The 144,179-nt window shown below is 41.4% G+C and overlaps 2 protein-coding genes and 1 pseudogene across 6 annotated transcripts; all 3 read right to left on the bottom strand.

The window, feature by feature from the left end:
- Positions 1–65,698: 65,698 nt before the first annotated feature.
- On the bottom strand, positions 65,699–93,567 carry Asb9 (ankyrin repeat and SOCS box containing 9). Its single transcript, XM_075957582.1, has 7 exons — positions 93,403–93,567; positions 85,315–85,394; positions 75,483–75,590; positions 74,325–74,475; positions 71,926–72,060; positions 69,982–70,173; positions 65,699–65,847 (listed from the first exon to the last, which is right to left on the bottom strand). Exons 1-7 carry the CDS (start codon positions 93,482–93,484, stop codon positions 65,723–65,725), a joined length of 873 nt encoding a protein of 290 aa, XP_075813697.1. The 5' UTR covers positions 93,485–93,567; the 3' UTR covers positions 65,699–65,722.
- Positions 93,568–113,931: 20,364 nt separating this feature from the next.
- LOC142840509 (chromobox protein homolog 1-like) lies at positions 113,932–118,635 on the bottom strand (annotated as a pseudogene).
- Positions 118,636–119,329: 694 nt separating this feature from the next.
- On the bottom strand, positions 119,330–143,602 carry Asb11 (ankyrin repeat and SOCS box containing 11). 5 transcript variants are annotated; one of them, XM_075957030.1, is made up of 8 exons: positions 143,356–143,602; positions 133,149–133,228; positions 128,453–128,560; positions 126,627–126,777; positions 124,571–124,705; positions 122,154–122,345; positions 120,516–120,625; positions 119,330–119,865 (listed from the first exon to the last, which is right to left on the bottom strand). In XM_075957030.1, the coding sequence occupies exons 1-8, from the start codon at positions 143,534–143,536 to the stop codon at positions 119,782–119,784; spliced, it is 1,041 nt and encodes a 346-aa protein (XP_075813145.1). In that variant the 5' UTR covers positions 143,537–143,602; the 3' UTR covers positions 119,330–119,781. The 5 variants fall into 5 exon arrangements, with proteins under 5 accessions (XP_075813145.1, XP_075813147.1, XP_075813146.1 ...); XM_075957032.1 differs by lacking the exon at positions 143,356–143,602 and adding an exon at positions 142,316–142,554; XM_075957031.1 differs by lacking the exon at positions 120,516–120,625 and having other exon boundaries at positions 143,356–143,589.
- Between the last annotated feature and the right edge of the window lie 577 nt (positions 143,603–144,179).

Genomic DNA, 144,179 nt, shown 5'->3' with positions numbered 1-144,179 from the left:
TGCTCTTTGAGGTGTAGTTATTAATTTTATAAATCTATAATGTAGCAAAAGTTGCTAACAACTTCATATAAAATATATGCATGTATTCATGTAAGAATATTTTCACTCCTATCACTTCTCAAACTTATTTTGTTTTTATATTTGCTGTTTCTGTGATTTTTGACCCAAATGCTCGTGATGTTTCTTTGCATTATTGTATCAGGTTAAGTTTAAATTTACCTCCAAGCTAGAATTTCTCAAATGGCTCAAATAAATCAAATCCACCATTATTGTTACAGCCTGCTGGCTCTTTGCCACTGCAGTGGTCTGGTCCTCAAAATCTTCAAGCTTCACCTCCAATAACCTTGGGTTGATTCCTTCTGAAGAAAAATTGCCATTAGCTCCCAAATCATTTTTCAACTTTTGCTAACTCATTGTGACTACTAATTTTCTCTACTTTGTGGGGAAGTGCCCTTGTTTATTCCATAGGAATTTGAATGTGCTATTGATTTCTTTCTGTGCTCTTGTCCACCTTCCCTCTTCAATGGTAATGTGCACCTAAATTGCATCATACAAGAAAACCTTCAGTATTTTTCTCTATAATCTAAAGCGAGAAAACAAGGAAATCAATTTTCAACAACATCTTTTCTCATTCTCTGCCAGAGCCAGAGGCATATTACCATGAAAACTGTGTAGTCTTTATGAAAACAAAATGTGTGTTCCATCAATGGACACAGGGGAGAAACTAATTAGCTTGCACCAGAAAACAGCTATATTTAATCTTCTTGGATAAAATTATGTGAACTAAACTCAGTCAGTTCAGATTTTTCTCAGTAGGTTCCTTTGAAGTTTTTCATTTCATAAGAAGTTTGTGTTGGTTAATCTTTAGTTGAAAAGGTTCCCAGTACAGACAGGGATTGACGTAGGGGATGAAATCATATATTTTCAAACAAGACTGATGTTAAATATATTTCATGTTAGTCAGGCATTGGAAGGTACCAATCAGAACAGATGTTAGAAGTAATGTGCCCAGTTAACTGAGTGGGCAGTAGCTGCAAAGAAATCCTACCTATGTGAAGCAATTGTCTCATAGGATGAGATGCAACCTGTTGTCTCCAGCTCTTTTCCCTTTCTTCCAGGCCTGTGCTTTTTCTTCCAATTGATACTCTATTATTAGTTTAAAAATTTCTAAGCATGTATAAAGAAAACGAGCTAGAATATATTGGAAAGGGTAGAACTAGAGGCGACAACTTCAGACTAGTATCTGAGTTAAACAATGTTCTACAAGCATATAACTATCTAAAAGTTTATTCAGAGGTCATTACCTAAACACAGGAACAGCAATAGAAAATTCTAGGATTTGAGGTTCTTTGCACAGGTCCACTGGAAAGTTTTATTGTTTATGATTTAACTAAGAACTCAGGTTTGTAAAATGACCAATTTTCTCAGTAATTAAAAGTAACAATGCAATTTCAGAATGGCAAATAATAAAAGAAAACCTTAAAGTTGAAAATAAATTGTTTTAATCATTATCTAATTACTAATATAACCAGAGAAAATAATTATTTCAAGTCTCTTTGAAACACAGTAGTTTGGGACTAGAGAGATAGCTTGGAGGTTAAGAGTACCTTCCAAGGGAACTCTATTCAATTCCCAGCACCTACATGGTAGTTCACAACCATTTGTAATACCAGTCCCAGGAGATCTAGCAACCTGTTCTGGCCTCCAAGGGCAGGAGGTATTTATGTGATGCACAAACATACATGCAAACAAAATACACATACCCATAGATAACTGTTTTAAATTCCAGGCATTTGATTTTCATTGTTAAGATATATATTATAAGGTTGTTCATGTTCCAACAGATGGTCCTATACCCATGATCACAGTCCTAATTGGACTAAGTGAATAATAAAAAAGAAAAGAATAGGACATGAAGTTGGGAGTAGGGTGCGTTAAGGAAGGTCTAGAGGGGAGTCAGGGAGAAGAGTAGAGGATGAGTATGACAAAAATGCAATGTATACAAGTATGCAATTTTCACAGAATAAGTAAAATATATACAAATATACATTGTGAAAGGTGGAAATATAAAGAAATTCTGTTCAGATGTTTTGTAGTTAATATTAATACTATAATGTTCTCTTTAAACTATTTTTATTAGAGAGTAAAGAAAATAAATGACATAATCTAACCTTGATCAGTATGCATAAAACAAAAGAAGTACTCTCAGATTTCAATTTAAACAATTAGTATAAAACACACTGTGTGTGTGCGATTGTGTGTGTGATTGTGTGTGTGTGTTCTAGGCTGTCTGGTGAGAGCATACCCAAACGTATCCTGATATGCCATTAATTACTTGAAAAGAAAAACAGAACTCTCAACAAACTGCTATTTCTAGATGTAGAACATCAGAAGTTCAGGGTGAACTTAGGTGATAAAGGAGCTGCGGGTTGCGTTCCTGCCGCCTGGCTCCCAGCCAACGGCTAGCTTTACCAGAAATAACAGCACACAAACTGTATTCATATAAACACTGCTTGGCCCATTTCTATTAATGTGTGTAGCACTCCAAGGTGCACTTACCGGGAAGATTCTAGACTACGTCCATCCTGGGTCGGAGCTTCATCACGTCTGCCCCAGAGAGGAGAGGAAATGGCATCTGTCTGAGGCATCTTACCTCACTTCCTCTCAGCATTCTGTTCTGCCTACTCCACCCACCTAAGGGATGGCCTATGAAATGGGCCAAGGCAGTTTCTTTATTTAACCAATTACTTAGGACTTTTTGTGGAGTTAGAAATCTAAGAAATACGCAAAGATTAATGGGATTAAGTAAAAAAGAGAGAGAGAGGGGCCTATTTAAGAATCTTAAATATGATGAAACTGTATATTTGGAGAACGAAAGCTAACTTCATAATATTCACACTAAAATTACCTACTGTGCTTGTAAAACTTAGCTGTAATAAATGAAAATTGCATGCCAAACTGATGACTATCATTCATTGAAATGCATTTTAAAATTCATAAGTCTAAGAAGTAAATAAGAAAATATTCCTTTGTCATCACCTCAGAGGATCATTTTACCCACTGATTTCCCTAGAATTGGTGTTTTTCTTTACAAAAAAAACCACTTATCCTGGCATGCAATAGAAATTATACTTTAGAAGAACTAACTAGATATGTGTAGTGAGAAATCATTTTCAATGTAGAATGGCAGGTGTTACAGATGGAACAGAAAACTGCTAACTAGCCCCACATTTCCCCGTTTATGTTCTATCATCCAGGCCAGGATCAACTTCAGCTATTAAACACTCTAGATGTGCTAGTCACTTGTGTTAATTGCCATAGCAAAATATCTGACAAAAATAAGTTGTCAAAGGAAGGGTTTATTTTGCCTCCGAGTTGAAGGATGCAGTCTATCACCATGGGGAAAACATGGTGACAATGGTGGCTTTAGCTACAATGGCTGGAATATTAGTCAGCTGGCCACATTGTACCTACAGTTGATGGCTATTGTTTTTTGCATACTTGTATTATCAATGCATAAAGAAGGGAACTTAGATATTTCTTATGAGTTAGACTATTTTTGCTTTGCATTTTCACTTAATTGTAGTGTTTACTCATACAATATACCAGATACTTTTAAACCACATGTTTTTATTTGTCTGCTCCATGATAAAATTTCTCCCATATGCTATTATAGGTAGAACATTGGAGTTCTCAATGGCAAACGTGGCAAAGACATTGCATGCACATCTTGCATTTTCGTTGTGAATATTTATCTGGTAAACACTGATACATATGCAAGCATTATTTGCCCCTAATTTCATCTCTCAAGCACATCCCATCAGAAATAAACATGTAAAAAATTAGATATGCAGGATGGTCTTTATTTCCTTCTTACTACCTTTAATAATGCAATGGACATTAATGAGTATTAGCAGAATTTTCAAACTGACTAAGGTGTACAATGGAACTAATGGTTGTCTAAAAAAATTGTCCTCCTGAAACAAACAAAAAAACATTTTTTAAGGGCAGAAATTAAAACACGAACTTACTTACACCTTTAATGCATAATACTGGGAAACAGAAAGTTTGTTTTTAACCTTTTGTTGATAGTAAAAAAAAAAGACAATTTAGTTAGTTTACAGTGTAGGGATGAGTCAGGAAGGGAGGCCAGATTCTTAAGTCACAATTGGACGTAGGCCACAATGCCATGATTTCTCAGGAGACTAATCCAAGAGAGGGAGAATATTAATGGAAGGCAACTATATTTTGAAAGTAAATTGTGGATGTTGCTGGCCCTCATTTATCTTGCAAGACAGCGGTTTCTGCTAGTAAAGTTGGTTTGCTTATAAAGCAGTGAGGCAATTATGTTATAAAAACTTGCAAAAGTTTGCACGGACCATTTCCTCTCAGTTGTCAGGTCATGACACTCTGCCTTTATGGAATAGATGCTTGATATTTGTTAAGTGGACTCATTTCTATTCAGACTCTCCAAAGACATTTAGTGGCAGTTGTTATCTGAGATTCCTGATTTTATGTGTACACCCACACTGATATATAAGATGCCTACATAAATAAATTGCCTCTTTTTACTGGGAGGATTTCAAATAATTTGATTAAGGAACTGTTTTCTTTATTGAATGTGAACTCCAGGGCCTGAATTGAACCAAGGAAGTATAACTCAGATTTTCTTTTTAAATAAGCATTATTAAACCACAAATTAAAAAAAATGAATTCTTTTACACCAAAAGATCTATACCTCAGTCCTGTGAATTATTTTAATTTATTTTTAAAGACATTTTATTTTTATGTATTTATGTGTGCTGTGCTCTCGCTCTCTCTTGCTCTCTCTTGCTCTGTGTGTGTGTGTGTGTGTGCGCACACACATGCACGTGTGTGGTGCCTGTGGAAAGCAGAAGAGAGTCCCATTTACCCTGTAACTGGAGTTGTGGATGGTTATAATTTTGAAGCAGGATCTCTAACCAAGTTTGAAGCTATGGATTCTTCCTGGCTGACTAACCAAAAATCTCCAGAAATCCACTTGTCTCTTCCTCCCTTCAGTTTTGGGGTCACAGATGTGCACACGCTGTGCATGGCATGTGCATGGGGGCTAGGAATCAAAACTCAAGTCCCCATTCTTTTTAAATATGTTTAGTGTGTGTGTGTGTGTGTGTGTGTGTGTGTGTGTGTGTGTGTGAATTATGTGCACCATGTGTGTGCATTGCCCATGGAGGCCAGATGGGGCAATACCCTTTGCAACTGGACTTACAGGCAATTATAAGGTGCCTGAGGTGGGTACTGAGATCTAAACACAGTCCTCTAGTACAATAACAAGTTCTCTTAACCACTAAGTCATCCCTCCAGCTCTCGTCCTACTCCGCAAGTGAAATTTTACATGTAAACTTCTTTGTGATAACTTTTATTACTTGCTCTCTATGCTGAGGGCTAAATTTCAGTCTTATTGGCTTACCTCACTTCAATCACAACCTTCTGAATTACGTGCTATCCATTGCCTCCATTTACAGGTGAGACAGTAAAGCTTCAGAGTGGATCTAGAACTTAGAATCAAGACTGACAATATGTCACCAGCTTCTCCTATCTTCAGCTGGATTCAGTTGGAGCCAAAACCCTGTTGATAAGTCTCTAAAAATCAGTGAATGTGTAGGATTTCAGTTATCAGGAAGAAGAAGGAAAAGGTCATTCAGAAGAAAACAGCTAGCATTTGGGGAATAGTAAATACTAATAAAATGTGACAGCACTCATTTATTTTAAGAAGTAATGACCCCAAAGTTTCTCTTTCAATCCCCAAGAACCTCAGCAGCCACCAGTTTGACAATAAACCACCAAAATCACCAACTTCCCTCAAATACAAATTCCAGACAACTTAGGATACGGGTTTCTGTGCATAAAGACAAAGGAAAGAAACCAGAAAGCCAAATCCTGTCTTGAACTTCGAAAATCCAAACAATGACAGCATTTGCATAGAAATTTATCTGCAATGAAGACAACTTGGAAACAGAAATGAATTTATCATGGTCCTGTCCTTTATGCAATCAGTCTTATCAATTCCAGCTACAGTAGCCCTGAACACTTTGTGAAGAGTTGCCAATAAAAATACTAAAATAAGCTTTGCACAGTCTGGGAGTATCGTGACATCTGTTTTGAAAATGACTCTGCTGTAATTGTTGAATCTCATTACAGTTGGTAAAAAAAAAAAATGTATTCTTTCACCTGGAATAAGTTCCGGAGATTTTAAATAGCATCAGCTCAGAGATGACAGTTGGGGATTCATGGTAATGATGTGGATGCGCTGTGTATGCTGAAAGGAGACAATTCTTACCAGTGACTTTTATCACCCTGGTCGTTCACAGCAATCAATGGTCATGAACTTTACATCAGTGGTGATACAGGCAGGGAGGTAATGTGTTAGGTTATCTTACAAAGAATCCCAAAGGAAACAAGATTCAGTGTCATTTGACTTGAGGGTCTTTCCATTTTCCTTCCATGAGAGACTTAATTTACAAGAAGAATTAGTGCCTGTTTCCCAAACCTTCTGGACTGGCTTCATCCAAAACCATGCTTGGCTTATACGCAGGACAGCATTACCTCCATTTCTGCCTTTCAAGGGAGACAGGAACTTCTTATGGGCCTCTAAGCTGAGAAAGCTCCCTTTCCAAATGTTCTTGGTGAGTCCCTTCTGTATTTTGGTCTAAACTGACTTAAGACTTCCCAGCCTTTAACTAATGATTGACAAAGAGAATGAAATTTCCATGATTAGTCTGGAGGCTAAGGGGCTGGACCCAAATGGATTCCAGAGAATTAACCACAATTCTTTTATTTCAGTTCAATATTAAGCCATATTCTGATATTAAGAAAGTTAAACTGAAAATTTGAAGTAACCCCAGGAGATATGATTTAGTTTGACAGACAGTCCCTGACACCTCACAGCCATCAACACTGGGAGGGATACATATCACTTCAGCGTTTCTTGTAGTCCCGAAGGTTATTGAGGCAAAATATGATACACCAAGAAGCAGCACACTAAGAGAAGAAGCTCTCTGATTCCTTCACCTTTATAGGTACAGCTTCTGACATTTCTAGGAGACACGATCTCACAGAAAACTCTGATCTGGCTTTTACATTTTTTGTGCCCGTCTTCTGCAACCTTTCCTGAGCCTTAGGTGAAGGAATGTTTGTAGATGTTTTCACTGGGAATGGGCTCTACAACACTGCGTTTTGATTGGTCATGCTTTTCTGTACTGCTCTGCATCTGTCGCAAAAAGATGTTTCCTTAATAAGGGATGAAGACTACACTCGTCTGTGGATATAAGGATAAATATTTGGAATGTACTTAGAGATTATGATTGTTTACTAAAATGGTGGTTTTAGTTTCTCCTCAAGATCCATGACTTCACTAGCCTCGGGGAGTTGGCTAGTTTTCCACTACCAGGCATGTTCTCCCTCTTGTTAAGTGGGTCTCAAGTTTTATTAGAAAGCAGTTGCTTATCACCGAGGTATGCATGCCACCACTGCCCCATTACGGTTATTGAGTCATGCTTGTCATTGATGTAATTCATAGGCATTATAGTTGGGTAGAACCTTTGTTTTCCTCCCTCCCTTGGAAACTTGCATGGCACCTTCAGGTACCATGAAAGCTAGTCCTTAGGGAGGAAGCTTTTAGGTCAGATTCTGCTCAGGTGTCTCTGGGCCCTGTTTTTTAAGTGCATGGTGTCTTCAGCAATGTAGACTTATCCTCTTGCCTTCTTAACACCAGGCTCCAGGATGTGAATTTTTTCTTTACAGTAGGGTCTAGAAATGCTTCCGTGTTTCACTTTTACCACCATGGTCCAGTATTCACTCAGCTCAGCTACACAGCAAGGTTTCATGATCACTTGGAAACATTCAGGTTAACAATAATTGCTCATTCATTAGTTGTGTCATAAAATAATTCACAAACAAAATCATGATTTGTGTCAAGATAACACATCTTTAAGACACAGCCTCCTTAGCTTTAATGTGCACATGAATAGCCATAATCTTACTAAAATGCATTTTGCCATATAGTAAATAATAAAGGATTATGGTTTTGCTGCTGTCAGCAGAGCAAGGGAACACGATGCGACAAGCATGGGGAAGGAAAACGAACCTGCTAAGGACACTGTGCTGTGACATTGCATTCCATTCCTATGGGAAATGAAAAAAGGAAATGGAGAAACTGAATCTGCTCTCTTTGGTTCACAAGATTCTGTAGTTCCTCCTGCAGAAGCCTTAAGAGGTTACAGGTGATCTCAAGGTTTCCGGTTGCTTTGGTTTATTCCTCTTTGTTTTTAATTTTTCATTCCTAAACCCCCTATTCAGCAGTGTACTAACACAGAATACTGCAGGAGACTAGTTCCATAATAGGCCATGTGGCCAGTTTTCCAGCTGGGCACTTAGCTTCAATTCACATCCGTGGGCAACCTGCTGCTGTATATTTCGTCTAAGCCCTCGAATGCTGCTTGGAGATGATACCCCGCAACTCCCTCTACACACGTGACATTTGAATCCCCTTACCTAACCTTAGTGTGAAGCATTCTACAAAGTAGGCTTGGACAAAAAAAAAAACAAATGGCAGAAAGCACAGCTCTATCCATCTTCCTAAACATAGCTTTTCTACTTCCCCTTTGACACACTGTCTACAGAGATGTTGTTCCTTCAAAGCACCTTGCTGGAGCAGCCGGCACAACCATTCCAGTAAATTCCTGCCTCTCTCTTCTAGAGCAGTGTCGTGGACGATGATTAATGATTCCATTTCTTTCGTCGGCTTCAGCACCTCTTCCAAAATAAGCATTCCTTTTAAGCATTACTGCAAATCATTTGTCTAGTCTCTGTTTGGGCTCCATTCCATTTTGGAGGCAAAAGCAAAAGTTTAAGAAGCTCTCTTTTCTTAGCTGGGACTCGACATCACGGTTACTTCCTCATTTTGGTCCTAGCTCTGATTATTTTCACTCTTCTTCCACTTGGAAATTCTTCAAAAAGTTGAATGATATCCATCACAACCCCTAATCGTCTTTCACATTCAACATAATATCCATACTGTACTATGTTCTTAACCCTCCCTTGTTTCCCAAGTATCAAAATCCTTCTTGAAATCCCTTGCCCTGGACTTCACCCAATAATGTTTAAATAGCCACACCCCATGTTCCGGGAACACCATATTAATAGTAATCCTGGAGAAGATAAGAAGCATTCGCTTGTTTGCTGGGTATCTTGCTTCTTTCACCAGCTTGACTCAGAGCACAGACTTCTATGGCATTTCAGATAACTAATCCAGGGCAATTTTTCTCCTTTTCTCAGTAACAGCTTTACTTTAATGTAACCATCGCTCATTCCAAAAGGGTGCTAATCCAGTATAAAGAAGCATGTTGCTTAGACTCAGAAAGCATGTATTCAAGCTTTGGCATTTGCACTAGCCCTAGACTAACTGCAGTCCTTTCTGAGTTTCTATTTTTTGTTGTTGTTGTTATTGTCAAAACAGGATTGTTCAACAATGTATGCCCTGCCTAGCTGATGGGGAATTTGGACAATCAGTGACAACAATATAAGTTGAAGACTTTTCTTTTTCTATTGTCCATTCAGCCATTCATTTGGAGAAGGGAGCAGAGCATGTGGGGATCAGAGAACAACTTAGAGTAGTCAGTTCTGTACTCCCACCATGTGACTTCTGAGCATCTAGCTTCGGCCATCAGTCTTGTTTGTAAGCATCTTTGCTCTCCACGCCATCTTATCAGTCCTCAAGGACTTTTCTTGATCACAAAGCATGTCATAATTTTTTCATAAGGCCTAGTCATCATTTATCACTTGTGTAATCTCAAATTGACCTAATCTCTGAAGATACTAAATGTTTGGCAGTGCATGAAGCTATTTCCTGAAGGGCTGGTAAGAAGACTCAGTCATTCAGAAAACTCGCTGCTCTTGCAGAAGGCCCGGGTTCCAATTCCCAGTACCAGCATGAGGTGGTTCACAGGCTCCTGCAACTCCAATACCAGGAGATCTCATTGCCCTCTTCTGGCCTCTGCGGGCACCTGTGTGCACATGGAATACATACATAAACTCGGGGTACACACAGAAAGAAAAGGAGGAAGGAAGGAAGGAAGGAAGGAAGGAAGGAAGGAAGGAAGGAAGGAAGGAAGGAAGGAAGGAAGAAAATATAAACATCTTTAAAATCACTCCTGAATTCAGACAATTAGAGTTGAGAAGTAACCAATATACTTAGTTTATTTAATCCAGAATTTTGTTTATTCTAAACCAAGTTCAATATTTCTTTGGTTTTTAATGCTTATTTTCAAATAGAATCTAAGGCAAAAGGAGAAAATACAGAACATATAAAGTTGGAATTTTATTTTATGTTGTCTCTTATGTGTATGGAAAATATATTGTGGATGAATATGACACTCTCCACTTCCTCCTTTCTAGTCCTGTCTGCCACCCAATTCAGGATCAACTGCCAGTACAGAGAGCCATGTGTCTTTTCTGCTCAGGTTTTGTTTTTTTAACACTAGTAGACAGACATTTGTGAGCAATATATAATAGTGCTTAACTAGCTTAAAATTAGATCAATATTATTATGACATGCATGTCTTCCTATAAATTGCTCTATTTAGTCAGTAATATATTTTAAAGATCTATGTATGTTGAAATATATTTAAGTTTATGCATTCTAACCAATGTTTTTAACCTGTACACAGAAGAGCATGTATTTATAATTTTTTCTATTGGCCAATAATCAGTGTGTTTCATGGTTATTTTGTAATTAAGAAGGATGCTATGGTCCTCCTTCTAGTATTCTCCTGTTGTAGTTCCTCGGCTATATACTTTTCTCAGTGTTCCAGACCATGCATAGTTTTAATAATAATGAATATTGTCAGATTTTTGTTCAAAAGTAGAGCAGTGAGGGATGTCTCTTTCATGTCACATCTTGGCAACCTTTGGCACTGCCAGGTGTTTTTATGACTATCCTCTTAATAGGCTTGAAAGAACTTTATATCTCAATTTAAGTTGCTTTTTGAAAACACTTCAATGTTTCCAGTTTTGCAAATTACCAGTTCTTATCTGAATTATTTCCTAAGTGCTGCTGTGACAAAGCATCAAAAGCATAAATACTTTTAAAATGACACAAACTTAATGCCCTACAGTTGTGAAGATCAAATATTTGGAGTAGGTTAAAAATCAAAGCAGCAGCAAGAATGCACTTCTAGAGGCCATTGCAGGGAATCATTTCTTGTTGGCCTATATATGGTGGCCTTTACTCACTAGCCCAGTAGCAAGCCTACACCCCAGTTCCGAAGCATAACTTTAGAAAGGACAGGATCAAAGTCACTTCTTGTAGAGCTTTATACTCTAAATCACACTCCTTGGTGTCTTTCGACAGAAATTGCAGTGTATATAAATATTGTTTTCTTTTAAGAATATAAATGTAAGTATTTTTCATCATAGTTTGTTTGTAAATAAGACCTCTGCCATTATTTTCTAAGTTATTTATAGGCAAAATTGTCTCAATGTGATATATAGGCAATTGAAGAGAAATCTTCTTTTTCTTTTAAATCTATTCTAACTTTATATTGAAATGAAACCTTAAATGCATGTGCTATGTACGGGATTTAGCTAGGTTCTTTCCACCTTTACCATGAATCTGAAAAATCAACTGAGGAAATAATTAGAATTTCCATTTAACTCTGGAATCTTTTAAATATTCTCCACATTTTCTACAAAAGTATACCGTAGTTTCACTTGATATATATTACTAAACTGTTCCAACGATCTGGGACTCATGACATTAGAATTTTTACTCAGTACTTGAATAGATACAAATGACCTAGCTTTCAGCTCCCAGGTAAATATTTTCTTAGTCAAACTGATTTAATATTTTATGAATGTTTAAAAATGTGTCTATTTACGCTATTACCAATATAATTACATGCACTAGCCACAAACTATTTTATCATTGCAATAGATTTCAAAGATACAGTAATCTTGGCCTATGGAAATGGGGAAGCAGGGGCATGGTGGGGAGAACAGCAGAAGACACTGTAAGCATGTCCAAGAGAGATGGAGTAGTATATGAGAAAGGTTAAGAAGAAATCACAAGAATTGACTTACGGGCAATCCCAAAAGGTTTAGTTCCTCCAGGTTTTCACTCCTAAGAAAGGAAGGAGAAAGACTGTGGGGAGACATGGATTCTAGACTTAGTTTATCTACATATCTGTGGGAAGACAAGAGCCCATACTGAAAATTCATTCAGATGTACCTTCTCTGTATATCAGATAGGGCCTCCTATTGAGGAGAGTGAGGGGATGGGGTAGAACAGGACAGCTCAGTGGAAATCTGTTTGTTTTCCTAATTCACAAATAGTGAAAGAGCCTTTTGGTAAATGTCTCCAGGATTCAAATTTAATCATGTTCCACTGAAGAAATGGTAACTCTGCAAAGGACAATTTATTACATCTACTCACAGCAATAATGTTAATGCATGATAAATATTAATAATGACTTTTTCCATGGTCTTCTGCCCAGGTTTAATTGCCTGATGGGATAGGCAATTTCCAAATGGACAAAAATGGTTCAAAAACTGTATGCTCTGTGTGACAAGAGAGTTAGTTGGAGACAGCAGGAAGAAAAGAACTTGAGATATGATCCAATATAGAGGAAACCCAGATGCAGTAGGAAGAAGTGAGTTCTGATAAGGAAACATCAGTCAGAATTATAATGGACTGCAATTGCCTATGGAAAACGTTGGCTTGATAAAGAAAAGTATGGAGGGTCCCACAGAAGGAATGAGGGTAATGTGGGATGGAGAGGAAATGATCAGATTTGATCTTTATAGAAGCCATTATGGCTTCAATCAGAATCTGAATTGACCAGGCAGAAGGCTGGGTGAGAGATGCTAGAAGATGTGGAAGGAAAGCTGGAATAAAATGAATAGATTCATGAGCTCTGTGTAGAGAACCAGACTTAGACTGATATTGATTCCAACTGTCCTTTCTGTGATGGCTCCTGCTTGCTAAATGCCAGGCCTTCTCTCACTGTGTTTCCTAGAGCTCACTTCATTCTCGGCAATCATGCCTATCCTGCTGGGTTTTTACCTAACTCTATTATTCAAAAGGATCTTGGGCCAATTGCCTAACTTTTCTATCCCTGTTTCTTAGTTGGGGCTTCTATTGCTCTGGAGAGACACCATGACCGCGGCAAGTCTTACAAAGGAAAAAATTTAATTGTGGTGGCTCACTTATAGTTCAGAGGTTTACTCCATTATCATCCTGGTGGGATGCATGCAAGCATGCAGACAGACATGGTGCTGTAAAAGGAGCTGAGAGTCCTCTATCTAGATCCGAAGACAACGGGAAGTAGTCTGCTTACCACACTGAGTGTAGCTTGAGCAAAGGGGACCTCAAAGCCCATTGCCACAGTGAAACACTTCCTCCAACAAGGCCACACCAACTCCAACAAAACCACATCCCTTAATAGTGCCATTCCCTATAAGCTTATGGGGTGAATTATGTCCAGACTACCACACCCTAGATCTATAAGATGGGGGTTGTTGCTTATCTTATTCTATAAAGAATTAGCTTTAAGACTCAAACTCAAACATAATCATGATACTAATGTGGTATAAAACTCAATTATATTTTGGTAATATTGCTTCCATGTGTATCCTTTGCCAGAGTCCCCCCTCATATATACACCCACATACACCAATACATTACATAGAAGATAATTTAGAAGAAAATGTTGTGAACAGAAAGACTTGGGTTTTTCCTGATTTTTATTAGCATAAGTAGCTTGCACAAAATTATGTTTTCTCTGTGTCACACATAGAGAGACACTACTCCTCTCCCCATGAACAGTCTTTCTTTTTAATCTACTTTCTGCATGTGAGCAAAAACTGAAATTAGTCTAGCTTATTTTGCTCAGTGCAATAATCTCCAGTTCTACTCATTTTCCTACAGGTGACCTCATTTCATGCTATTGTTTAGCTCAATAGTATTTTGTTCTATGTACATAGCACATTCTTTTATCCAGTCATAGTTATGGACACATATGCTGATTTTATAACTTGACTGCTGTGCATATTCTGAATATTCAAAGCTAGGATCACTGTGTGTGTGTGTGTGTGTGTGTGTGTGTGTGTGTGTGTGTGTGTGTGTACATGTGGCATTTTTCTCTCTGGGCCCAAATTCCCTTACTCTGCATGATTTTTCCCCTGGTTCCATCCATTCACCTGCAAAATTTAGAATTTGATTTTTCATTACAACCGGATACAATATTTGCAGATGTCTTGTTTCTACTATTTTGTGTTTCTACTATTGTCAAAAATTCTAATATTTTTCTCATTATTTTTTATTTTAGGAGGTCTTGGTGGACAGCTTGGGTTTTATGATTCTTCACTACCATTTAGGATAAAAAAGCAGACAAGAGTAAACTGGATATTAATTATGGGAAAAATCAGAAACACCCTCTTAACCATCAATAAAATTAAACAAGAAAAGGGTTGAGGATATTAATCAGAGTTTAAAATTATTGGAGCTATAAACTGGCTTTTGGGAGCCTGTTGCCTATGCTGAATTGCTTCACCCAGCCTTGATGCAGGGAAAGGAATTTGGTCCTGCCTCAACCCGATATGCCATGCTTTGTTGACACCAATTGAACAGACACAGAGGTGTAGCGAGTGGATGGTGGGTGGGCAGAAGGGAGGCAGGGGGAGTGAATGGGAGGAGGTGAGGGAGGGGAAACTATGATTAGGATGTAAAATAAATGAAATTTTTAATGAATAAAAAAGATAACTATTTTTAATAAACCTCAAAAAACTAAAAAAAAATACTGAAGATAAACATTTTAAGTAAAAACTGGGTTAGTGGGGAAAAGGAAAATAAATGAAGAAACAAAGACAATTATCACATGTACTCACTCATAAGTGGTTTTTAAACATAAAGCAAAAAAAAGCCCACAAATCATAATCCCAGAGAACCTAGACAACAATGAGGACTCTAAGAGAGACATACATAGATCTAATCTACATGGGAAGTAGTAAAAGACAAGATCTCCTCAGTAAATCAGGAGTATGGGGACCCTGGGGAAGGATTGAAGGAAAAGGGAGAGGCAGGGCGGGGACAGAGCAAAATGCAGAGCTCAATAAAAATTTTAAAAAGATGTAATACTACCATTAGAAATGAAAATACATAAAGTACTGAAAATATGGCCTCTGATATAAAAGAGTAAGACAATGTAAAAAAGGGAAAGAAAGAAAAGAAACAAACAAAGTAAGAGGAAAAGGATACAGAATGAAGATGTAAGAAATATTAGTAAGGAAAAATACAATAAGCACAGAAAAGACAAAAATAATACAACCAAACAACAACCCCCCCAACATACATCCAAAACATTGTTTTTTTTCTTGCTGAGAAGAGATTGGATTTCCCCCAGCCCCAGGCTAATCTTTTGGCTTTGATTGCCCTTTGGCTAGGATATCTACTTATTTCTCTGATTCCTGAATGAGTCAGACCAGAAATGGCTCTTTGCAGTCTGGACTCAATCCAGTCTTCCACGCTGGGCTGAATTCCTTTGCAGAAGCTGCCCTCAAACTGTTCAACAGCGGAGCAGGAATCTCCAGCGCTCAGCATTCAGGCTGCGCTGCGTCTGTGCCCATCTGTTGCCTTCCTTCTTCAATTCTGTTGGCAGCTTGCACTTTCCACCCAAGTAACATGTCCAGGAATCTGAGATCTCCTATCCCTAGACTGGTCTCTCACCTGCAGCTCCCCGAAGACGTCCACCTGCCAACTTTCCTTTATCTGGTGGTCCATGTCCTACCCTCTCTCCCACGGCTTTGAGGCCAGATCACCACCAGTGTCCTGGGTCCAGAGTGGTTCTCAGAGTGGTCACTCACTAACCAGTAGAAAGAAAGGGGAATAAAAGTTTGGGGGTACGAAAATGCAGGGACTTTTGTTGTATCTGCCCAAGAACTTTGATTTGGAATCCAAACCATCTCCCAGTATGATAGCTCTTTACCAGTAATGGCGCTAGGCAAGCACAGGTGTTCCCTTCTCCAGCGTCTTCCCACCACTCACTGCACTTCTAAACTTAAGTTTTGCAAAGTGCTAGCAGGTGGGCCTCTCTCTCTCCTCAAGACTTCCCTTCCCTCTCTTTTTTAACAGTCCATCTCTGGGGACAATTCCACCCACGCACCATCATGTTGCTTAGTGATCCATGTTTGTTTGGGTCTATTGCTTTGTTTATAAATTTAACATTCAGAACTTCAAGATTTGGTCTGGCCTCTGTGTCTTGTTCGCAGGTGTTCCTTTGACTGTCCATATGACCCACCTTTGTTGCAGCACAACATACCTGAGGTTTTGATTCAGATTTGTGGGGACACCTGAATGTGCCGGGAGTTTCTAATCTGCCACTTTCCGATGCCCTAAACGTCCTCACGTTCTACCTAACTAGATCTGAGACCATGAACAAGTCATAGACTCCTTAGGCCTTGAATTAATAAGTATTTCTTATAAATAATTAAAGCTCACATTTTCTAAATAGAATCACACAATTTTGTTTTTTTAAATAAATTTATTTATTTATTTTACATCCCAGCTGCAGATTCCCCTCCCTCCTCTCCTCCCAGTCCCTCACCCCCACCCCATGCTCTCTGTTCCTAACCCCCAATACACTCCTCCATTTCTGTTTAAGAAAGGGCAGGCCTCCCATGAGTATCAACAAAACATGGCATATCAATTTTCTGTAAGTCTAAACACATCCCCATATCTTAAGGCCGGGCAAAATCACCCAGTATGGGTCACCATAAGCCAGTAAAGGTCAGAGACAACACCTGCTCCCTTTATTATGAGTCCCACAGGAGGACCAAGTTACACAACTGTAATATGTATGAAGAGTGCCAAAGTCAGTTCCATGCAGACTCCCTGGTTTTTGGCTCAGTCTCTGTGAAACTCTCTGAGCCCAGGTTAGTTGATTCTGTGAGATTATTTTTTAGATTTATTTATTTGTTATGCATACAACGTGCTGCTGGCATGTATGTCTACATGTCAGAAGAGGGCACCAGATCTCATTATAGATGCTTGTGAGCCATCACGTGGTTGCTGGGACTTGAACTCAGGTCCTCTGGAAGAGTAGCCAGTGCTCTTAACCTCTGAGCCATCTCTAGAGCCCCCTTGTGAGTTTTCTTGTGGTGTCCTTGAGCCCCCTGGATCCTACAGTCTTTGTCCCCCTCTTCTGCAGGATTCCCCTAATTCCACCTAATGTTTGCCTGAGGGTCTGCATCTGTCTCCATCAGTTGCTGGATGATGCCTCTGATGACAATTGGGCTGGGCACCAGCCTGGTCACAGGAGATCGCCAGTTCAGGCTATGGATTCAATATTGCTGGGAGTCACACAATTTTAACTGCTTTACCTGTCTTAACTTAGCTGATCTATATGGCAACCCAGCACAACAGGGTAAAGACACAAAGAAAGTGAGTAGCGTGCTCAAACCTTCAGAGCAAAGAAGCAGGGGAGTTGGAGTTCCACTCCAGGAGCTCTGTTTCTGCAGCTCACACCTCTTAGGTCTCCTTTAGCGTTATTTGCTAATGAGCATTTTATCCTTGTTTAAAAGAATAGGCTGGAGGCTGTGGAGATGACTTACTGGGTAAAAGAGCTTGCTCTTCAAGCACAGGGAACTGAGTTCAAATACCCGGCTCACACACACACACACACACACACACACACACACACACACACACACACTACACATGTGGCACACAGGTGGATCTGAGAGTTCACTGGTCAGCTTAGGTGCAGAAGGTAGAGAATGATAAAGGAAAACACCAGACACTCTGTTCTGACTTCCACAGGCACAGATATGGGTGTGCAAACAAGCACACTCGCATGCAGCACATACTCACGCGTGCTTGCACAGGCACACACACACATGCACACACACTCACATAAAGTTAAATTTAATCGAAATTTTAAAAGAGTGGGTTGTTTGTATTCTCTGTTTTCATCCTTAGTTCTGTTTGATAATTTGACAGCATTTATATTCATCTAATTAATTTCCTTGGACTAATCTCCCTATCAATATTTCAGAGTTGGACAAACACTACAAAGACATGCAGTGAGCCATCCCTTCCTGTTTTCAAATCGCTTACTGCTCAGTGACTTCAAACATTTCTCTAGGGAGTCTTGGTCCCCATTTTCAGAACCCAGTAATTCTTTGAATGAATGTCATTTCTAAGTTCATTCTCTCAATGTCCTTTAGCAAGTACTGGTGCACATTGGGTTTATTTGGCCCTTCCTCCATGTTTTTTAAATATAGTCACACGTCACTTCAGCCAGCAGCCCTTCATCTTGGTAATCCACATTTCGCATTCCCTGCTCTAAAAGCTATTGGCAAATTGAAAAAGCCAACTTCCACCTAATGAGAGTTCCACTTGGTAAATAGCTTTATTCGGCCACACATAAAATGAAAACACTTTCAATTCAGTCTTTTCCAAACACTTCAGCGCCCCCACTCTCTCTTTCTCTTCCTCTCTCTTCTTTTATATTCTTTCCTATTCATCAAGAATCAATGACCAAAGAAAAGAAATCTTTCCCAAAACTAAATAAGCACTCCCTAATGACTCACAATAACCTTCACCCACAAAGCCCTTCCAATTGAGCATCATCGAAAAAGTAAGAAACGAAATGTATTTAGTTATTTCATAAATAATAAAAATGTTTAACCCAGTATTTCTTTACTGTGGGGTGATCTGGCAGACAAAGGGATATTAAGAGCATTTGCAGAGATGTTTTAATTGTAATTCCTGTATAGAAGGGTGTAACAGAGAGAGTGGTGGGAGTTCTTTCAGGGATTGTTGAGTTCACTGCCTGGCACAAAGAACTGAACATTCAGGAAAGACAGAAAACCAAGCCAAAGAAAACGGGAAAGTAACAGCTTTATCCATGCCCAAGGGGAGAGACCTAAACACAAAGGTCACTCACATGGATGCTAGCTAGGATATTTCATTGGGTTCTCCTTTTATTTCCCTTCTTGGTCCTATTAAGATAGATGCCTCCATGCCTTCCTGATGTTCCTCTTCACAATGTCTGCTGGGAACAAGAAACTCCCATCTCACAGAGCCTGATTTTGCTTTCGATGGCCCTCTAACACAGTGCTTCTCAACCTGTGGGTCATGGCCCCCTGTATCACATATCAGATATCTACATTATGATTTATAGCAGTGACAAAATTACAGTTATGAAGTGGCAACAAAAATAATTTTGTGGTTGCGGGTTATTACAATATGAGGAAGATATATTAAAGGGTCCCAGCATTAGGAAGGGTGAGAACCACTGCTCCACCTCCTTTTCAACTGGAATCTAGTGGGAAGGAGCCAGACGTGTGCTACTAAACAATCACAGTGCACAGCACAACTCTTGCACCTCCACACAGCACTGCTGCATCTACGCAGGAAGAAATTCTAAGCCTCGTGTGTCAACAGTTCCAAACTCAGAGGCCTCTTCAAACCTTTTATCGTAATCTATATTTGCATAACTCAGTCCTAAAATGTGATCTTCTAACAATTACCTAGCATTGGAGCCTGCAGACAACTTTGGTGTGCCTAGAGTTCCTTCATATTTCCTTTATTCTTTAAACAAAGGCTTGCAAACTATCAGAACAGAAAGGCAGATGAGGCCAAACATTATGTAGCCAGTGAAATCAGCCCCCCACGGTCTTCTTCTGTTTCTAAAATTCTTCACCATTTTTCAAAACAAATATTCCAACTCAATAAGGCGAGCCAAATTTCTTCTTGTGATTTAATTTCCTGTTCTCCGAATTTCAAGTTCCTAAGAGGCAGTATCATCTGATCTTGCTTTTGGCTTGATTTGTATTCCTATGAAAGGATATGTCATAGCAGCCCTCTCAAGTTTCTAAATTAGAGCATGTTCTGACATAGAACACAGTAAGGCTGCCCTGCCAGATGAGATCCAAATCTGAATAGAGGAGATGAACTGTACTGAAAAGAGTTTTGTCTTTTCAGTTTCCATACAAAAATTGTTATTTATTCTTATCAACCTCATTTCCACAATGAGTTGCCCTTGGAAGAAAATGGTGCCCCCATCAGTTACTGACAATCACCCTTTTCTCAACCCAGCCTAATGGCCATTCTTTGTTTGACTCTGTGCCACCAAGGACCATTGGCTCACCCCAAAAATCAATCCTCTCAGATTCTCTCCTGTTTTCATTTGGTAAATTGAGAATATTATAAAGAACCCTACAACTGCTCTCTGGGACAATATCCAGGAGCCACTTTGCCTTAATGAAGTCATTGATTTTAACGGAGTGTGTGGCATCCTGACAAAAATGGAAAAATGCTCAGATTCATTTGTCCCATTTCTACTCCTAATTAAAACATCAGCTCTAACACCAAAGAAGCCTTTTGAAGACCCTGACTTAGATCATGTTTGTTGGGAGCTGTGAACCCTCCAGATACTGAATTTCTGGTAAACAACTTGTAATGCTTGCAGCTGCTCTGAACACAAGACCTGATGGCAGGGAAGTGATTTCTGGTGGGTTTGGCTGGGGCATGGATATCCCTATATAAGCTGCCCCTGGACACAATAAAGGGGGCATTCTTGGGGCATTTCTGTTTCAAGGATGACCTGTGTCTCTGTCTGTGAGTCTTGGTGTATTTCAGTCTCCAGCCCCTTGTCCCATTCACGAACTGTATGGCAGCGCGTAGAGCACAGAAGAGCGTGGTGTGCTACACTTGGTACTCCTCCACTGCTCTCCATTACTGTTAGGACAAATTCCCAACTCTGCTTTGCACTTGTGATCCAGTCTTCCAATCCTCACCTACTCAACACACTCATAGACTCCCCCTCCCTTGAGTTCTCTGCCCTCACTTCTCTTCTGATGCCCTTTAAATCCACTTCCTTTTTTCTGGAAAGCTCTTGCTGCCCACACTTGCCTCCTTGCTTTACTTATTTCTTTTCATCTTTCATGTCTTTGTTTTGCCATATTTTCTCAAAGAAGTCTTTTCTGATCTGTAGGAATATGAATGTGGGGGGCAGGAAAGAAATTGGATCCAAGATGACTATCGTCACATTTCTTTTCTATGTATATATGCAGGGTGTGTGTGTGTGTGTGTGTGTGTATCAAATTGTCTCAGTACCTTGGTTCTGGACAATTTAAACAAAGTCATCCCTCCTTCCACCCTCATTAGGGTACTGAGCATGAGCCTAAGCCTCCCAAAGAGCCCTCTTTTACAGAAAAACACTCCACAGTTCTTCCAGAAAAATGCTATGCCTGGCAGCAACAAGCTTAATAGCCCTGTTTGTCTGAACACAGATATATTCATAGGGACTTTCCATTAGGGGAGTCAAGTCACTCATATTAGCAGTGCTCTGACATAGGCCTGATTCAAAACACACAAAATTTAAACACAGCTCAGCGGCATAGCAGATCATTAAAGGACATCATCAATAGAATTGGGGGTTTTCCCATGGTCTTAGGTTTTATTGTTGAGAAGAGACACCAGGACCTTGGAAACTCTTATAAAGGAAAACACTTGGTTGGGGCAGCTTACAGTTTAAAGGTTTAGTCCATTATCATCATGACAGTACATGGCAGCACACAGGCAGACATGGTGTTGGAGAAGGACCTGAGACTTCTACATTTTACTCTGCAGGCAGCAGGACGAGACAGTGAGCCAATAAGTCTGGCTTAAGCTTCTGAGACCTCAAAACCTGCCCCCAGTGATAAACCTCCCTCAATAAAGTCACACCTATGCCAACAAGGCCAGTCCCTATGTTGCTATGGGGCCATTTTTATTCAAACTACCACATCCAGACTACGCAATATAACCCTGGCTACTAGACAAGTGTAGTCAATGGTAAAGCATAGTCTTCCTTGTCAATAAATTCTAAATAGTCACCAACATATTTAGAGTGACAGAATTTAATTTCCCATCAGTTCTTAGACTTCCAAAGAAGAAAAAGCAAGGTATGATGTCTTAAGCACTCTTCCAAGAGTACCTCCTTACCAGACTCAATCCTGCATGGTGCAAGCAAATTAGTTCTTTTGGGAGCCTAGAGATCCATTCCTAAGAATCAATATGGTCCCAATCCCTCCTTCATTTGCTTTTGTATTTTTTTCCAATTAGTGTTGTATGAGGGTCTTGTGTGGAAGTGCATTCATTTGTGTCCCTGGAAAATAGGAATGGAGAGTTAATCCTCACCTCTATACCATTTTCTAGATTCTAGCAAAGTCATACCCTGCCAGATTACTAAAACACGTGCATATGGTTGAAGAAAAATGATTCATCATCATGTTATCAGGAATTGGTGCGTTTTCTTTAAATAACTTATTTGGAAAAAAATTAGATACTTATTCGGTGTCAGCCAGAGTGTCAGATAAGAAATATTAAACCCTATTGAACTATTTCCCCAGGTAGTCCACCAAAATAGCTCTCAAAGCAGTAACCTACTTTTTCAGCATAGTCTGGCTTTCTAGTTTCATAAATCAAGATGACTGTGTTTTAGATAAATGAGGAAGAAGATGGGTGACCGGTGTGCTTTCTGTGTTCATGAAAATGATGGTACCCTCTAAAGTCTGGGTTTCTCACTGGTTGTTCTGTCCATTTCTAATTTAAATTTGTGTATGTATACAAATATGATATACATTATAGATATTTTTCTAATTCTCCACCTCTTGTGTATATGGTGTACTAGAAATTCCCACTCTTTTGAACTCAGCAGGGCCATGATCCTTGTTTGGTGGTTTGAATAGGAATGATCCCCATAGATTCATGTGTCTGAATGTTTGGCCTATTAAAAAGTGGCATTATTAGGAGACATGGCCTTGTTGGAAGAATGTGTCACTGTGGAGGCGGGCTTTGAATTGTCATATCCTCAAGCTAGACCTAGTGTGACAGTCTGTGGATCAAGATACAGAGCTGTCAGCTCCTCCTCCAGCACCATGTCTGTCTGTTTGCCATCATGCTTCTTGCCATGATGATAATGGACTAAATCTCTGAACTGTAAGCCAGCCCCATCTAAATGCTTTCCTTTATAAATGTTGCCATGGTCATGGTGTCTCTTCATACCAATAGAAAACCAAACTAAGACAAAAGGGGTGTCTATTGATTCCTTCCAGAAGAAAGGCTTTAAATTGTCACTATGAGAGCCAGGTATAGTGGTGCATGCTGTTACCACAGCACTGGGGCCTTAGAGAGGTCAAGGGGCATCTAGATTGTTCCCAGGTTCTGGCTATTACAAATAATGCTGCTATGAACATAGCTGAGCACATGTCCTTGTGGTATGATTGAGAATCTTTTGGATATATACCCAACAGCAGTATTGCTGGGACCTGAGGTAGATTGCTTCCTAATTTTCTGAGAAATTGCCATACTGATTTCTAAAGCAGCTGTAGAATAAACAGAATAAAAATGGCAATTTTACCAAAAGCAATCTATAGATTCAATGCAATCCCATATGAAAATCCCAGCAAAATTCTTCACAAACCTCAAAGGAAGAATACTCAAATTCATATGGAAAAACAAAAAAGTCAGGATAGCTAAAGCAATTCTGTACAATAAAGGAACTTCTGGAGGCAATACAATACCTAACTTCAAACTCTACTATAGAGCTACAGTAATGAAACAGCCTGGTATTGGCGTAAAAACAGACAGGAGGACCAATGGAACTAAATCAAAGACCTGAATATCAGTCCACATACCTACAAACACCTTATTTTTGACAATGAAACTAAAAATATAAAATGGAAAAATATTATCTTCAAGAAATTGTGCTGGCATAACTGGATATCAACATGTAGAAGAATAAAAATAGATCCATATATATCACCATGCACAAAACTCAAGCACAAATGGATCAAAGACCTCAACATTAAAACCAGCACACTGAACCTCATAGAAGAGAAAGTGAAAGCTCCTCTTGAACAGATTGGCATAGGAGACCGCTTCCTAAATATAACCCCAGTAGCACAGACACTGAGAGAAACAATTAATAAAAAGGGAACTCCTGAAACTGAGAAGCTTCTGTAAAACAAGGGACATGGTCAACAAGACAAAATGGCAGCCTAGAGAATGGGAAAATATCTTCACCATTAGCATTTCAATTTTCTTTTGGATAATAATTATTTAATCAATCATCATAATTTTGGCATACTTCAGAAAAATCTTTTAGATTTTTTGAAGCTGTTATAACCAAGATGTCTTTTTCCCAGCACTTATGATTTAGTGCCTTTCCTCAATGTTCCTGTTTGTTCACACAGTGATGAAAATGGGGATGCTGTGTTGTTTCTGGGTTTGATAAGAGGCTTCATACAGTTCTCCATTAAGCCCGGGAGAAAACAATCTTAAATGTAACTGTCAATTGGTTTTTCAACATGCATGAGAGGATACTCAGTTTAACCTCTTTAATCTGTTATGGTCATAATAAGAAAATCAAAAAGCTCAACAACAAAATAATAATCCAAAGAAAGATGAACAAATGATCTGAGGAAGAAATTTTCCAAAAATGTATAAATTGCCAACAGTTAGGTGGAAAACATCAACAACCCTGATACCCATGGAAATGCTAATCAGAATCATGGTGAGTTATTTTCTCATCACAGATAGGATGGCTCTTGTGAAAAAAACAAAATGTAATTTAAAACACACTTATAGATGCTCACATTTCAAGTCCTTCTTCTTTTCTTAGATTACAGTTAAGCATTATGAAATGCTGATTTAAACCAGACTGCATTTTAATATGAAATTTACTTAGTTCATGTACATTCAGACTTATAGGTCAAATGGTATATGTATATGACAGTTCTCCACTTTTTCAATCAATGTAATTGTCGCCTCAAACAGTGGGTGTGGAAGTCAGTCACATTTTTATATGTTCTGAAATAGTTCACAAATCATGGGAGCACTGTGTAGTGAAATTTTTAAAGAAATTTATTTTGAAAAATAAAACCTGAATGTGAACCATTTCTCTTTGAATATCAGTTCTTCTTCTTATGTGATTATTACTTCATCCCATTTTGTGTCAATTTTGGAAATTTAAATATATTCTAAAGCCTAATTTTACCCAAATTTTCATTTTTACTATAAAACATAGTTGGGTATAGAACTCTCATGATGAGTATTCCCTTTAAATCTCGTATTATATTCTTTCTAATTCCTAAATTTATCTGTTAATTTTCTTCTGTGTTTTCTTGATATCATATTTGTCAAACAATTGACTAGCTAAGGATAAATTTAATGAAGCAGTTTGTATTCTATTGATCTATGTTTCATAGATAGAAATAGATAGATACCATTGGTATTTTACTTTATAATTATTTCTGCATTTCAAGTTTTTCTGCTCCCCTATTATTGAGTTTTGGATTTCACTGCTAACTTTGTTCTCTGTTTCTCTAAGAAATATATTCAGTACTATATATTTTGCTTTAAGCATAATTTATTGATTTTATAGGCCTTGCATTGATTGATTGGCCTTTGAATTTAAAAACTAACATGCCACAAAAAGAGGGCCCAAACCCCTAATATTTGTGTAGTGCCAACTACTCCGTCAGCTACTTTTAATATCTCATTCTTTCATAATGATTGGAACCCTGAATTAGAGGGATGAGTTGGACTTCAAAGCCCAGGCTCGGGAAAGGAGGCAGAGCAAAATGGAGTAGTATTCCCCAATGATGGCCCATCAATTTGAGCACCTCTCCATTTACAGAAACATTTGTTTACAAGAGTTGTTTGTTTTTTCGAGACAGGGTTTCTCTGTGTAACAGCCCTAGCTATCCTGAAACTAGCTCTGTAGACCAGGATTGTTTACAAGAGTTAATGACGTCGGGAGATAGATCAAACAGTCCGTCTCAGAAACTTGAGCACTGCTTCCCAATAAAAATACAATGTGAACTGCAATGGAATTTCAAATTGTAGTCACACTGAAATCTGAAAAAGAAAGCATGCAAAGTTTAGTAGTACATATTAGAATAGTCAATACACCCCAAAGGTTACCCTGTGAACATCTAATCTGCAGAAACATCATCAATAAGATATTTGGCTTTCTCCTTCATCACTTCTTCCTCACTTCTGAAATATCTTTTGGCCTTTCAGCACATCTTAATTTGGGCTGCTCACATTTCCAAGGCTCCAGAGCTACCCGGGGCAAGTAGCCACTGCCCAGGCAGGTCAATGTTATGCTGTGGCACTCTGGAATGTAAATGTTTATTAACAGCGTTAGAAAAAAATCAGCATGGGTGTTTTTTTCAATTCCAGTTGTCATAAGAAAGCCTGGCTCTTCCTGGAAATAATTTTATGGCTCTTTTTTGCTAATTGCATGTACACAATTAATTCCCCCTCGGTTTTCACCCTCATTATGCAGTATAACTTCTTTTCCTGATCTGCATAGCAAAAGTTAGAAGTGCCTTCTTGAAGCCAACTGTTAATCCATTCAAAAGACAGATTAAACATTTTTTTTACTTTGGTGCCAGCTGCATATATATTTCTCCACATGGCTGAGTTACATTTCAGGCAAATACCAGGCCCCAGTTCACACAGGGCTTTTTATCGCTCCTGGGACAGCGTTGGGGTTGGGGCAAGCATCCGATTGCTTTCCTTTGTTCAATCCCCAAGAGCATTATGAGAAGGAAATCACACACACACACACACACACACACACACACACACACACACACAGCAATTTATTTTAAATCTCTGAAGCATCCGCCATTTCACAGTCTCTTCTGCCAGCATTTCTGCCAACATTAATCTCCCAACTCCAGCAATATCACAGCTTAGAGACTGGAATTTTAAATAATGAAGGATACCCTTCCTCAGCAGAGCATCGAATAGATTGACAGACTGGGACAATAAGATGTGCACACCAACCACTGGGAGTTCCCTAGTGCTGCCTGACTTAGATGGCAAACTACAGAGAACAGCAGTTAAAGGTTCAGCCAGAAACCTTTAGTGTCGATATGTCAAAGACCATCTTACCAAATTGTAGGATCTTGGGAGAGTCTCCTTAATCCCCCTACCTTTTTTCCTTTCATCTCAATACAGGGACCATAACTCCAGCTCCACGACTCTATCAGGAAGATTTAAGGATATCATGGTGCATAAAGATTTGTTACAATGTCCAAGCAAGTTACATGGATAAGAACTGTTAAAGTTTATAATGAAGTAACTATCTCCATGTTTATGCCTATGTTAGCCCTGCTATTTGCTAGGTTTGAGACCACTGAACATATTTCTTATTTCTCTAAGACTAGCTTTCCATGACTAATCTGCTAGGGACAAGGTCTTAGCTGATAAAGTAGTTGTTAGAATCAATGTGGCAGTATATGTATTTTACACAGCATAAGGCACACAGCTGTCATTTTCTGAATTTCAGCCTGTGAACTATTATAATGGCAATATTTCCAAGATGAGTCTTGTTTGCAGTACAAGCTTATCTGGAACTATGCAGCCCAGACTCGCCTCAAATCCTCCTACCCCAGTCACTTATTTTGAACAGATCTTACTAGGACACTGGAGGAGAACAGGGGCCCTTTAAGACAGCCTGCTTGGGAAGGCACACACAGTACCCTGCCTCCAAGTCCACAGCAGCAGTGCAGTGGAGCTGAGCTGCCCCATCTGTGTTGCTGTCTTCTTGTGCTTCTAGTTGTCTTTTTCCCTTTTTAATCTCGGTATGGCTGTTGTTGACACTGCTCAGGATCCTTTCCAGCCGTTGTCCTTGGATTCCATCACTCTCACGCCTTCCCCACTTCCCACCTTGACCCTCATTGGCCATTCACAGACCACAAGTCTCGGGATCTTTCTATCTGTCGCTTGATTTACAAAATGATGTTTTAACAAAGCAAAAGAGGGAGAGGGCTTTATTATCTGGACATTAGAAAAGCAAAGAAGCCACAGGGCAAGAGATGTCTCAGTTCTTTGACTCAAATTAAATTATGTACAACAGATGAGAAGGGGATTCACTGTGGCAAGCTGTTTGAAATCAATCTCCATGATGCTCCCTGGGTTTTGTTGGCCCCCAGACTCTCAGAACACCCCTCACTGCTATTAGCCGTGAAAATGCCTCTGGCAGAGGAGCAGCTTGTGAGAGGACAGGGACAGCAGGGTGTGTATGAAAGGCCTGACAAAAGCTCCTCCACACAGAGGGCTTCCCCTGGGAAATTAGGGATGGCAAGCTCGGGAGCGCACTCCATATGCCCTGTCCGCCATCATCAGCCACAACCACCTGTGACAAAATGTCCCCACCTTCAAATGTGCCTCAGGTCAGGCTTTCCCATCCTGTCATTTTTTTTTCATGTCTCTTCACTTGTGCTCTCATTTTTGCTTCCTCTTCCCTTACACCGTGTTCATTTAATTACTCATTTGATAAATATAGCCCTAGGATTGTGTGATTCAAAGTTGTCTTCCCTTTCCCAAATAGCTGTCCTGGTCGGCCTTAATCATAATCATGATACTACAGTGATAAAAATACATGTACCTATGCACTTTCTCAACTCTGGTGGGTGGGTGGGCCTCTGTAGTAATAAGGGGAGCGGCGGGGCTGCGTCCCCAAACACCCCAGCCGCCTGCCCGGCTCGGCTAGCTTATGCCCCGAAATAATTACACAGACACTGTATTCATTTAAACACTGCTTTGGCCCCTTCCTATCTAGCCTCTTCTAGGCTAATTCTCACATATTAATTTAGCCCATTTCTAATCATCTGTGTAGCGCCCCTAGGTGCGCTTACCGGGAAGATTCTAGCCTAAGTCCATCCTGGGTCGGAGCTTCATAGCGTGCGTCTTCCCTGGAGCAGGTAGCATGGCATCTCTCCTGCGTCTGCTCCGGAGAGGAGAGCTGTGGAGTCCGCCCCTCACTTCCTCTTCCTCCCAGCGTTCTGTTCTGTTTACTCCACCCACCTAAGGGTGGGCCTATCCAATGGGCCTAGCAGTTTCTTTATTGCTTAGCCAATGAAATCAACAGATTGATATATGACACTCCCACATCAGGCCTCTCATGGGTGGAGACAGGGACTTGAAACCATGATGTTCTCTGGTTGTATCAATAAACACAGTGTGTGTGGATGGCACAGATTGTACTCACTAGCCATAGATTTCTCTTATACATAGTCCGTCTTTCTCCTAGAGAAAAATTATTTCCAATCATCACTTCCAACACATCGCCTGATCCCTCATACCCGATCTATTAGACAAGCTACCACTAGCTGCTTTAACAGATACATACAAGCCCCCAATTATGCAGCTTAACACAGTAATGGCTTACTTCTCGCATAATTCTTTAGTGTAGGGTAGTCACTTATGCAACTGTTCTCAAAGTGCTAATTGCAGTACCGGCTAGCTTTCCATATGTGGCTGTACCACCTTCAACATATCACCTCCCTAGGCATTCTTGAAGAATGCCCAGCAGTTCAGCCTGCCAGAAGAGAAAGGGTATGACGGACAGACTGCTGTGCAGGTTTTCACATGTCAGGCCTGAGTAAGGTCATTTTACTCTTCTGTCTACTTTCCCCTGGTCATCCTAGGGGACACCACCACAGGGAACCTCAAAGAATATCTGTGCTCGTTTCATGATGTTCTCAGCGAGCAATGGTTTTGCCTATCTTATATTTTTCACTGATAAACCAAGTCACAGACCATTTGATTTTGATTCTGAAAGTAACACAGAGTTTGTCAGGAACAAAAACAGTATGCCTTTTGAGTTTGTCAAGTAATCCCCTTGCCAAAAAAAGCAGCAAATGATGTTATTTCTGTTGTGATTTTTCTTTAGAGATCAGAGTTTTTTTAAATTGTCTATGCCTCATACAACTCATTCAAAAAGTCATTCTCAAGCCCCAGACAATAGTGGCCATGAGCCTATAAAGGTGGTTCTCCACCTGTGGGTCATAAACCATTTGGCAAATCTTTTATCCAAAACTATTCATATTATAAATCATTGCCATATAGCAATATTACAATTATGAGTGGCAACGAAAGCAATTCTATGGTCAAGGGTCACCACAACATGAGAAACTGTATTAAAGTGTTGCATCATTAAGGAGGTTGAGAACCACTGCAGTGGAAGGAGCCAAAAACTTAAAAATCTCATGGATCAGAACAAGACAAGGTTGTCCACTCTCTTCATATCTATTAAATATAGTTCTTCAGGTTCTATCTAGAACAATAAGACAACACAAGGAGATCGGGGGATACAAATCGGAAAATAAGTCAAACTCTCACTATTTGTTGATGATATGATAGTTTACATAAGTGACCTCAAAAATTCTACAACGGAACTTCTACAGTTCATAAACACCTTCAGTAATGTAGCAGGATACAAGATTAACTAAAAAAATCAGTAGCCCTCCTTTACACAGATTTAAAATGGGTTGAGAAAGAAATCAGAGGAACATCATCCTTCACAATAGCCACTAAGAGCATAAACTATCTCAGAGTAACTCTAACCAAACAAGTGGAAGACATATATGACAAGAACTTTAAATCTTTGAAGAAAAAAATTAAAGAAGACACCAGAAAATGGAAAGATTTCTCGTGTTTTGGGGTAAGTAGAATTAACATAGTAAAAAAGGCAATCTTGCCAAAAGCAATCTACAGATTCAATGCAATCTCCATGAAAATCCCAGAAAAATTCTTCATAGACTTTGAAAGAACAATAATCAACTTCATATGGAAAAACAAAAAACAAAAACCCAGGATAGCCAAAACAATTTTATACAACAAAAGAACTTCTGAAGGTATCACAATCCCTAACTTTAAACTCTACTATAAAGCTATAGTAATGAAAACAGCCTGCTGTTGGCATAAAAACAAACAGAAGGACCAATGAAACAGAATCCGCATACCTATGAACACCTGATTTCCAATTAAAAAAAAACATAAAATGGAAAAAAAGAAAGCATATTCAACAAATGGTGCTGGCATAACTGGATATCCACATGTAGAAGAGTGAAAATAGACCCATATCTATCGCCATACATAAAACTCAAGTCCAAATGGATCAAAGACCTCAACATAAAGCCAACCACACTGAAACCCATAGAAAAGAAAGTGGCATGTACACTTGAAAGCATTGGCACAGGAGACCACTTCCTAAATATAACACCAGTAGCATAGACACTGAGAGAAACAATTTAAAAATGGGACCTCCTTAAACTGAAAAGCTTCTGTAAATCAAAGGACACAGTCAATAAGACAAAAAGGCAGCCTACTGAATGGGAGAAGATCTTCACCAACCCCACATCAAACAAAGGACTGATCTCCAAAATATACAAAGAACTCAAGGAATTGGCCATCAAAGAACAAATAATCCAATAAAAATGGGATACAGACCTAAACAGAGAACTCTCAACAGAGGAATCTAAAATGGCTGAAAGACACTGAAGGAAATGTTCAACATCCTTAGTCATCAGATAAATGCAAATAAAAACAACTCTGATTCCATCTTACACCTGATCAAGATCAAAAACATTGATGATAGTTTATGCTGGAGAGGATGTGGGGTAGAGGAAACACTCCTCCATTGCTGGTGGGAGTGCAAAATGATACAGCCCCTTTGGATATCAGTATGGCGATTTCTCAGAAAATTAGAAAACAACCTTTCTCAAGACCCAGCAATACCACTTTTGGATATATATCCAAAGGATGCTCAATCATACTATAGGACATGTGTTCAACTATGTTTATAGCAGCATTGTTTGTCATAGCCAGCACCTAGAAACAACCTAAATGTTCCTCAACCAAAGAATGAATAAGGAAAATGTGGTACATTTACACAATGGAGTACTACACAGCAGAAAAAGAGTGACATTTTGAAATTTGCAAGCAAATGGATGAGTCTAAAAAACATCATATTGAGTGAGGTAACCCAGACCCAGAAAGACAAATATCATATATTCTCACTTATAAGTGGCTTTTAGACATAAAGCAAAGAAAAGCAGCCTACAATTCACAATCCCAGAGAACATAGACAACAATGAGGACCCTCAGAGAGACATACATGGATCTAATCTACATGGGAAGTAGAAAAAGACAAGATCTCCTGAGTAAGTTGGGAGCATGGGGACCATAGGAGAGGGGAGAAGGGAAGGGAACAGAAAGGGAGGGGAGTGAAAGGGCTGTGAGACCTGGTGGGAGGACAGAAACCAGGCAGGTCAGAAACCTCAGGCAACATAGATGGACATGTTTATGATACAAGTTGTTGTGGGTCGTCTCTACACAATGTAGAAACAGATGGATGTGTATGTGTTTCCATACTGTCAGGAGTTATTGAAAAAGCAATACATTTACCACCGTTAAAAAAAAAATTCAATGACGATCAAAATATAATTCATTACAGGAACGGAGGAGATGGCTCAGTTGGTAAAGTGCTTGCCATACGAGCATGAGGACCTGAATGTGGGTCCCTAATAAAAGCTGAGCATAGTAAGATGTGCCCGGAATCCTGCAGCTAGATAGACAGAGACAGGAAGATCTCTGGAGCTCACTGGATAGCTAGTCTAACCAAGTCAGTAAGTTTCAGGTTCATTGAGAGAAGCTATCTCAAAAAAAAAGGTGAAAAAGTAATTAAGGAAGGCATCCCACACTGTCTTCTGGCTTCCACATGCTCACATACACACATGTACACACAGACACACACACTCAAAAATACACATAAAATACACACAAAATACACAGTATGTATATATGAAAATACCATAATGAAACCTATTATTATATATAATTAACATATGCTAATAAAAATAAAATAGTCTTTTCTAAAGAAAAATCTTTATTGATTTTTAGTGCCTGTTGTTTACATGACCCTTTTCACAGATTATAAACAACCCAATCTATTATCTCTCTATCCCTTGCCTCTGCAGATAACTGAGATTATTCCAGCTAGCAAAGGTGAGACACAGCCTTATTATGATGCCCTTCAGAGAAGACTTTTAAAATAAATTGCCAGGTGAAAACATGGCCATCATTATCACACATGCTAGAAGGAATATTCCTGATAGAGAAAAACATTTAAGTAAGGTATGTTCACTGTTAAAAATGTTGCAAGATCCCTGGCGGCAGTAGGCAGGCAGCGCACCCTGAGAGCAGCCAGTCCCAGGCAGAGACAGATGCTGGTTGTCGCGGCACTGGGCTGGTACTGGTGGGCTGGTCCCAGTGAGCCCAGGTGTGTGAGCAGGTGGTGGGTTGAAGGCACATGGACAGACACATCATACAGAATAGAATTGTATATTTATTACTTAGAAGAGAGAGGAAGAAAGAGAAGAAGAGGAGAGAGATAGAGAAGGGCCCAAGACAGAGAGCGCACACCAAGAGAGGACAGTGAGAGTCAAGATGGCAAGAGGAGGGCAGGGTTTCATCCGCAGTGGGAGTGGCTTGTCTCTTAAAGAGACAAAACCCATAACAGTCACCAAAAGTAGCCTTAACAATCAAGGGTTCGTTACACTAGTAAAGTTCACGTAGCAGATCCAAAGCTCAGAACCTTGAAGACTGTGGTAAAGTGATAGTGATTCTGAAAAGATCAAGTTCATCATCTTATTCTCTTCCCTCTGGAACTGTAAAAGGACTAGCAGAGAAGGGAGATATTGGAACTGGACAGTGAAGTTAAATAGATAGCTAGGGAGACAGACAGACATGCAGATAAGAGGAAGGAGACTGAACATAGCAGCATGGGTCAGTTATCCCAGGAGTCAAGAAGCAGAGACAACAGGAACATGAGTTTGAAGTCATTCTAAGCTATGCGCCAAGGTCAGCCTGAGTTTCATACAGTACCAAAGAGACTTTGCCTCAAACAAACACCAGAAATCAAAAGGGATGGGAAAGGGCTTGTCCCTCATGACTTGATCATGAGATGGCTCATTAGTAACAATGCCAATGGTAATAAGGTGCTGTTGTTTGGTGTTACATAAACTGGAGTCTTCTGGGAAGAATATGTTAATATTTAACTGAACTCCATGAGATGTGATAACTTGATTTTGCCAAGTAACAGCGGAAAACAGTGTTTATTTAAACCGATCTTTGATGCATATGTGTACAAATTAGCAAATCATGCTCCACAGTTACACTTCTGCTGGAAATTCAGAAAGAACAAAACATTAAATCCCCAACCACACTCTAACCAGCATTGCCAGCTACTCAATTCCTTGGTCAGTCTCTGGTTCAAGACTTAGTAGTCTTTTGCTTTAAAGATATCAGAGCAAAAAAAAATGCAATGTAATGTCCACTTACATGATAATACTTAGATTTGCAAAGAAACCCACTGTTTATCTAAGCACCTTCATTTTAATTAGCAGAATGGCTATGAGATTCGAGTCACAAAAGGCAAGTTAGGTGTGGTGGTGCATGTCAGTCATTCCAGCATCTAGGAAACTACGACAGAAGGAACAAGTGCTTGAGGCCAACCTGGGCCTGGGCTATATAGCAAGTGATGAGAGAGAGGGAGAAGAGAGGAGGGAGAGAGAACGGGTGGGGGGAGACAGATGAGATGGGAAAGGACAAACTATGAAAAGCAAAGCTTTACCTTCTTAATAATCTTTGTCATTTTCAACATCAGTCATCCACAGCAATTTCTCCATTTTATATGCATATTGGTCCTTACAAATCTTTTGCAGAAAATTTCTATTTTATATTCTCCGCTTTATTCTATACTCTAAAAAATCATATTGATATTTCAAGTTCCATTTAAACATTGTCTATTCTTTAAGCCTGGCTATCCCTCACAGAGCATTTGATAGTATATAGATACTTGCTTATTTCTTTGTAAGCATCTTGAATTCCTTCACTGAAATGAAATAATGTATGTTGGGGAATATTAGTTTAACTATGTAAAGGTGTGTTACGTTTGTTTATGCTACATTTGTATAATGATGTAATGATATGTTGCTTTGCCTGCCTACAGCACCTAATTGATCTAATAAAAAGCTGAACAGTCAATAGCTAGGCAGTAGAGGGATAAGTGGGGCTAATGGGCAGAAAGAGTAGGAATCTAGGCTCAGGAAAGAAGAAAATATTAGGAGAGAACAAGAGAGAAAGAGAGGGCGACACCCAGGGCCAGTCAGCCTTGCAGTCGCCAAACAGATACAAAAGAAACAGGAAAAGTAAGACTTATAGAATAAAAGCAAGGTCAAAAGCCTCAAGGAAAAACAAAGATGAAGGGAAAGCAGGTTAATTTAAGTTATAAGTGCTAATGGGACAAGCATAAGATCAGGCTGAGCATTCATAATTAATAATAAGTCTCCCTGTCATGATTTGGGAGCTAGTTCATGGCCCCAAAGAAAGCCTGCTAGAAATATGTGGTAGCATAGATAGATGTTTGGCTGGATTAGTAGGTTGATGGACAGATGGATGGGAAGCTAGCTGGTAAGAGGAATGCCTGGATGGGCTGGAGCTGTAGAAAGGTACAAAGATAGTATAATATCACAGTCAAATAGTTAGGCTGTAAACTACCCTGGCTATGTACTGCAGCTGTGCCATTCACCTGCTATGTGACCTTCGTTAAATCATTCAGTCACTCAAGTCCAGATTCCTCATCTGTATAATGGAGCTGACAACATAGTCTTCCAGATATATGATTAGGATTCAATGAATCGATTCAATCTTTTATTTTGATAGTGAACGAAAATTAAAACCTATGTTTGAATTTTTTTAATCCACCATTCTAAAAGCATTATGGGAAGTCTTCCCTATCTGTGTAGTTTTCAAACATAATCATTCGGCTGAGTCGTTTGAAGCAGTGACTGTTCTAACAAGAGATCTTCTTTGTGCAACGATTAAATATAATCAGTGGGTTTTTGTAAATGTGGGTGAATGACAACCTGTGAGGTTAAGCTCATAGCAGATAAAAAGAATACCAAAACTAAATAAAATTTCCCACCATTACTGACTCTCTTTACTTTTCTCCTAAAATATTCTCACAAATACTAGGACTATGCTTGTGAAAAATGAACAATTCCTTTGCTCCCAAAAACTACTAGATTTGGTTAACATAAAACAAGTACTAATAATTATCTTGTTCTACCTTAAATGTGGCTCTCTAACATCTAACATCACAGATATAGGTGCTCTGGGTAGGCCTTGTGTAGGGACATTTGGGAGTGGTCCTGTTACCCAGAGCCCCATCACAGGTGAGTGTTTACAGGAGAAACAGTCTGGAGTAGGAAGCAGTGCTGGCCACGCCAGTCCTCTCCTCTTCAGGAAAGCTGCTCAGCGGGCGGATACAAAGATGTCCTAGGAAATTAATTACCACCTGCCTCCATCTGTGCAATGAAAAGTGTTGCTTAGTGATGAAACCAGGATGGCTGACTTTGATGAGCTTATCAGGAAGGGCTGTCTTATCTTGATTTCTCCAAAGCCTGAGACTGGGGCGCTGAATCTGAGAGTCGGTGCAAGAGCATGAGTAAGGGGAAGTAATGGGGAAGGAGGAAAAGACAATGTCAGTGTGCTAAGTCAGGACTCCATTCCACCAGAGAAAAAACTCTTCCTCTACTCAAGGCGTGCGCACGAGTGTGTGTGTGTGTGTGTGTGTGTGTGTGTGTGTGTGTGTGTGTGTGTTTGTGTGTGTGTTTGTGTGTGTGTGTGTGCTTTGCTTTGTTCATTTTGAAGTTGGTTCTTGGAGATACTTAGATTTATATATAGTCTGTATTCATACAAGGAATAATTGTTCTTCAAAGATATCAGGAGATGATATGGGGCTAGGGATGGGGCTCAGTCAATGAACTTCTAGCTATGAAAGCATAATGATCCAAGTTTGATCACCAGAACCTATGTTTAAAAGTAGGGTAATAGTGGCATGCACTTCTAATCCAAGTACTGAAGAGACAGAAACAGTAATGAGGCTTGCTGGCTTGACTTAGCACACCGAGATAGCCTAGTACACTTGGTGAGAGCTTCAGGGAAGTGAAAGACCCAGTATCACAATAGCAAAGTCAACAACACCTGAAAAAGACACTCAAGGTTCTCTTTCGAGCTCCCCATGCGTGTGCACATGCACACTCATGAATATGTACACACACACAAACACACTCACAAAGAAAAATATAAACAGAGACTACTGTCCTTTCATTTCCCGGCCACCCACACTTGAATAATCCCGTTTGTTTTCCCACTGTGACCACATTCCAAGTCCAGTGAAGCCAAGCTGTCATTAGGCTGCTGGAGCTGCCAAATCAGGTGATAACTTCCTGGTTCACATGTTTGGGAATCATTGGTACATGACCAGCATTTATGTGATAGAACTTGGTATGACTACCTTCAGAGGATGAGAGAGGGCAACCTAAGACTGAGTCCTTCAAAGTTATGCAACCAAAGTCACAGATAAAATCCCAACAAAAGATCTTTCAGAAGGGGGCCCTTATCCGCTATTATTTTCTTTGTGTTGGTCTCTATCTCATTCCCTTTCCAACTCCCCTCCTCACTAAATTTCATGTTTCCCTTCACCTACCACAAGGATTTCCTAAATCCCAGCACCAAACCACCACCTGACCTCTACTGTGCTAGAAATCCCCTATGCCTTTCCAAAAAGACTAACTGTCCTTCCTTCCCACAGCATTGCAGGAGAACCCCCTTCCCCAATCGGCACATTCTTCTTCGTAGAAGCATTATACAGAGATGATGTAAGTGAGAGACTTGAGTGCCACTCTGGTCTACTCTGCCTCCCTCTTCCTCAGTTACCAGCTTCCACAGGCCTGCCTAGTATACCTCCACATCCTTCTTCCTCTCTGCTTCTTTGTTTCAGTTAAAATCTTCAGATATTTTTCTGAAGATAATGTAGTCATCCCCTCACTCATCCCTGTACCGTGATTTTTTTTATTCATTGCCTCCCATATATCAATTTATTACACTCCTGAAATAGTTTTTCGACAATATGAGTCAGATCATGATATGTGTCTGCACAGTTCTTTAGAAACCCAAGCCCACATTTTCAAACATATCTCAGACATAGGAGTGATGACTATCATATCCTCTCAGATTCAATAACCTAGAAAACAGGCTGGGCTGGGCTTTATTCAGCATGCAGTGAGCTTCTGAGTAAAGAACTGAAAATGAAAAGTGAAAGTTATATTATTTACTTGATGCTTTATCAAGAAATTGCAACAATTAGCTTTGTTACCTTAGTGAGCTACAAAGAATTCGCTAGGTTGTTGGGGAATATTAGTTTAAGATGTGTTATACTTATTTATGCTATAAAATGTTTGTTTAATGATGCAAAGATTCTTTTATGTTGCACTTGTTTAACTCTGTAAAGCTGTGTTACTTTGCCTGCCTAAAACACTTAATTGATCTACTAAAAAGCTGAACGACCAACAGCTCGGCAGGAGAAACAGGTGGGGCTGCCAGCAGAGAGAATAAATAGAAGGAGAAATCTAGACAAGAGAGAAGAGTGAGGATGGAGAAAAGGAGAAGGAAAGGAGAATGCCAGGGGCCAGCAACCCAGCCACACTGTCAGCCATGAAGTAAGAAAGAAAGATATATAAATTAAAAAACGGTAAAAAGCCCAAAGACAAAATGTAGTTTAAGAGAAATTGGATAATTTAAGTTAGAAAAAGCTGGCTAGAAACAAGCCAAGCTAAGACAGGGCATTTACAAGCAAAAAGTAAGTCTCAGAGTGTATTTATTTGGGAGCTGGGTGGTGGTCCCCAAAGAGTTAAAAAAAATACACTAGGTTCTTATAATAATGCATCTAAGAAAATAAGAAAACAACATTTATAAAGCAGACATAGCCTCCATAGTGAGGTGTGTGTATGTGTGTGAAAGCTAATGTTACCCAGAGCGCGCACACACACACACACACAATTCCAAACAAAATTTGATCCTTGGCTGATTTCCCAACATCATCTCCTTCCTTTCCCCAACATGTTCTTCCAACCATGCCAAGCCAATTTCTTTTTTCTCAGTGAAATAGATTACTTCCTTCTTCCCTTCCCGGGGGCAATGTTTCTCCCGCTTTGTTGGTCTCTACAATAAAGAGAATTCATTTATCTGCCTGTATCATTCCACTATATATTGTCTAAGTGATAACTTCCTGTTGCAATCATTTGTGTGTCCGTTTCTATTACACTTAGAAGGGTTTGAAAGTAGGGGGATGTTATTTGTATGTTTATAACATAGTGGGGTACGCATTCCAATAGTGTCACACAATTAATTTAAAAGACCATACTTTTTGCATGCAGTGGTATCACATATAAGCCATCCAATTGAAGCTAAATGTGGTGACTGATAAGAAAAGGTTTTGATGAAGAGATCAAAAGGCTCTTGCTGGCGATTCGAGCCAGCCCAATGCTGATGACCATTTGACAGCCAAAAATTTCAGAGGCAACTAGACTGAGATGCTGCATAAGTGGATCGTGTCAGTCCTAATATAAACAGTTGGTGCTCTTAAACGAGGAAAAATTATTTGAATTACAGTGATTGCCTCATTCCTATGAATTCCCTCAGCAGCAACACAATCTGTTCACCCAAAAGCGGCTTTTGAAAAGCATCCCACATTTCAAGGCAGCGCTTCCTATGATGAATAAATTCACTCCAAAACATTTGTTAAGGTAGTTTCTACAAGGCGGAAATAATTTCCTTAAAAGTAGTGGATTGCGGGAAGTACTTCTTAGTTACACAAATATTATTTAACATTTGAAATCCTCACGATCTCCTCAAAGGATGTACAACAAGTAAGTAAAAAGAGAAGAAAAAACAAGGTTTGAATTTACCAAATTTCTGAGCTTTGAGTTGTTTTTACATTGGTGCTTCCGTGAATTATTTCCTTTACTCCTTATGACAACTGCTTGTGATTTCTTACATAGGTTATTATTCTGTTTCTTGCCTCTACCATCTGTTCTATACTTTTTATCCTTCTCTCATTCTAGAAAAATCTTTTTAGCCCTTTAAGCCAAAGAAGGATGCCATCTCTTCCAGAAGCTCAGTTCCAGCTCCCTTCAGGTACCTGTCTGTGCTCTCAGAATCCCGAACACATCTCTTTATTTGATGTTTTAGCATGGTGGTGAAGGTATGGCAACATGCAGAAAAAGCATGCTGGTAGGAGCAGGAAGCTGGCTGATCACATTTTCACCCATACACAAGGAAGAGAGAGAGAGAGAGAGAGATAAACTCAAAGCCCAACCCCAGTGTCGTGCTTCCTCCAGCAAGACTGCGCCTATTAAAGGTTTCATAACCTCTCCAAACAGTGTCACCAACTAAGGACCAAGTGTTCAAATACATGAGCCTCATTCAAACCACCATACCATTCATTCATTCACCATACGGAATTTATGCCTCTGGAGAACCCTGACTAATATACATGCCTTTTCAAAGAGGTAAATTCTATAAATTATCTACAATATTTTACCAAAATCAGGATTATGAATTGAAGTCACTAACTAAAAATCTTATCCCTAAATCTCTGGGGGTGTAATGCAAAACAGCTTTCTAGAGAATATCAAATAATTATCCAACTCAAACACATAACGTAAGCATTAATTCTTTTTATGACTAGTACCTTTTGACTTACATGACTAGGGCACTGCTGTGCTCTAACAAATAAGAGAAAACAAGCTTTCTTCCTACCCTCTGACAGATGTAGAGAACATTAAAAATACTGTATTTTAAAATGCTACACTCTGGTCTGTCAAAGAAATTATTATATGGTAGATTTATGAACTGCAGGGTAACTCAAAATCCTTGATTTGTACAGTAAATTTTATTTTTCCCTCTGAAGAACCATGCAGTTTGGAATTCCCAGGATCAGCACCCATTAGAAGTCAGATAACTCAGTCACTACACACATATAAACATGGTTGCCATGGTTGGCTTATCTTTTTCTCCTCCCTTCACTTTCAAGGGCTTACAAAACACTCCAATACATCTATTTTTAAAGCTGTTTTCTATCCATCTGATTGATTCAGGTTGACAGCTCTTGGGAGGGAATAGAATATTCACCATCAAGGATCCCCGTCTTCTTGAAATGAGTTTCACCTCTGCATGCAATGTAATATATCTACTTTGTCTTTGCTTTGTCCCATAAGCTGTATCTTATCATCTTCTTCCTACCTCTTAACCACAGCCATTTGCAAGTTAAATTTTATTTTAGACTTCTAATCTTAAAATTAGGAATTAGAGTTACATCACCTTGGATTTGGTTACAAAAACACAAAAACACAAACCAGGAGCAGGAAGAGACTTGGCATAGGAATTTAAGAGGCATATACAAGCCCCAGAAAGGTATGAAAAAGTCAGGAAACGTGACCAAAACAGAAGAATTGCAGAAATTGCCATCAGTAGCTCCAGTGTGAGAGTGGACAGTTTTCAAGGGCAAATTTGCAGCCTCTGTCATCTGCTTCTGATTATAAGGGAATGTGAGAAGCGTAATTTCTACTCTTCCCACCACTGTAACACAGGAGATCCTTAAAGGGAAAGGAACAGTACTCAGTGTCCAAACTTAGTATGTGAATAGGCACAGTAAAAATACATCAGTGTACAATTAAAGGGTTCCCTTGGCACTGGTAATACCAAGACATAAGCAAAAGGACTTGACAGCATTTGGAGGGCAGAAATGACTAAATGGAAAGATGGGGACAGAAGAGGAGGAAAAGTTAACTTCAGATCACATTATGGAAATACTGTTATGCTTGGGGTTGGAGAGGTGGCTTAGTTAAGAATACATACTGCTTTCAAAGAGAACCTAAGTTCTCTTGCCAACACCCATATTGGGCAGCTTATAAACAGCCTGTAATTCTGACTCTAGGGGAATTCAGTGGCGCTTATCCCTGAGGGAATCTGCACTCATGTGCACGTAACCCCACACAGAAAAGCATGTATACATAATTTAAAACTAATACAAATAAATATATTTTTTCTGCTATGCTAAACAGGGACCTTATTTCACCAGAAAATCAGGAAAAAAAATAGCTAAAACCGTAAAAGGCGAAAAGTGTGCGTAGCTATTGCTCCCCTCATTGTGAGTCTTGTTGCTGGAGGAGCTTCCCTCGTAGTCTAGTCTCTGCTCATATGTGGGACAACTGAGTTTCCAAGGTGACCGAAGAGTCCTTGAAGCAGAACGCAGGAAGATGTATGTGTTTGAGGTAGAGTCTTGTAAGTGTGAGTAAAGTCCGGTTTTACAAGGAATTTTCCATCTCTGCTATGGCTGAAAAATCAAAGCTAGAGCTAGCAGCGATTATATAGGTAAAGGAGGCACCAGTAAGAACTTCCATTCCCCTGAACTTCTTTACTGGATCATTCTAGAAAGAGTCCGCCTCCACCTTCTTGCCAATCATTTGTTTTAAATGCACTATGATGGAATTTCTAGCTCCAGGAAGACAAGGCTTTGCTTATTTAGTTGTATTGGTGTTCCCAAATCAGATTGTCACTCCTTAGTTCTTAGATTTTGGAGTCATTGCTATACAGGCACATTTCTGTCATGAGACTGCATCAGGACACCTGGGATGTAAGGATCAAAAAGTATGACTTGTGCTAGAACAAATCATTTTGTCTAAGTGAAAAGAGACAGGCGATAGTCTAAGCAGGGATGGGAAGCATTTACTACATGCCCATCTGAGCCCTGTTCTTCCAACATCTGAACATCTGTTCTTCCAACAGGACAATAGAAGTCATTCTCTTGGGCTATGAAGACTTCCTGTTTTCCCGGATCCCTAATTACATTGCTAGGGAATATCTTGGGCTTTCATTAACAAATATCAGAGCAGGAATAAATAGTTAGCAGCCAGTAAACCACAGGTGGATAGACAAATGAGCCCTGGATTCTGTGATAGGGAAATGTGCCACCAGAAGTGATTAAGGACAGCCATTCCTAACAAGTTTGCCCTACTTCTCAATCTGCTGCAGGTCCAGCCTTATGCTATTATCCTCTCCTACAACTTAGGTAAAATGTGATTTCTTCTTTTACTGCCATTCATTTTCATTGTTCTGTAACATGAAGGGGCCTGCTTGTTGGGGTTTATATCCTACCCAGTACCCCACAACAAGCAAACCCCAAAGAAAATCACACAGAGATCTCCATAAGTTATAAAACTGATTGGCCCATTAGCTCAGGCTTCTTATTGGCTCTTGTAGCTTATATTAACCCATTATTCTTATCTATGTTAGCCACATGACTCAGTACCTTTCAGCCAGGCAGGTTATATCTTGCTTCTCGGTGGTCTGGGCTGGAATGGGAGGAATGGGCTTCCTCCTTTCCAGCATTCTCCTGTTCTCATCGACCCACCTCTACTTCCTGTCTGGTTGACCCGCCTATACTTCCTGCCTGGCCAATCAGTGTTTTATTAAAATACATGATTGACAGAATACAGATAATTCTCCCACACCATTGTCCCTTCTTGACTTCTGCTACAGCTGTGTGTTAACATATTTTACTGTAAACTTTTTCTTGTTTTCTTTTCATATCTAAATCAGAGCACTTAATAACCATGAGTTTGCTTCAGGGTTAAAATACTTTAATCATCCCACTATATGAGCTATGATTTTATTCAAATTCTTGACTTTAATTAATTAGTTAGGGTGGTAAGATATACGAGTATATTATAAATGATTATTTTTGCTATACAAAAAGATCAATAATAATATGATATATTGATATTTCACTAAAAGATTGAATGAAAGACCTCATTTTCACTATTTTTCTTGATTTGGTCAGAAAAAAAATATCAGACTTGCAATAGCTATCTCCAGTCTCACCTGCCTTTTTTATACCCACAGGAAAAAACAAAATCAGGAGAGAATTTAATGCTTTCCATGAAGCAATCTAAAGGCCAAGGCAGAGCTGGGTTCAGAAAATGGATCAGAAGAGAGGTAGCAGCATGCCATCATGTCCTTTCTCTACCCGGCCACTGCTCTTCCACCTCCAAGACCTTCATTCACCTCTGCAAGCCTGACATTATCAAGCAGTGACAAGCACCACCCCCTATGCCAGCATTGCTCACCTTTGCCACTCCTTGCAACTTTGGCTGGCAAATCCTTCACTATGAAAGGATGACCCTGTATTGTGGTACACCTGCAACATCCTTTACCTCTGCCTAATGCACTCCAAGAACTCTATCCAGCTGTGATAATCACAGACTATCTCTAGCCATGGTCAAATGTACCCTGGCAATGGGCTGAGTATCTCTCATTCCCTGTACAACATCCTGAAGAAGACAATGATCCTGTAGGCCCTGATTGGTTAAATGTTGCTTGTCAGCATTTATTAGACCATTGGCAGACAGGTTGAGGAACTGAAACAGAACTGACAAGCACATATTTATCAGCCTAGGGAGTCTAGGATCTAGCAGAAATTTTTCCTTCTCAATTCATTTCTTTTTTCTTTTTTTGAGATTATAATATAATCATGCTTCTCCTTTTCCTTTTCACAATCCAAACCCTCCTATATACCCCTCTCTGCTCTCTTTCAAATACATGGACTTTTTTCATTCTAATTGCAGAAATATATGTATAGCCTGCTCAGCCCATGTAAGTTTTTAATTAATATTATTTTAAAAGATCCTTCAGCCCAAAGCATGTCTGAATAGTCAAGCCCTATACAAAAATCCCTAGTTACCTGAAATCAGCATTGCTACTGGCTGTTTGCAGTGCTCACACATTTCCTTAAGCTTTTATTTTGCCCTCAGCAGAAATAAGCCCAGTCCAGTCCACCGCTGATCTGATAATGGGATGCATTTTCATATTTATCTGCTTTCACGTTGGTGGCCTATTCAGACATGCTCCTTGATTGCTCCCCAATCATTTCCCACCTCTTCTGAGAACATTAGGTATTAATTCAAGCTTGTCAAATCTTATATGATAGGTTCCATTTCAGAACTAATATCTCATCAACCTTACCTGGCACTAGAAAATTCAATTTCTCAAGATACCAGCTGTTATCCTAGGGACCTTACATATCTTTTTGGAACAAGTAATCAGAAGTGTTCTTGCAGAGCTCAGATTTATTTATTTATCTATTTATTTACTTACTTTGTAGCTGGTAAAGTTCCATGAATTTTATATATATATATATATATATATATATATGTGTGTGTGTGTGTGTGTGTGTGTGTGTGTGTGTGTGTGTGTGTGAGTCTTCCAAGATAAGTAAAATGAAAAATATGGTATTCTGTTCTGACCATAAGTAATACTAAAAAAATACAACACACATGTTTACACAAACTTTGAGAAGACCTTCAAAGCCTATTGTCATTTAATCCTAATTAAAGCACATTAAACTCTGGAGCAGTTTTTGATAAGACTTGGGCACATCATGCTAAATATATAATAGACTTCTATTATTTCTTTCAATGGATGCAAACATTAAAGAAGTCAATCTGGAGCAATACATTGTGGCAAATGGAAGCTTCCACAGCTCATTTTGCAGGGTCAAGACTATCTCTCAAGACATCTAAATGCTCCAGAGTTTACTGCTTTCAAAACCGAGTTCTGGTTTTGAAAACGTACAGTGCATCGTCTGATCTGGAGAAATGAAGACTATGATCATGTGTGCTGTAGCAGCGGGAGGCTAATAACTACAGTGATTTCAAAGAAGAACCAAGTATAAGACATAGATCAGGATATTACCATGACAGTAATCTGCTATAAAAGCTCTGTGACATCAATGCTTGGCAACTCTAAATACTGCTAAGACTATTGCCATTGCCAGGACTCTAAGTGGGAAGAAACAGTCTTGGAAAGAAACAGTCTATTTCAGTTAGAGGTCAGTAAAAATGAAATGTTTTAAAATTTAAATGTACAGTCATCCCAAATTCTCTCTGTATACTGCCAAGTTAAGAAGACCTGTTCTGTGAACTGACACATTTGGGTGCAGCATGAAGCAAAAGTCAAGAGGAGCTGTAAAGGATTTGACCATGCAATGTCGATTTCCACCCAGCACCCAGCATCTTTGATGGCCTCTACTAAATTTCCCCCATTCTTTATGAAATCTTACCCTCAGAAACTACTTTACTTTTCTCAGAACATGGTCCTGCTAAATGACCCTTGCTCATCCTTATCTCTGTATCTAGAAGAGAAAAAAATAAAAACAGTTGATTTAGGGTTTCTGGATAGTGGGTTCTTTAACCACTGTTATTAAGGTTTCTCAGAGAAACAGAATTTATGGAATGAAACTATATTGTAAAGAGGGGTTAATGTGTTGGCTTACATGATATGGGCTGAGTAGTCCAACAATGGCTGTCTTCAAACTGGGGAGGCTGAGAGCCTGGAATCTGCTCCTGCAATGAGGCCGATGCCTCAGTAGTCCTATTTCTTCATTGTGTCATTTCTGCTTTTAAAAAAGAGCTGGAGAGATAGTTCAGTGGTTAAAAGTGCTTGCAGCTTGGTGTACCTTTAAAGAACTGGAGTTAGGTTACCAGAACCCTTGTCAGGCAGCTGACAACAGCCTATAACTCTAGCTCCAGGGATGTGAAATCCATTTAGTGCCTCTGCAAACACCAGCCCGCCCGTGTGTGTGTGTGTGTGTGTGTGTGTGTGTGTGTGTGTGTGTGTACATATACATATATATTAAAATAAATCTGTTTTTAAAAATAGAACTAGCAAATCTTTTAACGTCTTCATTTAGGGCAATGAAGGCCGAAAAGATTTCTGGAGAGTTGCTCTTCTTTAGTCCACACTGGAAGGCCAAAGAATATGGGTTCTAATGTCAGCAGAGGGTAGCAGCAGTAGCCATAGAGAACAGATGCATGTACCAACACTGAACAAAGGCAGGCATGCAAAGATAATACTAATTTTTCCCTCAGATCTCTTATATATGGGACACTGAGGGAAGGTACTAGCCACTCTGGAAGAGGTGCATCCCCTTTCACCTAGTCCATCCAAGATACGTTCTCACAGGCCCACATAGGGGCAAGTCTCTTATTGGTTCTAGATCCAATCTAGATGGTAACTAAGATTAACCAGCACAGCTACTTCAACATTTTGTCCTGCTGTTTAGAAATGAAAATTTTGAATTTAGAGGTGCTATTTGAAATTTCACTCTGAGTCATTAGAGTTAATTTCTGCACAGTTATAACAGGCCTAAGCTGGCCATTCTATTGAAATAAGTAATGCACCTATATAGCACTGACCCCTTTACAGGGCTTGAAACCTTGTGATTATAGTGTAATTTGAGTGTGAAGAGTTTGAGGGATGTTTTTACCAGCTTATCAGAAGAGTATATTGGTGACACTAAGATTAATAGTTTGTTCACAGTCACAATGAGACCATCAGAGGTCTTAGCTGCCAATCCTGGTTATATAAAAATATGCACAAGACAAGGTTATCCACTCTCTCCATATCTATTCAACATAATACTTGAAGTTATAGCTAGAGCAATAAGACAAAAATAAAGGAGATCAAGGGGTTAGAAATTGAAAAAGAAGTCAAACTTTTGCTATTTACTGATGATATGATAGTTTGCATAAGTGACCCAAAAAATTTCACCAGGGAACTCCTACAACTGATCAACACTTTCAGTAATGTAGCAGGATACAAGATTAACTCAAAAAATCAGCCCTCCAATATACAGATGATAAATGGCCTGAAAAAGAAATCAGAGAAATATCACTCCTTACAATAGCCGCAAATAACATTAAATATCTCGGGGTAACTATAACCAAACAACTAAAAGACCTATATGACAAGAATTTTAAATCTTTGAAGAAAGAAATTTAAGAAGACATCAGAAAATGGAAAAATCTTCCATGCTCTTGGATAGGTAGGATTAACATAGTAAAAATGGCAATCTTACCAAAAGCAAACTACAGATCCAATGCAATCCCTATCAAAATCACAGCAAAATTCTTCTCAGACCTCAAAAGAACAATACTCAACTTCATATGGAAAAACAAAAAACCCAAAATAGCCAAAACAATCCTGTACAATAAAAGAACTTCGGGAGGCATCACCATCCCTGGCTTCAAGCCCTAATATAGAGCTACAGTAGTGAAAACAGCTTGGTATTGGCATAAAAAACAGACAGGTGGACCAATGGAATTGAATCAAAGATCCTGATATTAATCCACACACCTATGAACAGCTGATTTTTGACAAAGAAGCTAAAAATATAAAATGGGAAAAGGAAAGTATCTTCAACAAATTGAGCTGGTATAACTGGATGTTGATGGATAGAAGAATGCAAACAGACCTGTATCTATGTCCATGCACAAAACTCAAGTCAAATAGATCAAACACCTCAACATAAAGCCAGCCACACTGAACCTCATAGACGAGAAAGTGGGAAGTACACTTGAACGCATTGGCACAGGAGACCACTTCTTTTTTTTTAATTTATTTATTTATTAAAGATTTCTGTCTCTTCCCCGCCACCGCCTCCCATTTCCCTCCCCCTCCCCCAATTAAGTCCCCCCCCTCAGCCCAAAAAGCAATCAGGGTTCCCTGTCCTGTGGGAAGTCCAAGGAACCCCCACCTCCATCCAGGTCTAGTAAGTTGAGCATCCAAACTGCCTAGGCTCCCACAAAGCCAGTGCATGCAGTAGGATCAGAAACCCATTGCCATTGTTTTTGAGTTCTCAGTAGTCCTCATTGTCCGCTATGTTCAGAGAGTCCGGTTTTATCCCAGGCTTACTCACTCATATTTGGTTTCTAGCCATAAACCAAGGGCATTGAGCCTATAATTAGTGATCCTAGAGAAGCTAAATAAGGAGAACCCAAAGAAAAACATATAGGCATCCTCCTGAATATTAACCTTCAGCAAGCGATGAAAGGAGACAGAGACAGAGACCCACATTGGAGCAAAGGACTGAAATCTCAAGGTCCAAATCAGGAGCAGAAGGAGAGAGAGCACGAGCAAGGAACTCAGGACCGCGAGGGGTGCACCCACACACTGAGACAATGGGGATGTTCTACTGGGAACTCACCAAGACCAGCTGGCCAGGAGACCACTTCTTAAATATAACCCCAGCAGCACAGACACTGAGAGCAACAATTAATAAATGCGACCTCCTGAAACTGAGAAGCTTCTGTAAAGCAAAGGACATGGTCAACAAGACAAAACAGAAGCCTATAGAATGGGAAAAGATCTTCACTAATCCCACATCAGACAGAGGTCTGATCTCCAAAATATATGAAGAACTCAAGAAACTAGACCTCAAAATAACAAATAATCAAAAAAAATGAGGTATGGACCTAAACAGAGAACTCTTAACAGAGCAATCTCAAATGTCCAAAAGACACTTAAGGAAATGCTCAACATCCTTAGCCATCAGAGAAATGCAAATCAAAACAACTCTGAGATACCATCTTACACTAGTCAGAATGACTAAGATCAAAAACACTAAAGATAACTTATGCTAGATGTGGAATAAAGGAAACTTTTTCATTGTTGATGGGAGTGCAAACTTGTAGAGCTGCTTTGGAAATCAGTATGATAATTTCTCAGAAAATTAGGAATCAATCTTTCTCAAGACCCAGCAATACCAAAGGATGTTCAATCATACTACAAGGACATTTGCTCAACTATGTTCATGGCAGCATAATTCAAAATAGCCAGAACCAGGAAACAACCTAGATGCCCCTCAACTGAAGAATGGATAAGGAAAATGTTGTACATTTACACAATGGAGTACTACACAGCGGGGGGGGGGGGGGGGGGAGTGGGGAGTAATGACATCTTGAAATTTGCATGCAAATGGCCAGAATGAGAAAAAAAACATACTGAGTGAGGCAACCCAGACCTATAAAAACAAATATAATAGGTACTCATAAGTGACTTTTAGACATAAAGCAAAAATAACCGGCCTGCAGTCAACAATTAGCATTCTATTGTTGTAAAGAAACACATGACCACAGAAGCTCATAAAATAAACCATTTAGTTGGGGCTGGCTTACAATTCATAGGGTCTGAATTCTGCCTTTATCATCATGGCAGGGAGAATGGTGGCATGCAGACAAATATGGTTCTGGAGAAGCAGCTGAGAGTTCTACATCCAGATTCATAGACAGCAGGAAGAGACAGCAACTGGATTTGGCTTAGGCTTTTGAAATTTCAAAGCCTGCCCCCAGTGCACACATCCTCCAACCTACTCCAACAAAAGCATACCTTCTAATTCTCACATAGCACCACTTTCTGATGTCTAAGCATTCAAATATATAAGACTATGGCGGACATACTTCAAATCATCACAGCAATTCTTCCCACCTCAATTAATATAATCTAGATAATGCCTTACAGGCATACCCAGAAGCCTGTCTCCAAGATGATTCTAGATTCTATCAGGTTGTCAACACAAACCTCACATTTGTGCTGTATAGATTACTTTAATGCTCTTTCTGTATTGTGTCTGATTTTTCTTTAGAAAAAAAAACAATTGGCATTCTTCTTTAGGGCCCCATAAGTGTTCTTCAGCAACGTATGTCCTACTTAACAGCCACTGTTATGAGTACACAATTCCTACTCAAATTTATCCCTCCTTCTTGCTTCCTGTTGAGTTGTTCACATGACAATATATATTTCACTTATTTATTTTATATGTTATATTATACAATTCATTTGTTATGGATTTACTTGTTTTTCTTACTTTGCTTACTCTAGGAGTTCTATGAAAGCAAAGTTTCTGGCTTAATTTTTTTTTACTGCATTATTTTCATTATATGGACCATAGTAGACTTTCTACAAATAGCCAATGAGTGAACTGAAAAAAAGAGGGAGAACAGAAAAATCATTTTGAGAGGTCAAGGCAGGTTTGGCTCAGCTCTGAGGCTGAAAATCAGTGCATAGAAGCTTAGGAAGATGGAAAAGGATAAAAAGTGTGTTCACCTTCTGATTATATTCAAGTCAGTTATCATAAGAGACAGAGATGTAAAATGACAGCCAGCTGCAATAGGAATTGATACACATAATCCACATTGACTTCAAAACCAAAACCTGATGTCCATAAAAGGCCACAAGTAGCTAAGCACTTCTCTTTCTGACAGTTATTTCAGCCTCTGCAGGCAATCAGAATCATTCAGGTGTGGTATCTCTTTCAGTTGCTCTAATACTTCCAGAAGCTTTTGGTTTTTTGTTTTTTGTTTTTTTTTTTTTGAGGGACTCTGATATAGAAGTGGGAAAACAAAATGGCTGGCATTTGGCAAACACCACAGAGTTTGTCAGTCAACAACATTAACGTTGAAGTTTGGGTGGGAATCTAAAATTTTAACATTGAACTGCTTTGATGCTCTGCTGATTCAGGGGTTATGTTTCTCATCACTGGAAGCACTAGTCTGTAAATGCCCCTGCTTGGACTTCTGATCAAGAAAATGAACAGTGACTTTGGACTCTGCCCAGTTGAACAATAACCAACTGCTTGTTTGTTCTACAGCAGTGATTTTCCAACCCTTGATCTGTATCAGAGTCATCTGAGGAGTATTCTAAGAACACAAATTCTGGAATCTAGTGATGTAGGTCAAAGATGCAATATTACCTACCATGTGCGAACACCTGAGTTCCATCACCACACACACACACACACACACACACACACACACACACACACACACACTCCCTCTTTACTCTCCATCCTGATTAGGATTCTAAATTACCAGATCTGTGGTAGAGGTGCTGGGATTCAGGTTTGGGAGGGAGGTGTATTTGGGGGTTTTATTGTTTTGCTTTTTAGTATCTATGTATCAGTCTATGGTCTGAGACATTTGTTCAAATTGGGTTAGAAGTTTACCAATGAGTTCAAAATTCATCAGTGATTTCAATAAGCAAGCTATTTTCACAGGGAAAAGACAGGTTATTTTTCTTTTTTAAAATTGTGTGTGTACATGTGTGTATACAGATGGATGTGCGTGTTTTATGCACATAAATACATGTTCTGTAAGCCGAAGATCAACCCCAAGTGTCCTGCAGGACCCATCTACTTTGTCTTTTAAGACAAGATCCCTCATTAGGACCTAGCGCTTCCAGATTAGTCATTAGTCTAAGAGCTGACCATCAAACTACAGGGATCCACCTGTCTCTTCCTTCATCACTAAGCCACAATACCCAGCTTTTCTTTTTCACAAGGGTGCTGGGAATCAAATTCAGGTCCCTCTGCTAGTATGTCATGGGCCTTACTGTCTGAAGCATCTTCTCATGAAAAAAAAAACAGTTTTAACTGCCAAAGCAGTGAAATTCTTTCAGAGGAGGCTATACAGCTTGTTGTAGGCTTTAGGTTATGTGCTGTTTGACATCTTGTTTCTGTCTTCTGTTCATTGTACAATGGTTTCAAAACTTCCTAGATAAATTTAAACAAGAGGAATAGAAAATTGGACAGCACTGTGGGCTTTGTTCTTGACTCGGTTAAGAAGTTGGTTGCTGCTGTGGGGCTTTGTTGTGCTTTGTCTTGGCTTCGATCTTTCTGTAGTTTTTGTTGCTATTTTGTTTTGTTTGGAATCTTTAAACTATTTTTTTCCAGAGGACCAGAATCTGAGAAGGTAGCAGGTTAGCACCCTAAAAGCTGCCTTACGTGTCACCTCCAGCCATCAGATTATCTAGGGCAAAGATGCCCACAGCACACCAAAGGTTATCTAGGACAAAGATGCCCACAGCACACCAAAGGTTATCTAGGACAAAGATGCCCACAGCACACCAAAGGCAATCAGTCATCCTGGAGCCCAGTCGTGGCCCTCTGGCCAGGTGGTGAGCCATGTTGTTGAGCCATGGGACCCTGGTGGCTTCCTTGTTATCATCCCTGGCACTTCTTGTTGCTTTGGGAGAATCTCCCTCAATGCCCAGGATGACCTGGAACTCACTATGTATCTTAAGTTGGCCTGAAACTTATTATGAAACCCAGGATACCTTTGAATGTGTGAATATTCCTGCCTCAACTTCCCTAGTGCTAGGACTGCAAACATGAGTCACCACACAGGCTCTAGTATTTTGTTTTTGTTAATAAATTTGGGGGAATAAAGTATCATAATTAGCATCTCTTGTCAACTTGACACACCTGGTAAGAGGGACCCTCAATAGAATAGTTGCCTCCATCAGATTGGCTCCTGAATATGTCTGTGGGGCATTCTTTTAATTGCTAATTGATGTAAGAAATCTCAACTCACTGTTGATGTGGATCCTTGAGCATGTGGTCCTTGGTTGTATAAGAAATGATCTGAGCAGGCCTCTTCTGCTTGAGTTCTTGCCCAGACTTCCTTTTGTGATGGGTTGTGAATAGGAAGTATAAACCCAATAAACCTTTCCTGCCCCCAAATTGCTTTTAATCATGGTATTAATCACAGCAACAGAAAAACAAAGCAGTACAAGAGAAAGGAAATTGTTGGAGGAAGGGGCTGCTTGTTCATCCCGGCTGCCTGGATTACAATGCACTTCCTGTTTACTTCGGTTATATTATATCCTTCTGGAGTCTTTAATGGAGTTGAAAAATAGATAGATAGTTATAGCTTTTCCGTAGTTATGATAAAGGATAAAGTAGATATAAATATTGTAAATGAATTTTTTATTTGATAACTGTTTTGTTATATGTAATTTTACTATGTTAAAGCTTTCCTTTTTGTTTAAACAAAAAAGGTGAAATAGTGTGGGAGGTCCTTCTCTCTATATGTTGCTTTCGTTGGTTAATGAACAAAGAAACTGCCCTGGACTGTTGATAGGGCAGAACTTAGGTAGGCAGGGAAGATGGAACTGAATTCTGGGAGGAAGAAAGCAGAGTCAGAGAGATGCCATGGATCCGCCAGAGACAGACACTGGGAGTTTTACCCAATAAGCCACTGCCATGTGGCAATATATAGATTAATAGAAATGGGTTAAATTAATATAAGAGTTAGCCAATAAGAAGCTAGAGCTAATGGGCCAAGCAGTGTTTTAATTAATACAGTTTCTGTGTGGTTATTTCAGGGCAGCCGAGATGAACAAGCGGCCTGGCCTCTTCCTGTTACAGATGATAGGTGGTATGTAATATTTCCCAAAGAGAAATAACCAATAATAAGTTGAGGACCCTAGAAAAAAGGCTAAATGCTTTCATAATATGCCACCAGCCTCAGCCCTAAACAATGTTCTTTCCACAGTTCTGTACCGCCATAAGAAAAACATGAGATGGGAGATGATCACACACAATTCACTTAGAGTAATCAAATAAATCCTCTTCAAATCACGTGGACTCCTCTTTGGCTTGTATGAGCCAAATAAATGAGATGCAGTTGAAGAAGACATCATCAAAACATCTCTTGCAAAAAACAAAAACAAATCTCTCACCACCCTCCCTACCAGCTGACAACCTGCTGAAGCAGTAAACAGTGGCTGGCCACACTGTAGATGATCTACCAATCACTAAAGACAGTTAGGTCTGGAACCAGACACTATTAGCTTCCAAGAGCTGACTGCACAAATGTATTGCCAAATGCTACATTTCACAGCTTTATGTTAGCAGCTTAAGATTGGCTGTTATAGATGTACTTTCGCCACAAGAATTGGTAAACTGTACAAATCGGTTGTTGGAATTTTTCCTGTGGTCTTGTACGTTAACTATTTTACCAGCATCAGAAGCTGTTTCAAAGCCAAAGGAGACAAACCCAAACTGCTGTTGTGTTGTCAAGTTTGGCACTTAAAACCACCTTCTCTTTTGAGAGCAGCCATGTAGGAAACACTGCCCAGTTGTTCCTCCCTGGGAGAAAATTAAATTACCTCACTAATTTCTGAGTCATTCTTTTAATGACAAAAAAAACTAATTCAAAGAAAAAGCCCATTCTTCTTTGGATCACGATTTCAAGAGGGAGCTTTGTCCACTGTGACAAACCTAAGCAAAAGAAGATTAATGGGGATGGGGACAGAGATCTATTTGATTGTTATTTGGTTGGCTGGTTTTGGTTTTTGTGTTTTAATGGGGTTTTTTATTTTTTATTTATTTTTGCTGATTTCTTTAAACACAGCCCAGATGAACTTAGCATATCAGAGTAAAGTTTTCCTCTTCTAAAGTAGCTGTCTCCAGTCCTGACACGGAATGGAAATCACATGGGATACAGAGATTCACAGCCCAAGGAAAATGATCTGCCAGCCTCATTGAACAACTAATTTGGCATCCCACCATTGGTGGGGGAACCCACTGTACAACAGCTGCCTCCAATGAACAGATTATCGAACGAAAGACAGCAAACTGTTTAGTCATTAATCAGAGGGGAAAATATCTTACTGGGTAGGTAAAAGAATACATTTAAAACCTCAGAATGTGAGGCATTAGGATTCCTGTTGTCCATTCTTTCTAGATCCCTGGTGGCGTGTCTTTCTTGCAGTTGGCGCGGTACACATTTCTCCCCCTCGCTTGTTCTACTACAAATAGCATTGTGAAGTTTCACTAATCCCAGCTAACACAGGAATCCATGGCATCTGAACCTATTAATGAGCCAGAAGAATGTTTCTATCATTAACGGCTGGCAGCTACAGGCTATGCAGAAATTGATTAAGTTTTTTCATCACCAGCAATTAGACAGTTCCACAGCACAACTGAGACTTGACATTTAAAATACAAACACTGTAGCTAATATCAGTGTGGGAAAGTGCAGAGAGGAAAATGGCCAGGTGATGCACTAGTTACTAAATCTTCCAAAGAAACAATATGTACCTTCAATGCTGTGTGTTAGCTTTATCTAAAGAATCCCTTATACTGCATTGGGGCGGCAAATGACCGCAATGGCCCTTAAATCAAATAGTCAGTCTGTTCTATTAAACTCAGACAATTATATCTAGTGTGACTATTGACTCTGTTTTGGTTGAATTCATGCCACCAGCAGCCTTTCTAAGAGTATAAATGTGAATTTTGTTGCTGCCTCCATATTCTCTGAGAACAATAGGCATAAAGAACTATTGACCTGGGAACTACATCTTATACAAAACCCTGAAGGAGACAACTGATGCTGTCCACTTCTGACTTGGTACTCACAACCATATCAGAACCACTTAGTTCTAATGAACAGGATCTACTTATGCTAGTTCAAGCAAAGGGATAAAGATATTACAGAAGAGGACTCGGTATAGATTCCAGGTTCCAGAAGCAACAGGAATAAAGAAGTTTCACAAAGCTTAGTGACACATAAGCATGAACACTTGCTTTAGTCTTTCACCACGTGACTCAACTGTCCATTCATCAAGTTACTCTACTGTTTGATTCAAACCTTCCAGAGAAGGAATGGGAGTGAGCATGGTCAGGCCAACAGATTCCTTACCATGTGAGTGCTGCCCGTATCCATCTCATCAAATTGTGGACAAAGCCATGCATGTTTATGAATGACAGGCAAAAATAAGGTAAGCTAGGACAGAAAATTGGAGGTGAACTACAGGCCCACTAGCCTCTTCTTTAGTCAGCACTTACCGTGAGACACATAGCCCTGTCATTAAGTTTATAGTGAATGCTAACCAAAATTTACATATTCATAAGTTACTTTTCTCATTGCTATGACAAAATACCTGTCAAAAACAACTTAAGGAAGGACTGTTTTCTATTGTATCCCAGTTTGCAGGTACAGTCCGTCCATCACGGCGGGTAGGCATGACTGCAGAAGCATGAGGCAGCTTAAGGTTGCATTCTGGTACTCAGCTCACTTGTTTCTTTCCTAGTCAGTCTAAGACCCCAGCACATGGGAGAGTGCTGCCTATATTCATGGTGGCTCTTCCCTCCAAAGTTAAACGTTTCTCACAGACATCACCAGAGGGGTGTTTCCATGGGGATTTTAAATCCCATCAACTTGATAGCCATCACAGCCTATCTTGAAATTTACCTTACTTTATGGTTTAAAAAGAAAAATAGATCCCGGCCCCGAAACTAAAGCAATCATCCATTTTGTGTTTTCAGCCACCCAGTAATTTGACTCATGGTGGGGAAGATTCAGCTATGTTACAATTGTCCATCTGCTGACTGACCTGCATTGCACCCAGACTAAGAGAAACAAAGGATTTGACATTTATGCTGCAAAAATTTTATCAAAATAATAATTATGCCTGCTTCTTGCTGAGAGTTTAATATTTTTGCTCCTCATTGCTAATTCTAGGTCAGAGATCAGAAAAACATTTTTTTCACTGTAAAGGACCCGGCAGTAAACTGTCAAAATTCAATGTTACCAAAACAGACATGCACTATTCACACATATTAAACGTACTTGGTCCTGTAAAGTTTTAAATATAAGGACAGAAATCCAGGAACAGAGCTTAAACCTTCCTTTGAGGCTAGTTTAGGATATGATTCCAGCACTTGGGAAGCTGAGACAGAAGAATTGTCATGAGCTTGAGGGGCCAGTGTGGGTTTCATGAAAGTTCAAGGCCAACTTGGGCTATAGGCTGAGAAGGGTCTAAAAACAAATAGAAGGCAAGAAGGAGTTGTTCTGGTAACCAACCTTTTTTTCCCAAACTCTGCTTTACACCATTTCTTTCTTCTCCCTGAGATGCCCAACTTCTTTGAAATTCCCACTGTAGGAGGAAAACACTCACCTCTCAACTTCCCTGTAGTTGTCAAGAAGCGTGTGCTTTTTAGACCAGGTTTCCCATCTTCTTCATCTTTCTCCTAGTCTTTTATGTTTGTCATTGCTGTGGGTAACTTTTCCACTCATGAGAATACAATTCAGACTGTATCTTGGTTTCTATGTCTTTGAAAACCTCAGTTCCAAGAATCATTTGCTCTATTCCACCTAATCTACTCACTTTCTCCTGGAGGATCTCTCCAGTGACAGAACTGCCTCTAAAATATGAGTTTCAAGATTCTCAATAATGCTCAGTCTTTCTTCTAATTCTCTGTGGAAGAGTGACCCAGATGCCGACAGTCCTTTGAGTCACTTAAGCCACTGAGAGATATCATTATCTACCAGCCCTGTCTCCTCAAGTCCTCCTATCCCTCTTTGTCCAGTGTAGCCTGACAAACTTCTCATTTACTCCATCATCTCGTTTTCCCTGTGCTCTGCCTGTGACACACTTGCACCTGAGCACTCAGTGTGACTGAAGGACAAACAGCAGCACAGCCTCAGCTCACAGGAGGGCATCCCACACACTGACAATCCTAACGCATTTCTATAATAAAGTTCATTTTTCCACTCTTGGGGAAATTTTTCTATTTTTTTTCTATTCTTGACCTCTGCATACTCAGTTATCCTGTCTAATTGAGAAAATAGGAACTACCTAAGCTTGTACTTCTCTAGGCTCCAAAGCATTGCCCCTGGTGAGCTGTGACTGAGGCTCCCTAAAGGCGGTCACAGTCTCTACTGAGCACCCACTTTCTTGGGTAAGATGCCCATAATTCACTAAGAGAACTGTGTTCATCTTCCCAGAGCTAAAAGGGAGAGAACAATAACATGGGGAGACATTAATTCCCCGCAAATGAAAGAGAACTCTGGTTTTAAGGTGGGTCCCAGAAGCAATTACTCATGTCTTCTTCCCACACAGAGGCATGAAGAGGTATAGTATGGGATGAAAAAGAAGCTGCTACAAATTCTCTGGAGGAAGGCTAGGTCTCAGGCAGTAGGGCTCCCACCGTTAGCCTGAGTTACATGGCTGTCTGTGCCTCTTGGCTACAAGGAACCACAGGAGCCTTGAAAAGAAGCATCCTGAATGATCAAGAGTATCCTTCTTGCAATATTCTGGGCAGCATAAGGCCTTTAACAGTTCTGCTTACCCCTTCGCCGGAGTCTGGATTGTGAGAGAGCTTGACTTTCCAGTCAGATTGATGGCGGCTCATGACCAGCTAAATTCATTTCAGAGAACTAAAGGCAAGGAAACATTTTATGTGCTCTACTGAAAAGCAAAATGCAGCCCACTACATTTGATCCTGGACAATGCAACTCAGAGGAATACATTTCTGCTGGTGGCTTTCTGAAGAGCATTCTTATTTAAGTAACACGCACAGAATGTGAACTGAATGAAAATGAAGGTGGAATCCTCCCCAGTCTTCAGTCATGGCTTAGCTTTGCAGTAGAAATTTTTGAACTTCCAACTACAATACAATAGAGTTATATTTTTGAACCTATGAAGTTTACACACCTAAAATATCACATTAAAATTTCTATACAGGCCCAAGGAACCTTCTGATTTCACTGTACTCAAAAAAAAAAGGAAAGAAAGAAATAGACATGCTTTTCAAAAGGGCATAGAAAGTTAGAAAATCTCCTATCACCAGGAGTGAGCAAAGAGGCCTTGGGTAGGAAAGAAAGTGAGCGAAAATCAATTTTACTTGCTTTGGTCACACAATGGATTTTGCAAAGTAAAGGGGGGGGGAATCAATCTTGTCAAATCAGTGAGTATGTATATACTTGAAGGAGTCTAAAGGTCTTGGATTGTGTATTAGGCCATAGAACATCCTTGTCCTCTCTCGCATCATGAAGGCTACAAACATGAAGGTTGAGCTCCTTTCTGTACTGAGAGAACAGTGACATGGAGTTTTGCCATGTTCATCATCAAGATGCGTCCAAGGCAGAAACCACACCTGGTTACCTTTCCTCGGTCTCAGCTTCAACACTGTGGAGGCGTTGCGTCTACCAGAGGCCTCTTCCTCCTACATGTAATGGTGTGCACTGTGAAGCTGGGTGCTAAGCTATGTGATAAGACCCATCCTTTGATCCGAGAGCACCCCTTAGTGAGTGACAACTAATGCCTCTGACAGTGATATCGGGGAACCAGGCAGGAGGAAGTCACAGTATGGAAGGTGTGTGCCTTGAGCAGAGGGCTACTGTGTCCCTCTCTAAATGTCAGGGTACAGAAGAGACAGTAGTACCCCCCATGACAACTAACTCCCTAAGCAGCTACATCAGTGGCTTTATTCTTGTGGAGACATCCTCAAAGTCAGTTGGCTTTTCGGTACTTAAGATTCTCTAGCTATAAAAAGAATATAACTGTGATATTATAAAGCATTATAATTTTAATATGGTATGATATTTATGAAAGTCTTTGCTCCAGGTCCAACATGGGGTCATATATTCAGTGCTATGTACATGTTTGATAAAATGGCAAAAATAATCATTGTTGTGTTCCTGTATATTCGACATCAAGCAAATCAACACAAACTTGATTAGCCATCCTCAGGTATATGCGGCTAGGGGTATTCTAAAATTCATCCAAAGCTCTTGATCTTAAAGCCAGATAGACTTGACTCAGAAGCAGACAGTATTTTCCAGCTGCTCATGGACAGGAAGTCAAGGAGATGTGTTCCTCCTGGACTGAGAGGAAGTAAACTTCTATACTGGTACTTTCAAATAGGTAGCAAGGCACTCAGTGGTTTCTAGATGTTGAGAGAGCCCTTGACTGACAGTCATCAGGAAAACGGGGGCCACAGTCCTACAACAGTAAGGAACTTGTTTCTGCCAATAAGCTCATTTAAAAAAAAAAGTCCTATGCCCTGCATAAAAATAATTGTGTCAACATATGTGTGTGATGATTAATTTTGATTGCCAAATTAATTAGATTAATAAATGCCTCAGACATTAGTGTTACCTACTTTTGGGAGTGCCTATGAAGGCAATTCCAAAGAGGAATTAACAAGGGGATTAAGGTAAGACCTGCCATGAGTTTGGGGGGTGGAGGGAGTGACGTCCATCCCATAGCAAAACTGAATAAAAAGGGAAATATGAGGGTTGACACTGCTTTTTCACTGTTCCTTGGTCCACTGAGACATGAGCAAGCAGCCTCAAGCTCCTGGTTCCCCGGCTACAAGCTGCAAGCTGCTCTCTGCCGCGATGACTTCTCACCACGATGGACCACATCTCCTTAAACCATGATCCAAAATCGAACATTCCTCCCTCAAGTTGCTTCTTCTTAGGGACTTGGTCACAGAGATGTGAGAACTACTATACTGAGGTTTCAGCACCATGGAGACTCTAAACAGAGAATTTAGCTCTCGGTGCCGAAAATTCTGCCGTAGAGAAACAATGGCATAAGCAGTTTGTGTTGCATTAATCCAATACATTTGTACCAATTTGTTGTGTAGCAGCCTAAAACTATTACAGCCGGAAAAAAAAAACAGCAAACACAGGAGTACCAAATGAGCAATCAGTGTCATCCAAAGAATAGGAGACATCCCTATCACATGACATCCCTACCCCATGACAGGGAAAGATTTTGTCACTTACAAGGTCAGTCCACAATGTTCTTGGCTCATACAAAAGAGTTAATTTGCAATCCCAAGCTTGATCTTCTAGGATTATATAAAGTGGTACTATATCTACCTGAACTCACTGGAAGGGCAAGACTGACTCACTCACCCCAAGAGTTACCACGTTTGGGGTCTCTCATGCTGATTCATGCGATTTCGAGAAAGCACTGTGAGATGTCCAGACCTAAGCACATAGCATTGTTTCTCAGCATCACAGTGGGACCTTTGACCTACAGACCTGCTTCTCAATCCATGTTCCAGGAGCCACCAGGAAACTAGGAAAGGTGTTTGCAACCTGAAGAACGGAGCTCTGTGGTTGCTTAATAAAAGAAAGAAATAAAAAAAAAACTGGCAAAGCCCGTGATTGATGAGAAACTTGACATCTAAATTGAACCCTTGCTTTGCCACTTGCTCCCCGTGACTATTGAGCCCTTCTGTGCACCTCTCTGTGGAGTGCCACAACAGTTGTAAAGATGAATATATAAGGCACTAATGCTTCATACCTCCCTTTAAGTGAGCCCTGGGAAATAGGAGTCATTTAGCTACACGATGCTGACCTGATCTTATTTTGAAACCCAAAGGCTAGGCTTTAATCGTATTGGAAAACCCCACCCCTGTGCCCAGAATAGACAGCAGAGCACACTTTGCTTCCCTGCTCCTGAACCAGGAGTGTCTGTTTATTGACTGGCCACTCCAGATTGGTACACGGAGTACCAGACCACGTCAGCCAAAGCCAGAATTTTAAAATGCCATCGTTTTCCAGTCCTTTTCTCTTGCTTTCTTCATTCATCATAACGTGAATTATGCTAGCCATGTACACCTACTGAACCAAAACAAGAAAAGTATTGTAAAGCAACAATACATTAGTCTATGGAATGTGTCAGGCTGTGACCTGAAAGCAGATAAAATGCTTACTATCTTAAAAGATATCATGAAGCTAAGCATACATTCATCATTCCTGTAAGTGGGTATTATAGGGTTTTCAGTGTGGTGGTAATACACATGACTTGTATTATACAAAGTAACTTGAGGAGGAAAAGGTTTATTTTATTCCCGGTTCCATGTAGCAGTTCATCATCAAAGGCAGTGAGGGCGGGAATTCAAGCAGGGCAAAAACCTGGAGGCAGAAGCTGATGCAGAGACCACGGAGAGGTGCTTACTGGCTTGCTCAGCCTATTTTCTTATAGAATTCAGGATCACCACGCCAAAGGCAGCACCACCAACAGTGAGCTGGGCCTTCCCAGGTCAATCATCGATCAAGAAAATGTCCTACAGGCCCGCCTGCAGCCCAATCTTATGGAGGCATTTTCTCAATTGAGGTTCCCTCCTCTCGGAAGGCTTTAGCATATGTCAAGCTGACATAAAACTAGCCAGGATGGAGAGGGTGTTTAACCGTCACTTGTGCAGCTTTGGTAGCATAACTGGCTGCACTGCATCAGGTTAACAAAGCCTTCAAAGGTGCATGCCACTAGTAAACACGGTCACATCCATACTCCCATAAGTGGGTCTGTTAAAGGAGCTTGCTTTCTGAGTATTGCTAAGTTAGTGCTTCAGCCTTCCCCTACATTGCAACAAGGGCAGTGGTGGCAGCATCTTTGTAAAGATGACCATTTGTTATAGAGATTGTGAAATTGCTTAATTGACTATAATACTTGAGAAGAAAAATGTCCTTCTAGCAATTCTGTTACAGTTTTGGATTACCATAGAAAAGGTTTGTCTGGGACATTTTATGTGAAACACCAGGCTATTGTTTAATTGACAGTGTATAATGTGTGTGTGTGTGTGTGTGTTTATGTGTGTGTGTGTGTGTGTTTATGTGTGTGTGTGTGTACACAGTGTTTGTACGTTTATATGTGCATGCCCATCTGTGCCCTTATGCGTGGATGCTATGGGTCTACACTGTATTCCTCAATTGCTCTCCTTTTTTCCCCCTTTGAGACAGGGCCTCTCCTGAATCTGCAGCTTACCATTTTGGCTAGTTATCTTTGCCCCTGCCAGCACTGGGCTTAAAAGAACATGCTGCCATGGGTCCTGGGGAATCATCATAGCGACCTGGGTTGCCATGCTTGCATTTACTGAGCCAATTTCCTAGACCTAAACTGATGTTTTCCAAAAGAAAACACTGGCAAAAGGCTTACAGCTCCTGCCCCTTGGCAAAAGACTCTTTTACTGAAATGTAAGAGCTAGAAAACAGTATCTGTTGCTAAAATATGCCTATCTCGTTAGCTTTTGCCTCCTTGGTGTCTAGAATAGTGCCTGAAACAGATGCAGGCACAACTAATCCCTAAATGAACAAATTCAGTGAATTAATGCAATAGAATGAATTAGCAAGGTGCAAGAATATTTACATTCATTAGCTATCTATAAATTCTGAGCAGTGAAGGGAAAGATGGTCAAGTTACAAAGCAGACAAACCGGGAGGGGAGCGTCTTCAATCAAACCAGAACTATGGACTATAGCACCAGACAAAGAAACTGTTGTCAGAAGAATCTATCACCACGAAGTTTTCATTCCCAAATGGAAATTTCCAGAGCCTCTGTGGTAAACCATTTTGTGACTGGTCATTTAAGAGTAGCAAGGCTTTTGCTTGAATAAGCATGGGGCAACAGCGCCATCTTCTGGAAAAATTTGTCGGGACTTTTAAAACCAATTTTTTTGTGTGTGCAAGCTTCTTTTTTTAATTAATTATTTATTAAAGATTTCTGCCTCCTCCCCGCCACCGCCTCCCATTTCCCTCCCCCTCCCCCCATCAAGTCCCCCTCCCTCGTCAGCCCAAAGAGCAATCAGAGTTCCCTGCCCTGTGGGAAGTCCAAGGACCACCCACCTCCATCCAGGTCTAGTAAGGTGAGCATCCAAACTGCCTAGGCTCCCACAAAGCCAGTACGTGCAGTAGGATCAAAAACCCATTGCCATTGTTCTTGAGTTCTCAGTAGTCCTCATTGTCTGCTATGTTCAGTGAGTCCGGTTTTATCCCATGATTTTTCAGACCCAGTCCAGCTGGCCTTGGTGAGTTCCCGATAGATCATCCCCATTGTCTCAGTGTGTGGGTGCACCCCTCACGGTCCTGAGTTCCTTGCTCGTGTTCTCTCTCCTTCTGCTCCTGATCTGGACCTTGAGATTTCTGTCCGGTGCTCCAATGTGGGTCTCTGTCTCAGTCTCCTTTCATCGCCTGATGAAGGTTAATATGAACCCAAAGAAAAACATATAAAACCAATTTTCTTATAGCAAATTCAAGTAAGAATCACAGAAAAATTATATTGGATATATTTGGGGGGGGATCTTATAGGCCACATTTAATCTCATATGTAATGACTTTCCTTAAATGGCTGCAATATTTTCTTTCTTTATAATGATATAACGGAACCTCAAATTCATTTCTCAGAGAGATAACTGCAACCATCCATGCTAAACTGCATGACAGATTTCATGTAAATCTGAAACTGGAAAGCAGTTAAAATCTGTTAACTGACCATTTGAGGAACACTGTCCAATAGAAGTTTCTTCAACTCTGTGTGTGAATTACAACACAGTGGACACTTTCCGAGTAGGTTATAAATCCCTGATATGTGTGGCTGATGGCACTGAGCTGAAATTTTAATTTTATGTGGCTTTAATTAATTCTGCATGTTGACCTGGATAATGTTTGATTGTGGGTGAGGGGCTGTCCTGTGAGCGTGTTAGGGGAACCCTGGCCTCTAACCAGCTATCTTTCAAATCATGCACAACGGAGATTTTCCTGTCGTACAAATCCCCTTAGTAAAGACAATTAAGAATGGTTGCAGCCATTGTCAATGTCTCAAGTTGAGGGGGGGGGGCGCCAGGGATTGAAAAACCACCCATGGCTGAAAGCCCTAAACAGCAGCAACTATATTGCACAGTGAGGTTCTAGAATAGGTTAAATATTCATATGGGATTTGGGATAGGAAAAACTTACTCCTATATCTAATACAGCCACAGTTGTGCCATAAAATGAGAAAAGGCTAATGCCATTAGATACAAATAAACAAACACTGTCCTACTTTGTCTCCCTTTCCATGCCATGGAGTAGTAGCCAGGACCATAATAACAGAAAATTCTCTCTTAGCTGAAATCGTCCTGGTTAACAGCAGACATTTTACGTTTGCACCTGGCTCCTCTGTCCTTGATCTGAGTAATTGGATGTATTGATCAGTCTGAGCTTCAGCCTATTACCTGGCAAAGGTAATACAGTAAATAGTACCCACCTGGGCAGTTTGCTGTGAAGGCTCAATTAGAAGCTAAGCTGCATAACGTGTTCCTTGTTTCGTGCTTACCTTGTAGGACATGTTCGAAACCAATAGCTATTTTGTAGACAGTCATGTTTAAACAGAGGACAGTCTCTGGGCTCTCTAACCAATAGCATAAAGTACCCAGTGTGGTCCCATTAAAAAGAAGGGTCTCACTGGTGGGGAAAAATGTAGTTTTTTGAGACAGGGTTTCTCTGTAGCTTTGGAGCCTGTCCTGGAACTAGCTCTTGTAGATCAGGCTGGCCTTGAACTCAGAGATCTGCCTGCCTCTGACTCCCCAGTGCTCGGATTAAAGGTGTGTTGTGCCGCCACTGCCCAGCAGGGATGGGGGGGGGGGGGGAAGCACTATTCAAACATTCAAACATTATAAACAAGTTTATTTGAAACTCCAGCGGCAGAAGTTTCAACAACTTTTTTCACTTGTTTGTGGCTCCACTCTCCACGCAATTAAAGGTGTAAAAGGAAGCGCTTCAGGTCTTCCGGGAGGAGGAGTCCAGTAATCTTATGATGCTGCCGAACACCGAAGCATTTCCGGATTCTCAGGCGGCATAACTGCATCAAAGACAGGGGTCCTGGAGAAAGAGCATGGCACAAATCACGCAATAGCTTTGTTGACCTAGGACTGCCTTTAAAATCATGCAATATATAATATTCTTATACAGAAATAAATACTACACGCTTAAGGTCATGTTCCCTTGGGTGTGCTTGTTTGTTTTTAACTCTTTTAATTTTCCTGAGATTTTAATATAATTACATGAATTTCCCCTTCCTTTTCCTCCCTCCAAACATTTCTGCATACCTCTTCTTGCTCTCTTTCAAATTCATGGTCTCTTCCATCATTAATTATTATGTGCATACATGAAGGGGCATTTTGAGGCTATGTTCTCTCTTTTCCCATTTAACTGAAGTAAAATCTTGTTGGTATTTTAAGTTCTATTTTTTATTTTTAACTATATGATGTGTATAAATGATAGTATGCTCACATGAGGGTACCCTTGGAGGCCAGAAGAGGACATAGGATCACCCACAGTTGGAGTTACAGGCGGCTGGAAGCTGCCAGATGTGAGGGCTGGGAGCAGAACCCCACTCTTTGCAATAGCAGGAAGCACCCGGAACTGCTCAGCTATCTCCGCCCCTCACTGGATTTTAATTTATGACAGAGTGAAAGACGTTTAAAAATTACCTTCGCTAACAGATGCTTAAGGAAACTAACTTGAAGATTAAATGACTATATGAAACATTTAATCATAAAAATAAAATTTATGTTTTATGGTGCTGTTCTTTTACCTTAAAAAGTAAATCACTGTTCTAGCTGAAAGTATGATTATGATATAATTTTAGCAACTTAAAGATGTTCAAATATACTAGGCTCCCAATGAATCCTAAATTCATGTTATTAAGACGTGATTCCTTTTCCACTCTGTATTCTAAGCTATCCCGAAGCTTCAGCTCACGGGTGGAAACTGAAGTAACAGAAATGTGCACAGGAAACACCCAGGAGTTTACATCTTATGACGATCTCAACAGGCTGGGAAGGGGAAAAGAAAAGGGAAGGATTTCCTTCCTGGAGTCAGAAGCACAGCACAGCTCTTGACTCTGCCAATGGTTCCAAGGTTTAGAACCCTATTATAGTATAGAAGGGAAAGTATAATCACCCACCCTACCTCTGCTCCTTACACCAAATAAAAATGGAATTTTTCTGGTAATTTTTTTGATTTTTCCAGACGGCTTCTCTGGCTGTCCTGGAACTAGCGCTGTACACCAGGCTGGCCTCGAACTCACAAAGATCAGTCTATTTCTGCCTCCCAAGTGCTGGGATGAAAGGCATTCATCACCACCACAGGGATTTTTGGGTAATTCTTAAAAGAAAACTATATATACCCTTAACGCGATGAAACAGTAGCCTTCGATCCAAGATCCAATTTAGATTTGGCTGGAGCTGGGGAAGTTTAGATTACACGACGCTATGTCCCACCCCAAAGATACTGCTTCAATTATCATCGCTTTGCACCTGTGGGCGTAGATTTTGTTAAAGCCACGGGCCCTGGGCCATTCTATTGTGAAGTCAATCTTGAGACGACAGCTGAAATGATGCTGTGGTCCCTACTGTCCTGCAGCCTCACCACAAGCGACAAGTCAACTTAGTTGTGGGTTTCTCAGGTGATGGAAGACAAGACGTTCAAACAAACATTGTCAAAGAGATGTGTGTATGCTCTAGCTGGGGCCCTAAGAGCACTTTCCAGAAGGGACCAGTTGGATAGGGCACCTTCCAGATTATGCCCAAGGCACAGACCAACAACAAACTTCACAGCATATACTTAGGGAGAAATGGGAGTTAACGTAATTTCACTAAGGAGTGCTGGAGGATGTGACTAATACATGCTAGACACACTGTCAGGGCAACTGTGGGAAGCGCTCATGAAGTGCAATGAAGAAGATGGCTTCAGAGCAAGCTTGGTGGGCTGAGAGAGTCATTATACATTTTCAATCTATGCCATGAAAAAGTTTTAGGTACCAAGCACGGGGGGGGGGGGAGGATAATATTCTTAAAATCCTTTCCCTTCACTCCCAAAGAAAGGGAGATCCCCACCTTTTTTGTCTTCCATGCTGAGCCCAACTCAGCACAGTTAAATGTCAGCTAATAGTCCCCAGTCCCCACACTCTTGAAGGACAGCAATTTAAGTTGTCTCCCTGAGCCCAGAGCATCAGATAAGCTGAATCAGCAAGGACACCCAGACCCAGAAACTGATGTGTTACACCTGCAGATCTAACTTTTTGTGCTTGCCTGGGACCGTTTCTGGTGGGCTATCTGCCAGCTAAGAAGTAGTCTCACCAGAATCCCAAAAGTGACTCATGAAAGCAAAACAGAGGTGATTTTCTTCAGGGTAAAATTGGGTATGTGTCCTTAGGGTGGCACCTAAAGCTTCTCGTTGTGGTAAGCATGTGCTATCCCACCAAGCTCTACTCCTAAACCAGTAGAATCCTAGGCCTTACTGTCACCATGCCAAGTGTGAGATAAAATTAAGGATGGCACAGGTCTCTGTGATTACCTTTGCGGACTAGAGTAGAAAGAGAGCATCACGCTGAGAGTGGTGGCGCACACCTTCAATCCCAACAGGAAGGCAGAGGCAGCGAGATTTCTGTGAGTTAAAGGCTAGCCTGATGTACATAGCAAGTTCCAGGACAGCCAGGACTACAATAGAGATACCCTGTCTCCGTTTTTTTTTAAAAGGAAACCATAAGTGAATACAATCTGAAAATCTTATAAGGTTCTATGAAGAGGAAGGAGTTCTAATCACCCTACTATATGATTTCAGAGGACCCGAGGCACAGTTACAGCTACTCTGGGTGTCATATTCCCAATAAAAAATATTACAAATTATTTTACAACTATGTTAGTATAAAGATAAATATAATTCTAGTTAGGCTTGATTTGCCTTTCTTCTTGTTTTCACCAAAATTAAAACATTTCTGTGGGCCCTGGGGGACTGTTGGAGAAAGTGAGCCTGTATGTATACACAGAATCTTCTTAAAACAAGAAATCATCAAGCCGCAGACAGAAATGCCCAGTGACTATCCAACTGATTGACAGAAAGAGCTCTCTAGTAGGACTCTTTCTACCTACATCAGTCTTCCTTAGCTTGCCCTGAAAGGCTAACGAATGCAGGCAACTGCAAGCTGGACATTTGCCCTGAAGCAGTGGGAGGAGGGGGAAGTTCTTGGCCCACCTTACCATTCCACCCAGCTTTGGTCCTACTTCCCAGCCTGTGGTTAGAAAACAACCAGCTTATTTGACATCAGAGTCCTTGGGGTAGGGAGGCCAGCTTCAAAATCCCACAGTCCAAAACCAAAGCACAATCAAGCCTCTGGCAGGAATTAGGTCCTGAACTTCCTCCCAGGACAAGTAATGATGCAATCAGGTATCCTCCCAACCTGGAAGGGGTCTTTGCTCCCAGAAATGGCCCTTCTCCTGTGCCCACCACTGTTCAGTTATTTGCGTGAGCAGTGTGAGGCCTTATTTATGGAGGAGTGCGGTTAACTTGCAAGAGTAAATGTATCTTGACTGGCGTGACTCATTAAACAAATACCCTAAACTCTCGGTTCTCTGCATCTTAACCCCAGCAACCAATTATTCTGTGGTTTGGCTGCTCTACGGAGCAGTTAAGACATCTCGGGGGATCAGACAATGCCTAGAAGGTTTCCGCTGAATGTCTCTAAAGCAGTGGTTCTCAACCTGTGAGTCACAAGCCCTTTAGAGGGTCACCTAAGACCATCAGAAAACACAGATGTTTACACTCGGATTCAGAACAGTAGGAAAATTACAGTAACAAAGTGGCAACAAAAATAATTTCATGGTTGGGGGTCACCACAACATGAGGAACTGTGTTAAAGGGTCACAGCATTAGGAAGGTTGAGAGCCACTGATCTAAAGCATGCTTCGGTTCACTTAAATATCAAATACTTTGAAATAATAGCCGACCTCTTTAAAAACTGGCCTAACAACCTGACTCAAACATCAAACAACAGAAGGCTGTTTACTTCATAAACAATGCTATGCCCTGTGGGATTATTTCCGGTTTCCCATGCATGATGACAGCAGAGAGCAACCTTTTATTGGACTGGAAGTCTGAACTTCTGTCTCATGCTAAAGATCAAAGGAATATTAGGGGTTATGGCTTAGATTCGGGCAAAGAAAGGAGAGGCACCTTCTCTCTCCAAAAAGATCTCAGTCAGAGGACTCCCCGGAGGCACCAGCTCCAGGGGCCGCTTTCCTTCAGCATTCTTAGCTTGAGCAGTTGCTCCGAAGTCCATCAGCAGGTGCACCAGTTCCCCGTTTGACATCCTGGCAGCGACATGAAGAGGCGAATCCAAGCCTTTGCCTTGATCCACAGATGCTCCTAGACAGTCACAGGAACAAAAGAGGTCAAAGGGGAGCAGCGGCTAACCACCCACTTTCTCACACCATGGAGTCTCAAAGGCATTTAAAAGTGGAGAATCTGTGATGAACGTAATTCCGTGAGACTGGGAACTGATCCTTTTTCTATCATTTAATATAGTAAGGGGGAAACTGGGCAAAGGATATACAGCTCTCTTGGTAAAGGGGTTGCCATGCAAGTATGAGCATCTGTGCTCAATCAACAGCCCCAGAGAAAAGCCTGAGTGTGGTAGCACGTGCTCGTAATCCTACTGTGCTGATGGTGGCGACAGGCAGACACCTGGGGCCAGATGAGCCCTGTCCAGAGCTCCAGGTCCCAGCGAGAGCCCTGCTCTGAACATCAAACTGGATGCTCCTGAGGAAGAACGCCTTTGACCTCTGGCCTCCACATGTACACACACACACACACACACACACACACACACACACTTTTACACAAATATAATAAAAAGGAACCTATTATTTGACAATGTGACTGGAAGTCCAGTGTGGGCTGACTAACATATGGAGTCATATACCACAGAGTATTCTTCCTGGGCATGATGCGACCGAGAAAAATCCGGAGAGCATGAAATCTGCATATTCATTATATTAGACAGACCAAACATGAGGTGAGATGGGGAAACCCTGTATACATGACGAAGTAAGGTTCACACACTGAACAGGCAGCATTGCGTTTAGAGCCATGGGGACTTGAGACTCTATGAGCTGGATCACTAAGCACAACCAATTACGGAAGGTATTTTTTTTTCCTGAGGTGGAATAATGGGTCCTGTTACCACACAGGAAGGGTGGCAAATTCTCTTTAGGAGTCAGGTGAATTCCTGGGAATATGCCCACCCAACTCTACCTACCCTCTAAACAATTCCTTACCCCAGCTCAGACACTGCTTCTTACTGAGGTCTATGCAGGCCACACTTTCACCTGAGCTCATCTCCCTCCGCAAAAACCGGTGCCCACTCAACAAATGTTGAGTTGTTTTTAAACAATATTATTTTTTAATTTGTGATAGATGCCAAACATGGCCTTGTCCTGGATAAGAGTTTTAAATATCTCAAAGCTTAAACTCTACCTAAAAGTAGTAACAGGAAGGAGGGAGAATGGCAGAGAAAACTTGTGAATAGGAATGGCTAACAGTTAAGTGAAAAGAAGTAGCAAACTCAAGAGCGCTGGGGAAGAGCAAGACTCCTGGAATCCTAAAGGGGGAACAGAATTCAGATAATTAGAGAGTTGCAATAGTGTTCTCAGTTTTGAGAAGGGGACTCCCTTTTGGACAACTGAAGGGAGATATGGAATGCTAGTACATCTCTTCAAGAACAGGAAAATGTTTATGGCAGAGTAAATTCCTAATCAGAAAGAAATGTAGAAGACAGTCCCAAATAGGAAGCGTCAGCTAAAAGCTGGCAGTTTTGCAAGCTGTGCAAAGCTGAACGTATGACTGTCCAGCCAGAAAGAGGCAGAGGAAAGGGAGGACCAGCTAGTGATAAATGAGGACCAACCACCCTGGAAGAAGGTATGGGTGGTATCACCATCATCATCATCTTCTTCTTCATTGCCATGCTAGTTAGAAGTGAGAGAACTGAAGTGTGAACCATCGGGACAGTGTGGTCTCGCTCAAGCCCCTTGCCACAGTCTTCCCTCTAGTATGACAGAAGGATCTTTAAGATTCACTTAATTTACTTTTCATTTGCATGCCTTATTTTTTTTGTCTTACCTGACTCCAGAAGCTTCTTGGCACAGTCTACCTGCTGATTTTTACAAGCCACATAGAGAGGAGTGCCCAGGTGGCTGATGTTATAGTCAATATTGGCCCCAAAAGATGCAAGGGACTCGATGCATTTCACATGGCCTACAGCCCAAAAAGAAGAAAGGGATTATGGTACAAATTCCCTAAACAACAATCCCAGTTTTTTTTGTGTGTTTAAATGTATCCCCAACATATCCAGCAAACAAAAGCCATATTCTTTTACTCAGAATGGAGAATGATTTCAAACACTGGCATCGGAGTAAATATCTGTTCCAAAGTCCCTTACACCAGCTCCGCCTCTGGACATCCACGCCACACCACGAAGAAGGGAATAAGGTTTTGGCCTTGGTTCCCAAAAACCAAAGGAGGGTCATCCGAAGAGCAGGCTCCAACCATCCACATCTGCAACTGTGGTTAGAATGGCACCTGCAGCCATTCCCCTTTGCTAGTTGTTTGTGTGCTTAAAAGAGTCATGGAGAGACGGGGATAAAGATAGCCCCAAAGGAAGACATAGGATGCATACAGCACAGGGAAGGAAGCTTACAGCTTGCAAAGGCTGAAGGACTAGGGCCACAGTGAGCAGAGGCAAATCTTAGACACTGCCAAATCCCATGGGAGCAAAGCCCAGTCTGACAAACAAAGTTTGGTCAAACAGATTCACTCTTGCCTTGACCCAGAATGTCATACTTTAAACTTTGTCTCTCTGTGGTCTCATGTTGAGCCATTTTAGTTGTATGTATCCGGTAAATATGTTGAGTTGGTAGGGCTCTTCATAAAGAAATGGCAATGCTTTTTCCCCGATAATCTCAACATGGGTTGGGTGAAGCCATCTGGAAAGTCACTGGGTAAACAGGAAGTCCTCCAGCAAAGTATAGGTGTGCCAGTGACGATAAACACTAGAGAAAAGTAAAACTTCAAATCTTACATTATAAAAAGATTTGCTCCCTTGTGACAACTGTCAATGTAACAGAATCTAGAATCAGTTTGAAGGTAAGCCTCCAGGCACACTAGTGAGGAATTATCTGATTGAAGTTGGCATCTGGGAATTTCTATGAGGGGTTATCTTGATTGTTGTTAATTAGTATGTGGGCCTCATCTTCATTGTGGGCAGGACCATTCCCTGGGCAGGAGAAATCAAGCTAAGCAGCAGCATGTGTGCATCCATCATTCTCTGCTTCCTGGTTGTAAATGTCATGTGACCAGCTGCTTCAGGCTCCTGTTGCCTTGAAATCCCCAGCACAATAGGCTGTACTTAGAAGTGGGAGCTAAAATCAACCCTTTGTCCTTTAAGTCGCTTTCATCAGAGGTCCGAGTATTTTATCACGGCAACAGGGGAAAAAAAAATCTAAGATCATCCCTGAACTGACTGAAAATATGGTTCGCTTGTCAAACTTAGATGACCCTAAACCACTATTAACACCCTAAAACAGAAAAATGAAAGTTTGTTTTTACAACGCACACAACAAATGCTGGTAAGGAGCCCTTATCCACTGCAGGTCAGAATGTAAACCAGTACACCCACAATGGAAAGCATTATGGAGGTCCCCCAGAAAAACTGCAGTGAAATTACCATACAACACAGCTAGACCAACACTCCTGGGTATATACTAAAGGAACCTGAGCCAATGTACCACAGGGATATCTGCAAACCCAGGCTTATCATAATATGGTTCACAGTAGTCGAGATATGGAATCATCCCAGATCTCCATTAACAGCTGAATGGGCAAAGAAAATATGATACATGCACAGCACGGTTTTATTCTGCCATAAAGAAGACTGAGATTATATTGTTCACAAGAAAAGGAATGTAATCAGAGAGCATCTTGTTAAGCAAAATAAGTCGAACCCAGAAAGGCAAATACAAAACACACATTCATTCATATGTGAAACTTAGATTATATATGCATGTGCACACACACACACACACCATAAAAGTAGAAGGGGGACTACTTAGAAGAGGAAGAAGGGCAGGAGAGGGAAATGGGGTTGAATATGACAGAGGTACATGATAGCCTCAAATGAAAATGTTAGTGTGATACCTATTGATTCATACAAATAAATAGGAACTTTAAAAAAAAAAACCTTGATTTCTATGGGGTCAAGTATTCCACAAAGATCCATAGTCTACTATGTACCATCCCTTGTTATGAAAGTATAGCTCTGAAAGAGTGATTCTCAAACTTAACTGTGCACCAGAACCCCCTGAAGGGATTTGGATTAAATGGGGCTGGAGCAGAGCCCAAGAGTCTGCCTTCACAGTCCCGTCATACTGACGCTCCTCCTACCAGGTGACTTTGGAAACGTCCCTCTTCTTTCCCATTTCAGTAGGACTGGGTAAAAACCTCCCAATTCCCCATGAATTTACCTCTCTTTGCAGCCTCGTGGATGGGAGAGGCCAGATCACTCTCAGGATGGGGAGCGGCTCCATGCTTTAGAAGCAAATCCACGCAGTCCTGGCTGCCACTGATGCAGGCATTAAACAAGGGAGTTCGCCAGTCTATAGCCATGCCATTCACCTGTGGAGAAAACCCAGCTACAGGATGAAGACAGTGACTGATGTGGACCACACACACGTTAACCCTCCCACTTTCAAAGCATTTTTTTAAACTTCTCTGAGCCTTAAAGTCCACCTTTTTATGTAAAATGAGGACCACCAAATTGTCATTAAAAAAACCAAAGTATAAGATATAAGGCAGTAATGATGCTATTGAAGATTCGATCTCCTCCCTGCCCTCCTTGGGTTCATGAACTTTGAAATTAGTTGTGATGATCCATAGCATGGCTTACAAATTAATGTGTCCATTTTAGACATCTATCCTAGACAGTAGCCAGAATAATCTGAAATTGACTTTTTAAAAAACCTGGGTTTTTTTTCATTTAAAAGGTTGATTCTTGTGCAAATATGCTTAACATATGCCAAGATTTTGTTCAACTCATCCATTAATGAGAGAATTGGTAAGATGGTAGGGTCGGATCAATGAGAATTTATATAGCCAGTCAAGATGCTACTTAAATATGTTTGCAAATAGATACAACACTGGTTAGCAAGATCATAAAGTTGTATATTTTGGAGCTATTTTTCTAATGTTAGAAATTTCACCGAAATTTACAAACTAGCATCCGTGTCATGATGTTGCAGCTACAAACAAGCCCAAATACACACAGACCCTTCTAATCATATAATCTGATGTAGCTATTAAATGAAGATATTGTGGGGGGGGGAACTGAATTCACTGACACACCCTCTTTCCAAAGAAGGCCAAGGCTTAGAGGACATGCAGGAGATGGCCATGGTGTTTTATCACAGCAACAGAAAAGGAACTAATAGAGCTTTCTAGCTAAAAATTAAACAGTCCACCTCCAGGTAAAGTACATGTACTTGATGGGCATAATACTCTTGAAAAGGTTCACTCCTCACATTTTAAATCAGACTAGTCAAAGTACTGGAAATTACTGAGAGCGATGGAAATAGCCAGCCTTCATTTTTGACACTGCTTGTTTCTATTATTTAAGCTTCACCTACCTGAGCTCCATGACTTATTAAAACGCTTGCGCAAGACAGATGACCTCTCAGGCATGCTTCATGGAGTGGAGACACGTGATCGGCTGTGATGATGTTCACGGGCCAGCCCTAGAAGAAGAGAAATGGCTTCAAAAGGGGGGAGAAGGCAACAGTACCCTCAGGTTGGTTTTCAGCTACATAATTCCAGTGCTATGTGAATTCTCTGAAAAGTTAAATCATATGGGCAGGCAAAAATAAAAAAAAAAAAAGTCTACTAAAGTCGTCACCGTCGTGTAAAAATAAAAAGACAAGAAAAGTGGCCCCTTCCACAGTGCAAATGAGAGCCTAATATAAGACAGCCACAAAGGAAATGACTTTGCCAGGAACTACTGAGGTCAGCAACTCAGCAATTTCACTGTTACAGACACTCAAGAAACAGATACCTAGGAGTCTGGGGATGTGGCTCACCTGGTAGACTGTTTGCCAATCTGCTTGATTTAACAGTGGGCTTCACCAAGTACTTACTGAGAAGGACAAGTATGACAGGAGAGTGAGGGAAAGCATAGTGAGCCTCTGTTTTCCTGGCTTGTGTGAGTGAGTGTGTGTGTGTGTGTGTGTGTGTGTGTGTGTGTGTGTGTGTGTGTGTGTGTGTGTGTGTGCATTGCCTGGGAAGCCCTCCAGTGAGTCTTGTCTCCTAGTAGTAATGGCCTGTGTACTCGGCTCTCCTTTAATGCAGTATTCTCTGATGCCTCCTCTTGCTCCTCCTTCTCCAGTCTTCCTCATCCTCCCCTTCTTCTTCTCCTCTCCTCCTCCTAGGTTCTTCTGCTGTTCTTCCCTTACTCTTTCTTCTGTAGTCTTCCCTTTCCCTCTCCGGTCCTCTCTTCTCTCACATCTGCTTCTCCCCCTCAACTGTTCTTCTCCTACTTTTCCTCCTCCCTTCCACTAAGCCACTACTCTACCACTGAGATGCATTCATACCAAGATTTGCTTCTAATTAAGATAATATATAAAGGTTGTTTCCAAGAGTAAACAACTCTTATTTGGCTTGCTCTCTTTAGTTGGCATCTTCTGGGCTTATTCTGGTGAAGTCCTTGATAAGAAAATGAGGGTGGCCCCCACCCAACAACCAGTCAGAAAGTGAGATCCTCAGGAGGAGTTGGATCTTGTCAGCTGCTGTCTCAGTAAGCCTGGGTACAGATATTTCGTTAGTCAAGTCTTACGAGTAGACTTTCTTTCGAGAGTCCTGGCCCCATCAAAATGTCTAAATTCCTGACAAAGTCCATAACAAAGACACTTGTTTGTTGCTTCATGTTGCTAACTTTTGAGCATTTTTTTTACACAGCAAGTGGTGTGGGCCAAATGATACAGGGCCAAGCACCAGATGAACCCTAGTAGATACAAAGTCCCAAAGCAAAGATCCAATTGCATTCCCACACTCAGCCCTAGGTCTGGAAATGCAAAAAATGTCTAAAAGTTTAGCCTCAGGATCCATCATGCTCTGGGGAAATGCGTAGTCCAGGAGATAGATCCTGAGCTCAGTGCAAGCAGGACATGAAAAGCGGTCCATCCAGGAGCAGTTCCAGAGCCCCAGCCCTACCCCAATCTTAGAACATGTTGTCCTGGAGACACAGATACAATAAAAGTACGTTTTAATTTACATATGCTTAGGGTTGTTTTTAATTGTGTGTGTGTGTGTGAGATGTGTGTAGGTGTACAGGTATGATGTAGACACGCATGCGTGTTCAGGTGCATGTGTCCTACTTTATGACAATCCTCCGTATGCCCTAGAGACAGCATCACTCACTAAACCTGGAGTTTGATTGGCAGTCACAGAGTGGCAGCAAGCCTTCTGTCCCTTCCCTCCCTAACCCCTACAGTGTTGAGGTTGCAGGTTAATGTGACCAACCAAGCTTTTCACGTGGGTCCTCATATTTGTGTAGCAAATGCTCTTATCCACTGAGCTATCTCCCTAGCCCTTATGCATGGCTAATTTAATCAATGACTCAAATATGTATTATAACTTTTCTTCCTGGAATAGTCTAAATTTGCCTTAAAAGGTTCCAATAAATGGCCTTACTCTCCATTAGTCCTGACACATATTTTTCGACTTCTGTGGACATTTATTAGTGGGTCAGCAACTAATCATCTTGTGCCTTTGGCTTTTACCTTCTCATTGGCAGGGTCACACAATTTGAGATATCAAATCACTCGGTGCTCACGCCCCAGTTCAGAGGGGCTCAGATCCAGAGCCTGGGAAAGGGCTCAATATGTCTGTAAATGAGAGGCTCCAATGCCATTGACAGTCTTTCTCAATGCCCACTCTGCTCTTTATAAGGAAGGAAGATACTGCGTTTCCTTTTCTCCAGAACCTCAGATTCCATCTGTACACCCTGACACTGCAAAACACGGCTCCCGATGTCTGACACCAGGAGAACTTAGTTGACTGATCATATCCCTTTCCCAAGCATCACCATGGACTTTACAACATGACACTCATTATTTTACTATTGCCATTATTAATTATTTGTTCATTTTAGTGAAAGCACCACCCCAAATCTTCTTGTTTCGTTTAAATTTTCATTATCAATGTTCTCCTATTTGTCTAATCTACACCATTCACCCTGCAGCACGTAGGAAAATTCATGATGAAACTGTTAACTGCAAATTTAGGCCTGGTGGCATAGGCATGCACTCCCAGCTGCTTAGGATCAAAATGTCAAATCCTGCCTGGCCTACCGAGCAAAGTTCAAAGGCTAGCACCAGCCGAGTTAAAAACAAACAAACAACAACAAAAAAAAAGACCCTAAGTCAGAAAAGAAAAAAAAAAAGCTGGTAGCATAGCTCAGTAGTACATTAACTACCAAGTATATGTAAGGCCCTAGGTTCAATTTCCAGTAACACACACACACACACACACACACACACACACACATACACACACACACGGCTGCTTTTTTACCTAACAGAGGATGAAATAAAAGACAATTGTCCTTTTAATGAAATTTTTAGTCATTTTGTATTATTAAAAGTAGCCCTCTAGCTCTTTCAAAGCCAACACTTGGGAACTTGTATATAAACCCAGGGAAACCCAAGGCAACGCGGAAATGAGTCCCAGTGTGAAACCTTTTAACCATCCATTATAAAGTTGCGTCACAGAAAAGTTCCTTTAGGTCTCCTTCTTAACCTTTAGGATCTTATTTAGAGTTCATCAAGCCACAGCTGTGCCTTCAATGATCTTAGGATTTGTCTGACTAATTGACAAACCTGAATTGTGTAAGATCAGGGTGTAATTTTTAGTCCCCAGGGAGCTCTGCCTGCGCAAACACATACTGACCGGACAGCTTCTTTGTAATGGTTCTCTTAAGAGTTGCCACCTTCTTTCAGCTCATGGCCACACACCTTTTTTGGTAGGCCACTTGGGTAGTACAGGATTGAGGACTGGTGACTGAGCCAATATAGAGCTCATTCCCCAGTAACACTCTGTTACAACACAAAGTGTCATGTGTCCACCTAGCTGGAGCCAACCACAAAGACCTTTAGGCTCGTCAGCTTTTCTGTCCCTGGTTCCTACTTCCTTCTGTACTCTCATCAGAAAGGAGGCTGGTGATGACCTGGCTTCCTCACATTCACACCCGTCCTGCTTCACCAAGAATATCTCAGCCATTTGACATGGCACTCCTACGGCCCCCTTATCCCCACCCCTAAAGCCTATCTGCACCTTCTACAATCTTCCTTCCCCTTGATCTTTTCTCTGAGGAAGGAACATATAGACTTGCCCTGACAGCCCTTAGAATTATGGGGTCCCTCCTCCACCCATAAAGCCTCATGTCATCTACCTTCTTACATTCTCCCATTCCCAGTTCTCTCTTCAGACATACTTTTGCGCCCTACACTTTCATATCCTTGAGTCCCAAAGCCTCTGTCCAGCCATCATTCAGGGTCCTCCTTGCTTTCACTATCCCCCACCCCAACAAAAATTACCTATGCACTCGGTTTTGCCTTCTATCAGACATTCCTCTCTACTATGCGATCCTGCCCAAACTTCTCTTAATGATCTTAGAATGGAAGATAAAATCCACTAGAGGGTGAAAAGCTTTCATTGGAGATGGGGGAGAAGATAGGAAACAACATGGGACAAGATCAACCAAAACAAAGATTGTACGCAAGTGTCATAAGTAAACCAGGATTGTATATAAATGCCCTAAGTAAACTTGCCTCTTTGTGTGCTCCATCAAAAATAAAATAAAAATAAGTAAAGCTCACCAGTAGCTTCTTTGTCAAACCCAATATGCAATACTCAGTCTTCCACGTTCTTCCACCTCTGATTTTGCTGTTTATTCATTGTGACCTCCAGAAACCTTTCCTCTGGCTTCTAACATACTGTTCTACCTGATTTCCATCTTCAGACCATGGTTTTTCTCTTTAACTGACTCTGTCCTTTCCTCTGTACCTCTCCCAGCATGGGCATTTTCTCAAAGTTTCTTCTCAAATGTTTTGGATTTTTTTGTACATTCTTTTCTATGCTGCTTACATGTAATTGCATGCAAACGCACGCATACACATCCATGCTCTTAATCATCCCTGGTGCATCTTCAAATTCTATGCCAAGACATAATCACCTAGGGACCCAACTAGCAATATAAAGTCAGCCTGTTCCAATCTAAGAAAAAAACATCCTTGCCACTCCCATTTCTCTCAGTGGCATGAAGAGCTTACTTGATCTCTACAATTGAGAGCTCAGGAAGTAGGTTGGCAGTTCCTCCCAAGGTCAAACACAAGTACCAGGACCTAACAAGCAGCCAATTACCTATCCCTAAGGTGCAACATTGATGTGGGAGGGTCTTCTTTCTATGTTTTGCTTTCATTGGTTAAATAAAGAGACTGCCTTGGCCTTATGATAGGACAACAGCTTAGATAGGTGGAGTAGACCAAACAGAATGCAGGGAGAAAGAAAGCAGAGTCAGGCAGACACCATGTCTCTCCTCTCCAAGACTGATGCTGGTTAGACTCATGCCAGTAAGCCACAGTCAAGTGGCAATACAGATAATTACAAATGGGTTAGATCAATATGTGAGAGTTATCCAATAAGAGGTTAGAACTAATGGGCCAGGCAGCGTTTAAATGAATATAGTTTCCATGTAATTATTTCGGGTAAAGCTAGCTGGGAGCCGGAGAGCGGGAAGCAGCCCGCTCCTCCTGTTTACAACACAACATGTTCCTATGTAAAATGGCTACAACTGCACCTGCCTTCTAAAGTTATTAAGACTGGAAAATGGTGGCTGCAAAAGTTTAGCACTCAGTAATTGCCAGGCCAACACTATCTGGGATCTTCTCTTCCTTCTCACTTAGCCTTCAGGCAGTTGGCAGTTTCTAAATGCAAGTAAGTTTGCTTCTGTCCTGATCTTTAATTAGCCTTTTAAAGATCCCAGTGGGCATCTGTGCAGGCTAATTTTGAATCAACTTGAAAACAGCTAGAGTCACGTCAGAAGGAAACCTCAGCTGGAAAAAAAAAAAAGTGCCCACCAGATCAGCCTGGAGACAAGCCTGTATTGCTTGACTGATGATTGATATGGAAGGCCCAGTTCACTGTAGGTAGGCCTTGCCACCCCTAGGCAGGTGGTCCTGAGTGCTCTAAAAAAAAAGGTAGGCTGAGTAAGCCATGAGTAGAAGCCAGTAAGCAACCCTCCTCCATGGCCTATGCGTTAGTTCCTGCCTCCTGATTCCTGCCCTGATGTCCCTCACTGATAAGCTGTTGGCCTGGAAGTATAAATTGAGACAAACCATTTACTCCCTGGGCTGCTTTTGGTCATGGTGGTTTTTTTCCCAGCAAGAGAAACCCTCAAAAGGCAAGAAGGGCTAACAGTTTTCCTCAAGTTTCTGAAGGATAAAAATCTACTCTTCCCTACTTGCTTATGGTGAGAATTAACTGAGATGTTTCTTGGTTTTGACTACAGAGAGGAATCATGGAGGAAGCCTTCAAAAGGTCCTGGTATCCAAGCTACACCCAAGTGATGGCAACATAATGAAAGGAGGCTGAGTTCAGCTACCATGTTGTTTGTTTGGTTCATTGTTGTAAGACGCAGGACTGAACCTAGACCCTGTCATTTGTTAGGCAAGTGCTCTATCACTGGAGCTATACCCAAATCCCTTTTTGTCTTTTGTTTTTGTCTTCTGTTTCCATTCTCATGTTTTGTGTGTGTTATGTGCGTGTGTGTATGAATGTTTGTATTTGTGTGAGTGTGTAAGTATGGCTACATGTGCGTGTGGGCACATTTTCCTGTATAGAAGAAAGGTCAGCCGGGCGGTGGTGGCGCACGCCTTTAATCCCAGCACTCGGGAGGCAGAGACGGGCGGATCTCTGTGAGTTCAAGACCAGCCTGGTCTACAAGAGCTAGTTCCAGGACAGGAACCAAAAGCTACGGAGAAATCCTTTCTCGAAAAATCCAAAATATAAAAATAAAAAAGAAGAAAGGTTAATGTCTGGAATTGTCCTTCCTCCTTATTCATTGGTGGGGGCTCTATCAGTCAAACCCAGAGCTTGAAGGCATGACTAGTTTTGCCAGCCAGTTTGTTCCCGGGGTCTCTTGTCTCTGCTTCAGAGGCTGGAATTGCAAGTGGGCCACATCCCCACATGCATTATATGGGTTTGGGGATCCATTCCCTAGTCCATACACTTGAGATGCAAGCACTTAAACCACTGAGCTATCCCCCACCCCACATCCAGCCATTTTAAACATGTGAGATAGGATCTGAGTTGCACAGACTGGGCTTGAACACACTGTAAATTAGGATGGCCTTGAACTTGTAGTCCTCTTGCCTCAGCTCCAGAGTATCTGGGATTACAGGCTTTCATTAGCAGGTCCATTGACGGGTCCATAATTTTAAAGACCCCCACCAAGCAGCACCCTATGGGAATTCTAACACAAAATCTGGAGGGAACACCACCAAATTAAGTTCTCTGTTATATCTCTGGCAGCTTAACTGCTTTCTGCTGACCTAACGAACCAGCATTGTCGGGTTTTAACGCTTTTTTTTGTTGAACTATAACAGATCTATTAAACAGCTCACAAACCCTAAGTGTTATCAGTAAATCACCAAAAAAAAAATACACCTGCGTCATCTGCATACAGGTAAAGAAAGAAAACATCTGTATGCCATCCAGATTACTCCCACCTCTGGTACCCAAAGGGATTGCTGAGCTGATATCTAACACTGGACAATCACTTTTCTCTCGTGTGTTTAACATTTCATTAACTGACCCAGGAAGTATGTATTCTGTGTTAGTCAATGTGTTGGTCAGATTCATCTATATACTTTCATTGCTGTATTACATCATAGTTGACAAAATATGTTCTTCCTTTGATTTGATTCACCCAATTCAATGTTAACAGATGTGGCATAAACCAGGATTGGAAGCATTCCATCCTTGAATGATTTAACTTGTCCTGCTATGCAACAGCCTTTTGCCAAGAAGAGAAAAATCCCTTGGGTAGCCAGAGGTCAAAGAAAGATGTGTGTGCCACAGCTTCGAGCTGAGCCTGGCCAAGTCAAGGTTCTGTCAACTAACTCAAACACTAGCAAGAAGTCATGGTTATTGTATCCTACCACTCTATTGGGATAAGTGTTTATTCCAGAGTTTTGAGGTGGACATTGAGGTGGGTATTAGAGGTTTCATTTTATAAAGGCTGTGACTGATGTCCAAACATGACAACTCAACTGCCTTCATAGAATTTAGATAAAGGCATGGCTCTAAGTTAATGGTCAGTAAATATACAAATACCAAATGTAAAAAAGCACCTTTCCTGTTAACAAGTGACACATATGGCTGGAGAGGTGGCTCACGAGAGGAGAGCACTTTCTGCTCTTCCAGAGGACCCAGGTTCAATTCCCAGTACCCACCTGGTGGCTCACAATTGTCTATCACACTAGTTCCAGAGGACACAGTACCTTCTTTTGTCTTCCTGTGGCACTGTGCACACATGGTACACAAGAATACATGCAGGCAAATCACCCATACACATCAAATAAAAATAAAACAGACAAAACCCAGATAAAACAAGTGATAAATAAACACATCAATGACGACTTTTCATATTATCTTATTAGCATAAATATTTCATTTTACTGAAATGTTAAATGTTAGCCTAACATCTTTTAGCTAGAGCTATGTGTTAGAATCTATTTATAAAAGGCTGCTGCTTCCAAAACTGTCTTAATACAGTAGCTTATGGTAATATAAATTTTATGTTAGAAATAAAATACTTATGGGCAAATTTCTTATTTTAGATAGGTCCATCAAATTGAGGTGTTTTCTGAATTCACTTTTATTTTAACTGCCTTTACGTGTCCTGAAATTAATAGCATTATCATCCATAGCTATCCCAGAGATTTTCAGAGAATCATAATTACTAAGATCTTGTCACCCTGCTCAGAATCATGGCGGTTTCAAAATCACAACTAAAACTTTAACAAATCAATCTAAAAGTCCCTATGTTATTACATCACACATTTGTTTCAATATTTTGATAGGTTTCCCCTGGTTTATATTTCATGTATTTGAAACTTTTCTTTGATAGTGTGTCCATAGATTTTGCTGGCTTTCAAAAGAGCAAACTATATTATCCTGGGCAAGATCAGAATCTCCTGGGTTCCATCCCTAGTTCTACACACACACACACACACACACACACACACACACACACAGAGAGAGAGAGAGAGAGAGAGAGAGAGAGAAGAGAGCACTCACAATCATACAGTAACATTTTAGCGAATAGAACCTTTTGAACAAAGACTTTGTTAGAATGTAAACTGCTTTTTAAAGTGTCTGTGCAAAAGATTCTAATAATTTAAAGCCAACAAAAATCAGTAAGTATAGGCCAATTGCACCTAAGGAGAAGAAAACTAAAATCAAACTGTCGAGAGCCACAAGCAACTGGATATTTGACCAAACTGAAAATATCACTGAATATCACCTATATAAAAGGACATTTTCCAAGCATTTATTTTACACTAGGAGTTTTTAAGTCTTGTGCTGCTGACATTTAGAGCTGCCTCATTTTTGACATGAGGGCTGTCCTATGCACTGCAGGACACTCAACGCCTTCCTTGCCTCCTACCCACTAGATGCATTAGCACCACCCTAGTATGATGGCCAATCATGGCTCTAGAAATTATCCCCCTGAGAGACGGAGCTGCCGCAGCTGAAAATCCACACTTTGCAGGGTGAATTTGCTCATGCGTTACAAGTCTCTGTGTGTGTTTCTGTAGGAGCACATATGCATGTGCTGTGTCCACATGGAGGCTAGAGGAAGAAAACTAGCTATCTTTCACTTTTGCTCACCACCTCTTCTTTTCATACAGGGTCACTTCTTGAACCCAGCCTTCATCAACCGCCGAGACAGCAAATCCAAGGATCTGCTCGTCTCTGTGCTCTGAGTGCTGTTATAGTGCCACTGTGCCCAGATTAATATTTGCTGGGTTTTTTTTTTTTTTGTGTGTGGGGGGGTTCCAGATATTCCTACTTAGGTCTTCATGTTTGTACAATGGGCACTTTACCGACTGAACCATCTCCCCCTGATAAATGTAAGAACACGGTTGGTTTAGAAAACGGAAAGGAACATAAAGTACCACTTTCTGGTAAGTCATCGAACAACTATTTAGCTCGCTCCCCACTGTGTGCTTAGATTTTCACAAAACACTGACGTTGTGACAGCCTACAAAGAAAAAAAAGCCCCATTTTGCTGATTTTGCTTGAGGAAAGGTCTGTCTTGCCATCACTCTGTGACTTCTCTTTTCTCAGTCTGATATAGCAATGGGAGATACTTGACACTGTTAGTATTATTTTTAGAGCTACCTGGCTGATAAGGCTCCTCAGGGTCAGCAGGTGGCCATGGATGGCAGCATCGTGCAGAGGTGACCAATCAGACACGACATCTGCGTGGAAAGAGAGGAATGAGTTACATCACGCTCACGTGCTTAGATCAGCACCCAAACTAAGGACTGAAAACACATGTTGAGTGAAGTAAGCCGAACACCAAAAACCAGTCCAACACGATCTAGCTCCTATGCAGGAAATGAAGAGGAGACCGGTGGTCACCAGAGGCTGGGGGAGTGGATGAGAGAAGAGATAAAGAAGATTAATTAGTGGATACTAAATCACTCTTTGAGCGAGGAAGAGAACACTATGGTCCACTGCTCCTCCCTAGGGTGATTTTAAATAGCATCTGCCTGATACAATCATCAAAGAGCTACAAAACTGTTGATATTTTTAGCATTAAGAAACAACCAGTGCTTGAAGAGACAGCTATCTATAACATGGTTTCAACATGGATCAAGCCATTACCCAGTACCTCACAAATGCATACAATTTTTGGTTTTATACATCGTTCCAAAACAACTCTGATTTAAATTACTATTTTAAAGAGGCAAGCTGCAATGCCAGGTAAATGACTGAACTTCCATTTTCATACTGGCTTCAAAGGCGAAGGATTCATTTAGTGATGCGAGAGGTTTGCTAATTACCAGCATTAGAGAGTTCAGCTGTGGTTGCCAGTCTCCCTTCCTGCGTGAAAACACAAACTTTGGCAGCTCAGCAAAGAGTAGCATGCACGAATAGTAGCAATCATATAATTACCTACACCATTGGGCTTGGAATCCAGTCTAAGGAACACTGTATCTATTTGTAGGGTACCGTCTGTCCCAGTATTAAGCACAAATCAGAATTCAGCCTAACCTTGAAACTGTGGCATCATTTGCGCCCCCCCCCCAACCAATGTCCTAATGAGATTAAAAGAACCGTAAATTCTGACCCAGTTGACCTCTTCTGAACAGTAGCCCCCTAAACAAACTCTGACGCTCACTTTAATTCTGGGTAAAGACAGAAATATACTTACCCATGGCTCAATACGTATTAGCTACTATTATTATCTTGTCGTGACACTAAACAGTGCCTTGATTACACCCCGTAAGCACTGCATTTAAAACGGCAAATGTGGTCTACTATCATTCAAGAGGACTACAAATTTTCAGGAAAGATGCCCGTAAACCCTATCCAGCACATTAAGCTTTCCTCTGCCCTTGTAATTAAGTATAGATATAATTGAATGCGACATAGACCAGATTTGTTTCTCCTCTCAAGCTGCATCTGATTTCCTGAACAACCAGATGCAGGAAGCTACAATGGGGGGAGGTTTGCCCGAGTCGGCATCGGCTCCAAGCTCTGCCTTGCTTTGATGAGCACACGGCACGCAGGCAAGGTGCGACTGTCTAATGCTCCTTGCTCCTTGCATGGGCACTTAAGGGCTATTAAAGGCTAAGAGAGCCTGAGAGCGTGGGGAATTGCTAATGCCCAGCAGACTGAAAGACCACGAAGAGGAAGATGAGAACACTTTGTACCTAACGCGCGCGCGTTAGCTGAGGGCTGCCTGCCACCTGGAGCCATCAGTGCCCTGGCAAATCTGTCCCAGGGAGCAAATTACCATCCTTGCAGATGGACTCATTAAGCATTTAGTACATGAAAGGACGCCGTGTGGGCCGCCTACACGCAGCCCAGCCAGTGCTTTCGTACTGGGGTCACTAAGGTCTGGAGACAAAACACCTTAAGGGAAATGGCTTTTTCCTAGCTTCGAAATCTTGAACTAGGTACCTAGCCTCACAGCATCTGCAGAGGTTCCTAATTCTCTCAGGAAAAGCACCACTGCTTCTAGGGAGTTTTAATTTCAGATTATACAATCGGAAAGGTTGGATGCTGAGTTAGAATAAAAATGCAGATAATCCCATCCTTTGGATGCTGATCATGGAGGACACCATTCACAGAACATCCTCCGCGAGAAAAGACAAATCTCAAGGATGGTTTTGAAAATTAGTTTTAGTGCATGTGCAACTGGACACCAATGGCTGAGTGTGACATGATTAGCTTGTTTTTTTTCTTCCAAGCACTCAGCTGCTAAGAAATACAGCTGTCAAAACCCTCTGCATTTTTAATGCTGTCTAAGATTATTATATTTGACAGCCTAAACAGTCCAGGAAGGTCATTTAGGGCCTAAATTACATCTCTGCCCAGATGTCATTAAAGTGTTGCAACTATATTATTAGCTGAAGGCCCAAAACTGGGTCTCGGTTCCTACTTAGTCATCAAAGAAACATTATGCCTCTTTGTTATAGCAAATACAGAATGATGCTCCTCCCCCAAGACCCCAACCAAGTCTAATGGATGCTTTGAAATCATGCACAATTCAGTATTGAGGGAGCAGAGACAGCCTGCATCTTTTAGAAGTATAAAATATGGTTTGAGAACACACCACAAGGCTGATACATGTGAACATCTGTATAGCTAGTGAACATCTTCATTGAGCTACAACTCACATATGACCTGCCCATTGGAAGTATATATAGCCCAATGCTTTTAATTATAAATACAGGAGTCTGCAACCAGCACCACAATTGATCTCGGGCCATTTTCATTACCTTGTGAAGAAGCCTCACGGCCATTAACATTCGCTAGATATCTGCACCTGCCCCAACTCCTGACAACCATTGATCTGTTTCTTGTCTTCAAGGATTTGCCTATTCTAGACAGTTCTTCTAAGTGAAACTGTATGTTATGTGGTTCTTTGGAACTGATGCCTTTAATTCAGCATGCTCTAGCTGCATCCACCCTGTAGCATGTACTAGCACTTCCTGCCATCGTTAGTCAAAGAACCATTGTTAGAGATAGACTACATTTTATCGACTCATTCACCAGGTGAAGCAAATTTGTGTTGTTTCCACCTTGGAGTTAGTAATAATGTTGTTATAAACATCCCTGTCCATATTTGGGATAGATGTATGTTTTCAATTATTTGTATCTACTCCCCCCCCAAAAAATGAGACTTCTGTTTAGCCTCTTGAGAGTACTCTCCAAAATAGCTGTCTCACGATCTATTTCCATCAACAATAGACAGGGGTTACCCTTCTAACCCCAAAGCCATTTTGATATAACATTTGTTAAGCTCGTGCTCCTGCCCAGAAGAAAAACATAGGTCTAAGCTTAGCCTAAACCTTTCTTAAGTGCATACAAGGCCTCTACCCTTAGCATATCTCAAAATAGCAGAGTATGTAAAAACCTAAATATTGATACCGGTAAGAGTAACACATTAACACTTTTCTAGCATTGACACAGCACAGACTACACATGCAAGGGGGAGGAAGGGAGAGATGGAAGGAGCAGATGAGGGAGAGAAAGCGAGGACAAATCAAACACCATAATGTTGCAGGATAGAAATAGTCCATACACCCTCTGCTCTATAAAACACGGGAAGGAAAGTTGAGTTTTGTTCCATGTGACAGCCAACTCAGGAAAGACCTAGAACACCCTTCTCCAAGAGTTTCCAGGGCACATGTCTGAAGTAAGCAATGAGCTACAGGCTCAATCTATGGCCAACAAAATCCTAAGGCAACATCTCCCACTTCCTGATAAGTGCCAGCTAGAACGAAGAGAACAAGCAAAGAGGGGACTATGTTCCTTTCAGACCAAGGATGGTGCTCATGGGAGGAGACTATCCATGAGATAACAGGGAGACTCAAGGCCACAATACCTTTTTTTTTTTTTTTTGGTTTTTCGAGACAGGGTTTCTCTGTGGTTTTGGAGCCTGTCCTGGAACTAGCTCTTGTAGACCAGGCTGGTCTCGACACAATACCTTTTTTACATCAACTCCACCACAGTCTTTGAAATTTGAGAGTCATTTTATGCAACAGATTGTACACACTCTTGGCATATTGAATACTCATTAAGAGCATTTGTTCAACTATTGTCTATATCTGGTTTTACAGCCAAAAACAAAATGGATGCCAAACGAGGTCACTGATAACAGCATGGATCCAGCATTGTGATTTATGAGTGAACAACGCAGGAAACACTCAAGACAAAACTACTCCATGAGTCCTCCAATTAGTGGCATTAAACTTACCCGAGAAAAGGAGAGCCTGTGGCACATTAGGAAGGTTGTCGTTTCACTTTTATTGCGCTTTCTGGAACAATTTCTAAGATTTCCATTATTTCAGGAGAGATTTAAAGTGCACTAATAGCTGCATTCTGAAAAGAGCTATTAAGGAAGCTCAAAGAACTCTAGTAAACGCGGGGCAGTAGCATAAATCCGTCCACGTTGGGAAACATTTTGCAAGGTCAAAAGTGGGAGGAGGGAGTTGCTCTAAAGAGACTGGAGTATCTGAGACGTGGCAGAGGCAGATTTGGTGGCATGAGCCGATACTACAACACTGGAGAAGAATCTTGATGAGGAGAGGGTGGAGCGAACATGAGACCTGCTGGGCAAGATGGTCATACCTATTCCATCTATTATCCACCCCCTTTTCCTCTTCCCTTCTTCCCCCTCTCTGGACCCTCCTCCCTCCTGATTTCCACAATTTCACACTATCATCTCTTCTGTTTTCACAGAGAAGACACCTTCAGAGCATCCTCTGCCAAGTCGCCACAATATCTTAAAGTAACCAACCCATCCCCAGATGAAACCTACTTTCTTTCTATGTGTATTCTTGCCTGCTTTCTGCTTAAATGTGAAAATTCTCTTCTAATAGGATGGGTTTAATCTTGTAAAAAAAAAAGCATTACCTATAGATGTATGAGCTTCCTACCCCACAAACAAATGAAAACCAACTTTGCCAGAGAGACGGCTCAGCAAGTAGAGATACTTGCCACCAAGCCCAACGGCCTGAGTTCAATCCCCGGGCTCCACATGGTGGAAGGAGAGAACCTATGCCCACAAATTGTCCTCGGGACCTCCACAGGCACACACTCACACACATACAAAAGGAATAAGTGTAAAAAAAATGTTGCTTTAAACTTAACTAATAGATGGATGATAGATGGAGTTAGGGAGGTTAATTTACCCTTCAATGTACTCTGTGAAGTGTCTACAAGCAATGTGAGTTAGTTTCCTAAAATTCTGTTCCAAACTACATCAAACTAGGTGGCTTAAGACAATTGGAATGTATTCTCTTGCTGTTGTCAAGGCTGGGAGTCTAAAGGAAGCCTGACAGCTTCAGCAAGGACATGCCCTTTCCAAGTCTCAGGAAGGAATCCCTCCTATCCTCCTCTAGCTCCTGATACTGGACGTCCATCCTTGGCTTCCCTTGGTTCGTAGATGCCTTGTTTTAATCTCTCCTCTGCCTCCTATCATTCTCTCTGAATGCTCCCTCTCCTTTTCTTATTGAAACACCAGTCTTCAGGATTTAAGGATCCAAGCCACGCCAGTGAGGCTTCGTTTTTAGTGATGATACCTGCAGCCACTCAGTTTATCAATAGCAGTCTCTTCTTGAAGTGCAAAGACAAGTTAGGATTTCAAAGTATCTTTGGGGAGGTACAACTCAGTTCCTAACAAAGTACTTTCAGGGAAGGAATGGTATTCTTTCCCTGTCCCTGGGACAGCAAATTCAAGCATTAAATAAATCTCTGGATGAAATGGCTCTCCATCTTCCCATCCTTTTCTCCCTTCCTTGAGAGAAAGGCACAGAGAAAAGAATGAACCATACCCAGTCCTAGGCTTCCCTCTGGTGTGTCCTTGAGCCAGAGGGTACCTTCAACTGAGCTGAGTGTCTTGGAGCCAACTCTGGAAACAACATTCTGAATGTTCCTCATTCCACACTTCACTAAGGTCAAGGCCTCAGAAGTGTAAACAAAATGTAACAAGTTACTGCTGAGGGTTTTTTTTTAACCCCTGGTGCAAAAAGAGCAAAAAAAAAATGTCTATTTGGGAAGAGGAAAAAACCTGGGAGGGCTGCATGGGTGCAATGGTTCTGTTGGGTGTGGAAGGTGGGGGGGAGTTTGTCATTCTGGATCAGAGACGGAGGAGGTAAGCAAGCAGGTATGGCCAAGTGTCCGAGCATCTTGTGATTCTTGTGTCTTTGAAAGCTGCTAACCCTTTAGGCTACATGGAATAGTAGTATCAGAAATCCGGTTCTGCTTTTCTGTTGAACTTAATGGTTTCACATTCTTGATGCCCCCAGGTGCCAGTTCTTGGCCACTGGAAAAATTCTCCTTATCCTGGGTTTCAGCCACAAGCCCTCTGCAGAACATTCTGAGGCTTCTCGCATTCAACCTGCATTCATTTCCATCCTTAGCCCCATAACACCAGGCTATGTGGATTGATTCCTTTATGTCCAAAATAGAACTCTGGTGAGCCAGAAAGACTGTCAACTTATTAAAAAGCTTTCCACATAAGAATGACCTCTGACCTTCACGCATATATACATGCATATGCACGCACACCCATATGTACACACAGGAACATGGACATATAACATAGTTAGAGGGAGAGAACTCTGCATCCTTTGTCACCCCACTCCAAAGGCAGCACCCTTTCAAACTTCCCCCTTATCTAGCCAAAATGTATACTCCAGGTTCAATGAGAAACAGACCCTGTCTCAAAAGAACAAGATAGAGAGCAGTAGAGAAATATAGCCAATGTTGGCCTGTGTCCGCCACCATCACACGCAGGTATATAGTGCATGCACTCACTTTCATGTTCACACACACACGCACACACGCTCGTGCGCGCGCGCACACACACACTTCATCATCCAGTTCCACCTCTCCAAATTAATTCTCACAAAATTGACTCCAAGGTACTCTCCGTCCTAGCTGGAAGAGCCTGCAGCATATCCTCCAGGAGAAAGTGGCTAGTTCTTCTCCCCACATACAAACAAAACAAATCTAAAAGCAGAAACCTCTGCTGTGGAGCGACTGTTCAGAATGCTCCTGAATTCCCGTTTCCAACAACGAGGGGATTCGTGCTTTAAAAATAGTCATCAAACCCTTTTTTTTTTTTGACAGTGAGTCTTAATGCCACTCGACCTCCCCACTACTCCTAATGTGTGCTCTATGCATTCTAATAAATTCAGCTCTGTCTTTGTGTATGGACGCTCTGCTCACCCCTGAGGACTGGCAGAGTTTGCAAGGAAAATTGGAAAGAAAAGAAGAATGTGCAGGCCTGCCTCCTCAATCAGAGATGGAAGGCATTTTGTGCTGTCTGCCTTCTATCGTTTTCCCATTTTCCCTTTACATACCGGGGCAGAAAGACATTATTAAGTCCTAGAGGACTTTAGAACCCCTGTTTGTTGTCCTTCTAGCAGACAAGTGTTACAGGCAGCCTACCAGTGAACTGAACGGAATACTGTCTCCTTGAACGCTTAGGCCCAGGATTGTTTCATCTTGAACCTGCTGAGTGCTAACAGGAGAGTGACAGCGAGTGACTGTATGAGACTCTCCACCAGCCAGCGTGCAGCGTTGTCACCCAGCAGGTGCATTTCACACCTGTGGGAAACCCTCCAGTATTTTCTAAGACTCCTTTCTAATGTCAATCCATCAGCCAGCATTCTTGACAAGCCTAGCCTCACCAAATATGAAATGTCTAGGAGAACTTTTAACAAAAAGAAATGTTTTAGTAATTTAAGTGTTCCTATAGGACCCAATAATGGTGATGCACACATATATGCATGCACGCGCGCGCGCACACACACACACACACACCTGTAATCTCAGCACTTCAGAGGCTGAGGCAAGAGGAGAATGTGTTTAAGGCCAACCTGGACCACACAGGAGACCCAAACCCTGCTGTTTATAAGTAACTCTTCAACCTCCTATTTAATAAGTAATACATCTGACCCACAAAAGAATGATTCCTTGCAGCAAAACTTTTCACCACTAGAAAATGCTCCTAGATAATTAAAATTTGTTTCACCTTTATGACTCTACAGATAAAGGTAGATTTTTAAATAACCACATTAGGGATGCAGACTAGCAAGCTAGGGATGGATGTCTGTCTAGTAGCAAGCTGCCCTGCGGATATCCCACAGAAAGACCCACTCACTGACACAGTCCAGCTCTCTTCTCTCTCCTGATGTTAGCCGCCCACCCCAGCACTCTGAGTTCACGGCTTCTATGACTCACCCCCCATCAGAGGATTTGAAAGGAATCTGAGGTGAGGAGAGCCTCCTGGCTTGTCACTCCTGCCCCCTTGTTCACCATCCATGGGACTCTCGTAGACCAGCAAACTACGTTCCACTTCAGTTGCTCAGGAAAACCCGCATGACATGCTCCTGGTGTCCCTGGGAATTTCCAGTTCCGTGGTTGGCTGAACTGCACACGTCCTGGTCCAGGCAGTCTGCAGCAGAGAACAGCACAGGCAGGGTTATGTGAGTACTACCTGTAGTCAAACAGATTCGCATGCAGACAGACACATACACACACACCGCATACCACACATGCATGTACACACACAAACACACACACGTACTCTCCACCTAGCAGGCTTGAGACTGGCCAAAGTCCACAACAGTCCCCCAGGCCTCAAGTCTGCAAAGTTGCTGATGTCACGCCCCCTTCTTCTCTAAACTGAGACCAATCAGGGGGCAAGCTTTAGAGTTTATCAAGAAAGAAATTTACACTTGGTAACTTTTGGGTAATGAAAAGAGCTGGGTGGCTGTGTAGGAGGCCACTGTTCAGACTCCTGAGATCTGTTTGCTACTTCGGGGCTTCTCAGACAAGCCCCAGCATCCAAGAACCGAGAAAGCTGCTTTTGCAAGAGCTCAGAGGAACTGCTCGCACGGGAACATGTACAGCCCAGCCTGGCCATCTGCACATGTGGTTTCAATTTTGCTGGGAGTGTCTTATGGAAAAATGTGTCTGTATGTTACAAAAATGCACGGGGTAGAGGTGGAGAGGAACAGAAAGGGCTTGCTTTCCTCTTTGGGGGGCTGCAAGTTCACGCCATGTCCCATGTTGCCTTTCCTGTACATACTTTAGTTCTACCTGTAAATAACTGCCAGACTGCTGAGGTTAGAGAAATGGATCACAGGTGTGAAAGAGACCCACTACCTTTCAATTGCCCATTGGGAAGATAGCTGTTTTGTTAAGGTTGGCTCAGTTTGCCTAACACGAGGATTTAGGCTTTCAGTACAGGTGACTTTTCCATTTCCACTTTTCATCCCGGGTGCTGGTTCCAGGCAATCACTCATAAGGCCACCATCAATGGGTTTGAAAGAAGCCTGGTATAAGCAGAGCCTCCTGGCCTCAGTGGCTTGCTGCTTTTCCAGGTTGAAGAGGCTATCTTAGCCCCAAAAGTCTCTGAGCTACTCTCAAGGACAGGCCAGCTTTCAAACCCTAGAGATTTGTTTGTTTGAGATGTTTGGGTTCTCAGTTGAAACATTTTGTAACTAGTTGTAACCACTGTGTGCTGTTTGTTTGCTTTTTCAGATAAAAGATGGCTCTGTGGTTCAGGCTGACCTTGAGCACACTTTTTAGTCAGGTGAGCCTCTAACCAGTAGCAAACCCTTTCTTTACTTTTCCACCTCCAGAGTGCTACGATTACAGGTGTGCACTGTGGCACTTGGTGGCATCCTTCAGATTTTTAATGCATTTCTGTGTATACATACACTTACCCTTGTACATCTTTAGTGTAATTTTACTATCATCCTGTCCTATAGATTTTACATTTAGTCTGGAAAGCTTTCTATTGCCCCATATATAGATATATTCATTTCTTTATTCTCCACTGCATTTGGCATTGTGACAAAAGTATTTCCTTGTGCCTGGTGGTTATGGTACATGCTTTTAATGCACTTGAGAGGCAGAGGCAGGTGGGTCTCTGTGAGATCAAGGCCAAACTGCTCTGTAGAATCAGTTCCAGGACAGTCAGGATTACACAGAGAAATCCTGTCTTGAAACATAAAAAAATAAAAATAAAAAAGAGCGTTTCCTTGTTCCTAATGATGCTAGCAGGATGTGACCATTGTTTGGACCGCTAGATACATATTATAAGCAGTTTCTACATACATTGTTTTGGACATATCTGCAAGTTTCTCTAGTGAAGAGATTCCAAAGAACAGAAATACTAATTCAAGATTACATTCTTATGGGGCTGGAGAGAAACAGAGTTTGGTTCCCAACACCCACATCAGGCAGCTCACAACTGCCTGTAACTCTTGTAGGGTGAGAGGTCCGAGTCCACTTCCAGGTTTGAAAACCTGCCCAAACCCGCCAATCTCTGATCTCATCCCTGAGCTCAAAAACCCATCAATCTCTGAACTCAAACCCACCAGTCCCTGATCTTGAAATCCCACCAGTTCTCCAGTTTGGCTTGAAATCTCGCCAATCCCTACTCTGGAAATCTCCACCTTGGAGAACTCCTCCCCAAAGAAAGCCTATATAAGCCTACCTCCTGCTCAGTTCCCTGTTGCTTCTTGCCTGAGCAGAGGTAGGCACCCTCTTGCATCTTTCTCAATAAATCTCCTACATGAGGTTTGTTATGTGACATGACTTTGTGGTATTTCTTGGCTCCCAACTGCCAGGATACCTTTCCCTTCAGAGCTGTAACACTTGTATTGGGGGAACCTTTCCAACCTCAGAGCTGTGACACAACTCTAGCTCCAAGAGACCTAATGCTCTGTTCTTGCCTCCCTTGTCATTCATGTTCAAATACCCACACATAGATACGCATATGCATCTAAATTTAAAAACTTAAAAATAAATCTTTTTAAAGGCATGCTCTTACACATATAATAAATTATATGAAACCAAAGATAGATATACACACACATGGCTGGATACAAGTAAATACGGGAAACTGAAAAAGATCAGTAGATTACATGAATGTTGCCTTTTTCTTTTTTTCAGCATGTATGTATATGTTGTGCGCATGCATGTGTTCATGTGGGGGGTAAATGTACATGTGTGTACATGCACATATGGAAGCCAGAGATTGATGGTAGGTGTCTTTCTCAGTTGCTGTGCATCTTACATACATTGGTTCAGAGTCTCCCACTCGAACCCAGAACTCATCGACTCAGCTAGTGCTGACAGTCAGCTTTCTCTAGGAGTCCTCTGTCATCACCTACCGAACACTGGAATTACAGGTAAGCCTCCACACATGCATGGACTTTATATGTGAGCTGGAGATCTGAACTCAGATCCTCATACTTGGATGAAAACCACATTACCCAATGAGCCATCTATCTGCCCGGGCCATGGATGTTGACTTCCGATGGTGACATGTTACGATACCATTGCAAAGAGGTCTCATCTTCCCACTGAGGAAGGCTAAGTGCACAGGAGGGCTTGTCTTGTTATTTCTTTGAAACTATACATGAAGCTGTAATTTTCTCAGTAAAAATTTTAGTTTTAAAGAGTGACTGCTCCTTTAAAATTGGGATAACTGCAACCAAATTGCTTACCACCTCTGGTTGCAGGCTTTACAGGGAAGGTGGCATGCATGCAAATATTCCAGCACTGTATCAGCAGAGACATGCAAAACCGTAAACGTATTTGGCAGAGAGTGAAAAGTTTACATCCGAAGTAGAAGGTTGAGGAGAGGTCTAAACAGAGGGCTCTCTTGGGGCAGCTGGATACTCTTGCCATTTGTTCCCACTAAAATCTTCAGAGTCCAACTTTCTTACATTTAATTCAGTTTGAATAAGATGCTATTTTCCCACAGTCAAATCTAAGTTCCAAAATGGCAGAAAAGAACATTTCCAGGTTGTCGCGCTTGGGAAGGAATTTACCGGCATTGAATCTTCTCATGGTATTTATTATGATGAGCACTGCGAGCAAATATGATGGGAGCTGGACTGTCAACTGCTTGATAATAGTTCCCTACAGGAAAGCTGCACGCATTTTAAAGAACTAGTATGATAAAAGTTGAACTGCATAATACATGTATGAGCTATGATTATAGAAAAGAAGATGACTGATCATAAGCCATAAAAGATCAATAGTGTTAGTAAGTCGTAGTGAGCCCTTGTGCCCATCAGTGTATGTGTGTGCCTGTGTGTGTGTATGTGTGTGTGCTAGTGTGTGTTTATGTGTTTATTTTCAGTGAAATTTGTCCAGGGTGGGTAAGAACAAAAAAACTGCACAGTAAATGGCAGGGTCATACTCATTCCTTCCAAGTGGCGTTGTTTGCAGGAGCCAGTGTCTGTGCCCCCATCTTCACTTAGATAACCAAATCACACCTCACTTACAGATTACTAGCTCATTTCCCTCTGAGAATCTGAGGGTTCTTGAAAGTCACCACCAATGGCTCAGCCCTGTAACCTCAGGTTTGAGGAGGCTGAGGTGGAAGGATTTCCACATTTGGGGCCTGCATTGGCTATTTGGTAAGTACGAGGCCAAGGCTACATAGCAAAGTCCTATCTCAAGATCAAACAAAAACAATAGACGTAAGCTGGGACTGAAGCTGAGGCACGGGGGAGACTTCTAATCAGTCAAGGTTGCTGCAGAAGCAAGCAGCCAGCAATGTTCCCAGTGCAAATCCTTCAGGCGCCCAGAGGCACTCAACTTCTCTAATGTGGAATCACTTGCTTCTAGGCAAAGTTCCTATCGTTTTGCTGTTGTGGATGAAAGTGCTGCAAGCTGAGAAGTCTGCTGTTTCTTTAGACAGCACTCATCCACTCCTGCCCATGAAGATGTACCATAAGATTCAAACAAGAACATAATTTTAAATAGCGTAATGGAGTATTCTTGAGGTGAACTCAAACGGTGAAATTGCCTATGTAACTCTAAAACTGGACTCTTAAAACTGTACCAGTAGCTCTTTTCTGTTTTGTTTAATTTAATAACCAGCGAGGCCGCTTTGTTCTGCATGTACGTGCATGGATGTGAAACCAGAGAAGGAAGAGCGTAGGGGAAGAATTGGAGGGAAAGGAGAGTCGATTGGATCCAAACACGTTATATGCCTGCATGAATGTTTTTAAAAAGTGGCTGCATAAAAGTTAAGACAAGATAAAAAAAATGCTTTATCATAAAAAAGCAAGGGCACAAAAGACAGAATTGAAAATAAGAAGCTTTCTAGAATAGAGAAAAATAAAGAATCTTGATGACTGACTGATGTTTAATGGAATCTTGAATGGTGAAAACAAGACAGAAAAGACATAGCGTCCCAAACATGGAAAGATAAATCTGCCTGCGGGTTACACTGTAGCGCACCGTATCTCACCTCGTCCCTCTGATTGCTGCTCTGGGATCTAGCAGAAAACCTCTGTGTTCTTGGGAGACTTATTATGGAGTACTGGAGCAGAGCTAGATGAGACTGCAAGGCCAAGGAGGAAGTGTGCCAGCTCCACTCCTTCCACACACAGAAAAGGTTGATGAATTCCCTCTCCCTGGGCCGACAACCTGGGATCCTCTTTATTGTCATTTGGGACTATAAATTTGACTCTTCACATTGCCTGATAATGAAGGATCATAAATAACCAACAACAGCCTATCTTGCTTAAATTATTTTTTATATTTTGATCATTGTAAGGCTCTTTGCTTTGGTACAGAATTTTAAAAACTATACTATAGAATTTACCTTGGAAACTGGCATCTTTTCTGCTCCCACTTTGTGAGATGGCTCAGCTCATAAAAGGAGATTGCTACCAAGCTTGATGAGCTGAGTCCAGGCCTAGCAAACCACATATGGAAGTAGGAAAGCAACTTCCAACAAGTTGCCCTCTGACCTCCATAATGGCATGGGGTGCATGCATGCGCATGTGTGTGCACAAGTGTGAATACAAACACGAAATAAATGAATGCTTTTCAGCCTCTATTTTTGCCCCCTCACCTTTTCTTAACCCTAGCTGTGGTGAATTATCATGATGTCTGCAACTTGCGAATACTTCATTTAAAATATATGGATAAGTACTAATATACTCTTTCCCACATATATTATGCAGAGGTGTGTATACATGTGCATACATATATGGAGTTACATGGGTAAATAGAAGTTAAAACCTGGTACACATTCTTCACAAGTTAAATTGGTTAATTTTTGTGACCAGTGTATTCATTGTGATATGAGATCTTCTAAAGAAAGGGGAGCATACATTCTGCGTTCAAATGAGCACAAATATGTTAGGCATATTTCTCACTGTACCCCCCCTATGGTCCTTGTTTTAACCCTTCCTCATCCTGTTAGTCTATTTGTTCCTCTGGTTTTTATTATATATAATAAAAATCAAATATATAAATTATGTATATTTATATATAATAAAAATATTTATATATTTGATTTTTATGTATATATACTTGACTTTTATGTATATATAGATACTTGATTTTATATAGATAGATAGATAGATTTATTATATATATATATATATATATATATATATATATATATATATATATATATAAATAATCTAAAAACTACAAGTGGAGAGACCTTGGCCACTATTTGCTGTGGGGTAAAAAATATGAAGTCCTTCAATATGAAGAACATCTGCCTCAGATATGCTGTGTCTACTCTGTAATTCCTTCCTCAGCATGGCAGCTTCAGGCACTATTTCTGAAACACTGAAGAAACAGCTATGCTGTTAGCATCCAGTGCGTGCATTTTCTCCATGATAAACATTGTTACCACAAATAAGGCAATTATATATGAACCCATCTGCATTGGGCAGGATCATATTAGAAGTATGGGGGGGGGGGCAAGAATGACTTTAGGAGAAACACATTATGATGGGTAATATGGTCAGGTTCCTAGGGATTATAAACAGCTAGCGGACAAGGTCCTGGGCCTGTGTGTGAAGGAGCTTCTAGACTGGGTTAATTGAGGCAGGAAATCTGCCCGAATATGAGCAGCACCATTCCGGGTTAGTATCCTGGGCTGACTGAACAGCATGAAGAAAGTGAACGGAGTAGCAGCGTCTACCTCTTTCTGCCGAGCCTTTGCTTCCATACTGTGCTGTCTCTTAAACTGTGAGTCAAAAAAGTCCCTTCCTCCCTTACGTTGTTTTTGTTAACTTATTTTACCAAAGCAACCAGAAAAGTAACTAACTATACATCTTCAATAAAATGTGAACAAAATATTAGAGATGTTGAATGAACTCTGCAAATGTGCGGATGAATAACTTCGAGATCTTGAAAGCATTGGGATTTAAAACCATCAAGGAATACTGGTAAGATTCCTTTTAAAAATAATATGGTTCTGGGCATAGTGGTGCACACCTTTAATCACCACACTCAGGAAGCAGAGACAGGCAGATCTCTGTGAGTTCAAGGCCAGCCTGGTCTACAAAACAAGTTCCAAGACAGCCAGGGCTATATAAAGAGATCCTGCCTAAAATACTAATAGTAATAACAATAACACATAAACCATCACTCCATATAGTATCTATACTATCCACTCAACTGCTCATACCCCATCCCCGATATACATTTAAGTTATTACCTTGGTTTTCAAATCAACTGGGATGGCACCACAGCCACACAGCTGATGTTCAAGTAACCTGGCTGACTGAGCCCAGTGCTATGTCACAATGCCCCCACTGTTCCCTTGATGTCATCTGCTTACATAGGCGTTGGTTGTACCATCTCACATCTTCACAAGGAAATAGAGGAGTACAGCCCAATAAAGTATTCTAGGAGAGGACATATTCGAACCTCTTTATTACTAGAAGTTTAATTTTATTGTATGTGTTCATCATACACGCTGCCATGCTACACATATACATTTCCACATAATTATGCAATGTATGTTGGGCATATTTCTCACTGTACCCCCCTATGGTCCTTGTTTTAACCCTTCCTCATCCTGTTACTCTATTTGTTCCTCTGGTTTTTATTATATATATATATATTTGATTTTATGTATATATACTTGAATTTTTATGTATATATAGATACTTGAATATATATATATGTATAAATCTAAGAACTACAAGTGAGAGAAAGCACATACTTGTCTTAGACTACAAAACAATTCCTTCAAACCACATAGCTTCATTTCTTTTAATGGCTGGGGAAATGTTTCATTTTATAATATAAATTTTTATTTTTTTAATTTTTATTTTTCCATTCAATTATTTTCACTTCCTTCCCTCCTCTCAATCCCCTCCCGCTCCCCCACACCCCCTCCTTTCTCTCCCACCCTGCTTGAGAGAGTGCAGGGAACCCTGCCCTGTGGGAAGTCCAAGGCTCTTCCCCCTACATCCAGGCCTAGGGAGCTGTGCACCCATATAGACTAGGGTCCCAAAAAGCCAGAACATGCCATAAAAACAAGTCCCAGTGCCTTTATCAATGGCTTCTCTGTCAGCCACAATCAGAGAATCCAGTTTGTTCCACATGCTCATTCAGACCCAGTCCAGCTGGATTTGGTGAGCTTCCATTAGAACAGGCACACTGTCTCAGTTGGTGGACCAACCCCTCGCGGTCCTGACTTCCTTGCTCATCTTCTCCCTCCTTCTGCCTTTCAGCTGGACCTTGGGGGCTCAGTCTGTTGCTCTGATGAGGGTCTCTGTCTCTATCTCCATCCGTCACAGGACCAAGACTATGGTGATATTCGAGATAATCATCAGCGTGATAGTGGGGCAAGGACCGTTCAGGTACCCTCTCCTCTGCTGTCCAAGGACCTAGCTGGGGACATCCCCATGGACACCTCGGATCTCCTCTAGAGCCAAGTCTCTTGCCAAATTTTTTTTTCAAGAATATATATAACCTACTGAGTCCCTTTTGGAGTTGTGCATATATACAGGATTCTGGGGCTGACCACTTGGGGCAGAATAACCTATCAGGGAGTTGGTCCCTAGAAAAGAGTGATTCCCCTTCTCTCAGCAACCACCAGTTGCCTACAGTTCCTCATCTAGGGATGGGACCTTGTGAAATTTCCCCCATCCAGGCTGGAATGTCAATTGGTGTTACTATGCAGATCTTGTTTCAGAAACCATAATTTTTAATATTCCTGGGTGCCGCTTCCCTGTCATGTCTGGAATCTTCCCATCCTCTCTCCTATGATTCTCCCTGAACCTTAAGTGTAAGAATTGTGTTACAGTTTGTATCAATTGGGTCTGGGCACTCTGCACATACAGCACATGTTTAGCCTATTCTTCTGATGTTAGACACAGGCTGTTTGTATATTATTATAATTGTTCTATTTTGCTATTATGTATTACCAGTAATCTCTTCTACTTAGTTTCTAAAATAAACTTTTTATGAGTGTGTAGATACGGGAAAAGCATACAGACTGGATTCAGGACTACCTAAGGTTTAAGGCATCCTCTAAAGACTTGGAATATATATTCTACCAAGAGATGGAAAGGTGGATTATTGTACTGAAAATACATTGACATAAATCACTAAAACCCACAACAGTAAAAATTAACTAGCAAATATTATATACATAATGAATAATAATTTTAAAAATCAGTTACTCCATCGGGACTGTGGTGGTTTGAAAGAAAATGGTTGCCAAAGGGGGTTTCAATATTAGGAGGTGTGGACTTTGTTGAAGTAAGGTGTGTCCTTGTTGGAGGAAGTGTGTTACTGTGGAGACATACTTTGAGGTCTCTTTTGCTTAAGTTTCACTCAGCGTGACACTGAGTCTACTTCCTGCTGCCTTCTGATCAAGATATAGCCAGCACCAAGTTTGCCTGCACACTGCCGTTTACCCTGCCATGATGATAATGAACTGAACCTCTGGAACTGTAAGCAATCTACGTCAATTAAATGATTTCCTTTATCAGAGTTGCTTTGGTCAGGGGGTCTCTCCACAGCAGTGGAAACCCTAACTAAGACAGAAGTCGGTACCAGGGTCTGGGATATTGCTGTGATAAGCCTGACCAGATTTTTGTTTGGAGAAATATAGAATTTGGGAGTTGGGGTTAGGAATTCAATGGAATGTTTTAAATACTGTTTAGTGGGTCATAATAGCAGGTATAATGATCTGTCCTGTCTCTTTAAGAGACAAGACAAGCCCACTCCCTCCCTTGTCTGCTGAGGCAAGCAGATCTTCAGCTTCCAGCCTGAGTCTCTTCCTTTCCATCTCCCTCTCTAAGAGGCAGCTTCTGTCTCTCCCTTCTCCCCACTTCTCCCCTTCCCCCTTTGTTTCTTTCTCTCTCTCTCTCTCTCTCTCTCTCTCTCTCTCTCTCTCTCTCTCTCTCTCCTCTTCCCTGTTCTCCCCTTCTCTTCCATAGCCCACTAAATAAATATCCAATTTCACTCTTCATGGTGTGCCTATCCACCTCGGGTCTCTCACCCGCCACACAGCTTCCTGCCAGGGACCCAGCTGCCTTCGTTGCCTGCCACGGTCTAGGGACCCAGTGCCCACTGCCTGCACTTCGGGGTCCTGCAGCGTGGTCTCATGGCTCGCTGCCCACTGTAGCCATTTGGGGATCTGCAGTGTTTTACTTTTACCATTACAGTAGGAGCATGGAAGAGAGTGGTGCTGAGTGTGATTTGATGAACTGTGGGGCTACCTCAAAATGTTTTAGAAGAAAATTATTTTAGTATGTTGCCTAAAGATTGTTCTTGTAATATTTTGGTGAAGAATGTGGCTGCATTTTGCCCTTGTCTGAAGAGTCTGCCTGAGGCTAAAGGGAAGAGATTTGGATTAATTCCATTGGCAGAGGAAATCTCAAAACAGCCTAGTATAAACTCTGTTTTGTGGTTATCAGTGCTAACTCTGAAGATTTATAATGAAAAGGAGCAAGCTGAGCAAATAAAAATACAAAATGTACAGATTGAGAGAAGGTGCACCAAGAAGTGGAATAGATAAACAAGGAGATAAACAGATTAAGAAATGAATAAAGGGAATGGTGACTTCCAGGCACGATCCAGCCAGCTAAATGTGCAACTTGTAAAAAGGAACTAAAGAAAAACATACAGCTAGGTGTGGTGGTGCACCCCTTTAATCCCAGCTCTCGGGAGGTGGAGGTTGGCAGATCTCTGAGTTTGGAGCTAGCCCAATCTAGAGATTCAGTTTCAGAACAGTTAAGCTTAGTGAAGGACAGAAAGCTGGTAAAGATATAATTGAATGAGGGGGCATGTTCCAGGCCCAGTAAGCAGCAGAACTTGGCAGCATTGGCCACATAGTTCTGCAGTTAAGGATAAAAGAAAGGGGTTATGGAATTTGCCCCTGAGGCTAAGGAACATTGCTGAGGCCAGGCATGCGTCAAGGATGTCCCTGAGTAGAGGCCTAGAGAGGACTTTGTGTGAAGCTGTGAAGTTGAAGCCTGGATTGCCTTGGAGACCCCAAAATGTTAGAGATGCCAGAGCCATAGAATACCTGCCAAGAAGAGTTGCTACAGGAAGAGGAACCCGCCCAAGAGAAAGACGTGTGCTGCAGTTAATAAAGGTGAACAGCATTTTGACATCAAACATGAAGACGCAAAGCTTGGAATTTGCCCAGCTGGTTTTCAGTCTTGCCTTGGTCCAGTATTTCCTCACTGTGCTCCTTCTGTGCATTTTGGAATGGTTATGTATATCTTGTGCCATTAAATATTGAAAATGTGTGATCTGTTTTTTTTTTATTTTTGTTTTAAAGGAAATTAAAGTTAAAAGATTACATAATTCTCAGAAGAGATTTTGAACTCTGGACTTTTAAACATTGTTGAGAGTGTGACAGACTATGGTAATCTTTGAAGTTGGATTAAATGCACTTTTCATTATGATATTGTTAAAAAACTTATGTGGGCCAGGGAGTGGAGTGTGGTAGTTTGAATGTAATTGAGACCCATAAGCTCATAAGAAGTGGCACTATTAGGAGGTTTGGCTTTCTTGGAGTATGTATGGCCTTGTTGGAGCAAGTGTGTCACTCTGGGGGGGGGGGCAGGCATTGAGATTTCCCATGCTCAAGATATCCCCCAGTGTCACAGACCACTTCCTGTTTCCTTCTGATCAAAATACAGCCAGCCCCTTGTCTGCCTGCACACCACCATGCCCTCCTCCATCAAGATAACAGACTGAATCTCTGAAACTGTAAGAGAGCCATCCCAATTAAATGTTTCCTTTATAAGAGTTGCTGTGGTTGTGCTGTCTCTTCCCAGCAATAGAAACACCAAGACAAGGACCTTACCTAACATACTTCTCTAAAGCTGTTGCCCATCACTGTAACTCTTTAACCCAAACGTTTTTATTTCTGCTCTTGTCCACTCTTAACCTGATGCTATAGAGTCTGAAATAGCCCATAACTTCCCCCAAGATTTGCAAAAATTCTTCAATGATTTATATTTTATAAAAAAATTCAATTTGTATCCACTTATGACGGCAAGAGATGGACCATCTCACGACAAATGAGTTGATATATTTTTGTCACCAACAATATGTATACTATAGCCTGTAAAGAAAACTAAATAATATACTGAATCGCCCAGAGATCTAGATTAGAAAAAAATATGATTAGTCTAAAAAGGATCAGTGAAATGATTCCTAATGATATTCTGCTGTACACATAGGTAGGAGCCTTGTCCAGTTGTCATCAGAAAAGTCTCCTCTGGCAGCAGATACAAGCGTGTGCAGAGACCCACAGACAGACCTTATTCAGAGAGAGTGTCGAAATTGGAGGTCTCCATTGGGTGCCTTCCCTTGGAGCTCAGGGGAATCCCAAGGAAGAGGAGAAAGAAAGATTGCATGAGTCAGAAGGGATGGAGGCTCCCAAGAGAGCACAGCCCACTGAATCAACTAAGCTGGGCTCATTTGCGCTCACAGAGATGGAAATGGCAAGCACAGGTAGGTCCTTACATGGGTCTGGACCAGGCCCTCTGCATATATTATGGTTGACAGCTTGGTGGTTTTGTGGGACTATTAACAGTGGGAGTGGGTTATCTCCAACTCTTTTTCCTATTCTTTTGACTGTTTTCTTCCTATTGGGTTGCCTTGTCCAACCTCAATATGATGATTTTTACCTTGTCTTACTGTATCTTGCTTTATTCTCTTTGGCTCTCATCTCCTGGAAGCCTGCTCTCTTCTGAAGAGGAAATGAAAGGGGAGTAGATAGGGGGGAGAGGTAACGTGGGGAGGAGGGGAGTGATGGAAAACTGTGGTTGGGATATATTATAAGATAGAAGAATCTCTTTTCAATATAAAAAAAATCTCTACCATTTCTTTAATAGCTTCTAAAAAGTAACCAGTATGTCCTTTCTGTTTCAGACTTTATAAGCAATAACTCACCAAGTGAGACTTGAGCATGAACACCATGTTCAGCACAAAGAATGTCAAACTGTTGCTTCCCATTCTCCACTTCGTAAGGACTCTAAGGGCAAGGATGGAGAATGTCTTTCCTCTTTAATGGTCAAAATATTAGTTTTAGAACTACCACACACATCACACACAGATTTGAGCTCCATTTGAGCTCACCCTTTTACCTAATATATGGCATTTTGCTGTAAGACTTTAATGTATTCTAGTTAATCCTTTTCTTTTACAGTTTCTGCCTTTGATAATATACTTACCAAAAATGTCATAATTTTCACATACGTTCATGCACACATTTCCAGCCTTTTTATGCAATTATTTGAAATTTTAAAATATTTACAAAGGTTCAAGGTTTGATTTTGGAATATGATACAATAATTTACCCCCTGTCTTAGGGTTCCCATTGCTATGAAGAGAAACCGCGACTACAACGACTCTTACAAAGGAAAACATTTAATTGAAGCTGGCTTACAGCTTCAGAGGTTTAGTGTTGCTGGAGATTTGTTTGGGCTGATGCTCAGAGACTGCCAATGGAGTGTATTCTGGCCGACTCAGAGGAAGATAGAGGGACACATAATAATAAGGAAGGGCTTAAAAGATGTGCATGCTTTTCGATCAGGGAAGGTGGAGAAGAGGGTCAGGTGATGATTTCTCCATTGCTCCGTGGATCAATCAGGTTTATTCCTTAATATTTGATTCCTGAGCTTTCTTTATTAATTAAACAATAAAAGAAACCACAATAGCTGGCATCTCATGGCGCGATCATGTGATGACTTTTTCCCCCTTCTTTTATTTATTCTTTGTGTCTTTCACATCATGCATCCCCATCCCATTCATTTCTGTGTCCCTTCATATCCACCCTCTGCCCTGGCAACCTCCTCTCCAAAATAAAATAAAATTTAAAAGAAAAAAAGAAAGAGAAAAGGAAAAAGAATCAGTTTTTTTTTCATGGAAGTTGCAGTGTGGCACAGTGAGTCACATAGTACACCCTTTTGTCCATGTATCTTTACTTGAAGTGTTCATTGCAGAGAGTCCTTGGTCTGGTTTGAGGTCTCTAGTTTCTGTTACACTATCAATGCTGGGCCCTCACTGGGGTTCCTCTTGGATATCCTGCTGTTGCACTGTGTTGTGGAGATCCTGCAGCTTTGTGTCTGCAGAACTGGTCGCTTCGCGTGTTCCAGCAGATTACAGATGGAGTGGATGCTGAAGTGGACCATCACAACCCTAGTTCTGGGCCTGGGGAGTTGCAAGGTCGGTCAGCCTACCAGCTCACCTTTGTCCTTCCTGTCCAGGTGAGCTCTCCTGCATGGTCCTGCTGAGTTCACTCCTTCCTGCTATGAGCAAGGGGTGGCATCAGTTCTTCTGCTTTTGCATCCTCAGGGTCATATCCCCCACACCTACACCTTCAGGGTCAGCTCTACTGTGGTGCCCAGGCATGGCATAGGGGCCACTCTCCTGAGTGCTGCAGAGGATGAGGGACAGGACCAGCCATCCTGCTCTTGTGACCTCAGGACCAGATTTTCCACCTGCCTCAGGCATTGATAGAAAGAGGGGAGGTTATCTCCCCCCATGATGTCACAGGACAGATGAGTAATGGGAACAGCTCTGCCATGCTCATAAGTACAGGGCTGGCTCCCCCTCACCTCCGCCAACAGGATTGGCTCTACTTTACTGCTCAGGTGAGGGGCAGGGTCTGCTCTCCTGAGTGTTGCAGCTGGTATTGGGAAGGGGCACCTCTCCAGGCCTTATGACCTCAGAGCCAGCTCTCTTAACTATTTCAGGCCTTGGTGGGCAGGGAGGAAGAGAGCATCTAGCTCTCATCCATGCTGACATGGTGGTTTTGAAACCAGTTACTTCTGTCACCTTGGGTCACTGGTTTGTCCCACTGTGTGGGTAAAAGAATGGACTTTGACATCAGAAAAATGACAGGCACTAGAACAGCTGGTACAGAAGCCTTTCTCATCATTATCTTCCCACAAGAGTTGTGCTCCCAGCCCCCAAATGCACTATTGCAGCCACCTGCTGGCTCTGTAGCTGCCTGAGTCAGCAGCTCATCACCAGCTGTCGTTCAGGTTGCCCAGTACCCTTGTAAAGCCTTGCCTTTCCTGTCATCAGCAGCAGATCTAAGAATTCCCAGTAAGACACCTGGAAATTCATAAAGGGAAAATTAGGTTTAAAAAATATTATATATATATATCCCATGTTATGAATGGTGAATATTTCAATGTAGGGAGTTAGATTTCTGTGTAGAAATGGATGGTTTGGTTTGGAAATGAAAAAAATAAATGAAGGAATAACAACTAAGCTGGGATTGACATAATATCAATTATAAATATTATCAGTTTGGTAATTCATATTTTATCCTTTAAAAGTGGTTTGATATTGGTGCCAACTATGAAAACTTGACTAATAAGATAAAATCCTTTAAAAGATCTATTAATGGAACTAATAAAAATACTCACACAGAGACAAAGGAATTTAGAGCAGAACCTACTTCATTGCATTATGAAACATAAGAGGAGCAGTCCATGATTATCATAAAATCAACATTAATTTATCCAGTTACTATACAAGAATGGCCAAGAGATGATAGACACCCCAATGCTATGTAGAAGCTAACAAGGGTCCTGCAGAAATGTTAGATTTGAAGATATTTAAGGAAGCAGTTGTTTCGTGTGGTATGCACTCACCCTTTGTGAAAGAGATGTTAAATTCACAAGCAACTCAGGACAGAATTATTCTACAAGATTGGAAAGATGTAGCTGCAGCAATATTGGAAGCCAGTCCTCAGTTACAATGAAAAGTATGGTAGAACAGCATCATAGAACAGCAAAAGTATGGATAGAGGTATGGAAAATTCCAAGACTAGCTTCTGAGTAAAGGCCAGTATGCTGACTTGAAAAGACCATTTAGATTTGATGATCACACCTTGGCCTTATGTCATATAGCAGTTTTAAATGCTTGGAACTTGGTTGAAGAATCAGGAAAGAGAATGGAGTCATTTATAAAAATTATACATGGCCCAAAAGAAGCCTTTACTGATTTTTTACAAAGATTGACTTCAGCTGTAAATTAAATGATATCAGACCCATTATCTATAAAAATATTAACCGAATCTTTGGCTTTTGAAAATGCTAATTAAGAATGCAGGTGGATTTGTTTCATTTTTCAGAGTTTGAGTTTGGAAAATTAAAGTATGTGCACCATACCACAGGTACTTATTCAGGATTTCAATGGGCAACTGCTTTGAGTTTTGAAAAGGCTGATTCTGTAATTACATATTTATTAGAAATTATGGTCATGATTGAAATACCTATACAAAATAAGACTGACAATGTTCCAGCATATGTCTTTAGTAAAATGAAACAGTTTTTTTTCATATTACAATATAAAGCATACTATAGGTATACCATACAATCCTACATGACATGCAGTTATAGTACAATTCCAACAGGAAAAAAATAATAAATCTTTCCAAATGTTTGTTTCTGCTATCATATAATGCAAATAGCTTTTTGTTGTTCCAACTCAATTAAGAAATTAAAATTAGAGGTGGCTTTGGAGTTGAATATTGGCTCTCTCCTTTTCTAAACCCAAGCATGCTTGTTAAAGAAAAACCAAAATCTCTGTCTCTTGTCAGAGGGGGCACCTAGTATGGGACAGAAAAAAAAGTAACTATTCTATTGTCAATAATCCCATAATCACTTGGGATTTTATAAGATTTTATTTTATATATATATACAGTGTTCTGCCTGCATATATGCCTACAGGCCAGAAGCGGACACCGATCTCATTACAGATGATTTTGAACCACCATGTAGTTGCTGAGAATTGAACTCAGGACCTCTGGAAGAGCATCCAGTACTCTTAACCTCTGAACCATCTCTCTAGTCCTATTTTTTTTCAAGATAGGGCTTCTCTGTGGAACAGTCCTGGCTATTCTGGAACTCACTCTGTAGACCAGCCTAGCCTCAAATTCACAGAGATTCACCTGCCTCTGCCTCTCAAGTGCTGGGATTAAAGGTGTGCACCACCATCACCCAGTCAATCCCTTGGTTTCTTAAGGTATAAACACTATCTCAAAATTGGCAACAACATTAAGCTGACAAACACTACCCAGTGATCAACTTTGGGCTACAAAACTTCTCAGGACAATTTCAAGGCAGTTAACTAAGATGGTCCAGCATCATTCGCTACTTCAGTCAGAACTTCAGATAAGCCTGGTACTTTCCCATCACACAAAGACTGGACAACAACTAGCTCCTAGGACTTGATCTTTTTTTTTTTTTTCAGTTTTCCGGGGCCCCGTAAAGATGCTGTCATCACCAGACAAAATATCTATGACTTTGGAAGTTGTTTGTTCTGAACTTCCTCTTTATGCAGGTAATATTATATCCCTCTTGGGTGTCTGGTGGATTGAATACTAGAAGGTTATAGTTACAGATATTCTAGGCCTGTATGCTGAATTTGGATGCCCCAACATTGCAGAATAACCGTGGGTGATTGTCCAGACAGCCAAATGTCTCCATCATTTCTATGGTTTCGGAAGTTGTTTGCTCTGCACTTCTTGTCTACACAGGTAATATTACATCCCTCTTGGGTGTCTGGTGGAAGACTAGGAAGTTATAGTTACAGATTACCTTAGTTACAGTAGAAAGTAAATTAGGCACAAAACTTTGAACTCACCAAGAGAAGATAGATAATGGAGTAATTTCTCTGAGTTTTCCAAATAAAAGTGAACTGGACATTCTGAATGTAATTCTTACTTGAAGATTATTTTTATTGTATATGGTTTCATTTTGCTAAAGTTAGTACTTTTTCTTTTTACTTAGACAATGCCTGATAATTGCTTTTAATGAATATAGTTTCATTTTGTTAAAGTTAATAACTTTCATTTTACTTAGCCAATACCCGATAATTATTCTTATTGTATATAGTTTTGCTATGTTGGAGTTAAAACCTTTCCTTTTATTTAGACAAAAAGAGGAAGACGTTGTGGGAGATTTATTTAGGTATCACTTTGAGACTGCCAACAGAGTGGACCAGAGTTTTCCGGCTGACTCAAAGGAAGATAGAGGGACACAGAAATAATGAGGGGCTTAAAAGATGTCCACACTTTTCCATTAGGAAAGGTGGATAAAAGGGTCAGGTGATCATTTCTCCATTGCTTCATGGATCAATTAGATTTATTCCCTAATATTTGATTCTAAACTTTATTTATTAATAAAACAATAAAAAAGCCACAACAGTTTAGTCCATTATTATCTTGACAGGACTCGGGCAGACATGGTGCTAGAGATGTAGATGAGTGTTGTACATCTTGATCCACAGGCAGCAGAAGGAGAATTGTGTCCCACACTGGACATGGCTTGAGCATATAAGACCTCAAAGCCCGCCCCCATAGTGATGTACTTCCTCCAACAAGAGCACCACTCCCTATGGGCCAAGCATTCAAACACATGAGTCTATTGGGGTCATAACTATTAGAACCACCATATCCCCCATAATTAACTACTTGGAATTATTAGATAATATAAAATCACAAAACAGTCAAGAACAAACAATGCTAACAAATATAATATGAGGCACATGCATAATTTAAAAGTTTGTTAGCCGGGCGATGGTGGCGCACGCCTTTAATCCCAGCACTTGGGAGACAGAGGCAGGCGGATCTCTGTGAGTTCAAGGCCAGCCTGGTCTACAGGAGTTAGTTCCAGGACAGGCTCTAAAACTACAGTGAAACCCTGTCTCGAAAAACCAAAAAAGAAAAAAATGTTATGGTCACATTAAAAAAGTAAAGTGATGTGTTAGAGAGTTGGCTCAGAGGTTATGAGCACTTGCTGCTCTTCCAGAGGACATGGGTTCAATAACCAGCACCCACATGGCAGCTCACAACCATCTGTAACTCCAGTTGCAGAGGATCTGATTCCTTGGACACCAGCTATGTACATAAAATAATAAAATAAATAAATCTTGCAAAAGTAAGAAGATGTAAATAAAATGATCACTTCAATCACTTCAATGTGTGACTGATATCAAATGTTAGCAATAAGCTTTATATTCTGTTTTTGTATTGGACCTTCAAATTTTAATGCTTATCTTATGAATGCAAAGCCAGTTATTTGCTAATTTTTATTGTCTAAGAATTTCATAAATGAATGATATGTTTTGATTTTTTCATAAGTCCATAGTTTAAAGCCAAAAACTGGCAGTATGCTATGAAGTCTACATTTAAACAAAGTTCATGCATACATCTAACATATGCTTTAGAAGATTTTTACAATGTAGTTCTATTTGCAGGTCTAGACAATACTAAAAATTGATTTTATCACATGATTCAAGACAGTAGTTTGGATATCAGTTAATCTAAAGAGTTTTTATTCTCAAGTGAACTACTACCCCACTATGAAAGTTAATCTCCTGAGAACAGGGGACCTGTGAAGTCATTCAACCCTTAAACTGACCCAGTGGGATTTGTGTGATCAGTAACTAAGCCTACTGAGAAGTTTTGGGGTTCAAAGCCAAGAAAAAAACAAGCAACAACAACAAAAAAGAGCAGAGGCTCCAAGAGTTTCCACCCTAAGAGTACAGACCCTCCTGTCCCACCTCCCATAAGCCCTCCTGCAATACATGAGCCAGTGGCAGGAATGGACAAACTGATATTTATAACTTCATAATTGGAAAGATCTTTTCTCCAGTTTCAGGAATTAGCACCACTAAGACAGAATGGTCACCTATACATACATACATATATATATATATATATATATATATATATATATATATATATGTACTCCCCAATAAAACTGTCCCTCCTCAGTCAATTTCCATCTTCAAATGGCAGCTTTGGTAACTCTGGAACTGGCTTTATCCTTTGTGGGCCACAATAAGCTCAGGTCAGGAGCACCTTGGCTGTAGGTTTCAATATTCACAGAGTTTTTTAATAGTTTCTCCATCTTCATCTATGGTGCCAATAAAATTTTTTGAAAAGGCAAAATATTCAAAAATCATATAACCAATTCATTAGTTAGTTGTTCTTTCTACTGTTTCACCATTTCCTCAATCAGGCTCCAAATTTAACCAAAATGATTCTACCCATCTCCCTCTCTCCCTACCCCAATCTTCCAACCACCAATTAATATACCAGTAATAGCCAAAAACAACACACATGCTAGGCTGTAAAAATGTGATTAATACTATCGGGAAGAAGGCTGTGGGTTGTGTAGATGCTCTCTGAAGATCAGCAGTATCTTTGCTTTCCCACACCCAAGTCCTACAGGTTGTGGCCTGCATGGAAGGCCCTCCGCTTTTTAGCGAGGCACAGAATGGCTGCCTTGAAACACCACTCCTCTGGGATGGGGATGCAAATTATACAGCTTGAAATGATGTAAAGCAGTTGAACTGCTGCAGGGCACAGAAACTATGCTTGCTCTTCAAAGGACATCTTCTCAAGCCACCTCTGTGGTGTCAAGACAAGTAGAACTCCTTCCTCCCCCGTTAAAACTCACAATCAAAGGTTGGAACTCAAGTGGGCTAATTCTTGTTTCTTCTATCATCATCCTCTGAGGGGTAGGAATGCCACATTAGCCTTTCCACATAGAAGGATATGACAACCTGTGGGCACTTGACATTGCCTTCCTTGGCAGGGACCGGGTCAGTCTCCTCAGAGCTCTTTCATTTCATCTGGAACATGAGCTCTCCACTGGAGCCAGTAGCTCTGATAATCCATGCAGGCTCCAGACCCCAGGCAAAGCCTCCTTACTTTTCTGACTCTTTCTTCTTCGCAGACAGATGTTTCTTTGGTCGGCCAGCGCTCTCTCTCTCTCTCTCTCTCTCTCTCTCTCTCTCTCTCTCTCTCTCACACACACACACACACACACACACACACACGCATACACAGAGAGAGACTTATTAATTATAAAAGCTTGTCCTATAGCTTAGGCTTGTCCCACTAGCTCTTATAATTTCTATTTATCTTAGTTGTTGCCATATGACAGGGGACTTTTACCGCTCCTCCTGCATGGCTTTCTCCCTCTGTGTCCAGCTGGCAATTCTACTTTTTTTCTTCCATGAGACCTCTTTGTCCCCAAATGGCCCATCTAACCACTTCCTAGCTAATAGCCATTGAGCTCTGTATTAAACCAACCACAGTGGCATACCTTCACAGAGTAGGAATATTCCGCAGCACCTCTTCGGTTTGCTTTTCTCTCCCTTATCTTCAGAATCAGAATCATCTTTATACTTGCCTCCCTCTGAGTTTTCTGTTTCCTGAGCTGTTTTCTGTGACTGTAAGAAACTCAGATGAGTTTAGAGTAATCTGGATTCTCTTCTGGCTCCCATGTGTTATCCTCATCTGATAAATCCTTCCATTTTAGAAAATATCCCCCTTTGCCTTTGACAACTCACCAATCAAGAACTTTTTCCACCACCTCTTCTAGCACATTCTTCACGTTCTTCCTGCTTTTCCCCCATATTACTCATCAGCTTTCTAGTGCAAAGGGAGATGCTGCTCATAACAATACCAAAGAGACCAAGAGGAATAGATGCTGTGCTACTCACATGTTAAGTCAGGCAGCCCAAGAGATTAGCACTCAGAGAAGAGCAGTAAAAAAAAAATTATGTGGCTGCAGTAGCACGTAGCTGAAGCAGCATACTGCAGGCATGGCTGAGGGTCAGCCAAACAAGAGCGCCTCCCCGCAAAATATGTTTTAATGAACTCCACCCTCATTCCTTCCCATAGAGTTCCTCCCTCAGCACAACTCTTCCACCCCAATTTCAGGTGTTCTTCTTTCAAGATTTATTTTTATTTCTATCAATGTGCATGCGTATGTTCTTGAGTGAATGTGCACCGTGTGTATGAAGAGGCTTGCGGAGTCCAGAGGGCATCAGAACCAGAGCGACAAGCAGTTGAGAGATGTCTGGTATCAGTGCTGGGAACGACACCCAGGTCCTCTGTAGAAGCATTAAGTGCTCTTAACTGCTAAGCCACCTCTCCACGTGCCATGTTGTGGTTGTTGTTGTCCACCAACTCCACTCAGTCTTGCCATCCTGTCTTCCACCAATTTAATCCTTCTTGCTTCATTATTTTCCATCCCCCACCCCGTTCATCTCACCATCTCTCCTTTGTTGAAAGTAGTTATCATCTACTAGCTTCCTGACTTCTATTGATACTCTAATTTAAACTCACAGATCTAAAGATTCATGGATATTTATTTATTTATTTATTTATTTATTTATGTATACAACATTCTGCCTCCATGTATGCTCGCACGCCAGAAGAGGGCGCCAGATCTCATTACAGATGGTTGTGAGCCACCATGTGGTTGCTGGGAATTAAACTCAGGACCTTTGGAAGCGCAGCCAGCGCTCTTAACCACTGAGCCATCTCTCCAGCCCCCTCATGGATGTATTTCTGAGTCTAGGTTACCTCACTCAGAATGTTCACTCCTGTCTCCATCCATTCAGCTGTGAATTTCATAATTTCATTTTTCTTAACAGCTGAATAATATTCCATTATGTAAATGTACCACATTTTCATTATCCACTCATCAGCTCATAGACATTGTGGTGGTTTGAGTAAGAATACCTTCCATAGGCTCATACATTTTAATGCTTAGTCACTGGGGATTAGATTGAAAGGGTTAGAAGGATTAGGAAGTATAGTCGTGCTGGAGTAGGTATGTCCTTGTTAGAGGAAGTTTGTCACTGGATGTAGGCTGTGAGGTTTCAAAAGCCCAAGCCAGGTCCACTACCATTCTCTCTCTCTCTCTCTCTCAGTCTGCAGACCAGGATGTGGCTGTACCTTCTGCTTAGTTAGTAGGACATCAAGTCCTTTGAGTATATGTGCAGGAGTGGCATAGCTGAATCTTATGGTTGGGCCTCATGAGACCCAGTGTAACTTCCTAAGCCTAACTTGAGCTTGGTGAGGCCCAGTGTAACTTCCTGAGCCTAACTTGAGCTTGGTGAGGTCCAGTGTAACTTCCTAAGCCTAACTTAAGCTTGGTGAGGCCCAGTGTAACTTCCTAAGCCTAACTTGAGCTTGGTGAGGCCCAGTGTAACTTCCTGAGCCTAACTTGAGCTTGGTGAGGTCCAGTGTAACTTCGTAAGCCTAACTTGAGCTTGGTGAGGCCCAGTGTAACTTCCTAAGCCTAACTTGAGCTTGGTGAGGCCCAGTGTAACTTCCTAAGCCTAACTTAAGCTTGGTGAGGCCCAGTGTAACTTCCTGAGCCTAACTTGAGTTTGAGGAGGCCCAGTGTAACTTCCTAAGCCTAACTTGAGCTTGGTGAGGCCCAGTATAACTTCCTGAGCCTAACTTGAGTTTGAGGAGGCCCAGTGTAACTTCCTAAGCCTAACTTGAGCTTGGTGAGGCCCAGTGTAATTTCCTGAGCCTAACTTGAGTTTGAGGAGGCCCAGTGTAACTTCCTAAGCCTAACTTGAGCTTGGTGAGGCCCAGTATAACTTCCTGAGCCTAACTTGAGCTTGGTGAGGCCCAGTGTAACTTCCTAAGCCTAACTTGAGCTTGGTGAGGCCCAGTATAACTTCCTGAGCCTAACTTGAGTTTGAGGAGGCCCAGTGTAACTTCCTAAGCCTAACTTGAGCTTGGTGAGGCCCAGTGTAACTTCCTAAGCCTAACTTGAGCTTGGTGAGGCCCAGTATAACTTCCTGAGCCTAACTTGAGTTTGAGGAGGCCCAGTGTAACTTCCTAAGCCTAACTTGAGCTTGGTGAGGCCCAGTATAACTTCCTGAGCCTAAATTGAGTTTAGAGAGGAGTGACTCACCACAACCTGACCTAGGCTGGCCTCTGCCCAGTCACTGCTGATGTGGCACGATATTATTGGCCCTTATTCCTCACTCCACCTCACCCCACCCCAAGACTCCAGCCCACTATCTTAACCCTATATAAGTTCCTGCCCTGATGCAATAAAGTGAGTGCTTTGACAGACTCCCAACTCAGTGTGTGTTTCTCCCCAGTGACCAGCGGGGAGGTCTGGGTCATCAACACTCACCATCCCGCTCAGCCCCAGGGAGAGACCAGTGGAACTGGCTCTGCCTCAGCCCTATCTGCTGGAGAACCCTGCAATGGTAGATCTATTTATGACTTTTCATGTAACCTCCACCCTGATTTCAATCAGTGTGATTATACCAGATAGATTGCTCTGCCACTAGCAGTGAGTAAGCGTTCCTCTTTTCCCACTTCCAAGTCAACGTTTGTCATCATTTGTTTTTTGATTTTTAATATAGTCATTCTGACATGGATAAGCTGAAATCCCAAAGTAATTTTCATTTATGTTTCCTTGATGGTGAAGGATGTTGAGCATTTTTTTAAAGTTTCTCAGTCATTTGTGTTTCATCTTTTGAGAACTATGATGGTTTGAATAAAAAGACCCCCATTGGCTCATAGATTTTAATGCTTAGTCACCAGGGAGTGGAATTGCTTGAAAGGATTAGAAAGATTAGGTGTGGGCTTGTTGAAAGAGGTGTTTTGCTGGGGATAGGATTTGAGGTTTCAAAACCCCAAGCCAGACCCAGTGTCTCTATTTCTCTTTATACTTGCAGATCGAATGTAGAACTCTCAGCTACTTCTCCAGCACCACAACTACTTGCGACCATGCTCTCTGACATGATAATGGACTAAGCCTCTGAAACTATAAGCAAGCACCAGTTAAATACCTCCTTTCACAAGAACTGCCTTAATCATGGTGTCTCTTCCCAACAATAGAATAGTGTCTAGACAAAGTATCTATTTAGTTCTATACCCCCCCCCTTTTAAATTGCTTTCTTGATGTTCAATTTTTTTTAGTTCTTGATATATTTTTGATACTAGCCCTCTACCAAATGCATAATTGGTAAAGATTTTTTTCCATTCTGTAGGCTGCCATTTTGCTGGAATGAGGATGTCTTTTGGTATATAGGAGCTTTTTCATTTTATGATATCATATTTATTAATCATTGGTTCTAATGACTGTGCTATCACTATCCTGTTCAGAAAGTAATTTCCTATGCTAATAACTTCAAATGTTTTCCTATTTTCTCCTCTATCAGGTTCAGTGTATCTGGTTTTATGTTGAAATCTGTGGAGTTGAGTTTTATGCTGGTTGATCAGTATGGATCTATTTGCATTCTTCTACATACAGCCGTCCAGTCTTACCAGCATTGTTTGTTGGAGATGCTGTCTTTTAGTCTCTTTGTCAAAAATCATGTGGCTGTAGGAGTGTAGACTTACATGTGGGTCCTCATTTTTACTCCAATGATGAATGTGCCTGGTGTTTACACCCATGCTGTTTTTGTTGCTATATTTCTACGGTATATATTGAAATCAGTGATACCTCCAGAAGAATGTGTGTGTGTGTTTGTGTGTGTGTGTGTGTACATTTAATATCAGAAGCAATGAGTAATCAATTTCAACCTGTGGATGAGCTAATCTCTTCAAAATCTTTCTTATTCAATAAGACTAAAGTCATCTGAGTCCCCATTTAATTGTGAGGTTTCCAAAATTGTTGTTTTGGTTTGGTTTGGTTTTTGGTTTTTTGAGACAGGGTTTCTCTGTCCTGGCTCTCCTGCAACTTTCTTGGTAGACCAGACTAGCCTCAAACTCACAGAGATCCACCTGCCTCTGCCTCCAAAGTGCTGGGATTAAAGGCATGAGTTACCACCTATCTCTTAGTTGATTTCTTAAAGAGTCATATAGTTTTATGTGTGCAGAAGTTTTGCCTGAATGTGTCTATGCTCCATGTGCGTGTCATTCCTGTAGCAGTCAGAAGAGGGCTTTAGATTCTCTGAAACTGGAGTTACATATGGTTGAAAGCTGCCATGTAGGTTCTGGGAATCAAACCAAGTCTTCTGCAAGAGCAGCAACTGCTCCTAACTCCTGAGTCATCTCTCTAGCCCTGCTTAGCTATTTATATATGTTAAAAAAAAAAAACAAGAGAAATCAAAATCATTGCAGGCATTTATTTTAGGAAAACAACAAACTAACAAAATATATTGGGAGAGGGACTAAATCAAGAACATTTCTTAAGTACTTAGGATTTATTTTAATCATATCTACCTGTGTATATGCAATACTCAGAATGCTGAACACAGGCCCAGGTGCCCAAGGGTTCTGAATCATCCAAAAATAGCCTTTTATTTCCCCCCCATTTAAATTTCATTTTAAGTTGATTAACAAGAGTTAAGAACTACAAGAATTCTGAATGCCTCTTGACAACCATTACACTAATCAAGAGTTTGCTCACCCCAAGTGTTTGGATTTATAGTAGAGTTACTCTAAATGGGTGAGCTGAATTTTAGGATAGTGAGCCAGCCATCGAGTGTGTCTACTACAGCAGGCAACAATTCCCAACTACTGGTACAGGAGGAATTTTTCCAGTGGCTCTGGAAGCCCTAGCTGGGAGATGGCTTGAGGACATGCACGGCCCAAGCACTTCCGGACACACAGGCGGCAGAGCTGAGAAAGAGCAGGTGGACCTGGGAGAGGGAATTAAAAAATGGCATGAGCCTCACGGTGGGGTGGAAAAGGAGATTTGACTACTGTAAGCTTAGCTGAATGGGATAGGAATTACCAAATGATGTTACGTGCTCCCAGCAGACGAGTCTGCGCTGCCCTTATTGAGCCTTCAGCAGTGACTGTGTTATTGAACACAGGCTCGGAAAAAGTGTGGATCAACGGCAAGTCTATCTCACTCACGATTGCCTGTGCTAATGGACGTGATAGGCTGACTGAAGTAAAAAGCACTGGGGTTCAGAGCCCTACGAGAGCTTCAGGACAGAGGGCCAACAGAAGAGAGGGTGGGAGCAGGAAGTGACACCTCTGTGGTCACACAGCCAATGCGAGGAGCTGAACCAAGGACCAAAGTGTTTTCAACGTCCTCCAGGGCCTTCCAGTACAAACTCCCTATGCGGTAAACCTGGTTCTCACCCCCCACCTGAAAGGGCCCTCTGTTCTTGCAAGGGTTCCACCTCAGTAGATATGTAAAAAGGACTCTAATCACTTTGATCCTCTTGGTCCCTGAATTTCAGTCTCTTGGAATCTACTTATAAAGGAACATTTATATTATCCCATTATTTCTTCACCTGTCTATCAACAAAGACTTCCTCACATGGCTCTAATTACTCACTGGGTTGTACAAATCCTCATTGTAGGTAAAGTCCTTCTGCAGTGGCATTATGAAAACCAGGAAAAAAGAGCAGACTACACATGCAAACAGCCTGAGGCCACTCAAGATTTCTGTGGACAAGGAACAGGCAACCGAAAAATGTTCAGAGAAGCAAACCTTCACTTTTAGATAAAAAGCTGAGGATTGAGAATCGCAAAGAGCCCTACCCAGTGCCCCTCAAATCTGGGGCAAGCCTTACCTCAGAAACTAAGTAGCTAAGTAGAACACAGTAATACAACAAACTGTCCAGTTCTCTCTGAGAAGCTCAAAATTAATGTGTGTGTTTATGAAGCTCGAGGAGAGAGGAGCTTGCTAATAAGGAATGCAAGTAAACCCTGAGCCTGAAAACATTCCCAGTTGGGGGTGGCGGGGAGAAGAAAAGAAAAGCTATGTTCTCATCGAGCAGTTGCAAACATACTTTCCAAACCAGCATCTGGTAAGCAAGGCCACTATCCCTCGAGTGGCGTTTCAAATAAAAGAGCATTTACTGATAGCCTAGGCATCAAGACTACTATGGATCGGGGCTAGTTAAAAGATGGTAGCCTGCTAAATATACAGAGCTTAGGACCCCGCTTAGACTGCCTTGATCAAAACATGGATTTTAGTAAAGGGCCCCAGGTGGTTTATTTGCACAGTAGGTGTTTTTGTTTTGGTTTTGGTTTTGGTTTTGGTTTTTCAAGACAGGGTTTCTCTGTGACTTTGGAGCCTGTCCTGGAACTAGCTCTGTAGACCAGGCTGGCCTCGAACTCTTGCCTACCTCTGCCTCCCGAGTGCTGGGATTAAAGGCGTGCGCCACCACTGCCCAGCATACAGTAGGTTTTTTTTTTTAAGCACTGATGAAAAACTAGTTCCAAAACAATAAAGAGACCATTTCATTGGGCCAGACACCGGCCTTCGGAGTGATTTCACAAACCGTGAGAGCCCTTGCTATGTAAATTGTTTCAGGAGATTTGGGTTCGGGTCTTGAAACTTTAAGAGTGCTCTTTCTAGCAGCAAACGACTTGCTTAGCATCCTAGGGCTTCTTCCTAGTAGGTGTGTGACCTTCTGGAAGGCGATTCCTCTATGCTTCGCTTTTCTCATGTATAGCTCTCCTTCACTTCTCTATTCATACAGATAGCATAAGTTTCCATGAGGTTCTCAGTGCTTCCAAGAATTCAGTGAGGTTAGTCCTCTGTTAAGGAGGCCATGGTGCTACTGGGGGATTTGATCTAATGAGACCACAAGCTATATACTTGGCCGTTATTGATGCTCCTTATGCAGCATGTGAGTTATTTCTAATTTGCCCACGAGCAGCTTTCTAGTGTTACAAAGCTGACCTTTGATGTATTCACTTGTGGCCTTTTCCTATGATGAACATGACTCTTGGATCATTTCAAGGTTGCTGATTATTTTCTTGTAGTAGAAAATAAAATGCAACAATAAACACAGAGTGTAAAAGAAAAGTCCTAGGACACACTGCGGTGCATCCAGGACTTGTCCCTTCCCACAGTACCATCCCGAACTATAAGCAAAAGGAAAAAACGGGGACTAGTCTAGGGATGAGACAGGTCTAAGCACGCTTAGGAGCAGAAGTAAATGCCCTACCCGGCTCTTCTTACCTTCATGGAGCAGGAGCGCCTGCGCCACACTGCTTTTGGGAGCAGCAAGATCAAGGGCAGTTTTGCCCTGCGAGTTTCTGAGTCTCAGGTTGGCCCCGTACTCAGTGAGCAGGTTGATGACCTGCACACTGGACTGCCTCGCTGCAGCATGCAGTGGGGTATCCAGCCACCGGCCACGGTCAACACTGGCTCCTTAAGAGAGCAGATGACCACAATCAGTGCTGCTTGTGAGTGTAAGACACATGAGCTATTATTGTATACAAAGGCATCTTACTAGCTGTCCGTGTGTGTCTGTGTATCAATGTATACATAATTATCAATTATCATCAATGTATACATGCATATACATGCATAATTAATCGAAAAAAAAGCATCTTACACACCATGGCGTATTTAACCAACCTCGAAGACTATGTGACTTAAGCCTAGAACCTCCGCAATTGGGAAAGATTACTCCCAAGCAGTTTGGAGAAAAATGAAGTTAGATGCTTTCATACACCAACCCCCCCACACACACGCACACGCACGCGCACACGCACGCATGCGTGCACACATACACAAATTGTAATAAAAGCAAAATATTTGAAGTTCCTGTTACATAGTTATTTGGGGGACTTTTTAGTAAAAGAGAGAAAGAAACTTGTTTAGCATTTATATTATTGGAAACTCAAAAAAGATTTCCAAAATCAATATAAAATAGTAAATGAAGGAATAAAATAAATAATAAAGAAACATCTTGGAGATCAAATTTCTCAAGTAAAGGTTCTTCCTATAGCTTACAAGTTTACATCAGTAGCTAGGTGCCTTAAATCATGAATCAAAAGATAGTTTTAGAATGTTCTACTTGTCCCTGGAATGGTCATTTCTTTATATGACATTCAGAAGTGAAAAATGACTGTCTTAGGGGGACAGAGGTGGGTCTGCTGCAAATGGTCACCGCATTCTATACTTAGTTTTCCCTTTGGAAAGGCATCTTCCTGTCAGAGTTTCAGCCCATGTAACCTAAGAGAAACCTAATGACTGCAGGGTAAATTGGAATCTAGCCTCAGCCCATCAGCAGCCTGTATTCCCCTGGCTACAATGGTCAATCAATTGGTTCAGAGATGGCCATGCATGCAACTCAAAGAGAGCCAATATTCCTTTTTGTTACAGCCCAAGTGTTTGTGGTGGCCATATTGCCACAACCAGGGAGAAGCATCCTAGCTACATAAGGCCAGCATCAATGGAAGCAGAGCTGAGAGATGAATACGTGTTTCCTTAGATGGGCTGTGCATCTAGCTTTCAAGTGTCCAATGCAATCAGAATCTTTTCTAACCTGATAAGAATGATGAGATCTCCTGGGTAAACTGGAATGGTGGCGGTATGTGGAGGGGATGGAGAATGAGAACATGAAGGAAGCAGATGGTTGAGTTGGGGAAGGATGGAGAGGGAGAGCAATGAAAGAGATATCTTTTTTTTTTTTTGGTTTTTCGAGACAGGGTTTCTCTGTGGTTTTGGAGCCTGTCCTGGAACTAGTTCTTGTAGACCAGGCTGGTCTCAAACTCACAGAGATCCGCCTGCCTCTGTCTCCCAAGAGCTGGGATTAAAGGCGTGTGCCACCACTGCCCTGATGAAAGAGATATCTTGATAGAAGGAGCTATTATAGAGTTAGTGGAAGACCTGATGCTAGAGAACTCCCCAAGAATTCACAAGGGTGACCCCACCTAAGACTGACTCTTTGCAAGAGTGGAAAGGGTGCCTGAACTGGCCTTGCCCTGTAATCAGATTGATGACTATGCTAATTGTCACCATAGAACCTTCATCTAGTAACTGATGGAAGCAGATGCCGAAATCCACAGCCAAGCACCAGGCTGAGCCTGGGAATACAAATGAATAGAGGGAGGAGGGAATATATGAGCAAGGGGGGTCAAGATCATGATGGAGAAATCTACAGAGACAGCTGAAGCAAGCTCGTGAGATCTCACGACCTCTAGACCGACAGCTGTGGAGCCTGCATGGGACTGAACTAGGCCCTCTGCATGTGGAAGACAGTTGTGTAGCTTGGTCTATCTGAGGGGCCCTGGTAGTGGGACCAGGATTTATCCCTGATACCTGAGCTAGCTTTTTGGACCCCAGTCCCTATGGTGGGATGCCCTGCTCAGCCTTAATGTAGTGGGGAGGGGCTTGGTTGTACCTCAACTTAATTTGGCAGACTTTGTTGACTCCCCATGGGAGGTTTTGCCCTTTGGGAGGAGTCAATTGGGGATGGCCTGGATGGGGAAGGTGAGAGGGAGCAGGAGGAGGGGTGGGAGGGAGAACTGTGGTTGGGATGCAACATGAATAAAAATAAATAAGCAAACAGAAAAGAATGCAATCTTTAAATTCATTTTTTAAAAAGTCTAGCAGCTTCATCTCACTAAAACTGTTCTAACAATTACCTAGTTCTAGAAGCTTCTTCGCACAGTCAACTCTCTCATAGGTACAGGCTACATACAGAGGAGTTCCCAGCTGAGGAAGCTCTTGGTCAATGTTGACATTATTTGCCAGCAGAATCTCCATGCACTCTCTGTGACCTGGTGGAATAAATACTTTTTTATAATTATATATTATGTAATTATAATGTTTATATAATATTATATATAATAATTTATAAATAAACTCACTTGCCCAGCGGCGGTTGTGACACCTTTAATCCCAGCACTTGGGAGGCAGAGGCAGGCAGATCTCTGTGAGTTCGAGGCCAGCCTGGTCTACAGAATGAGTTCCAGAAGAGCCAAGGCTGTTACACAGAGAAACGCTGTCTCAAAAAAAAACAATGTCCCACAAAGCCAGAACAAAAAACAACGTATGGGACTTGCTCACTCCCAAAATCCCAGGTGTATGAACTGGCTTTTTGGAGCCACATTGCTGTGGTGGGATACCTTGCTCAGCCTCGATAAGAGGGGGTGGTCCTGCCTCAACTTCGTATGCCAGACTCTGTTGGCTCCTCAAGGAAGGCCTTATCCCCTCTGAGAAGTGAATAGGGGGTGGGAAGGGGGAGGTGGGGGCTGGAGAAGGGGGGGAGAGGAACTGGGATTGGTATGTAAAATGAAAAGTAGATTTTTTAATAAAAAAATATGAGAAAAAGAAACTAAAAAGAATAACATAAAAGATAACCTCACTCAAATAGGGACTTGTTGAATATGTCCATAATTTCAGGACTGCTTTCCAGAATGGGGTTTTAAAATAACAGAGATTCGGGGGGCTGGAGAGACAGCTCAGCAGTTAAAACTCTAGCTGTTGCTCTTCCATAGGACCTGGGTTAAATTCCCAGCACCACATAGTGGCTCACAACAGTTTGTAACTCCAGTCTCCGGAAATGCCAGCTGCACACAGACACACACAGGCAAAACACTCATATACACAAAATAAATAAATAAATAAAAATCTTAAAAAAAGAAGTAACAGTTTTCCCCCATGTGTTAGAAGAAAAACACTTTGTTTTGGGAATCATGGCAGAAATCTGCAAACTAAAACCATGAACATGTCTCCTCCAGGGTAAGTTTTTTTTTTCAGTACCGGGGTAACTGCAGTGAAACTCAGATTCTAAGGAACATAGCTGAACTCACTGGCTAGCATGAAGTCACCAATGTACAAATGGATGGCTATAAGATGCAGAGGGATAAACGACCCCATTATTACCCGCACTTAAACCAAAGCTCAGTCCCATTCCCAATCCATTGCTAAGCTCTCATTCTCTTCTTTATCCACTCCTGTAAGAGAAGCTGTGACTTTATTTGGTTGGACTAGAAGACACAGATGGGGAGGAATCCAATGCTTCAGGTACAGAGTGTATTCAAATGAACTTAGAAACTCACAGGCCTGCTCTATGGAGACTTTGCCCAATGACAAGATAAACATGATTAATTTGCAGTATATCAACTAATTCTTCATGAAGGAGTGCTTCTGAGGTACAGATGAAAGTTTGATGATCGTTTTACATGTTTCCTCAAAAGTTTTACCACTGAGGTTGGAAGGATGGCTCAGTGGTTAAGAGCACCTGCTGATCTTGTAGAGGACTCGGGTTCAGTTCCTAGCACCCATATGATAGCTCACAACAGCCTATGCCTCCAGTGCCAGGGGCGGGGGGAAATACATACATACATGCAGGCAAAACACACATACACACAAAATTTTTTTAAAAAATTAATAGCGAATATCGCTAATTAATTTAGCCAACCTTTCCTTTAGAGATAACATAATCAGAACCAAAGCGTGCCTAGTAAACACATGGTAGCTGGTAAATATTTATTTCTGAATAATTCTTATCTCTTTCAGTTTTCCTGGCCGAACAGAAACTGAGCCTAGTTTGCGTTGAATGTAAACAGCCTTAAGAAGTAAGTATACAAGCCAGCCGCATGTGGATGGAAACATCAGGACCAACACTAGACCTTGATTTAGGTAAAGTACAATCAACCCAGCACTGTCGGGTGTGCCCTGGAGTGGCTTGCTTACCTCTCTTCACCGCTTCATGGATAGGTGAAGCCAGGTAGACCTCCAGCTGGGCCTTGGCTCCAAACTCCAAGAGCAGGCTGACACAGGCCGCACTGCCGCTGCAGCAGGCGTTGAAGAGTGGCGTGGCCCCGTGAACTGTCAGTCCATTGACCTAATGTTGGGCAGAGCAAAACTCACAGTAAAATTGTCACCAAGTGCGTACTCCTGGGTGTGTGCCTGGAGAAATCCCCTCATGATGATGAGGAGGGACTGAGAGTATTCCAGACCTCTCTCCAAAGGGACTGGTACTGTTAGGAGGTGTGGCCTTGTTGGAGTAGGTGGTGCTTTGTTGGAGTAGGTGTGGCTTTGTTGGAGCAAGCGTGTCACTGTGGGGCTGGACTTTGAGTTCCCTGTTACTCTCAGTATCAAGGACCACTTCCTGTTGCCTGCAAGGTGTAGAGTTCTCACCTACTTCTGCAGCACCATGTCTGTCTGCGTGCCTCCATGTCCCAAAATAATAATAATGGACTGACTGAATCTCCAAACTGTAAGTGAACCGCCCCAATTAAATGTTTGCCTTACAAGAATTTGTGTGGTCACGGAGTCTCTTCACAGCAATAGAAAGCCTAACTGAAACAAAAGTTGGTAGCAGGAGCTAGGGCATTAATGTGATAGGCCTGACCATGTTTTTGTTTGGAGAAATATGGACGTTGGGAGTTTGGATTAGGAAAGCAGTGGAATGCTTTAAGTGCTGTTTAATTGGCCATACTACTAGGAGCGTGGAAGGCAGGGGTGCTAAGTTTGATTTGATGAATCGGGGGTATGGTAAGTGTTCATTGTCAACTTGGCTGCTCAATGTGGGTACTAGGAAGGAAACTTCGGGTCCTCTGAACCACGGCTACAGCCCTGGAATTATCATGATTACCTTATCTGAGGTGGGAAGACCTGCCCCCCTGTGGGTGGAACTATTATTCCCTTGATAGGGGATCCTAGACCTCTTCAGAGTGGAGAAAGCAATCTGAGTACTACTGCACGGTGCAACCTTTGCTCTCTTCCTCGGCCTTTGGATGACTGTAGCCAGCTGCTTTAAATTTAACACTGCCACTTCCCTGACAGCCAGAATGGACTATAACCTTGAACTGTGAGCAGAATAAACCCTTTCTCTTTTAAGTTGTTTTTATCAAGGTGTGTTATCATTGCCATAACCAGAAACTAAAACAGTTCACAATGTGTTTTATACCTAAAACTCATTTACTTTGGTAATGTACACCTAAAAGGATGGTTGACTTGGAGCATTGAATTAGAGTGTCTTTCATTGTTCTGTTGAAATTTGTTATTTATGTTTTTTTTTTGGTTTTTCAAGGCAGGGTTTCTATGTGGTTTTGGAGCCTGTCCTGGAACTAGCTCTTGTAGACCAGGCTGGTCTCCAACTCACAGAGATCCGCCTGCCTCTGCCTCCCAAGTGCTGGTATTAAAGGCGTGCGCCACCACCACCAGGCTTGTTATTTATGTTTTATAACAAAATGTTTTTTTTCTTTTTAAATTGATCTTATTGAGCTCTACATTTTTCTCAGCTCCCCTCCCTTCCTCTCCCACCCCCTTCAACCCTCTCCCATGGTCCCCATGCTCCCAATTTACTCAAGAGATCAACAAAATATTTTTAATGACCCCATCTGGATATTCACACATGGCTTATAGAGGCTGAAAAGAGGAAAATGGATAGGGCTCGACCTTCCCATTGCTCGGTGAGTAAGCACTCTGGAAGGGAGTGCCTGCCCAGGTGTTTTAGCTGAGGGACCTGGACAGACAAATCCAGCTGTGCTGGGCAGGGCTGGGGCAGTACTCACGTGTGCACCGTTTTCCAGCAAGACCTTAGTGCAGGCCACATGACCCCCAAGGCATGCCTCATGGAGAGAGGAGACCCGGTTAATTGTCACAAGATTCACGTTGATCCCCTGCAGTTTGGAAAGAAGACAGTGAAGTGCCGCAGCCAGCACAGCAAAGCAAGACTGGCGCCCACCGGGTTTCTGTTTTCGAAAAGCGGGTGAGGACAGTGATACCAGTGCCGTATAAAACAGAGTAGGAGCCACAACCATGGGATTCCAAACACAGCATTGGGGACTGGAGAGATGGTCCAGAATTTAAGAGCAAGCATGGCTCTTGAAAAGAACCCAAGCTTGGTTCTCAACACCCACATCAGGCTGCTCACAACTGCCTTTAACACCAGCTTATGGGGGATCTGATGTCTCTGGCTTCCTGAGAGAGAGAGAGATAATAAAAATAAATCTTTAAACACAGCATAGAGTCTCAAAGTCATTTGTTCTGATTCAGGCAATGTGCTAGGACATGGGTCTTTGAAATTTATGGCCTAAGCCCCCTCCTCCAAAAGTCTACTGGGGAAGAAGGAATTTAAACAAAAAAAGCAAGAGAAAAAATTCATACTACAGAAAGCATGTTGAAATTTCAGCTGGGAACATGGAATATTCTAAAAGTTTGGTTTAGGGAAGGAGAAAAAAATAATCACCAGACACAGTGGCGCATGGCTTTCATCCGAGCACTCAAGCAGAGGCAGGTGGACGGATCTGTCCCATTGGCAAATGCTTGATCTGTGTGCCTATTATTGTATAGTATATATAGTATAATACACACAAACACATAGCGCTATAGAAACTTCTCTGGTTGAAGGAGTATTGAGAAAAGGAAGTTTAAGGACAGGGCTTCAAAAGCCCTGTGTATCTCACAATAGGGGTTTCCCTTTTTCCTTTATCTTTCCCATATATGACTTCCTTTTAAGAAATGAATACTTGATATTCGGTGATAATAGAAAAAGAGGAAAGGAAAGAAAAGGAAAAACTGAAAAAAGGAGTGGGAAAGAAAATGGCTTAAAATGACCTAGTCCACAAGGTGGCAGCATTGTACTAGAAAGAAGCACAGCTACAGTTCAAAAAAAATGAAATCTCTGCACTGGAGAAGTGCCACCAAGAAGGTCATTTGTTCTCAACCTTCCTGGTGCTGTGACGACCCTTTAATACAGTTCCTCGTGTTGTAGTGACTCTGCTATAAAACTATTTGATTGCTACTTCACAACTGAAAGTTTGCTACTGTTATGAATAATAATGTAAATATCTAATATGCAAGATATCTGATATGTGACCCCTGTGAAATAGTCATCTGACCCTCGAGGGGGTCGCGACCCACAGGTCGAGAGCCAGTGGTCGAGATTGACTCCTAAGCATGCATGAGGATATGGACATACAGAAAAGACAAATCATTTGTAAGACTCGAGTTTACCCAGCTGTCGGCGACAGCGCGACAACCAAGACGGTCCTGAATTAATTCTTTTTTTGCATTTACTCAAGGTGGGTGAATGTTTTAGCACATGACCTGAATGTAAAACAAGCTTTTAAAAGTGGAATATGTAAGCCAGGCGGTGGTGGCGCACGCCTTTAATCCCAGCACTGGGGAGGCAGAGGCGGGTGGATCTCTGTGAATTCGAGACCAGCCTGGTCTACAGAGCTAGTTCCAGGACAGGCTCCAAAACCACAGAGAAACCCTGTCTCGAAAAACAAAAAAAAAAAAAGTGGAATATGTAGGCCAGCAAGAGAGCTCAACGGGTAAAGAGACTTGCCAGACACACAATAAATAATTTTTTTTTCTTTTAAAAAGTGGAGTATAAGCGGCTGGAGAACTGGCTGTGTGGTTAAAGCACTTGTTGCTCTTCTAGAGAACCAGAGTTCAGTCCCCAGAACCCATGTCAGATTGCTGACAACCACCTGGAACTCCAGCTTCAAGGCCTCCAGTGCCTCCTTCTGGATTGCAAGGACACTAAGACACACATGGCATGTGTATATACACACACACAAAAAAAAGAAATCTTAAATAACAGTAGACTATATGTTTGACTAGTGCAAAGAGCAAAGAATTGAGTCTGTAGCAAACCAACTGAAATTCTTCTCTGTAGTGCCCTTACTCACTACTAAAATAACAAGTTTCAGAGTAGTGGCGATATCATTGCCAGGCCTGCTGGTGCACCACTATAACCCCAGCACTTGGGAGGGAGGTCGAGGCACGAAGATTATGAATTTGAGGTCAGCCTCTACTAATTTTGAGACCTGTCCAAACAACATGAGACTCTGTCTCAAAGAGCAAAGAAACAACAAAAAGGGGATAGAATCCGATGATTGTTTAAAGTGCTTACATATAAAGAAACAAGCTGGGAGGCAGTAGCGCACGCCTTTAAGCCCAACACTAGCATTGGGGAGGCAGGGGCCAGCCTGGTCTACAGAGTGAGTTCTGGAATAGCCAGGGCTACACAGAGAAATCCTGTCTCGGCAAAGCAAAAATAAATAAACAAACAGGAGCCCTCCATGGTAGGTCACTTGCTTAGCACATGCAGGACCTGGAGGCCACTCTCAGAGCCTAAGAAGGCCCTATGTGGGGAGGAAAGGCAGTGTAGAGAGCCGCCTAGTGTGTGACGCCCTTGAGTTCAGTCAGAAACACAACTAGGGGAGACTAGATTAGTGACAAGATCAAATACAAAGTCCATCATTGCTTGTAGTTCTGTTTTCATTTTGCCTCTATTTGCACTGGGGAGGCAGAGGCAGGCGCATCTCTGTGAGTTCGAGGCCAGCCTGGTCTACAGAGCGAGTTCCAGGACAGGCTCCAAAGCTAAAGAGACACCCTGTCTTCACAAACAAAAAAAACAAACAAAAGAAAGAGAACCCATGAAATGCTACGTGCTGAAGCTCAAATGAAGAGGCTTTAAGATGACGTTGTTTTTAGGAAATGGCACAACTGTTAAGCTGGCGATGAACTGAGTTGGTGAAGTGCTTGTCTGGCTGGTTTGATCCTCTCCAGCGTACATTGGTGAGGGACATGCTTCGACTGAATTCCAGAACACGGAAAGTGCAAGCAGGAAGGTTAAAAGTTCAAGGTCATCTTGTGCTCCAGCAAGAAAGCCGAGACTAGCCTGGGATACAAGAGACTATGTCTCACAAACAAGTGGCCATGGAGATGGTTCCACAGGTAAGGGCAATTGCCGCCAAGCCTGATGACCTAAGTCGATCCCGGTCCCCATATGGTAGAAGAAGAGAACCATCACCAGTGGTCTGCTAAATGCTCACCACGGTATGCCCCCTCCGTCCCTATACACACACACATAAATAAATAGTTTGCAAAATCAAGAAGTCAATACAAAATAAATTTAAAATAAAAAATGTAAAACTGAACAAAAGTAATGAATCACTAAAAAGAGAGGGACACACACAAAATATCAATATCCCAGCTGGCTAAAAGCAATTGCCCTTACCTGTGTGGGATACACTCAGCAATAAAAATACAGTGCTGCCAATAGCTAAATCTGCCCTAAGATTTATATGATTACTAACCTATCTCAGAGCCTACTTGAAATGTGCATTGTTGAAGCGGGCAACCTCTCAGTGGTACCCAGTGATGCCCAGTTCCTAACGCTGCCTCAGTTGGGTAATGCTTTCTCCTTGAAATGTGAGCGTCAGGGAACGAAATGATGTCACTTCCAAGACTAGGCTTTAAAGAGTGAAGGGGCTAGGGAGCTGGTTCAGCAGTAAAGAGCTCTGACTGCCCTTCCGGAGGACCCAGGGTTCAGTTCCCAGCACCCATATGGCAGCACAGAACTGTCTGAAACTCTGGTCGCAGAAAAATCAGGCGCCCTCTTCTGGCTCCCGAGGGCACTGCATGCACATAGTCCACAGGCATACATGCCGCTAAAATACCCATACATATACAATTAAAATAAAGGTTTTTGTAAAAATGTGACTTCCTTCTTAGGCACCCTCTCTGGAGAAAGTCAGCTGATACCTCATAACACAGCCCTGTGGTGAAGCCCCTGAGACTGTGTGTGAAAACAGATCGCCCCTCCCCCCACCATGAATCATCACATGACCTAGCTGCCACTTCCCTGCCTGGAACCTGCACCCCAAGCAATTAGAAACTTCAAGAATCCCCGAGTGTTTGTTGTTGATTAGCGTCGCCTTGCTTTGAGGAGATTCATAGCACATCGATAGCCAACAAATGCAATCCCCAAGAGCATGAGGTGCTCATGTTAGCATGACATAAATTTGGGGATCCCCTTCAGTGTCCTTTAGAGAGAAACTTCCTGTCAGGAAGTTTTCCCAAAGGGGAAAGGAAGCGAAGTGGGCCGAAATTGAAGCAGCTCTTAGAGAAAGCAGAGGCAAGAGGAGCCCACGGTGTGGGTGGGGGCAAGATGAAGACACCTGGAACGGCAGCGCTGGGACCTGAGCACAGCTATGGCCATCGCTAAATACAGAGAGATTCTAGATTACAGCAACAGTATGGAAGTTGAGCACAGTTATGGCCAATGCTAATACAGAGAGATTCTAGATTATAGCCACAGCATGGAGACTGAGCAGAGCTGTGGCCATCGCTAAATACAGAGAGATTCTAGATTAGAGCCACAGCATGGAGGCTGAGCACAGCTGTGGCCATCGCTAAATACAGAGAGATTCTAGATTAGAGCCACAGCACAGAGGACAGAGTCTTACTTACTTGTGCAATTAAAGTTTTAAGAGCCAGCAAGCGCCCCTGGGCCGCAGCCTCGTGGAGTGGTGATCGGTCAGCCCAGCAGTCTGAAACACAAATCAGGTTTCTGGTCAAGGTCAGGAGACTTGCAGCTGTTCCTGCTGTCCACCCGCTGCGGCTCTTGAGGGGAGAGAAGAACCTAACCTGCACCATGCTTCAGAACTTGCTGGATTCAGGGAGCTGGGCGCCTCAGCTCCTGCTGCCTTTCCATGGGTGGTTTTAACATGAAATACATTTTTTTCAAACAAAGCTAAGGGCTTGTCCCTGGTAACTCTAAGGTCAAGTGAAGAACTAAACGAGCCAATTAGGTTTTTACTATTTCCCATAATATTATCTCACCTCCATCTATACCCCAAAATTCAAAGCCTATGCTTTGTAAACCTGAAGAAATAAGAGAAAAGAGACCTGAAACAGGGCTCAGTGGAAGAACACTTGGCGAAGCTCTTAGTTAAAAGAAAAGGTGAAGGAAGAAAGGAAGGGAGGGATGGAGGAAGGGAGGAAGAAAGGAAAGAAGGAAGGAATATGTTTTCCTGAATTGCTTAAGTAATTTTCTCTGATTCTTTTGATAATAATATCTATGCATTTTAATGTAAAATACCCTTTTCAGATGATATGATCCCCCAAACTTTACCCTAGAAAGTTGTGCACACGGGGCCAGTAGAGCCAGGCTGCCTGACCTCATGTCCTTCTTCGACCACTCTCCTTTGCCATAAACATTTGAGCCTCAGTTTTCCTAGCTGTAAACCAGAGAGACAGTAATCTATTTGGCAGGGCTCTCTGAAGGCCAGTCTAGGATAGCCACAGAGTCAGGTGCTCAGGGCCATTTGTGATCGATTAATAAGTAGATCGCAGGGCAGCTCTCTAAGGGACAGGCTCCTTCCTGTTTTATGAGTGTATTTATTTTTCTGTAATTATTTCTCTGCCGCTAAGACTGATCAGCTTCGTTGGGCATTTGAGAAGTAACCACATAAGAAAAATCCCAAAGGACAATATTTTTGTTTCGGAAAGAGACCTGCTCCAGTTTGCGAAATCTGCGCAGTTTTAAAAGTGTGGCTATCCTCTTTCCATACTGAATGGAATGCCATGGAGTTGGATTTTCTTTAAAAGCAAAGGGTCCTTCTGGTCAATGTCTTTTACGTGATCCCGATGGTGGCCAGGGTTCAGATTTCCCATTGTCCACAAACTTGTTTAAAACAAAATCTCACCAGAAATGGAAGTGTGCAAATTTTAAACACTACGAGCCTCGAGGAAACAGTGTTCTCCGGTGGATGAGATTGGAAGCCCCAAGCATTGCAAGAAGTCTCTTATCAACATGAGAGCCCAGCGCATCTCTCCCATTAGAGGGATCTAGTTAGAAAACTGAAGAGGGTTAACAATGTACTCAACGGGCTTGGAGTGATACTGGAACAAGTGGTATGAAAATGTGATTTTCATAAAATGTAAACATAAAAGTAAACTTAAACAGTGTAGTCACACCCCGAGAAAATCTAAACCAGGGCTTTTTGAAGGAATAGCTGACCCCAGGCTGGAGGTGTGTGTGTGTGCGCGCGCGCACGGGCACATGCGTGTGCTTGCATGTGTGGTGTGGCCTCTAACAGAAATGAAGGAAGGATGAGGAAAGACAGAAGATGTTGAGAAGGTAGAGGATGACACAAAAGGGCTTCTTCTAGTCAAATATGGGACAATTTGTCCATCAAAATAAGCAGAGAGTAAGAAAATACATGCTATCAAAACAGGAGCCCGTAAGTCCTTGCTGATATACGTAATACATCAATATGGATAATGTGCTTCTTCCTAAAATACACTAACTGAAAAAAAGTAGAATAAATAACAGGATCAGGTTCAAATTATCACCATATTAATTATAAAGGGAATGCGCATATTTTATTCTGGAAAAAATTGTACAAATCATTTTGACCAGCCCAGGTTTCAAAGAAAAAGATGGCTCAGCGGTTAAGAGCACTGCCTGCTCTTCCAAAGGTCCTGAGTTCAATTCCCAGCAACCACATGGTGGCTCACAACCATCTATAATGAGATCTGGTGCCCTTTTCTGGCCTGCAGGCAGACACAATACTGTATACTAAATAAATAAATAAATAAATAAATAAATAAATCTTTAAAAAAAGAAAAAAAAGAAAAACACAAGCATTGGCAAGAAAAAAAATTTAAAAAAAGTTGGCACCATGTGCCATCCGATTAAATGCCATGAGCCACAGTGTATGGCATGAGAGGGAACACAGTGTTAAGAACATCCTATCATCCTATCTGTGCTGTTCATGCCCCCAAAGCATAACCTGACTCTTAGGAGCAAACCCTGCAGCAGCTCACACCAAGGGACAGTCAATAAATGAATTGGCCCGGAGCCAGTTGCAGAAGAGATAGGGACCTTTTCTAGACAGAAGGTGAGTGTGGAAGGCAAGACATAACAACATCTGATGCACTCTTTGACCTGGAGTGGGACCCCTTTGCTTGAAGAGATATTATTGGAGCAGTTAGCTAAACACGAGTGGAGCGAGAGACTGGGAATTCTTTGTACTGACCTTGTAACTTTTCTGTTAAAATTAATTCCAGAAAATAATTTTTAACCAAGAGAAAATAAACAAATAGATAAAAATGGTTTGTCATCTTACACTCCTGTAATGAATGTGAAGTGCTTTTATAATAAAGAAAAAATAAAAAGGGCTTGCTATAAACAAACATATGCTGTGTTTTATCTCTATTTATTTCCGAGATGGCCCACAGCTGGTGAGTGTGACAGTTTACTTAAAAGAGAAGTGTTTCTCATTGTACCACCTTTCCCCCACTCAGAGTTTCCAAGGACCAACTAAAACTGTGGTGATGTGTCCTTAGAGAAGAACGGGAACTTTATAAGATTGATGGTGTGAGAGAACCAATCATGTTGGAGCGAAGCAAATCCGGTAAATTTGCATCACGTTGGTTCTTAAGGGCACCCAAATTAACACCTTCAGACAAGTTTCCCTGAGAGCAAAAAATTATACCCTGTAGAAAAGAGGAGCCCAAAGCACTCTCTACCAGTAAAACAGGGGGAAAAATTGGAAAAAATGGACATAAAGGGGAAAATGAACTTTTAAGTCAAATTAACCGATAATTTTTTATTTGTTTTACATATAGTTTATATCTTGTGGACCTTGCTTGGCTATCCACCATGACAATGAAAAGTGCATTTCAAGACATGGCTCACTTAGCCTTCTTTCCTGTATCCTCGTTTTCATTTACTGAATACCGTAGACTTTCATACCATGTCTGGATATAAAAACTCGCTGCAAATCACTTCTACTAATGAAATGGTCAGTCAGAGGACAGAGTCCAGCTGCGGAGCAGAGTATTCCTGAATCTCCTTGAACATCTCCTGGCCTCTCATCTTTAGTCTCCTCGTACATCTCCATCTCAGTCCTTGGCAGCTCTGCTTCAGACACGCTGGCCATGAACACAGGCCCTCGGGGTTTCGGGACAGTCTTTACCCAACCCCACGGTTCAGCAGCCTGAGCAACGGAAGCAGCAACTCTTCAGTGTGCCTTTGGCATTCTGTCCTTCTAATGCTAGCTAGTCAGCTTAGTAGTAGTAAGCATTTCTACTCTAGAGGTCAAAATTTTAGAAAAAAAATAGACTGCTCCCAAATCCCAAACTTCTGGAGCGCTGACACAACACTGCTATGCATAGAATAGAAAATTCCACCACATGAAACCCAGATTCATGTCCCCCAATTATTTTAAATGTTACATGAAATTTTCATGAATGAATTTAGTATTTAAGCTAGGGTTTCCTCCCCCCAAGATAGCAAATTTTCTCAACTCTGGGAGAAAAAAAAAATCTGAAATCTAAAACGTCTTGGTTCCAAGCATTTCATGTAAGGGAGACTCAAGTTGTAGAGGTAACCTGTTCAAGCATAAAAACAAGACTACGGCAGCCATTGACTCCTAAAAGTATTAGCTTAGGATATCAACATGAACTGGGTTTGCCTCTGCGCAGGATCTGATGGTCATTTGCCCTGTGAGAAGCAAGAGCCTTAAGCACATCCGTTAGCCAATTCCAGACTCTCTCATAACGTTCCATTATTTATCAGTCCCATTAGACTCAAACCCTAGGCAGTATTTGGATAAAGCACACGAGACTAATGTTGAGTGAAAACAGCCCTAAATAAAGAAGGCAGCACTATGGGGTTCTGTTTCTGTCACGGAAAGAAGGAATACGCACTCACCTTGAATATTAGGAGTCAAAAGCAAACTCAGGAGGGATGAGGTCTGACGGGGAGTGGGCATAGTAGGAGCCATACTGATGGAAGTCTCTTATGCTATGGGTGCCGGCCCTGTCTGTGTTCACTAAACCCTTGTGGACTTCTCTGTGCTCGGGTCTTTAAAATGACTCCACCCCTTCCTAAACTTGCCCTAAGCATCTCTCCCTGCTCCCAGCAGAGAACATGGCTCTCTCTGGTCCACCAAGCAGCAGAGGTCCAAGGGACAGCATGTTCTTCATGGGCCTCCCACCTCTTTCTTCCAGGTGTTGGTTTCTCTGGTACTTTGTGGATGAAAAGAACCAAGGGGCAATCAGCCCCACGCACTAGGCCTCAGCATGTCACAGGATATGCTAGCATTTGTAGCGCTACTACTCACTGTTGAAATGGAAATTAGCTTTGAAAAACATGGGTTTGGGCCAGGCAATGGTAGTGCATGCCTTTAATCCCAGCACTTGGGAGGCAGAGGAAGGCGGATCTCTGTGAGTTTGAGGCCAGCCTGGTCTACAAAGTTAGTTCCAGGACAGGCTCCAAAGCTACAGAGAAAACCTGTCTTGAAAAACAACAAAAAAAAAAAAACACAAAAAAATGGGTTTTGTATACATTGTCTAAACTGAGGAAAGGAGAACAAAACAAAAACCCTCCTGATTTCTTCTGACTTTCCTTGTAGCCATCTTACAACTTGGAGACAACAGCCAGGAAGCACGAACCAGTAGCTGTGGAAAGAGTCACATGCAATCTCCCCCCAGGAGATGAGCTCTTGCCTTTCCGATGCCACGGTCCCTGTCGAAAGTCTGTCACTATTGGGAGTCTGTCACCATTAGAGGTGGGGGACTTTCAGCATCATGAGATCTACTGCCAAATGCTGCAGGCGTCTTCTGGGCATGTGAGCCCTGCACCACCAGGCCTGTGGCTCAGCTGCTTGCTCACCCACAGACAGCTGCTTACCTCTGCTAGCCTCTACTTATCAATGCAGTATCCTGGGATGCCCCCCGACTCCCACCCATGATTCCGAGGTCACCTGGGTAAGCCTGTGCTGCCTGCCACCTGCCACTGCACCAAGAAAGAGGGAATGGTGGCTGCCTTGGATTTCTTCCTCACTTCATCTCTGCTTTGCCACCCCATCTCCATGGCACAGCCCCAGGTTGTACAGCACCGGACAATTCATTCAGGCTATTGCCTAAGCAGATTCTTTCCCCTGATCTGCCTTTTGCCTCAAGCCCCAGTGATCCTTCCGTGAGAGAAAGGGAGAATGTTGCTTTATGCATAAGAACACCCCAAAATGAATGACAACCATTTTTCATTTTGCTCCTACTAAAAAAGTGTCGTGGCTTAATAAGCATTAGAAATAACACCAAAAGCCAGGGTTCAGAACTTCGGAAGTCGGGCGGTGGTGGCACAAGCTTTTAATCCCAGCACTCGGGAGGCAGAGGCAGGTGGATCTCTGTGAGTTTGAGGCCAGCCTGGTCTACAAGAGCTAGTTCCAGCATACGTTCCAAAGCTACAGAGAAACCCTGTCTCAAAAAACCAAAAAAAAAAAAGACCTTGTTCTGTCTTTAAGAACAATTAGTCTCTAAATTCTGCCTATCCTGTGCTACATTTACTTGTATTGGGATGCTTTGGCATCCGCTTATTCCTGCTGAGAGTGTGAAATAGGTGCAGGGGATGTAGGTAGCTAAGCTGGAAAAGCGCTGGCTTCGCATGCAGGAAGCCCTGTGCTGTATAAACCAGGGGAGCTGGAGCATGCTGTACTCTAGAGAAGGAGGCCCAAGGAAGGATCAAGGTTCAAAGCCACCCTCGGCTACAAAGAGAGTTTGAAAACAGCCTCAGACTGAGTCTGTCTCAGGGGAAACAAAGTTTGAAATGGGCATTGGTGGTATACACCTGCAATCCCAGTGCTCAAGAAGCTAGCAGATCTCTGTGAACTCGAGGTCGGCCAGCCAGCCTGGGAAGTTCCAAGTCAGCAAGAGCTGCATAGTGGGACCTTGTAAAAAAAAAGTGCAATAAATTTGCTGTATTCTCAACTGGAAACAAAATCGCTCTCCAGGAAATAACCTTTTCTGTCCCACTATGGATGATTGCCCCCTAAAAAGGACCTGTTAGGGTCTTCACACAACTATCTTCCTGAATCTGCCACAGTGTAGGTTGCTTGTTTTATTCTTGTTCCCAACACAGTATCTCATACCCTTCTTAGCTGCAAATTGGAGCAGATTGTAAAACATTAAGGAATAAAGCTATTTGGCAGATCCAAAATTTTTCCATTGCTTTTAGTAAATATGTAACCGAGCTCTCCAAGTACATGAATACTTAAATAGGACTCGATTCCTCCCGTCCAAGATACTCTATTTTTACTTCCTTGGCACCCTGCCTGGGTCACAGGGCTACAAATACATTATGAAGATAGTTTACAAATATGCTCGCGCCTAATGAGGTGGAGGGAAAGTGTTCAAGAGCATTTTTACCTCTTCCCTCACGTCTTTCAAACTCTGATTTGTGGCTCTGGTTTTCGGAGTCTTTGAATAAAATTCATGACAACCCCCCCCAATTATTTATTTAATGACAAAATCCATTTAGATGGAATATGTTTAAGTTCCAAGAATTCAAAATAAAAGCCAGTAATTCTTTTACATTTAATTCAAGGACTATACCCCTTGTCAAATTTTAATAACAATGTGAGATGATTCTTGAAGACGGCCTGTTGACAATATTTGGTCCTCATGGTGTACAATTTTTGTTCAAGCTTTGAAATCGTAGGAAGCAACATCAGTTGTATTTATCAAAGAGAACAAAGGCGTGAATCTTTTCTGAATCACAATAATGATAAGGACATAGAATTGATGAGATTTTAAGAACACAGGGTTCGCTCGGGGTGGGGGGGGCATAATGCAAATTCTGAGAACCCTGAAATGTTATAATATAATGGAGTTAAGTGGTTATTCACTAGAACATCCAGTTCTCATAGGAAGATGAAGTCTGGTCAGTGACCTGGATTAAGAAATCTTCTTTGAACCCATTAGGAGCCGAAGAGCTGAGCTACAGGTGACCTGTGGAGGCAGAACCTCTGCCAGGAACTCGCTGTTCCCACCTGGAAACAGTCAGCAGGCACCTGAGCTATGAACCGCCCAGAGGACAGTTAGGCCACGGTTGAAGAAAGTAAAGAGGGAATTAAATAAGACAAAAGACTACATATGTGCTGGGACAAAAACAAAAAGGAACAAAGGCAAGAATACTGAAGAGGAATGGCCAGGAGTCAGGCAAGGCTGGCTGTCCAGTAAAAAAATCAGTCCCTTTGGGGGAAAAAGGATTTTGGATGTAGCAATTGGAAAATGAACTAATGTTTTAGCCCTTCCCTTAAAATTGCTTTTTTTTCTTTTTAAGAAAAGATTCTCTGCTAAAAGCATGGGATAAATTTAGACTAGCTGAACATAGCGGACAATGAGGAAGAATGGGAACTCAAGAACAATCGCAGTGGGTTTTTGATCCTACTGCGCGTACTGGCTTTGGGGGAGCCTAGGCAGTTTGGATGCTCACCTTAGGAGACCTGGATAGAGGTGGGCGGTCCTTGGGCTTCCCACAGGTCAGGGAACCCTGATTGCTCTTCGAGCAGATGAGGGAGGGTGACTTGATCGGGGGAGGGGAAGGGAAATGGGAGGCGGTTGCGGGGAGGAGGCAGAAATCCTTAATAAATAAATAAATTTAAAAAAAAGATTCTATTATTTTACAAGCTCATATCTGCAACTATAAAATGTTCCAACTTCTAAATCCCCCACCCAATTTTATGGCTACAGCTTTGGCAGCAAATGCGGCCAGAATTCAGGTTAAGCAATTTCTCCTTTTCATTTGGTGCAAATATGTTTGCATACTAGAAGAACCAAGCAATTTTGCCTCAAGCTGAGAGTCTTGCTAAGTCAACTTACTGAGTAATTATCATGCATTTTCCAAACAAACCTTTGTCTGACGAATGAACCACAAAGATGACTTCTGATTTGAGAATAACACTGTCACAAATATCTTCCTGGCTTTTTTTTTCAAGACAGGGTTTCACTAGGTAGCCATGGTTATCCTGGGACTCACTTTGTAGACCAGGCTGGCCTCCAACTCACAGGGATCCACCTGCCTCTGCCTTTTAAGTGCTTTAATTAAAGGTATGCCCCGCTATTCCTGGTTCACAAAATCCTGCTGCTGCTGTATATAGGTAACTCTAAATAATGGCAAAAGAAAAGTAACTGTTAGAATCATGCAAAAAAGAAAAAAAACTTGTTTTGGGTATGTAACTATCAGTTTATTATAGAAAGACATCAAATCTGAGTGTATTATCATACATGTGAGAGGTATAGGACACACACATACATAGACAAATACATATACAGCACATACACACACACACACACACACACACACACACACACACACACATATATATATGAAATAAATAAACTAGACTTGCATGCACTAGCCTCCCCAGCACCTGCTTTTAACAGTATCTGGAAATAGGCACCATCCCAACAGCCCGAACAACATGGCTGTGCTAGAGTAAATGAGTCTCTTCAAGAGATTGGAAGTCTGGCCCCAGATTAAAATCTCATGATTAAAATACACAGCATGCTTACACAGGTTCTGAGTCCTCTAACTCCCAAACGAGTACACTTCACTATGCACCACAAAGACAGGAGTCACGCACGGGAACAACTTTTACAGACTCTGCCGGAACTATCCCCATTAGGTTGTCCCTAATTTAAGTCACAAGGATGACACATCTAACAGAGCATCAAATGCTAGGAAGTCCTGGTCCAAATTTATAAGTCAAAAATACGTTCCTAGATCACACTTCCTTTGAAGCGAAAAAGAAGCATTAATGGTTTTTTCCCCACCAGTTACATACCTCCCTGAAATGTGTGACAAATATAATCCCCAAAAGAGATCTCTTTCCACAGTCCAGGCCTTCTGACACTGTTTTCACCAGCTAGCTGAAGCATTCTGATGGCTTGCCTTAGAGTTCTTGTGTCTTTATGTAAGGCCACTGATGCCTAGCGTTTTCCAAGCTGTCTAGCGCATTGAAATCACAAAGCATGTCTATTTTGAAAGAGAATCCTGGACGCAAATTGAAACAGACACCAACTAAAGCATGATGCAATCCAGGAACCCCCGGGAACACTAAAAATACATACAGCAACTCTGGACAGTGTTTATGAATAAAGCCTGCTCCTCCTCTGTGAAGGGGCAGTCCCAGCAAGGAGGGCCTATCTGCTTCAGTTACTTTGGCGCTATGTCACCTCAATTAAGGCGAATTGCTTCTGGAAAGGGATGGAGACTGGCCTCTACAAAGCATGAGATGTTTTAGGTTTTAACCAAATCGTAGCAATTTCATAGTGGGAGGAAACCTCCATTTTTGGTGCTTTCTGTGGAGCCACTGGTGTACAAATGGGTTTAACGAAGTTTTCCTGGGACAAATGGCCAATCAGTTCCCTTTGCAAAGGATGCCACAATAGGCATACATACAGCATGCCATACTGATTGCTTTTCAATCAAATTAATTGGTCATTTCATTTCCTAAGGAAAACCAGTCTTATTACAATGCCCTTTCTTGTTAGTTTGACTCAAAGTGCTGCAGAAAAATAATGTTATATAAGAATTCTTTTGGTTAGTAGAAAGTCTCTTGAGATAGCCTTTAGAACCCACTATTCTGTTTACTTACATACTAACTGTGACCAGACCCATCAATTTCCAAGAAAATCAAGCTGCAGATCCTTCAGCAATTGGTACAGACGTCAGTTGCTACTTCAAATGACAGGGTACACATTAATCTATGCACTCAGCACAAAAGTACAAGGAAAGCTTACCTTCTAGAAACACTCTTCATCTGAATTTTCAAGGAGGAATTTTGGAGGTGTTGGGAATAAATTGAAGGATTTTTTTTTTTACCTGACAGTCCACCATAGATCTCTTCTGCTATCCTAGCTGCCTCTTTTCTGTTTCCTTTGACGACATAGAAATGGGTTAGGAGAGCCAAGAAAACTTTAATTAAAAGCTTGAAGAAAAAAAATGTTGCAAACATGGTCAGAAAAATGTTTTTAAAGCCATAGAAAGCAGGACCATCTTCCATGTTGGCTTCTTCTCGGCATAGGTTCCGAGGGCTGCAAATTTTTACCGAGTTATAATTGGCATCATATGACTTCTATTTTTAAGCCTCCTAGCACTCGGTGCTCCTGTTACCAAGAACTGTTTGTAGGTTCTAATCTAACACTGATGTGGAGAGTTAGATTAACACTGGGTATGTTGATATTTATGGCAATGTTAAACAACTTCCTTCTAATAAGAAACACTCAGTGCTGGCCTGGAAGGATGGATGGATTCGACTCCCAGCACATGGCCATTCCAGACCATCTGTAACTCCAGTGGTCTCTTCTGGCCTCTGTAGGTATGAAGCATGCACACAGTACGCATATAGACATGGAGGCAAAGCACCCACACGTATAAGATAAATAATAAAAAGAACGTTAAAAACACTTGGTGTTCACACCCAACATTGAATTTGATCAAAACACATTGGATGCATGTATAAGTCTCAAACAAGAAAAAAAAATAAGGAATTCCTATCCTAACTGCACTTCAATGTTCCTTCTAAACCCTTAGTTTTGGTGTAGTAGGATGGAAAATGGAATTAGAAAGAAAAAAGGAACTTCTACATTGCTACAGTAACGAAGCAATGCAAGAAAGTGGGACTACACTGTGTTCATCATAGGAAA

The sequence above is a fragment of the Microtus pennsylvanicus genome, chromosome X (assembly GCF_037038515.1).
Source record: "Microtus pennsylvanicus isolate mMicPen1 chromosome X, mMicPen1.hap1, whole genome shotgun sequence".
Classification (NCBI taxonomy): Eukaryota; Metazoa; Chordata; class Mammalia; order Rodentia; family Cricetidae; genus Microtus; species Microtus pennsylvanicus.
The sequence above is the reverse complement of the archived record's forward strand: the minus strand, read 5'-3'. Positions and strand labels throughout refer to the sequence as shown.

Excerpts from the sequence above, each read along its gene's own strand:
- Asb9 (XM_075957582.1), bottom strand. The coding sequence starts at position 93,484 with ATGGATGGTGAACAAGGGGGCAGGAGTGACAAGCCAGGAGGCTCTCCT. Across the intron at positions 72,061-74,324 it reads CCACGAGGCTGCAAAGAGAG|GCCATGTGAAATGCATCGAG; the intron begins GTAAATTCATGG and ends TTTGGGCTGTAG. Across the intron at positions 65,848-69,981 it reads GATCTTTTTGGAGAGAGAAG|GACCCCTGTCTTTGATGCAG; the intron begins GTGCCTCTCCTT and ends CTCTTTCTCCAG.
- Asb11 (XM_075957030.1), bottom strand. The coding sequence starts at position 143,536 with ATGGAAGATGGTCCTGCTTTCTATGGCTTTAAAAACATTTTTCTGACC. Across the intron at positions 128,561-133,148 it reads TTAAAACTTTAATTGCACAA|GGGATCAACGTGAATCTTGT; the intron begins GTAAGTAAGACT and ends TCCAAACTGCAG. Across the intron at positions 126,778-128,452 it reads TGCTGGAAAACGGTGCACAC|GTCAATGGACTGACAGTTCA; the intron begins GTGAGTACTGCC and ends GCCCAACATTAG.